This window comes from Pseudoliparis swirei, chromosome 13 (genome assembly GCF_029220125.1).
Source record: "Pseudoliparis swirei isolate HS2019 ecotype Mariana Trench chromosome 13, NWPU_hadal_v1, whole genome shotgun sequence".
Taxonomy (NCBI): domain Eukaryota; kingdom Metazoa; phylum Chordata; class Actinopteri; order Perciformes; family Liparidae; genus Pseudoliparis; species Pseudoliparis swirei.
In genome coordinates, this window is record NC_079400.1 from 1,645,329 (window position 1) to 1,786,828 (window position 141,500).

Here is a 141,500-nt window from a genome sequence, read left to right on the forward strand (position 1 = left end):
ATGGTCCCTGGGGGACTGAGGTCAGTAGGGGTAGCCGTGCAGACTCACCTCGGAGGCTGCGGGGTCCGCTCTCGGGTCTCCGCCTTCCGTCTCCTCGGGTGGGTCGACAGGTGAAGAAATAGGACTCACAAAAAAAGTAGGTCCACGAACCGAATGTAAAGTTTAAGACTGCAAGGCAGCCAAGTATTTTATTCAAAAAAGGAAGAAAGAAATAAACAAAGTACAATTATAAGTGAGTTCCCTCTCGGGAGCCTGACGCAAAAGTCACAAGAACTTTTTCTTCAGCCTTTCAGAAAAGAAAGAAGAAAAATAGACAAAGTACGTCAGGCGCCCGTGAGTTCTTCACGGACGCCTGACGCAAACCACAACATATGAAAAAACCCTTTTTTCTCAAAAACTCTCCCAAAGACCTTTTCAAAAAGCCCTGTTTGTCACCTTTATACCCTCGGCTCCTCCCACTTTTACCGGATATCCGTCCCTCTCTGGGGGTGCTGATGGGGGGTTCATCCCCCCCCCCTCTCTTCCTGAGAGGTTCTGGGGAGACTCTCTGTCCCACATCAAAGAGGGGGACTGTTGTCTTAGCTGGTTTAGATGAGCTCGGTCACCTCGGTGACCTGTCTCTGGGTGTCTCCTCTTATCTCTCAGGCACTTAGGGTACCCTCTTTATGATCCTTTCAGACCTGGTGAGACTTCCCGATGCCAGTGACATCAAACACACTCTAACCGGGGGTCAGGATACAGAACATATTGGGAGACATATATCACATTATCATATCAATGACCATTGATCTACAGGCAGGTTAACACACATGAATCCAGGCTTGTGTTTATTCACTTCGTAGTAACATCCTCTCTGGCCCATTTGGTCAGGATATGGGCTCCTGAACACACAATCAACGAGGTCTTCATTTGAATATCACAAGAGGTGCCATGGTCCTGTCGTGTCGAGCCGGTTGTAAACGCCTCCGCTGACCCTTCAGGACCCCTGTTCTGTCACACCTGGCCCTCTGCTTATCGTCCCAGCGATGGCCTCGATGCTTTCATTTGATCTTACAGCCACTCTCCCTGTCTGCCGGCCTGATGGATGCCTTGTTGCTTTCCTATTGTTGTAGTCTAATGGAACTGGGGTCCCCTTTGATCTGTTTTATTACTCACATTCCGCATTCACTTTTCCCGGCCTGGTCTATTCTCGCTAATCCCAGAAAAATTCGCATTTATTTGTCCCACTTCTAACACCCTCTCTTGTGAATTTTGATAAACCAAGCCTCTTTAACATTCCAATTACTTTTATGCAAATGGCACTTAATCTGTTTCCCTTATTATCAGTTATCTGTGTTAACCCGACTACTCCTCACACCCTCTCTCGGATTAGCCACAGATACTTAACATCACAACCTGAATTATGCCTCAACCAAAACCCCTACATGTTCATAAAAAACCAAAATACAACATAAACCATTGAAAACCTTGAAATCAGTAACATAAAATGAATACCTCAATACAAGTCATATCACATTTTCTTTTTCTTTTTTTTTCTTCTTTTTTTTCCCATGTTACTCACGCTCAATCACCTTGGTACTCCTCCATTGTCCCAGTGTCTCTTCCGCATCGTTGTCACCATATAATCCACATAGTCCAGAAATCAGGACCGCCAAATGTCTATGAGTTATGATTACCCATCAAGTCCAATATTCCGTTCGTAGACAAACTGTCCTGACCCGCTGTGCAATGTACAGCCGGGTCTCTTCATCGAACCCTCTGCACAGAGTGCAATTGAGTCCCTTCGGGGGAACCCTCTGTACGAATTACAGTTGAGTCCCCCCGGTCGAACAGTTCAGTTCGAAAAGGTCAGCACCAGGACGCGTCTGCCCCGGTCCTGTATGTGGAAAAACAATGTGGGTGGAGCCCACACTGTTGTAGTGTTGACCCTGGTTGTCAACGTCGGGCCCCCAGTATGAAGCCTCATACTGCTCGATCTCTGCTGCTCCCCTGCGGTCCTGGTAGTGCCACGTCCGTGGGCTCTGCTTCCAAGAGGCAGGTCAGCTCGGGGGATTCTCGAAACGCCTTTGGCCTTGGTGGGATCCGTGACAGTCTGTCTTGATCCCCAGGTAGAGGTCGGAACGTCACTGCATGCGCTGCTCGGTCTTCAGGAAGACGGATCACTGGTTCTGGTCACAGGATGCACATGCAGGGCTTCTCTCGATCTTTCAGATCCAAGCTTCGCTGTGTGGATGACGCGAACAGACCTGGACCTGCTTGACATTGGGATTCATGGTGCACCCATTCTGGGCGGAGGGTGTGAACTTGTCAAAGTACCGATGGGTGATGTGAGGTTAAAACAATAAACACAAAAGGTAATAATAAAGAATATATCAAAGAAAAACAGAAAGCTAGCCATAGAAACCTTCGGTTGGACTAATGAATATATATTTAAAATTTTTTTTTTTTTTTAAGTTTAATAAAATTAAAATAAAAATCAGAAGACATTTTTTTTTTTTTTTTTTTGGAAATAATAAACAAATATTAAAATATTAAAAATCAAAATAATAATAAAAAATTTAAAATATTAAAAATTTAAATTTAAAAATTAAACTTAACCATTTAAACAGTCAGGGCCCTTTTAAGGCCAGGTTTGGCGCGAGCAAATGATTCTGTACGCGACTTCCAATTCACGGTGCTCTCCTATTAGATAGCCGCGCCAGCATCAATGATTTACTGAAATTCTATTAAACGACATAATGTGAAATGTGATGGAAAAACTAACAAAAAGAAAAATATAGCGGGACATGCACTGGTTCAAAAGTAAACTCCCCCCAGGTGACAAGGTCACCCTGTGAGAGAAACAAAAAAGATAAAAGGTCAAACGGGCGCAAAAGTAAACTCCCACCAGGTGACAAGGTCACCCTGTGAGAGAAACAAAAAGATAAAAGGTAAACAGGTCACCCGTCCCCAAAATTCAAAACAAAAGAGTTACCCCGTTTAAACATTTACCATTAACTGGCTAAAAAGTGAAAAATACAAAAGTCAACACATTCAGTCGATCAGTCCGTTAGTTAAAATGTCTTTAAAACTTGTCAAAAAATTGTCGTTTTAACTGTCGTCAGGAGATCCTGTTTAAGAGAACCGCCGTTCCCCTAACACCCTCTCTCCTTCTCCTTGCGCCCCTCGTCCTGTTCTTAAGGAACATTTGTGGGAGGCGCTCTCCTACCTGTCTATTTAGTACCAGGTGCAAATCTCACCTTGGGAGACCTACCCCTGGTCCGCACGAGCCGATTCCTCGGGCTCGCACCTGTTGAATGTAGTGCACTTGCTAGAGCCACTACGCAATATTTTAACACACGGAACAGTATGATAATGGTGTGTTTGATGACATAACATATCCCCTTCAGAATTTTAGCCGTGATGTATCGGGCTAAGGGTAACAAACCTAATTTATGCAGCAGACTAATTATGGCAACCAATATCACCATAATCAGAACAGGTATCAGATATTTCCGCCACCAGAAATATCCTGTGAGGTCAAAACAATAAACAAAACCGAATAAAAGTATCAAAGAAAAATAGGAGGCTCGTCCTTAAATCGTCTATCAAAGTTATTATTGAGTCGTTACAACATAACGCCCCATTACTGTTCTTAGGCCAAACGTGGTAACGCAGGGCCCACCAAAAAATCAGGCGACAGGAGGGGAGGCCCTCTCTGGCTAAACCCACAGGGGGTTTGGCTGCCTTTGAGAGACAATTTCAGGTTACTCAGGCTTTCGCCTTCCCAAATTTAGTCCCCCGAGCAGCTGAGCGTCCACATGGCTTGTGTTGTGTGTGTGGTCAGGTCACCGATGTCAAGTTCAGGTTCAGGATTGATGGGATAAGGACTTGCCATTCTACTTAAGTCGCTACGGCGTAGCTTTCTTAAACCCATCTTAAACTCATTGATGGCGCGGCTGTGTCCAGACGCCGTCGAGGTAGCTCCGCGGAGATTGTGCGCTCTTTTAGTTTTTGTGTTTATTTTTAATGTTTTCTTTGCCACAAACACATCGGCACTAACAACATACCTCTACCATGGCACATTGCTGACATCGTGATCTGACCTGTGTTGTGTGTGTTTTCAGAGCAGGGATGAAGATCATGTTTCAAAACCTTTAGAATCTTCTCATGACCCACATGCCCTAGTCCTTCGTGCACTTCAGTGACCACCTGATAGGCATCGTCAGGCGGCACCTCAGTGAATGCGTCTTCTCCCTTCCATCCCGGTGGAAATATCAGGGAGAGTTTGGCCACCTTGAGTCGTGTCTGGGCCATTAGGTTAACTTGTCTATTACCTTTCTGATCGTAATCTCTAACGTCGGTGTGACTATTAACATGATTCCAATCTAGGTATATAGAACAAGTTATTTCTGCGATCAGACTCCACAAATGCGCGTGGGCGAGTGGTTCGCCTTTTACATTGGTAAAATCTCTTTGTTTCCAGTACTCCAATTCCTGAGTACCTGCTTTGTAACAGTCATCACTGTCGGTTACAATTCTTGATTTAGAAATGTTGTTCTTCTTAGCTGCTAAGAGGCCTTCCAAAATGGCATTTACTTCAGCTGTCTGTGCCGTGCCTGCGCACCGGCCTGTTCTTTTTATTAGTGTCTCATTTTATTTAGTTTCACGATCTGTCAGTTTTATTTTGAACGTTAGTAGTTATGTCGCAACTGATTAAAACGGTCAAAAATATAATTTGCAATCAATGGATCAACCTGAACAAACACTTCATAGGAATGAAGTCAATTAATCAAATCAAACTCAATAAATCAACTCAAAGTCAATAAATCAAATTAAATTCAATAAATCAACTCAAACTCAATCGGTAATTTTAATGTAAGCTATCAACTAAATTAAAGTCAATAATGTGTGTTCAATCGAACACTCACAACCTAGGAGGATCACACCTGTTCAAGGTAGTCCATCTCGCTTTGGAAATAAAAGAAGGATATGTTATCCTATTCTAGGTTACTAGTATATTTTCCTGTATAACTAGGACGTCTGAGTGTCCATAAACTGCTATATTTGGTGATATCGTGAGGATGAGGCATGATGCATTTGACAAGAGCCTGTTTGGGAAGAGGGGGGGGAGCAATGAAAACAAAGCTCCAGCATGTAACACACTGCCGCCTCCTATAGGGATTTAGTCAGATATTTATCACCACATGTCCTGGGGGAACACAAGGATTGTTTATCCAACACTGCCAGATTTATCATAGATGGTCAAAACAACACTGCCGTTATTACAGTATTATTCGCGCCACCCTGCACATCAATATGCACAATAATGGAAGAGGGAGACCAGTGTCTGGACGGTCCAGCTGCGGTGGGAGTGGGACGTCACTTCCAGCCGTGGTGACGATGTCGTACGGCCCCTCTTTTCTCCTCTCAGCCTCCGCTCAGACCGCGCACATCTCTTCCAAATAAAAAGGCTGTGATCCCACGCACACACCTCTTGGAATATGTTTGAGGGGAAATCCCAGAAGGATTTCGACCCCTATAGTGTTCAGAGTAATTGTTACAGCCGCAGTCTGGTTAGAACGGCGTCACTATATCCAATCACACCCACACACGTCAGTCGGAATAAATGGTGATACGCTCACTCTGTTCATTCGCGGTTAGTTATTTAAACATACATGCCTAGCGACGGCTATCTCCGGCGGGAGCCTAACTCATCGGCTTGTGTTTAAAGTTTTGTAATTAAACTCTATTAATTACAAGTACTAGGAGAGTTTTGTGCCTTTTTTCGTCCCTTCAGTTCCTGAGCCTTTATCGCACCAAGGGATCAGCTCAGCTTGGCTTTCTCTGTGTGCCAATAACGCATTTTTTGGGTTAAGCTGGGTTTTAGACGGGGGACGAGCGAGAAATGTACGCTCTCGCCAAGCGGGTTATTCCAACGAGCTAGGTACTCTTCAACCTATTGCGCACTGATTTATTTACTCCATGCTAACTTCCTTTAAAACGCCCTCTCGTGAAGTACTTCTAGTTTTAAAGTTTCCTCCTCCGAACTACCAAAACTCTGAAAATCGATCGGTACCGAAAAATGGACGGCTCCTTTTCCAGGGAAAAGGACGGCCAGATTACGGGCTTCGATTGCTCCGATAAACAGGTGGAGTGCCTCGGTGATGAGGGCAGAGGGGAGATAATGGGTGTTCGCCGGCACGGGTGCAGAACATACAGTTAGTCCGAATGCTCCCCGGGAAATCACCGGTTACCTTCTCTGGCTCAGTAAATAAATCAATTCAGTTCGTTTTCACTGGTTTCATACAGTTTTCGTCGGTGAGGGTTCGTGTGTTTTAACCTGAGAGAGAAGAATCCGCTCCTTGTGCTCGAAGTTAAAATAAGATTTCAAACTTGAATCGTTATTTTCCATTTAATTAACCGCGTATTGATTAATTAAGGTATCACACAAGCCTATCCTCTCTCTCTCAGGTCCCTGTTCCGTTAAGTTAAGAAGAGAGGCAGTGTGATGCGATGCTCACGGCTCACACGGGGGAAAGGTTATGGTGCTCTATAAATGACATGCGTAGCAAACTGTCGTAAAACGTATCGGCGCCCGCGGCCGCCGCGCGCGCCGCCACAACGGCGCTGCTAATGCACTGGAGAGGACACGGTCCACACGGGTCACGATGCCCGCCTCTCTTCTGACGAACGCCCCAGTCACGGTATCCTCGCCTTACACGCCCGAGGGGAGAGGAAACTCGCGAGCGGCGAGTTAAGACCGAGAGGAGGCGGAGATCAGTAACTCCTCTATATGATTCTGCGATCGTTCGGGCCTGATGAGCGACGCGTGCACCTCGACAGTGGTTGCTGTTTGGCTCGCGACACCCCTAGATGATGTCAGATCGATCTCCATGGAGAGAAACGCTGTGTATTCAATTATCTAGTCTCCTCCCAAACACGCTCGAGGGTACAAGGCTCGTAGAGCGGCTGGCGGGACACTTATTAATATTTTCATTCTTAGGACAAACTCCGCGACGAGGACTCAAGTGTTACGATTCCCTCTCTTGGTCCCAGAACCAACCACGGCTCGGCCGAGAGCCGGAGGTCTACCAGCTGCAGCGATTTCTCTTTAGTACAAAATGTCAGTGGAGTGTGTGAGGAATCAGAATGGTCCCTGGGGACTGAGGTCAGTAGGTGGGTAGATGTCGCCAGACTCACCTCGGAGGCTGCGGGGTCCGCTCTCGGGTCTCCGCCTTCCGTCTCCTCGGGTGGGTCGACAGGTGAAGAAATAGGACTCACAAAAAAAGTAGGTCCACGAACCGAATGTAAAGTTTAAGACTGCAAGGCAGCCAAGTATTTTATTCAAAAAAGGAAGAAAGAAATAAACAAAGTACAATTATAAGTGAGTTCCCTCTCGGGAGCCTGACAAAAGTCACAAGAACTTTTCTTCAGCCTTTCAGAAAAGAAAGAAGAAAAATAGACAAAAGTCAGGCCCGTGAGTTCTTCACGGACGCCTGACGAAACCACAACATATGAAAAAACCCTTTTTCTCAAAAACTCTCCCAAAGACCTTTTCAAAAGCCCTGTTTGTCACCTTTATACCTCGGCTCCTCCCACTTTTACGGATATCCGTCCCTCTCTGGGGTGCTGATGGGGTTCATCCCCTCTCTTCCTGAGAGGTTCTGGGGAGACTCTCTGTCCCACATCAAAGAGGGGGACTGTTGTCTTAGCTGGTTTAGATGAGCTCGGTCACCTCGGTGACCTGTCTCTGGGTGTCTCCTCTTATCTCTCAGGCACTTAGGGTACCCTCTTTATGATCCTTTCAGACCTGGTGAGACTTCCCGATGCCAGTGACATCAAACACACTCTAACCGGGGGTCAGGATACAGAACATATTGGGAGACATATATCACATTAACAAGATGGCGGCGCGCACGGACGCAGCGGCCCCTCTCTGTCCTGACCATCTGGTGTTTTGTTCTGTTTCTAAATGTTTGTGCAAAAGTTCGTCCAAAAATTGTTCGTCTTCGCCTCGTCTGTCTACGTCGGAACCCAAATATAGTCGCCAGGTTCTGTTAACCATCGGCAGGACCAAACTACACGGCACTCTGGACGCTGAACAAGCGGAAACACTCATGAGCACGGATTACTGCCGCCTACAACCACACCGACCACACCGGACTCGACTGCCACTCCTCCCCCAGAAAGGAGGCGCCGTAAGCGTTGTGAGAGGAAGCAGAAGAGGGGTAGGTGCGGAGGTATCCGAGCTAGGCTAGCGGCTAGGCCAACTCGTCCAGCCATACCATCCATTATCATGGCTAATGTGCGATCCTTGGACAATAAAATGGACCACATTAGACTGCTGCAGACGGAGCAGCGAGACGTGAGGAACTGCTGTGTGCTTATCTTCACGGAAACATGGCTAAACGACAACATCCCCGACTCTGCTGTGAGACTGGAGGAGCTAACATGCTACCGAGCGGACAGAGCCCTCGCTGATGGAGGAAAAACTCGCGGCGGCGGGGTATGTGTTTACATCCGGGACGCATGGTGCCGGGACGCTGCCGTGGTATGTAGACACTGCTCACCACTGGCGGAGTTTATGATCATAAGGTGCCGTCCTTTTTATCTGCCGAGGGAATTCACGGCGATTCTGCTAGTCGCTGTTTACATCCCCCCGACCTCCAACAACAGTGATAGAAATGCGGCACTCGGTGAACTGTATCAGGCCATCAGCGAACAACAGACGGCTCACCCAGACGGCTTCACCATCTTTGCTGGAGATTTCAACCATGCAAACCTTAAGACTGTCCTTCCCAAACTACACCAGCATGTTGATTTCCCTACAAGAGGAGACAACATTTTGGATCTGGTCTACACAACCCACAAAGGAGCGCAAGGCCTCCCCCCTCCCCCACATAGGTCTCTCTGACCACATCACCGTCATGCTAATGCCAGCATACAGACCCAGAGTGAAAGCCTCCAGACCGGTTCTGAAGCAGGTACGGTGTGGCCAGAGGGGCCTCCTGCGCCTCCAAGACTGCTTTGACTCAACAGACTGGGGAATGTTTAAACAGGCAGCCACATACAACGACCACACAGACATTGGGAGTACACAGACACTGTTACTTCTTACATTAGCAAGTGCATTGATGATGTGACCCATGTAAAGACCATCACCACTGGCTAACCAGAGGCCGTGGCTAACAGGGAAGTCCATCGGCTGCTGAGGACTAGAAATAGGGTCTTCAGAGCTGGGACGAAACGGACCTGAAAACAGCGAGAGCCAACCTGTCCCACGGCATCAGGAAAGCAAAAATTCCTACACAAAAAGATAACCCGGCACTTTAAAGACAGCAGAGACACGCAGCCTGTGGCGGGGCATTCAGACCATCACAGACTATAAACCCACGCCACAGAACTGCGACAGCAACATCTCTCTGCTAAACAACCTCAACAGCTTCTTTGCCCGGTTTGAAGCACAGAACAGCACTCGTCCACACAAGACTCCGCCCCCTCCCCATGATCAGGTTCTGTGCCTGTCTGCTGCCAGCGTGAAGAGGACTCTCTCGTCCATCAACACCCACAAGGCAACAGGTCCAGACAACATCCCTGGTCGTGTGCTGAAGGACTGCGCAGAGGAGCTTAAGGACGTCTTCACGGATGTCTTTAATACTTCTCTGAGACAAGCTGTTGTTCCATCATGCTTCAAGGTAACCACCATCACCATGGCTCTCTTGGCTCTCTTAAGGGAGGCGCATTTCTCTCCTCTCCTCCCCTCCCTTCCCTTTTCCCTTCCTGCTTCTCTTCTCTTCTTGTCTGTCTTGCCATTTTTGATACTCTCTCTTCTCCTCATCGCTTGAACAAAAAATCAACCACGATCTCTGATCATCCTGATCAACTGTCTAATCACGCAATTGACGTCGGCGATTTGGTGGGCTTTTTTGGGTTCCTGCCGTCCTGCGGTCCTGCGCAGCGTTATACCACGATGGGCGTGTCGTGTGTGCCTAGCAGCCTTCGTGTGGGGCTCGTGGACTGACGTAGATGATTCGGAACTATGATTACAGGATTTTACAGGTTTGGTGTTGTTTGGGTTTGTATCGGAAAATTAAGGAAAACGGAACAGCCCGGTGAAGCCCCCCTAAAAATTTATGGCTGGATTGGTGCTTGGATGAAAGGAAAAATGGGAGGAAAGTAGTAAACAATCGCAAAAATGGGAAGCTGCTGAATAAACAATCTTATCTTATCTGCTCTGCTCAACCAGAACGGTCCTCCAACACTCCCGCAAGAACAACGGAGGCCGTTAAACCTGAAACAAACTCTGACCATCCACAGACCGTTGACTTCTCAGACACCTGTCCTTTCCTTTGTTTCTCCCAGGTTGTTTACTGGCTATTCCCATCACCTTCTTACATCTTGGGACTGTTGTCTGTCTTATTTGTCTGTTTGTGGATCATTTTTATCACGAAATGCCTTTTATGAACGCACATTCACTGATCTCCCCCCTACCCCCTCCCCATTTTCCCCCCAGTGGCCCTTTTCGGGGCCTGCTTGGCGCTGTTGGTAGGCTGGACGCTGTGCTGGCTGTTTGTTATGGTGACGGCTGGCTGACCCCGGTGCTGGTTTACCTCCCCCAGATGGATGACCTCCTTCCTACCCTGTTGTCCCCTTACCTAATGTTGCCTTCCCTTGTCTTGCTTCCCTGCTTATAAAATAAGGTGTTTTTTTCCGGGTGTTTTTGTGCTGTACACCGCTTTCCCCCTCTCGGGGTTATCCTCTCTTCTTCCTCAGTCGCTTCTTCCCTCATGTTGCTTTCTTCCCTACTTTCTTGTAATTTCGATGTAATTTAATCAATTTTGTATACTGTATCAATCAAATCAATCAATCATACCTGTGCCAAAGAAATCCACTCCGTCCTGCTTCAACGACTATCGTCCAGTGGCACTGACCCCCATAATCATGAAGTGCTTTGAACGACTAGTCATGTCGCATATCAAATCCATTCTCCCCCCCACTCTGGACCCTTTCCAGTTTGCATACCGGGCCAAACGGTCCACGGAGGATGCAATCTGCTCTGCTCTCCACCCAGCCCTCACCCACCTGGACAAAAAAGACTCCTATGTAAGAATGCTGTTCATAGACTTTAGCTCAGCATTCAACACAATCATCCCACAACAACTAATCTGCAAACTTGACCAGCTGGGGCTCAACACCTCACTGTGTAACTGGCTGCTGGACTTCCTGAGTGAGAGGCCACAAGCAGTACGTGTTGGCAACAACACCTCGAGCAGCATCACACTCAGCACAGGGGCCCCTCAGGGCTGTGTGCTCAGTCCCTGCTCTTCACCTTGCTGACTCACGACTGCAAAACCAGCTACAGCACCAATCACATGGTCAAGTTTGCAGACGACACAACATTGATAGGTCTCATCACCAAGGATGACGAGACCCTCTACAGGAGGGAGGTCAACCTTCTGACCACGTGGTGGAGCCAACAACCTCCTGCTCAACAACAGCAAGACCAAAGAGATCGTTGTTGACTTCCGGAAAGGCCACACCCATCACCCACCACTGACCATCAACGGTGCGGACATTGAGCAGGTCAGCAGCACCAAATTCCTGGGGTGGAAATCAGTGAGGACCTCTCGTGGACAGCAAACACTACATCGCTGGCAAAGAAAGCACAGAGGCGCCTACTTCCTCCGGAAACTGAGGAAAGCAGGAGCCCCCATCCATCATGTGCACCTTCTACCGCGGCACCATCGAGAGCATCCTGACCAACTGCATCACTGTGTGGGCGGAAGCTGCACAGACCACAGCAGGAAAGCCCTGCAGCGCATAGTGAAGGCAGCTGGAAGGATCATGGGTGCCTCACTCCCCCCCCTCCCATCCCTGCAGGACATATACCACACCCGCCTCACCCGCCAAGCGACCTCGATTGTGAGTGACCCCTGCCACCCCTCACACGGTCTCCTCAGCCTCCTGCCCTCTGGGAGGAGATACCGGAGCCTCGGGCTCACACCACCAGGCTGTCCAACAGCTTCATCCACCAGGCTGTCAGGAAGCTGAACTCTCTCCCCATCCTCCCACTCCGTCCTCTCTCAGACTCACATGTCTGAATGCTGCTAGCACAATTTATGTTGTCTATATGTTTACATGTTTCTTACTATTTTTGCACTTTATGTTGTCTATGCACTTTATGTTGTCTATATGTTCACAAGTTTTTTACTATTTTTGCACTCTATGTTGTCTATATGTTGCACAATTCACTTTATGTTGGACAGAAGAGAAACGCAATTTCGATCTTCTGTATATTTGAACATATGGAAAATTGACAAATAAAACTGACTTTGACTTTGACTTTGACATTATCATATCAATGACCATTGATCTACAGGCAGGTTAACACACATGAATCCAGGCTTGTGTTTATTCACTTCGTAGTAACATCCTCTCTGGCCCATTTGGTCAGGATATGGGCTCCTGAACACACAATCAACCAGGTCTTCATTTGAATATCACAAGAGGTGCCATGGTCCTGTCGTGTCGAGCCGGTTGTAAACGCCTCCGCTGACCCCTCAGGACCCCTGTTCTGTCACACCTGGCCCTCTGCTTATCGTCCCAGCGATGGCCTCGATGCTTTCATTTGATCTTACAGCCACTCTCCCTGTCGGCCGGCCTGATGGATGCCTTGTTGCTTTCCTATTGTTGTAGTCTAATGGAACTGGGGTCCCCTTTGATCTGTTTTATTACTCACATTCCGCATTCACTTTTCCCGGCCTGGTCTATTCTCGCTAATCCCAGAAAAATTCGCATTTATTTGTCCCACTTCTAACACACCCCACGCACACACACACACGCACAAACAGACACAGACACACACATGCACACACACACATACGCACAAACAGACACAGACACACACACGCACACACACTTTCATTTATATGGAAGATGGATGTATGTGGAAGTATGTATGTATGTGTGTATGTGTATATATGAATACATATATATATATATATATATTTATATACATATTTTTTCTTTGTTCTTTTTTCTTTATTTTATATTAATTTTCTGATTTATTTTATATTAATTTAGGATAGGAATATATAAGCATTTTTTGCTTCTACCTATACCTTTTCAGTCTTTCTGTTTTGTATATTATATAGAATAAGATTGTATTGTATTTGATTTGATTGACTGAATAAAATAAAATACACAAAATACACAAAAATACACACACTTTTTCCAGAAGATGGTATTGGACTCTTTCACTGTTACAGTTTTTCTCGATTGATTACACACAAAAACTGGAACTTATAACACAATGACCACAACCTGTAACTCATGTGCCAACTCCCTAAACCAATTCTGCTAAACTATAAACACAAATTATCTGCTTTAGACACAGATTTCAATTGTTAGCCACACTTTCTTCAAAACACTAAACACCATCCTCTCTACTTTGCACACTTCATCAATGCCAAAGCCTCCTTGTGTTTAGACAGAACACACTGCTATTCAATTGGCAAAACTTCCATTTCCACGGCTGTTGTGCAATTTGGAATCAAGGCTTTAGCAATATAAGGGCCACGGGTGACGTCCTGATTTGAAGAAGAATGGATGAAAACATGGAAGGTAGAGGAGACCAGAGAGGCAGAGGAGTATTTTGTTGTCCTCTTTTATTTACACTTTTCTTTCTTTTTTTGTTGACTGTAGTGGTCTATTTTCTATTGTTTGTTCTGTGAAAAAATTAGAAAAAAGAAAGAAACATTTTAGTTGTATATTTGTGTGCTGTTTTATATTTTGAGTTAAAACATTATACATTCACAATATTTTACAACAGGAGAAAGCGTACAGTACCACTGGACATGAAAAGGTATAATGCTCCTGATGAGGCCTTCATACTGGTGTTTTCCCATTTCATAGTAGTGTTTTCCATTGAGCACATCAGTGTTCAATCGATGCTTAGAATGTCTACTCATATAATGGGCTGTGTTTGTCATTTGAAAACAAAATACCCTTCTGAGGTGACATAACGCTGTTTTGAAAGCAAAGTTGCATTTTGCAGGAGATATAAAGGGTTGTGCATTTTTTGTGAGTGGTTTTGGGATTTGTGTTTAGAGTTTTGAGAAAACGAGGCATGCTTTCAAAAAATGTGTTTAAGCAATCGAGAAAAACTGTAACAGTGCAAAGAGCACCTCTTACATCTATGCAGATATAATGGGCTCATTCTGAGATAACAAAAATATAACTATTATTAGTTTCAGGTGATTATATACACTTCTGAAAACATATTATTGTATTATACTTTTGCTGATATGTATCCCCGCCAAAAAATACTACCCACTGGACCATAATTAAAAAATCTGTGTAAAATTTCCGCAAATGTCAACTTTGATTTCATTTCAAATTTGTTTATGCCTACTGTTTTTTTCTACGCAGTGAGTTAATATTTTGATCAATTACATCACTTTTTGCGATATAACATATATGTGTTATGACAAATGTCAGTCGATATAAAAAACTACGCTATCACATAGAAAGGACACGATCTTCATCACCTTATAGGGAGTTACAGCCCTTCATCCTCTATGATAGTGTAAATGAACTGACACACTAAGCACAATAGTGCATGTGTTGGCCCAGTGGAGGTGAAGGGATCACCACGGGAGGAGATGAGCCAGAACAGGAAGAGGAAACCCCGCAGCTGTGGCGTTGGGTATAAATAGTAGCCTACAAGTGTTACCCAGTAGGCCAGGCCGTACCGCCAATACAGTAGGTGCTTGTTTACTAAACAGGCAATACATTTATAAAAGGTCCAAGAGACAAGTATGATGATGGAATAACCATAACATGTATAAAAGTCATGTTATCTTCTCTTTACATGGCAGTGTGCTAGTATCCTGGGCTCAGGTAGAGGTTCAGAAATCACTGTGGTCGTGAGGGTGTTTGATCGTTATGCACGCAACACCAAATACAGGGATAAACAACAACAAACGAAGAACTAGTCTGCAGGGTTTGTACTCTTACATCAGATGGTAAATAGAACTAACAGCATTATCAAGCTCATCTATCTATATTTTTGTTATATATATATGTATTTAATTTTTAATTTATTTATTTATATATATAATATATATATATATATATATATTTATATATATATTATATATATATATATATAACAAAAATAGATAGATACATGTAGATAGATATTGCTGTTAGTTTCATCATATAGCCTATATGTGTGTGTGTGTAGTGCTGAGGCATCTATCTGTGAAATAAGCTTTATACTAAACCTTTCAGTTCCATGTTAGTTGTCACTCATGTTCAGTTTAGTTTTACGCTGAAGGGAAAGCATGAGGCCCACATGACACTCAGTAATAATTATGTAATGAAGGCAACATAAACACGAAGGAACATCAGTGTTCATGACTTCCATGCTGTTTGTATTTAATTTCAACATCCGAAGACATGTGTGAGCAAGCTTCATTATCAAACACAAATTCACAGTTTGATTCCAATTACACTCTTAAGGGCACATACTAATGGCGCCGCATTATATTCTCTGATGTGAGTCTGTTGACTCAATGAAGATATTTTAAATACAGGTAGACTTTGGTGGTTTAATATCATGTCGTGCTCTTGTGATGTAACTTTTGAAGTAAAAAGTATATGAATCTGGATGCACGGACCCCTGAAGTAACATCACAGTGAAATGAAACATGGTGGTGATGCACTTTGTGTGTGTGTGGGGGGGGGGGGGGGGGGGGTCAAGTTTCTTGGTGATGCGTGGTGTGTGTCTTAACTCGTGAGTTTACGAGCTGACGTGCAGCCGCTCCGGTGACCTGCAGCTGCAGTCGCGTAAACACTTGAGTCGGTTTCACCCACCGTTCCCCATTCTCTCCTCCAAACACACGCGCATCGGAATAAGATAAACACTGGGATTCCCAGTCTCCTTCGACTCTGTTAGTTTGTTAGTTGGTTATTATTTATTTAGCAAGTGACGCAGAGAAATTGTGTGTGTGTGTGTGTGTGTTTGTGTGTGACATCTTCAAGCGATTGGGAAATGAGTATATTTTGTGACGAAGCAGAATTTTGAACAGATCCCAAAAGAAAACGAGGGTCTGTAGGCCTACTAAAAGTTTTTAAATTAAAGGTATTCAATTCAATTCAATTCAGTTTATTTTATTTTGTTTAGCCCAATATCACAAATTACAAATTGTCCTCACATCGGATCAGAAAAAAAAAAGAAGGTAAGAGGTATGGAGGAATATATTTTTTTAATTACAACATCTGACTTATTACTTATCTTGACTACTCAAATCACATAACAAAAATGAAGCGCATTAAAATAAGCTTTATGTTTTTTTGGGGCATAGAATGAGAACACTTGATAATTCTACAGCTCATGTGTGGTTAAGACATTATTTTTGTCATACAATACATAATACACATTCACACTTCCTTGATAAATGTTCATAAACTTGCGAAACAAGTGTAAATAATGTAAAAAGACAAAATCAATACGTACTACTTGGCCTGGAGGAGCTTCATCCCACCTGGTTCCCAGACAGCCAGCTTTACGGGGAATGTCTTACTGTAAGTGACAGGAAGAAGCCCATACATAGAGTTTAAACACAGCGTTAAATCAGTTTCATCCTGTAGTAATGTCTGACTCACGCTCTCAGGAAGTGGGACCTCCTTCTCCAAACTCTCTATAAAGACCACAAAACTTGCTCCTTCCAAGGATTCGATCGAACAGACTTTGCTCCTGCAGAGCTTTATATTCCCTATTTATTATCTTTTTGCTATCTTTTTGTATTTATTCCTTATTCATCTTCCTGAATCTTTTTTTTTGTCCAAATGTTTTTGTTTCCATGCACCTCCTTCTCTTACCTGTCTTCATTTCTCTTCATCATCCCGCTTCCTTTCTCCCTCTCGTTCTATCTCACTGACTCCAACCCACTTTTATCCTTCAGTAATCAAGTCAGAGAGGTACACCTCTACACAGGTATTTAGAAACTTGTCTTTTTTTTATAATTTCGCAACATCATAATTGCAAATATGGAGATCTTGATCTCAGTTCTCTCTTCTTGTTGCAGAGAATCACAGAAGAGGGATGTACCTGCAGATGACTCTGGATGGGAGAGTGTCAGGAGGCGACGCTCACACCGCTGACAGTGAGTATCTGGGAGATGAATTAGGAACAGAAAGTGTATAGTTTAGGATATTGTCCTTTTGAAACCAAAATTCACACAATGCATTTGAGTTCCATACAAATAGAGACACTGTTGATATGTATGTGTCTGTCTTCAAGGTGTCCTGGAGCTGAAATCAGTCCAAGCGGGCCATGTTGTCATCAAGGGACGGAGGTCGTCTCTGTTCCTCTGCATGGACGGCGGCGGCCGTTTGAGCGGGAAGGTACAGGAAGCTACGACTACTTTCATTCATCCTGAAGTCTCCATCCTTGTTGTTGTTACCGACCGCTCACATGTGTTCTCCCTCTCAGGGGCAGTACTCGGAGGCCGACTGCACCTTCAGGGAGCTGCTGCTGGCAGATGGATACACTCGTTTCCTTTCCTCGCTGCACAGATTCCCCGTGTCTTTGGCGTCGAGACAGTCCCCGGACCGACACAGCATCCCCTTCACTCGATTCCTACCGCTTCGGATCGCTTTGGCGGAGGAGAGTGTGTCCGAACAGCCACCGGACAGTCAGAGACGCTTCCACGTGGACTCCGGTGATCTTCTTGGAATGGCTGTGAACACGGTGGACAGTCCTCAGTTCTCAGAGCACAAGTAAAGACAGTTAACACAACTGTAACTTAATATGTGAAGTGCTTTTTATTGATCAGGCACCTGATTTTGTTGTGAAATCAGAAGCTTGGTATGTTTCTCATGAACATACAGTATTATTGTAACTTATTTATTTATTGTGTGCGTGTGTGTGTGTGTGTGTGTGTGTGGGTGTGGTGTGGTGTATTTCTAATAGCTATTTAAAGACTGAATAATTAATTATGAGATTGTATAGTCTGTGATGTGTGTGTGTATGAGTAAGAAGATGACAGTGTTTGTACTAATCATGTTTATCAGTTCTCAATGAAAATAAACATGATGTGAATTTCTACTTTGTTTGTCTGAATCTGACCTGCGATGATGTCACAATTTAGTAAAACAGTTAAACAAACCAAAAGGATCCATTGACAGCATGAGCAGGACCAATGATCCGAGCTCAAGGGCGATGAATATTGTGACAGCGGGAGCGCCCTCTGGTGGACAAATATATAATGATGGAATAGGCCAGGTTCCCTGAACCACTTATGTCGTTTTAGTAGTGCTTCTAATATACCGTGTCTCAAATATCACATTGTGTATTAATCCAATGTCGCTTCCTTCCAATGTACTGTGGACCTCTTATAGTCATGTAGGCCATGACCTTGACCTGCAGGTGACTTCATTTATCTGCTGTTGACCAGGTTTAACAACAGTGTAACATCAAATAATCCACTCGTATGCTCAGATCTCAGTACTTCCCAAACAAAAGCTTACTCTACAAGACACTTCAGCTTTTACTGGCTCATCCCTCAGACTTGTTTATTCCTCCTGTTATGTTTAAAGTGTTGTTTCTGTCTGAAACTTCTTCTGCTTGCCTTAATTAGTGTAATCAACGTAAACATCATTTAAAAAGAGTTCACATAATGTATTTGCAATCCCCCTGCAGGTTTATATTACAGAGTTGATGGGCAGTGAACAAATAATATATATATATATATATATAAAATAAAAAATTAAAAAATATATATATTTATTTATATATATTTATTTTTTATAGATATTTATTTTTCAAACATTTCATTTTTATTTGAAACTATTTTGACAAAAACGAGTAAATAGATCATTTAAAATGACGTTGTATCTTGTGAGGAAATAGAAGACCTTTAAATCAGGGAATAAAAAGTATAAAATAAATGTCCACTATTGTACGTGATATTGTTGTGCACCGACAGATATGCTAGAGAGGTTCATGTCATTTATGTTCGCTTTCTCTCATTCCAGGCTTCCTGATTGTTTCACATCACCATCACACCTGTCTCCTCATCTCAGTCAGCCCCGCCCCCCTGATTGGTCCCACTGTGTCTTGTGTTTACCACTTAAATTCTCCCCTCTCCCCTTGTCTCGTGTCTCTGGTCTTTTGCCATGATCCAGGTCGTTTCAGGTCGGTGCTCTTGAAAAAGTTTTTTGATCTCACTACGTGAGCGCTTTCATTTTGTTTCACGCAGAAACGAAAAATACAGTACTTAAATCTACTTTTATCTGTCTCCCCGTCGGTCGTTTGGGTCCCTTGGTCCTCTGTGTGACTGACAGAGAACGAGACCAGATTTATGACCAACCTACCCACCAAGCTTCGCTTCACGCCTGGCCTGTCGGGGCGTGACGTGTTTTTTTCATCGGAAAAAAACTGGAAGTCGGCGGAAATACAAAAGAGCTGAGGGCCGGGCGGGGGGGTTCGGAGAAGTATCTACACAGATGCAAACAGTTGCCCAAAAAAATGAATTTTTTTTTTTTCACAGACTGCTCCTCTGGTGGACACATCCACAGCATGAGAAATGCCTCAATACTCCAGCTGGCTGACCAGAGTCAGGCTGTTTTCTCCCCTCTCTGACTGGCTCTTCTCGAGAGAGATTTCCTCTTCTTCCAGTGCAGAGCCTTTCTGGTACAATGTGATTGCATTTTTCAACACAACCAGCAGCTTTTTGCTGAGCAGCATGGAGTTGTGTTATTGTCTGTCTCATTTGGAAGCAGAGCTGCTGCCTGGGCTGAAGCTGAGCTAGAGAGAGACGAACTATGTTATTCATTGGCGTTTTTAGAGACTATGAGGAGCATCATTTCAACCCTTTCATGGCATCTGAGGCCAGCAGAAGACAAGCTCAAGCACAACATGCGTCAGGTGGTTGATTGTGTGTACCATCGCATACAGAGCAGCAGCAGCAGCGATGGGAATGTTCTACTCTAGCTGACCTGAATCGCCTTGGACCACTTTCGAACATCCGAAGAAGGACCAAGTGGCTCCACCCACCTGTGGGATCTCGGGAGCTGTGGCCATCCGACCGGATAAAATCGTGCCGTCTTGAGAGAGAGGAGAGTCCGAGGATGATATTCCAGCGGAGGAGGTCGCCTCGGAGAAATTGCGCGCCTCACCAGCTTCCAATTCATCCGGAGGATCCATCAGAGGAGGACACTTCGCTTGAGGACCCAACCACTTCCGACAGGCAGAAGAACAGCCATTTGAGATGAGGAGCGGCTCTCTCTGGAGGAGAGCTGTTTCTTGCTAGCGCTGCGGGGGGCGCGCCCATGGTCTATCGGAAAGATCGCCGGTCACAAAGATCGTGCTCACCAGTCAAAGGAGGCGGCAACCACGACCTCCCGACCAGCTAGACCTCTGTTTTCTGTTACTACATTAGACATTGACCGTAGACAGAGGACCGGGGATAGTTAATAAATTCTAGACTCAGGGGCTATTGAAAGCAGCAAAAGACTGGGTCCTAGTTAAAGACTGGGTTATGTCCTATCCTGGCTATCTGTACTTGTTAGCCAGTACCTCCATCACTGTTGCCATACGTGATTACCATTATGAGACCATACCGGATTACTATAAATAAGGACAATAATTGAGAGCATGCAATTTCATTTTTGAGTCGACTCAGCACACCTGATTATTTTGGGTTTCCTTCCATAAACTGGCAATCAGGGGCAAGGGCTGAAGAGGGAAAACTTATAGAAGGGGAGAGGATTGATTGTATCCAGATGTATGCTGATCTACCACAGGTACACAGACTCTACCTTTTAGATCTGAGATCTTACCTGATCTAAAGTGATTAGATGGTACCTTCCTGTTACCATGATTTAAATTAATTTACAAGACTCTCCTCTTCTAACAGCTCTCTACGATTTTTTACTGCCCCATTGATCTCTTACGGAGAGCCCCCATTCCCAAGGGGAGACTTTTCGTTCGAGACCTGAGAGAGAAACAATGGATGATACATCTCCCTCACTCAAATCATGGATTAGATCCTCCATCTGAGACTCTCCAGATGGGCTCTTTTTCTATGTGGAAAAGAGTGAGACTGTGTATGAGACCCTTGCATAGACTGTGTGAACAACTGCTTCATGAAACGGTGAGGATAACTGAGTTTGTATGTGAATTTTCATCTGACTTTCACGAATGAACATATTCACACCAAGTTGTCAATTCAACACTCAGAATACCATTAAAACAACAAGGTAATGGAACAAGGAATTTGTGCTGAAACTGGATTCATGTCAAGATGAGGTCTTGATGAGGTGGTTGTGCGGAATATTTCAGTTTTTTCATTTTGTGATGAGAATTTTTTTTTTCAAGTGTGAATGGTAATTTCAGGTTTTCTTGACATATTTCAGTGTTTGTATCTCAAATCTCAGCATAATATGTCAAGGTAAGTTTTGCAGAAACCACTGGATAATCCACTATTTGTCAATAACCACAGAAATCATAGTCATAACAAGATGGTGTCTTTCTTAGTTCTCCACAGAGTCATCATTATTCCATCTGGATGGGCTCAGCTGTTGTCAGTGCAATGATATCTCTGCCCCCACCAGACTCCAGGAAAAAGATTCTGCATGTTCTGACTTCTCCTTCAGTTCTTCTTCAAGTTATTTTCAGTATAAGATTGCTCCTCTGCATCTTCTGTTAGATTCACATCACCTTCTGTAGGATAGGCGGATCTTCCTACGCCTCTTTCACTGGGATGGACATCATCTCACAAACAGATCATCTATAGACAGATCGCAGCTCCCGATGGTCGAGGTGGATGCTTCCAGCCAACCCTGAAGTGAGGTGGATGACACGTTCGAGTATTGGATGACAGCACGTGCTTCAAGAAGTAAGCTCAAGCTGGAGCAAAGCTTGGACCTGGGGCGGGAAAACAAGGTAGGTGCAATTCGGGTATAGCCCACAAGGAATGGAAGAATGAGGAACACTGCCTGGAGTCGAAGAGAGCAACTGGAGATAGTGGCAAGCAAGAAGAATAAGTCTAGACAGAGAACTCAAATCTAGAATATATGAAACTCTAGTTTCTCCAGGTCCTTCTCTTTCACCTCTCTTTTTTAGATCCACTTCATGTTTTCGTCAACCGGTCTCCTGGTCTTAACCCGTTTTAGATTTTGCTTACCATCCGAAGCCATCTATGAACCACTGGCGGTGATCCAACAATCTTCCTTCCAAGTGTCATTTTCCATAAGAGGCAAATGTCATGAATCTCACAGTCCAAATCAATCCATGGCATCTCCCCAAGTATCCAGAACAATTTCATGGTTGTTTTCGCAGTGGGTCATCTTCATCCAAGGTCAATCTGTTAACTACTCATTAATGGTTCAGGCCAAGTAGTGTCCTAAGACAATGTTCAGGATTCTGGAAATTCGGCTGCCAAATTCCCCATGAGCCGATGGTTTGTCGTATAGTCACCTCTTGTCCGTGGATTTACATGATTTAGGATCCAATCTCTGCAATTCCCCATGGTCCTCCAGCACATCCCGATCCCATTTGTCTTTGGATTTCTCTGGAGTTGGCAAGACACACAGTTCTAAATCCAGGAGAGATTTTTGGATTTCTTCTCACTCATGATCAAGCAAATTGTCAAAGTCACTTGTCCATTACCTGGCTTCCCTCTGTGAAGTCACCGATCAGGTCATAGCCACGAGACATTGTTGCTAGGATCAGCCCATCAGATTCCCCTTCCCTTTGTCAAGGGTCCAGATCACATTCCCTAAATCACCAGGAACCGACTCATATCCATCAGCGTACGAGCACATCGTCGACAGTTAGGAGTTCTCACAGACTGGTCTCCTCTGAACCACCCGGATGAACTCCACCTGGACCACCCTCTCTCTGGTCCCTGCCTCTCCCCCCCAAATCATGGGTTTCACAACCCACTACCCCTCACAATTCCCTGATTCCACTCTCCATTTGGTTGTGGCTCCGAGTTCCAGCCGAATGTTTCCCCCGGGTTGGTTCATTCAGGAGGATCCCATCGGCGCTTGCCATTCACAGGCGTTCTGTGGCTCCGACAGGCCAGGCCATCGGGTTCAGCTCTGTTTGGGCTCCGCACCTTCGCTCCCTCGGAACTGGTCCGCCTCATCAGGTTTGGCCACTCCCAACACCCTCCAGGCCGTAAAGGTCTAAAGAAAACAACCCCCAGGTAGTGGCTCAGAAACCCAGGTGAGTCCTCAAGATTCCATCCGCATTCAGTTGCCCTCTCAACCTTGGAAGACCCGCGGCAAACTCCCCCTCCCCAGCCTAGAGCATGTGAAGTTGGCCAGAGAGAATCCGACCGTGTGTGGTACACTTTGTTCCTAGAAGGGTTGGTTGCTGAAGGCTCTTCCGCCCTCAGGTCCGGCAGCTAAGCGGGAAGACTGAGGTCCGTAATAGGGAGGGCAGGTTGTCACTGGGCCCTTGAGCCCCTGGACTAAGATTTACTAAGAGCGATGTTGTTATCTGCCAGATCATATAGAGAGGTTTTATCCTATGTTTTTTTTCTGCCTGTTGCCTCTAGATTGTTTCCTTATGCTGTGCTGTCATGTCATCATCATTCACTTCATGTCGATCATTTTATTTTGGTCTCCCTCCAGGCATTCCACATGTCCCCAGTTGCCACCTGTCTCTACATTTTTGCTGTCGTCATGGTTACGTGATATGTTGCGACAAAGTGATGTCACATTCATATTTACACTTTTTCAAGCCCTCACAGCCTCTCACACCGGTAAGTCCCTGAGGGTTTGAGCGCTTAAGGGGGGACATTAGAATCGGGCCAAAGTATTTCTTACTCCCTCCCACCATGTTTCAATCATTTCACACACACACACACACAATATTTTATCTCAATCTCACACGCAGAAAAATACAGATACTAATTTGACTGGAACCTTTTATTTTCCCGTGGGAAAACTCTTCCCACACGTTGCAGGGAGGGGCAAAAACATACAAACGGGTTGCTTGGGAGACCTACCAACGTTACACTCTGCAGATACACACAGATACACACAGATACACACAGCTCAGCAGCTTACTGAGAGACAACCTGAGCAACAGAAACAGAAGGGTGACAGCCCCGGAGGATCTTCAGCACTTCCTTCATCACGACAGTGAAATAGAGGACGGTGTGTTTGAAAATGAAGACCATCTTGAGGTAAATTTTAATTATAATGGTAGGCCGACTGATTATGAACCATCAGATGAGGAAAGGAAGATATACCTGTTCCTCCAAGCGAGACATTCGTGTCAAAAAGTATTTATTAGAGTTGTCATCCTCACCCAATACACGTCAGTTGAGACTGACTGACGGATATAATCTGAAGCCAGCGCCAGGCCCCTCCAGGATGGCAGTGACTCATGTCACAGACATCACGTCAGCTTTTGAGCTGGTGATTCCAAACTCAATACAGAAAGTAGTTCGACAAATAACACGATGAATTAACATAAATAAAGTTGAAGTTCAAAACAAACCAGTATGACTCATTCGGCTTGGTTTTGAGTGGGCGGGTCAGTATGACCCTGATCAGCACAGGCGTCTCATCTGTATTCATCTACACCACCCCAGGGAAAAAGAAAGTTTAAAAAATCTCAGTAACATTTTTGAAAAAATACATGCTATGGACTAATGGAATTTATATCTAGGTTTTTCGAATGTACTTAAAAAATAGTTTGAAGATGTATTTTTCATGAAAACGAGAATGATCCATGGAGGGGTGAATAGCTCAATTCCACTAAATAATGATTTAATGGTTAGTAATTGTGTTGGTGATGATGTACAAACTATATTTATTGGATGTTTTGGTTTCTGACAACTTTTGGATGATTAAACAAACACCGAGTCACGTTGACCCGGGAACATCATTGCTGTGGCTGAGAAACTAACATAACAGGAGGGTTAAAATAATAACATTTTGGATCAAATGTGCTCAAGGAGAAGCGAGTTGAGAATACGGCTGGATGGAGAAGGTTGAACTATTAATATATTTGACAAGATTGGTGGTTTGAATTTACCTGAAAGGTACAATACCACCGAATTATACTCACAGCTTCACTCCTGATAATACATCAATATGGAACACAAGAGACGTCACACATTATCTCTGTTATGTGAACTAAATATGACTTTGATTGCAATGTAATTGGATTAATTAAATACACCATTAATGCTATTCTTGCAAAACATATATTTTTACTCTGAGCCCCCATCTCCTCCTTGTTTAGAAAACAAATTTCACAATGTAAACCCTGCTCAGTATTGCAAGTCATGTTTTAAATATTGTTGACCAACCAGCAGTATATAAACCGAGAACACAATTCCACCCAAAACAAAACAAATTAAACATTAATGATTTTCACCATTCGTGTAACAGTTTAGCTCCACGCAGAGACTTAGATTTTATGTATTTTATATTCTAAAATAACATATATAAAAGGCAAATGTGATTTTTTTTCCCCAGTGGCATCATTTCCCTAAATAATAATTAAATTCCACTTCTTTTCAGAAAATTATTAAAATATTATCTTTATTAAAAACACTGTGTGCGTCATCAAGCAGGTTTTGTTATTGCAATGAACACATGCAGCAGCTATGATAGCACGATGAAGGTCGTGTCAGTCACTCAAATGAGAACTTTGTACAGAAGAATGACGATGAGAATGTGGCGTTGGTTTACGAGAGTTTATCGGCTCTGCTGGTGTTTGGGTGAGTTTTGATGAAACTGACGTCTATATTGTGAATAATCTATCTGCTTCTACTTCAAACATCTCACCAAAAAGTGACATTACTAAGACGTTATAGTTTCACGGTGCACAACAAACATTAAGAAAGTAATTGTTTTCAAACACAAGTTCTATTCGCATTAATAAATAATCACTCATATTATATATATATATATATCAAGACCCTGATAATGTAAAGCTCACTCTCCTTTAGCTTCAGCTATATTATACAAAAGGTTTTCTTTCGGCAGCATCTGGCTCGCTAGTGCTTTCATAATAAGTGAACAAGGAGAGGCAATAAAAAATACTGAACAGGCATATTAGTGTTATATTTAGAGCTTTACTTATTTCAAATGTCTTTCATTGTGTTTCATTCTGCTATTTCATTCACCTCGTCATTGTTTTCCCCCCGTCTTTGTCACACGGTACAACACAACGCTCACCCTCACTACACTCGAGTAACCAGTCGTTCGCTCGGATCCACGTGGCCTGCTCCCGCCTCCGCGCTCTCCCCCGCCAGCAGAGTCACATCCAAAGGGTTGCAGCTGCCTTCCACGGCGTAATACTCCGCCTCTGCATCTCCGTCCCCTCCCCCGACCTCCTGCCCTTCCGGCCCCTCGTGCTCCCACGGACTCGTCTGGGCGTGAGTGTACTCGGTGCGATCCACGCATTCGGTCTCTCGGTGGTAGAAGTAGCTGAAGTTGGACACGATGACGGGCACCGGCAGCGAGATGGTGAGCACGCCGGCTATGGCGCACATCGAGCCCACCAACTTGCCCCACACCGTCTGCGGGGACATGTCCCCGTAGCCCACCGTGGTCATGGTGATCACCGCCCACCAGAAGGTGTGCGGGATGCTGACGAAGTACGTGTCTTCGTGGTCGGCCTCGGCAAAGTAGATGGCGCTGGAGAAGAGGATGACGCCGATGAAGAGGAAGAAGATGAGCAGGCCCAGCTCGCGCATGCTGGCCCTCAGTGTTTGACCGAGGATCTGGAGGCCCTTAGAGTGGCGAGACAGCTTGAAGATCCTGAACACCCTCACCAGCCTGATGACTCTGACGATGGCCAGCGACGTGGCCGGAGCGGCGTCGTCGGCCTTGGCCAGCTCGGTTCCCAGAGTGACGAAAAAGGGCAGGATGGCGCTGAAGTCGATGATGTTCATGACATCCTTGAAGAAGTGCGTCTTGCTGGGAGAGCAAGTGAAGCGCATGAAGAGCTCGAAGGAGAACCAGCCGATGCAGACGGTCTCCACCAGGAAGAAGGGGTCCTGGAAAATACTTTGTGGGAGGGGCATGTTCTCAGATACGTTCTTTGCCTCCGTGTGGTACTTGTAAAAATATTCCTGAAGTTAAGGAGACAGGAGAGGAAGATATTAAACATAATTGTTAAATATAGAAGAAGTATCACAAGAACAAGATTGACAATACAGAATCATAACTGTCATTTTGTCAACGTTCTTCAAACTTTGAATAATTTGAAGGGGTAAATATGAAGATAAACTGAGCAAGCTTTCATGACTAGAGCAGTCTAGCACGTAACCCTCCATTAAACAGCAAATTTATGTTATGACACTTTATGTATGGATAAAAAAACAGAGAGAGAGAGAGAGAGAGAAAATAAGATAATCCTGCGGAATGCACATTAGAGCATTAATTTAAAAAAAAGATACAAATAAAACACAATAACAATACTAAATACTAAATACTAATACTAAAATACTAAATAAATGAAAAAATACTAAATATACAGAGGAAACAAAATATATACACAAGGCAGTGACCAAAGTGAATTTCCAGCAGGTTAAATTATTACCAGTCGTTATGATGAACTAAGCGAACTAACTAGCTATATATATATGAGAGTATATCTATTATCACATCTAAGACTCTGCAAAAAAGCAAATATACATATTGTCAAAAATGCCAGTCAAATATGAACTGTATATCATGTTATGCTGAAATACAGTTTTTATCCTAATAAACTACATATAACTTCAGTATGTAATCGACGGCCTTTTGACACCATCTTAAAGCATTTGACATCAGAGGCTTTACATTTCAACCATAGCTCGGCCCGTCCCTCTCTCTCTCTCCCTCTTTCTCTCTCTCCCTCTCTCTCTCTCTCCCTCTTTCTCTTTCTCTCTCTCTCCTCTCTCTCTCTCTCCCTCTTTCTCTCTCTCTCTCTCTCTCTCTCTCTCTCTCTCTCTCTCTCTCTCTCTCTCCTCTCTCTCTCTCTCTCTCTCTCTCTCTCTCTCCCTCTCTCTCTCTCTCTCTCTCTCTCTCTCTCTCCCTCTCTCTCCCTCTCTCCCTCTCTCTCTCTCTCTCTGTCCACCTGTCTTTCCGTCCTCAGTGTCTGTTATTAGCACATCATTTAAGAATTAGACAGTGGCCGTTTAAAACATCTTATACATCAAGTCAAAAGTGTGAAAGCGGATGGTATAAAGCGATTCAGTACGCTGTAACGTGTGTAATATATTAAGTTTCAGGGTAGTCTAAATGCATCATGAGTGTTCCTTCGTACTTCCAGTAGCAGGTCGTGACGGTGTTTATTACTAAAGGTGGGCATCTCCGTGTTGATCCGCTCCGAGGGCTCTCCTCGGACTAAATATAGCCCTGTGAGATCTCCGAGGAGAAACACGAGATCGTCTCCTCGTCCGACTCGACCTTGGTTTGCGATCCCGTCTCGCTGGCCTCCGCAACCACCGCGTCACACTGCGAGTGACGGTTCACCGGGTCTGGAGCGCGTTACAGAAGTTGCACCGCGGAGGGATGTGTCGACGCGACCCGGCGTACGCCGATCGCTCTGTGAGGCCTTTCAGTCTCAGGTTCTAAGCCGGCTCACCTTTTACCTACGTGTTTGGTCCTGTCTGACCTTTTATCCTTTTATGAACACAAGGAACCGTCTCCTCAGCCTGTCTGTCGTCTCCTTTCCCTTTCCCTTCTCCCCCCTCCCCACACACACACGTTACCCCCCTCTACCCTTTAGCGCTTCCTCAATACTGGTGTATCACATTTTACAACCGACTAAAATAATCACACCATAAATTTTCCTCTCTCTCTCTCTCTCTCTCTCTCTCTCTGGTCTGCTCCCAGACATATTGGTCAATACATATCCCCATGTCAGTATTTCTTGTTTTAACACATGTAGTACTCACCTAGTGTGTGTTTACTGACACACCTGCTTCCTGTGATATCGTGTTTCAGTTTGAGGCTGTCACAGACTTCCCATTCAAGACATAACGCCAGGTTGCTGGATTTAGGCCGTCGGTATCTCTGTTTTAAGTGGCATTGAGTGATTTGAAGGCCTTCCATCGATGCCCAAACCTTTACCTTTGACCTACCTGTACGCCAAATGTGACATGTTATTTAATTGACAGTTTCCTCTGTTATTGCACACTCCGAGATATTGTTTGACTGTTTCTAAAAACTTCTCAACCCTCCATCCCTGACACCTCTTTGATACCAATCTCCCGAACATGCACTTCAATCCCATTGCTTACCTCCCGGGCCTCCTTCTCATTCCTGAAGTCGGGCAGTGTCTCCAGGCAGAAGATGAGGATGGACAGCACAATGACCATGACACTGATGATGGCGATGATGCGTGCGCCCGATGAGGACTCGGGGTGCTCGAACAGCATCCACAGTCTTTTCTGGATCTCGTTCGACGGAAGCGGGCTCTCCTCCTCTTTTGGAAAACCTTCGTCCTCGTTAAAGCGGTTCACGACGTCCTCTCCCAGATCGTAGAACATCAGCTCGTCCATGAAGATGTCCAGGGGGATGTTCGCGGGCCTCCGAAGCTTCCCGCCCGACTGGTAAAAATACAGAATGGCGTCGAAGCAGGCGCGGTTTCGGTCCAGGAAGAGCTCGTTCCGAAGCGGGTCAAAGTAGCGTGACCTGCGCACGGGGTCACCGAGCAAGGAGTTAGGATATTGGGCCATGGTGCGAAGCTGAGTTTCATACCGCATCCCTGAGACGTTGATGGCCAGTCTCTCGCTCAGCGCCCATCCACTCCTCCATAGGAACCCAGAGCGCCGGCTCTCTTTCCTCTTCTCTGTCTCGTTCCCTTTGGTCTCCTTCTCTCCTTTCTCCTCACAGTCCAGGTAGTTCTTGAGCTGTCTCCCGCTCTCTCTGTCGCTCTCTTTCCCTCTGCCCCCTCTTTCGTCTTCCTGTGGGTCGCTGCTGTCCATTCCCGTGTGCATCGCAGGCCAGGGAATGCTGCAAACCCCTCTTGTGAGAATCCGTAGGACAACTGGACTTAACAACAAACCCTGTCTGAAACCAGAGCGATAGTTCCATCAGTGGATTTCAATGTCAATTGATTAGCACATGGCATGAGATATGAATGGCTTTAGACAGTGTAGCAGGGTCGGGTTGTATAAACATAATCCATGATATATTTAATTGCAGTTAAATCTACACATTCACCTAGAAAGTTGCAAACCTTTCCTTTAAACGTTAATAATTCAATTAAAAATCAAAAGCTGAACTGTGGATACAAAAAAAAGGCAAAAAACAAACAATGTTAGTTTCCAGTTCGCACGATGAAGGCGTTCACTCACTAAGTGTAAAACAGCAGATTAAAAACAGCAGAGATTACAGGCGGGATGCAGAATCACATTGTTGGTCTCCCGTGGCTCGTCGTCTGTCTCTCTCATCATGTCCGTCTGTCAGAGAGACAAAGTCCTCGTTTGGCTTTCAGTCCATCGGCAGCTCAACTCTCGGACCGGGTCGTGGGCCAACTGCCGTTCCAGTTGTTTGCCCAGGGATCATCCACGTTCGTGTCCCTCGCTGCCTTCACGTTGTCTGTCTTGAATTTTTTTTTGGAAATGCTGTCCTGTTGAAATTCAATCTCTGCTAGATTCCTTCAACCCCTCCCGGTTCTTTCCCTCCATTTTAGCTATGAGGCAAGACGACCTTCAACCTCACTATCAAATGTCACCTCTGCCCGGCACTGCGTCGCGTTACACTCTCGAACACGCATGGCACTCGGACTGAGCGAGGTCTCTCGCCCTTCCTCATTAACGCAAATGCAATTTGATTTGATGGCTATCATTTTTTTTTAAATGGGGAGCTGATAGCCGGAGAAAGAAAATGTACTGTCTACTACATTTAATTACTAGTTTTGTTTAAATTACTTACAGTTGAAATAGTTTTTTCATTATTATAGGGGATTTACACTGGCGTGGTTTGGGGTAAGTTCACAACATGAAATTGTTGTAACAGTTGTGTTCACCAAACCTCTAAGATTTTAACATTTAACATTTTGGAAATCAAGTTGGCAATTAAATGAAAGTTGCAAACGTAGATCACCTCAGCAAACATGCAAAATGGTCGGTAGATCCTGCTTTTGTTTTGCAATTCCTTTACCATTTACGTATCAGACATCTAACATGTCATCGTGTTCGTTTCCTACCAAAAATATAATTATTATAGAAGGAACAAAATAAGAGAAAAGTTAAGATAATCCTGTATTAGTCCCTCAGTGCACGGGGAAATTACCAGGACCACAAGATGCATACAAGGACATAATATGCATCTGTACAGGAGTTTTGAAGAAGATACAGATGCATTGATCATTTTAATCTGCATGTTTTATTTTGTGTTCATCTCAAACAGGTAAAGTTTGCCCATCAGATCAATCAGGTGATGTATTGACAGGCTCTGTGACCTGATTGACAATCTTTATACCCAATAAAGCCCTGACACGTACCTGCTGCACGTGAATGACCCAAACATCCACCTGCTAGAACTTCCTAAAGTAAATTATCAAATGGTAAATTGTAACTTTAGGAGTAACAAGTAATTACAAGTAAGGGGAGTAACCAGCTGAGGTACGAGTTTGCCTCAAGGATAATTATTACATGAATGTATTATTATTGTATTATTGGATAAATGTATCGGCTCACATTTTATTATTTGTAGCATATAATCCTCATTTAGCAAATGTAGGTTATTTGTTTTGTCCGACCCTTGTCGGCCTCCTCGATACCACCACCTCCGAGTCACGATCACTCTCCCAACCGGTTGCCCGTCCCCACAGGGCTGCACAACAACATGCTCCAGCAGGAAGAAGAGCAACACCTGAACCACGGAGGACTGCATCGCCGGTGCTTGGGATCAGGTAGATAGTCGTACCACGTAAGATATGCATGTGTGGAATACTTTTATCTGGACAATATGAAATTAATATCCTTAATTGTGTGGGATTAAGTTCTGACAAACAGGTTCACCAACAGCCTGCAGAGATCACAATGAAGATATTCTAATAAAATGCTGTGAATATAAAAGGATTCATGCGATGATGTGCAATTTAACTTATTGCCAATGACTTTGTAAATGACAGGGATAAAAAGAAATATGTTTTAAATTGGATCTTGAACACTACTGCGTATTAACCACCAGAGGGAGGTGAAGTTTTGGCACAAAAGAAAACAACTGAAGGAGGCCTCTGCCGACATTTCCTCATACAGTCGCTGCCTTCAATCACAGAATAAATTCACCTCTCACTGGGCTGCTACATCCATATTTAAATGCATATCATGTCATCAAATGATGTAACTTTGACGGCTGACTATGAATCCGAAGACGCTTCGTGTAAATGTGTTTAAAAAGAAAAAGGCTTGAAGGTATCTATACAGAATAACCCAGAACATATAATATAAAGTAGCCTATTGATTGAATGCAGTCAGGACATCTTCTAGTTTTAAGGGTGGTAATGATGTGGACATCAACCACAAAATGACACCCCAGAGAAATGCAGTGTTATTTGTAGGATTATGCAAATCTTGTATAAATAAATACTGTGACAGAAGTAGTTTCCTCAAAGGGCGTTAACGTCTGGAGCTCGTGAAGCTGTGCAGAGCAAACTTGCAGCCTTGTGACTCTCATGAGACGGCTGCACACATCACCACCAAGAGCAGTTTAAAAAATAGATGACTCATCATAGCACGTTGCTATTCCTTACACCGGCCATTGGCACTTACGCATTATCCAAACACTAATCTTGCTCCACTATGCAGGCGTTCCATTAGGATCCCTCAGTTGTCCACTTTTCTAATTATTTAACTCGTCACCTCTGTCGCTGTTCCCAAACCTCTCCCCCGTGCTATGAATTACAACGTGTCTGTGATATATGTCATAAAAGATTGTCGGACAACTCTAACCTAACGCTAGAAAAAAGCCTTCTTGACGATGACTCCTCTATTAAACTGCCTCTTCTCAGTTATTTCAATTTCAATTATACAATCTCAGAATTATTTAATATCAGTTTAGAAATATTACAGACCCCAGCAGATTGGTTTTCACGGATATTAGATATTGAATAATGATATGACATGTCTTTACTTTGGATGGTAAGCATGGCTTGGTGCTACAGGCACTGCTGAAGAAACAGATTGGATAGACTGCCATCAAAATACTCCCTGTCCTTAAACTCCTTGTCCAAATGTAATGTGTCATCCTTCAGTTCATTGGAAGACTTCAAATTGTGTCCACACTTCAAACCAGATTATATCAATCTCTGTATGTGTGGTATATTTCAGGCTGATGTAAACTGTGACCCTCAGTACAGGAGTCAATATGCAGAGGAGCACACGTCTCATCCCTTGGAAGTAGTAAACAAACTCACACAACATTGATGTCACTTTTTCATTTATTTTAAGTTCATTTCAATGATTTAAAGCAATTTTAATGTCTCTGAAAAAGCATCTCATGACTGTTAATCAGTTATTCGTCCAAGCTGCTATGGAGATTGGTTCACATTATATCGCGTTGATATTCATACATTTTAAGTCTCAATCGTGGAAATATGTTCGATTATGACACTTTATTGATATGTTTCTATTTTTTCTTCAAAATATAAAAAGATAGATCATGAACATTCCATTGAAATATACTTTATACAGTTCTTGATGAGTTGTTCTTTGTGTCCCAACATTTCAAAAATAAAATCCGGCATAAGTCACAACCAGATACTCCAGTGACCACCTCTTCTCCCCATTCACTCTCCGACAAAGACCCAAGTACAATGAACCGGCACCTAAGTCTGTTTTATATAATTTGATGGCATGTAAAATTAACAAACATCTTTTTTCTTTGGAATGCTTACATGACTGCATGATGTTATCCTGTAATATAGCCTGTAATATTAGATGTGTGTATATTGTTATGATTTTAGTGGTGTTAGTCACATTATTTCTAATTAAAATAAGATAATAAGTATAGAGAAAATCTATTCAGTATGATAACATTTCCTCGAAAAAACAACTCTGGTCTTAACATTTTGTAAAATAAAACACTTTTAGATGAGTGTGATTGCTGAGTCACTTCATGGAAAGCCATAAAGCCACGACACATTGCAATCATCTGAACTGACGACAGGACGTCTGTGTCTCGGGGAGCGTACAGTAAGTGTCGATCAGCGGCATTCGCGGTGCAGATTGCATACAGTGTCCTAAATTTACAAAAACAAAAGAAACATATTCAACAGAAACAGACACATGAAGTAAATCAATAGGATATTGTGGAGGATGTGTCAACCGGGGACCACATAACATATTCCAAACACCTGGAGAGGACATGTCACGATGTTGTCACAACACCAAGTCGCCGGCGGGGTAACGATGGTATCTACTTACCATGTAAAGCATTCTCGTTATTTTGGTTATGTGAGTGTTACAAAGGAAACCGTGTACCTTTTATAACAGATTGCGACCTTTAGAAAATAAAACAGACTTAGCACTCTCAACATTGTAACACATTCTACTCAAAATGACTAAATCAATTGGCAGTATTACGCAATAGAAAAAAGGAAAGACGAGCAGTCACAATGGAGAGAATGAAGAGATGGAAAATAAAACGTAAACGTGAGAAACAAGTGAAGAAAAAGACTCGGCCATGAAAACACAAACAGCTGGGTGAAGTTTTTGCAAGTGTGCACACCATTAATAGAAGTTAACCTCTGAAATATTCATTCACATCTTTGTGACCATCGACGCCAAACTGTTGGTTTCTTAACGCCTTCCATAATGGAAACTGAAATCGGGAGTTTTTAAAACGATAAGGGACCAAAATAAAATACCCACGGACCGTTTTTGCAAACAGACAGAAGCTCTGGAACCTATATCGCCTTGAATAGTCCATGTCGTCTACATCACACGCTATTCTGGCGAGCCTCCGACCGTAATGGACTTGGAATGGACAGCGGACCATTCAGCTGCCTGAGCTGAGCCCTGGACCAGCAGGGCCTGAAACTCACGGAGAATACCAAACCAAGGATGAGGTGCTTGCAGAGCACTCGACAATGACGTGCTTCTTTTTCGTAACTTTTTTTTTAACATCAATCTCCCCTTGGTGGACACTGGTATCTCTCATTCTCTCTTTCTCGCAAAACGTAACTTAAAAGTACTTCACTGACATCGTTTTGGAAGCTCTGGGTCTCTTTGATCGGTGCTCACGGGACTGCGTTGTGTTCTGCAACGAGCTGCCAACAAGCCGGCGGGATGACGGTAACTCTTGTGGTTGCAAAGACCTGACCATCTAAAGAACTAAAAAACAAAGACGAGCTACCTCTACACACTCATGCTGACACTGTGAGTGCGAGTAGTTTTCAGTTGCCTCTCGAAGGAAGACGTTTCTGCTCTACGACACGGCACAGTGTTCATAGTTATCGGGACTGGACTCATGACGCACAATGACAGGAGGCTAAGGGGATATGTTACGACTCCTCCCTCCCCCCCGAGAGAGATTATCAAGTCATAATGCATGCGTTTTTTTCCACATCACGTGAGGTGTTCACATTATCGTTTACCTATATACTAGAATTTATTATGTTAGAAAGAAAACACCTACGTCCACACACACCATCAACACACCTGAGTCCTTTACACCACACACACACTTTGGAATGGCAGTCGGTTCCATGCAAACCTGAAATCTCTCTTGATTGTTCGCCAGTGTCGTATCTTCCATCGTCTTCCATTTTTTCTACTTCGGACGAGTGGATCAGAACTGCCTACCCCAGCAGAATCCCGCCGTGGGCTATCCAAGGCCTTTGCACATCTTGTTATCACTGAGGCATTGGAGATACTCTCCAGGTTCTCCATTTGCCCTGCTACAATCATGTGACAACTCTTGTCATATTGCCAAAGAAAAAGCAAAAGCAAAACTATGTGTACTATTCAGGCAGTCAAAGGCGTGGTATGGAGAGCTGTTTGTTTTTGTTGTTGTTTTTTTAAGACCTGCTGCTGCTGCGGTTGTTGTTGCTGCTGCTACGATAGTTGTGCAAATGAGTCGAGGAGGAAAACATGGACTTTGTGATTAACGACAAACATCTTTTGCGCAAATGCTATAGTTTGGCAAATGATCAGTGTTTGATTGAGTGGTTCGAAAATATACTGCTCGATGCGTAACAAAGTAAAACTATGGCGACGGTCGGAGAACACTGGAATGGGGGATGTAGGGCAGTAGAAGTAGCAGAGAGATTTCATCAAACAAAACAGAGTTCAGGGTGTACGTTGCAAACATACATGTTTCAATATTTACATTTTTTTTTTTTACTTTTCAAAACAAAATATAGCTCTCTTTCATTATAATCTTTTTTTAAACATTAATTGCATAAGACATTTTTTAATTCATTTTATATATATTTTTTTTTTGTATCTCTAGCACCCTTGTCTTCAACTAAGGGCTTTCAGAAAAGACAGTCATGCAAACTAGTCATGCTGGTAAACAAAGTTACAAAAATGCATTATCTTTTTTTTTCTTTTCACTTGTTTATCTCAGCGTCCATCCTTTGTCATCCGCGTGTCTTTATCGGCAAGAGTCGCTCATTGCTCATTGTCTTTCAAAAAGATTTTTCCCAGTGCTTGTGGGGGGAAATGAATCCTCCCACATCCCATACCAAAATATCCACACCCCATCTTTTCTCCAGGTCTTTGACTCCATTTCATGATGCCAAATGTATCTATCATTTGCATTTCTTTTTATTTTCTTGTTTTCTCCATGTTGGACCTTTTTCTGCTCAGAAACTTCCTCCGCAGCCACGGATAGTCGATTTGTTTATCAAAATATAGATTTCTTTTTTTTCTCTTTGTACACTTCCACTCTCGGTCCATTTCTTCTCGTTGCCCCCTGTTCGCCTCAGGGCTCCCCGGATGGGCCATCCTTATCTTGACATTGACTTGCCTCAGAAGCGGTTGTTGGCAGCAAGAGGGACAAGAGAGAGACGGGGCAGTATTCAACTTGAGATTCTTGTGTTTATAAGTGGCAGTGTTCGGCTTCGGGTTTTGGAGAAGCATTTATTTGATTGGTCCATTTAAAAATGATAACACAGAATTTCCAGCTAATGGACAGTTTTTATATGACGTAAAAAGTATCCTTGTGGCAAGGATGTCCTTTTTTGTGTAATTTAGGCAGGCCAATATCTCTTGATATTGAAGAAAGACTGACAATTGTCTGTAAGACTTTTGTTTTGTCTCCTTGAGTCTTTTTGCTCCTCGTGAGTGAGCACTGTGTCAGTCAGACACAAAAACACTTGGAATATTTTAATGTGCATATATATATATGTATATATATATACATATATATATATATACATATATATATATATGTATATATGAGATGCTAGTGGCAGTTAAAGTACTTTTAGAGGAATGTTGTTTGTACCAAACAGAAGCAGTGGGCAGTGTGAGGGTGAGGACAAGCCTCACCCTCATTGGAATGTTCCTCCGAATCTCTACTATACATTACAGAAGGTCGTTCAGCAAGTGCTTGCTACAGGACCTTTTGGTATTCCACTTAGGCTTTCAGCCAATTCAGTACATGAGAGATAAAGAGATGTCTTTTTCCACCATTTTCTTTCGGTGAATGTTTCAGGCGAGTCTAAACGTATACAGTGAATGCCATACACCACCTGTTTGAGCTGATGCTACATGTGCTTCATTTGATCAACTTCATAGTTAGTGCTGCTTTTTGATTTATCGTGGTACTCGTGAAGAGGGCAGTGATTCAGTCGGATAGAAGAGAATGGAAGACATAGGTTCAGTGGCAAACACGCTATGCAATCGCTAAACTTGAACTTGGGACTATAGTATGGGTGTTGGTAAATACTGTGCATTTGTGATTGATTTCATATGTACTGAAAGACCAATCCTTTGCCTCTCATGTACTCGATTTCTTTTTTTCTTCACTGGAAAGGAACCTAAGAGGAAAATGACATCTAAAAGATCCCTCGAATGCATAAATTCCTCTCTCTTCCAACTGTTGATGGATAAAGTCAAGTTATTCCCCAGCCAACAAATGCTACAATATGTTAGCAGAGATGCTACATTGTTCATTCAGTCCTTTGTGAAGAAGAGTGTTTCTTTTTTTCTTTTTCGGAAAAACATGTGAAGTTGCTCAGTAGTTCAGCGCTGTAGCCTACGATACCGAGTCGGTCGTCGTACAGGATGTCGAGTACAATGATGTCAGAGAGACGTCATCTGGAATGTGTAACCGGGAGTCCGTTTCTCTCCCAAAAAAGTGTGTCAGTGCAATGCTCTGTCAGTTTTCAGAAAAAAAGGGGGAGAAAAAAAGGTCAGTCAGACAGTTGTCAAAAATGTGTTCGGAGTTCCAAGAGGCTGCTTTGGTAACAACGTGAGGAGCAGTGTGATTATCTAATAGATGATTAACCTCTGGTCTCCCTCTCGTCAGCCCAAAGATCTCCTTTAAACCGTCCATCCTGTCGCTGGACGCTTACGTGGCTCCCGCCAGAAATTTGTGTTTACCGGTTACTGACTCCTCATTAGAGAGAAGGCGAATGCTAGAAACTTAACACTGTGAAGACAAGAACAGAAAGCCATTAATTTAAAGCTCACAGAGAATCACCAGAATTTGTAAGAAATCATGTTCAAGTGAATTTAACTAAAACGTATAACATTACAAGCACTAGATTGGTTTATAATAGAAATCCACTAATACAAACCAATCGCATATTTTGGAATTTGCCAATTACATTTGTTTTAATAACACAGTTTTATGGTGTTACTCATATTATGTACAATAGGGGAAGTAATCAGGGATTACCATTACCTGTAAACTGCTGGTTAACTGTGCATGTCAGAGTGAAGTGCACACATTTAAACTGTAATGACAAACTCTGAGACAGCTCAAACAAACAGTCTCTCTACAACATACAGTACAGAAGTTATTCTTGAAGAACAAAAAATCAAGAAATGGTGACAATAAAACTGGCGGCAGACAACATGAGAAGAAAAAAAACAGTAGACTGAATGAAACAAGCTGCCAGCCAACTGACCAGCACCGTGCTCCACCTCAAACCTCAGCACATCATCATCCATACAGGAGAGGATTATATACACACCACACCGAACAAGATTAGTTGTTAGTTAGTCACTAATCTGTGTGTGTGTGTGTGTGCGATCATTTTCATTTGAATGATGTGTACAAAAAACATTTTTGACGGATGGAAACATACAAACATACTCACACGTGGAGGTTTTCACAAACAAAAAGACGTAATATAATTCCACGTCAGGCTGACACCATTGCAGGAGGCTCAACCCCCGACTTCAGCGACACGTCATGAACACACAGGCGCAGATTCAAGAACGTGTGTGTCAACAAGAGCAGGTCCGGCCTACACTTAGGGGCAGACACGTCTCGAATCACATGTGTGGGCATCGTGCATTATCTCCTGGGAGATGAAACACTTCTGCTGTGGTCTCAGTATGAACATCATCCTTTATTGCAGCCGCATTAGCTCTTCGTCTGCTCTTCGTTTCCCCCTCTTCCTCTGACAATTCCCCCTGCATAGATGCAGCTCCCTCCAGAGAAAAGCTGTGAGCGAGACAGTTCGTAGCTTTGGGCGGCAAGCGTTAAGGGATTTAGCCGACCGAGAATAAAAGGCCTTCATCTCTCCGCCGATCCTCGTCTAACCCACCGCGCTCGCCCGCTAAGCACAGACGCTGTGATTGTATTAAAATAGTGTTTGGATGTAGATTCGAATGAGAGGCAATGCATGCGTCGCCATGGAGATCTTATCAAGAGTAACAGGATCTTCTCCTGGCGCCACATGCATGAATCTTTGTAATTTCATGAATAGACTATAAGTGTCAGATTTATAAATGATAATGTATATTATATGCCCTCTTATGTGTTACTCCTTTCACAAAACCGTGCACATGTCCAGCTTTGATTCATGATTTTGCCTCAAGAGGATCGATAGCTTGTTTTACCACAGCGTGCCCCACATTGCGTTAGTTTGCCTGGTTCTATATTATTATGTCGCACTCATTTCGTGGATATTACATGCCATATTAATAAGCAAGATAGGAACACACAGAAGTTTGACTGGTATTAATTTAAAGTTGATCAAACAGTATTTCCTCCAGCTCTAATCACACATTAAACAACTGTATTTACAGTACAGCAGCTGATAGTATTTCTTTGTTCGCTAAATCCAAATACAATCGTGAAACACTCTCTGCAAGCAACACATACCGGACAGACATGCCCCATTCAAATATGTACATGTAATGCACATTTATATTCAATATCATAAAAGGCATTTAGTTCATGTAGAAGCAGCTCTTATCAAAGCAAACAACAATGAGGTGAGAACACACTTCCTTTGTCATTACAGCTGAATACATAATATTATGCATAAAGAATATAATGTAGAAAAGGTCCTGTAGAAAGAATAGACTCCTGCATATATGACCAGAAAGCCAGATTAAGTGGCGTAGTTACATTAGTTTGTCACTTCATCGATAGATTAAATAATTTGTTATGAAACGTCCTGCCCCATGCTCAAAAAGTATATATAGATATATTAATTCTGTATGACTTTAATGTATTCACATGTGTAGAGACAGATATGTACATATGCAATAATCACTACTGACCTCTTAAGCATTGCTTGGAAGGTTTAGCTAGTTCAATCTAGCTAGCTTGCATGAACTCTTGTTTTGACATCAGAGCCTACGAGGGCCTCATAGAGGCGCTTACAACATCTGCCTGTTTGGTTTACTTCAACAACGTGTACGTCAGAGCGTCTTCTGGGGGATTTGCATTGGCCACAACTATGAGAGGACTCTTTAAGATCAACAGAAGCACACTTATGACATTATTCAGATCCAGCGTTGATACAAGACAAAGCAGATATGAACAAATACAGTAGTTATAAAGTTATAAATGTTCAAATGAAAGTATTGGTGTGTGAGATTATGTTACTCCTCCCACCCATTTCCTTCAATTGTGGCATCAAAGAACAATGTTAAACTGGACGGACATTTCCCTTGACTGCAACAGAAATGTGTACCTTCCAAATAAAGTGGCAAACCAGTGTAATTTAAATATTGCAAAGTGTTACAACCACACTGGGGAGGGATTTTAAGATGATACAGTATGCATGTGCACTTAAAAAGGTTTCATGAGGTTTATGCATGCTTAAAAATGACAGACTATTATCCAGGTGTGCTGATGTGGACTAAGATTACCTTTGAGGATTGAAGCCAGGTCAATCAATGTGTGTAACTGTACTCTACATTTCCACCAAGCATTTCCTGCTGGTGAAATAAACTTAAAAACGTAGTATCCCAGAGGTTCCCAGCCTTTCCTTATTTTAGGTCGCTATTATACAATTAGCTGCTGTCAAAAAAATGCTTGGATTCACTGGAGAAACGAAGCTTTGCATGCTGGTTCAGATATTTTCAGACGACACAAAATGATTGTCTTTTTTTTGACATCATAGTGGTGAAATCTAACAATATTGAGGATAAGCATGACATAGTGTAACTTCGGTCTGAAAATATGTGCGTTGGCCTTCAAAGAAGCCAGACCAAACAAAGCCAGGCCGTCATTACTTCTCGCAGTGACTGTGGGAGGATGTAGTGTCAATGAGACGACTTGTACACACCTCTCAAAGCCAACAGATTCAACCCAACGCTCAAGTGATGTCATCGTTTTCATCCTGAATCACAATACTGCATATCTAATCGAAGTGGAAGAGTCTGGAAGCACATCGATTTTTAGACAAAATGGCAATCGTGACCATGGAGTATGACAGTAAGAGTTTCTGGATGTGATTCTCTAAACATATAAATAATCTAAATATTTTCTTTTTACACCGGCGAAATATTTTTGTCTCTGAAGCACTGACAGTTTGACCTCTTGATTTTAATCTTACTACATTTCTGTTTGAACTTCAGCACAAATACAACATTGAATCTTTTTTGATAATTGTTATTTTAGACAATCAGCAGTACAGAAAAGACATTCCTAACAATGAAATACACATTACCATACAAGTGAAAAAAATATAAAACTATTACAAAACTTAAAACAGTTAAAAGTGGCAGCCACAACATCAACAAGTTCAAAGGACCAGTAACACTGACTTGAAATAAAACAAATGGCTCATGGTGTCGCTGTAATACTCCTTGAAACATTTGAATCAAAGATAATAAGTCTGTGCATTGTTATGATTAAAAATAGATCTGCATATTTATACATGTATGTGCACAGCATGTTTTCCAGCATTAAAATCACATTGCATGTTTATTGCATACGTGAATGTGTTTTTATTCCATTTTCTATTCTTTTTAGCTCAACTTTTACACAATGATCTATTTTCATGTGAGAATGGCAATCTGAATAAAAACTTCCATCACAAAAATAAAAGCTGTAAATTGCCTAAAACAGATTTTTAATTGGACATTTTTGAGGGGAATGGTATAATATAGTCACTGTATTGTTTTTCTGGGAATTAATACAATTGATAGATTGCATTTTGTCTTTTTAATTAAAAAAATTCATGTTTAGACAAACATTTAAATACATACAAATTATAATAATGGAAAACATTTTAATAGAAAAACTTAAAAATGAAGCAGTATAGATATTAAGAACAGCTGAACATCTTTAGTCGGAGATGTATGATCAGGTATTCTCACATGTTCAACCTATAATTTGTTGTAATATGGTCTCTGTCTTATCTCAACATGCAAGCTTTTAAAGGTTAATAATGACATTGACCGTTAGTAAAGTGCTCGTATTTGTTTTACATATATTATTAATTATGTATCCATCCATATCTTACCTCATAAACATCTATATTTAATGTTAGTTTATGTCTTTTTTTAAGTAACTTCCTGAAAACATTACAATTAGATTTCTTTTAAAATGTGTGAGTCTACATAGAAGTACATATTTCATTTACACGACTTTCCTAATCAACATTTTTCAAAGGTCGACTCAGTTATTAACCATCATCAAAAAGAAAGTAATTGCTGAGGATGAGATGGCTTAATTGTGCTATTTTACCACGGTTAGTATGTCGCGAGCCGGGCGGCTCTTCGTGAAGCGGTCCGGACATCTACAACAAAAGGAAGTAATTTCCTCTTGTTTCAAATGCGCCTGGTACATTATTCTCCATCTGCCGTCATCAGTGCACAATCAACTAATTGGGTTTATAAGGTAGTGTGAAGCTCAAACATTGAATGACATTAAGTCATTAGGTGTTGCTATAACAACCAGCATTGCATTAGCAAGCTGACTTTTCAACTATTGCACGTAAACCTTTTTTTTTTGATATTCCGCTTACTGTTTATTTGTCGTCTGTAAAGACCTTTGAATGCTTAATTTCTTACATATGAAATCATATTTTATCAAACCCAGCCAGTGGTGTGATCTATTCGTCTTACACGTGTTAAACATGTAATTTTCTCCAACTAACTTCATCCTTCTCCTCCATTCTTCCATTAAACCTGCTCCATTGTCTACAACTCAACGTGTGGTACAGTACTTGCACACCTGGCAGGCTAAATGCTATTTAGAAAAAATAAAAACACATTTTTAATACATATTTTGTATATTTATATTTTTTGGGGCATATAATAAAATTCATATTTTTATTTGGGAATGTGATTGATTTGCATATGATGGATACGATGATGATACATATGTAGAAATATAAGAGACAACATGCTTGCAACGGCTAAAGAAATAGACTTTCACTGCATACATGGGATCCTGAATGTATTAAAACAAAATACTAATTTAATGAATCGTTAGGCTGCACAATTCAGAAAGCTCTCATGGTACAATATTTGTATTCTTTTAAATTACAGTAAGCTAATTTTTTGGGGTTACACTTTTGACATTTATATGTAAACTATCATGTGTCCAATGATGTCACAATGATAAATTAAGTGTCTTGGCTCTTTTTGACAAAATTACTAATTGATGTCGCCGCTGTCGGCTACATGCATCAATATTCACAAAAGACGGAAAGTAGAAACCTTTCCAACATCGATCTTATCTAAACACGTATTTATGTCTTTGGCTAAATGAACTGAAGGATCCCATTTCATGGACATTTCTCTGGACAGTGACGAGAGCTTTTTGTTTGGTCCAAAACATTTAAAATATCCACCTACACACTAAATCCTACATTTTATAATGTAACTGTGCACATGTTTTAATAAAGTTGTTTTAATCTCTGCTACTTTTTTATTTTCTCACCCATCCAAATCTTTTTTTTTTTTTTTTTACATTTCTTCTTACGATCTGAAATAACAGTCGCGTTTATATGTGACCCCATCAGCTAACCTGATCCATGCATCATAAACCATTAGATTCACAAGACAAGGGGTCATCTTTCTACATTCAAGTTATTCTTATGTTATTGCTTTTGTTTTTGCATTGGTGTCCAATCCGAATGGAGGCTTTAATGCGATCAGTCCACAGCTAATCCAAGGCATCTCTTATCATCCAATCAGGAACATCCTTTTTTTTGTGCTACAAAATGGAGGGGATGGGGGAGCGACAGCGGCGCAGCAGTCCCGGGGCCTCGTAGGTCTCAAAGGGCGGACGAGTGGCGGGAGCGAGCCGCAGCGATGACCCGGGCATTCCCGATATGTTATTGAGACTGTGAGATTTATCGTAGCCTGTCGCTTTAAGAAAATAAATGTAACCATCATTCATTAGTTTATATAATTTGTGATTGATATCGAATACCGATGAAATAAAAATAAATCATGGTTGAAATGTTTTGGCATGTTATGACAAATGTCCATATCCAGGTGGATTGTTTATGAAGGGAGCATCGGGACATGAACGTGAGGTGTGAGATGTTGTAAGGAGAAATTAAAAATAGAAAAGAAGTACATAAGTGGAGAGGATAAAGTAAGGATAAGAAATTGAAAATGTTATGAAATCATAAAGACATATAAAGGACAGACGGGGACAGACAAGGCAGACAAGACAAAACAAGAAAATGCGAGTTATGACATGTCTCTTTTCAAAACAGAAAAGCAAAAGTTTCTTTGATATATTAAGAGTTTTAACTCCTATAATAGACCCATTGAATAAAGCACCCAACATGTTATCATGCCAAGCATAATGTGCAATGTGCAGGTGTTTTAGACAACTATTTGGCGACAACTATACAGTTTACAACAAAAACAAAGAGTAAATACATATATATGTATATTGCTGATGCAGTGTAGGAGTTGACCACATGAAGTTCACGGTGAAAGAAATTAGACCACTAAATAAATTATGCAGAATAATTAATCGCCTTGCATTACACTTTATGAACAACTCACTTTGTATTTGCTTTTAGTTCCTGTAAACTTCAGATGGTCAACACAAAAAGGTTCTTCCTGTAACATTTAAAAACACTTCCTATCCCCCGGTAATTGCATCCTGGAAAGGAGATCGGTTTGCAGTTGGTTACAGTGGGAAACGACACGGCCCGCTTGTCCACTTTGTGCAAGTGACTTACGTGCACGTGGTACTTGAACGTAGCTTTACAAAAATAAAAAACCAAAGTCATCAAAGCAATAACGCAGCGGCCGTTGTGTCGTTTCCCGCTGTACCGATGAGTCACCGAGCATGCGGACGCTGAGGCCCCCCTGGAGGAGGCGAACCCGGAGACGACAGTGAAAAACAACATTGGTAGGTAGCGGTTAATCTGCCCGACCAATGGCTAACTGATCCAGAATGGATGGAGGTTTAGTTTAATTAGGGACGTCATACATTAGCTGAAATGTAACTTAGATTAGAAGCAAAACAACTGCAATGCTAACAGAGTTTGTGATTATAAATATTTGCAGATATCAAACTCCAACCATTGCAGGGCCGCAGTCAGACGACACAGAACACTCATCGTTACAGTACGCCGCCCTTTGTCCTTCCTGCTGACGTGAAAACATATGGTGCGGTGCACAGTGGCCACCACTTTAGTTTGAGCCGACCATGAATAATAGTCTTTTTTTTTATTATTCTGACTAGCTCAGGCACATTAGCTGGGGGGCAACTCAGTAAAATATTGATGATGCATTTCTCACTGGGTTTCTTAAGGTGCATATCCCACAAATATGTGTGAGAAGCTGCGTGGTCAGTCTGTGGCGCTGCTGCAATCTCAAGTTTAGTTCTACAACGCAAACGCATCGAGACTGTCGGCTTGTATCCGACGGCAACCGCTGGGGTGCTCTTACAACAATAAATGCGTGCAAGTGAATGCAAACAAAACAATCTCTTTAAGCAAGAGGAATGTTTAATTAACATAATCTGATGACCTCATCACCTGGCCCAGGGGAATAGGTAAAGTTACAATCCTCAAGATTTGGTGGAATCAAACTGTTTTTGACACACATTTTTGGTCTGCCGTTTTTTTCGGCAATGTCGGTTATTGAATGCATTCATTCTCTCTCTCTCAGTCTAGCTCTCTGTAGTAGTTTTAATTCCTGTGGTGGTATCATAATGCACAAGGGATTCACAGGATACACCGTCTGCATGAAATTCATCTTCATTTGATCTATTTGTATGTCAACATTGTGCCATATTTTATATTTCTAATTTAACCAACTGCTGCCGTTTCTCATTAAAAGTCAGAAATGTCTTGTTTCTGCCAGGTAAAATAATGTTTTTTTTTTTTAAGACAAATATATAAATAAGGCACTAAATGTTCGATCTAGAAGTATCTATTTAAACTGGTATACTTGTGTCCCAACAGCTCAAATGTGCATATATTATGCGTCCCTTGGGTATTCACCATGGGAGTTCCTATAAATAAAGTTGGAAAGTCTGTTATGCAGTTCCAACAAAAGGCTTTGATTCGACTGTGAAATTCGACTGTGAATAAAATCTGCATTCAGAGTGAAGAGAGAAAAATAAAGGGAAGACTACACACTGTGCACATGATTAAAAGACTAAGAATACTATGCTTCATATACATTATAATCTTCAAACTAAGACTACATTTGATAGTGTCTCTTGCTTTAAACAAATGTCCTTTATTTTTCTCTTTTGAGTCTGAAACCAGAGGATTTAAAACACTTGTCAAGTGTGATATGAGTAAAATATGTATGAGGGAAAGAAAGAGTTCCCATCTGTTGAAAGCATGAAGGTGAAACTTATGAAGAATAATGTCGATGCGTCAGTAACGGGGTTCCGAAGCTTTCCGGATGATTGTCAGTTGGCTGATCGGTACATTGGTTTGATTTATGAAAAGTATTGCTTGGTCGAATTCAAGATATTGACAGTTCTCAGAAATTAAAGTCAAAAGGTTGATAAAGTGAATCATGTCACTGTAGTGTGTGACGGTCTGCTAGCCTTCTCCTCACTGTGTATTTACGACATCAACGGGGGGTTTTGTGCTCTGGGGGGTTATTGAGTCTGGCTGTCACTGCAGTCAGTGATGACATAATTCCTGCCCAGAGTCACACTTCATTTACACTACTGGAGGGAGTGCGTACCTACCTACAGTCCTGCTTTAGTTACACTTGAACTGCAGTGGCGGCCTGGGGATGGGATGGAGAATGAGTGTTAATCACAGAAGCAGGCGGTAATGGAGAAGGAACACACAGAGCGACAGAGAGGGAACACTGCAAATATTCTAACCGGACTTTTTACCATCGTGTGAAATGAAACAGATTGGACCGAAATAATAGACTTAGTCATTCTTGTATGTTTGTATGTAGGAGGCAGAGATCCATTTGACTGTCCCATATGTTAATGTTATGAGCATGTGGAGGACACAGGATGGGCTGACTGTGCAGAAGGTGTTCTGAGAACAACCCCATACTGTACCATTCAATGCTCAAATCCATTTCAAATTGTCTACTTCTCATACATATACATATATATTTAGAATTTTTCTTTTTTCTTTTGTAAGAAGCAAGTAAAAAAAAGAATATTTGCAGATTGGTTTGATGAAGCAACATTGTGAGAAACACAGTCGAACTGTTGAGGACATGCAGGACAATGTGGTGTGTGACATGTTTTACATACCGAGTACAGCGACACACATACGAGGACACGGACACGTGTTCACAAGCGTTAGCGAGTTGAGTTTAGAGTTATTATATTTCATCTGGTTGCAGCCTGTTGTACTGAGCCACTTAACATTATAACGGTCTCCAAAAGAAAAAAGTCTGAGATGATTAATTGTGTGTGAGCATAAGCCAAACAAAACAACCGATATGTTGTTGTAGCCAGTGAGTGAATATTACGAAACTGTTGGTCGTGAAATTCCACCAACAATCTCTTCTCATCAATGTCATAAATATGAGTAGTAAAAAAACTGTGTAAATAAGGAGGGGGATGAGAATGTGGAATTTGAATGTGCCCGGCTAACTATAAAAGTTTCTACTTTTTTTATATTATGGGTTTAGTTGAATTTATTAATGAAAAAGTAACTTTCTTTTGTCAAACAAGTTCTTGTAAATGTCCTGAACCAGTGAGATTTGTGCCATTTTTTTTGCGAATGAATTTCATTTTTGTGTTTTTTTTATCATTCAAATCCTTAGAAGACAGATACTAGGTGATAGTAAAACTCAAAGGAGAACACAGGAAGAACATAGGGGGAATCGAAACAGCAAAACACAGTTGTACAAAAAATTCAGAATTAATAAAGAAAAAAAAGAACATAACCACAGACCCAAATATATGAACTCAAAATAAATCTAACGTAATCTTAGGCACAATATAAAAATGAAAACGTTGAAACTACAACACAGAAATAATCACAATCACAACATAATACTCCACAAAAATACACAACGAAAGACGTACACACCATGTTAGAAACACAGGACATAAATAAAGCACAAAATCCCATAGAAATAATACAACTGGGACACATATAGCGAGGAGCTGAAAGGAGAGAATGTGGAGCGGGAGGGAGACGGAGAAACAGACAGAAACAAACGAGACCCTTGAAGAAGGTCAAGAGGAGTGATTGGGAGTAGGCAATCAAAGGGGTGATTGACCGTTTGACCTTAGCGAGACGTGCATATTGCCTCTGGTGCCGAGGAATTCAAATGGCCAACAATCAAAGAGAAGAAACTGAAAAAGTACGGGGAAAAAATACGTTTGCAAAGACATCTTATGCGAGTATCTACAAAATAAATCACGACTGAAGCACACAAGAAAACGTTTTAGACAGCGTGAGAATCCCTCTTTAAAATCAAGAAGGAGGAAGTCAGAGGAGATCAGGGGCGTAACATTGAGCCAGTGGGGATTACAGATGTTTTTTAATTGTTGGTGTGTGATTTCGAACAGCCACATATACGACTTCTATGTGTCGTAACATATGTATTCATACATATACTGGCCGTCATGTAGGTTATATGGGTATCACGGGGCTGTACACACATGAGCTGGTTATCAAATGCTCGAGAATCCGGATCCAGATATTGCAAACAGGTCAAATGTGTAAGCAAGTCAAATCCTAAATCTTATAGATTACATGTCCACCATAGATCCTCAATTAAAATGTATGAATTACTGTGTGGCCCAAACCCAGAAGCGTCATAATGTTGTTTCTTCAATGGCCTCCCGATTTGCTTTAAAGAGGGATTAATGTAGAACTTAAACTGCATTGTACACATTGAAACTGAAGCAATGTCCGGGACCTGTAAGTGAAGGGCTTGGAAAGCTCCAGCCTGGCTTACCTGAGACAACATGGAGACACCTTTCAACCCAATGTGTCATAGCGCTTGTCTGTCTGGTAAATAAGTGCAGCTCATAATTCTCTTGATTTCTATCCAGGTCTGCACAGCACAAATACAAAAGGTCCTGAACTTTGGACTGCACTCGGCACTGAAAGCACAGACACGTGGTCTAGGGAGGAGTATTTCAGATCCAGGACACGCTCACAACACAGTATTTTTTCGTGATCACTGGCCTTGTTGACAAAGCTGAATTAAGACGCCACATTACAACAGTTTAAAAAATAGTTGCTTGTTTTCAGCGTGGCCTGTTTCAAGAGGTACCATCCCTTGACCTAGATGGCTCCACTGACCCCAGTGACCTTGGGCCTTGGAAAGATGATTGTCAGACAACACTTCACTCAATGTGGCAACAGTGCGAGACTATCGAGGCTGGCCAATTGATTTACATCAAATGTAGCATATGTGCGTGCGATTGCGCCCATCTTTGAGACCAATTGAGTGCCATTGAGTATGTTCAACCTGTGCATGTGTACATACATACATTTTTTTTAACAGTAAAAAAGTTTGTTTCAAAGGCAAAGCCTCTCTGAGGCGGAGGTCGGTGGGGTAAGGAGTAACACGAATAAACACAGTAGAAGGGAAAAAACAAATTAAGCCACGCACAATAACACAAACACAACACTCGGCACTGAGAGGACAGAGACACAGTGTATAACACGTAAGAATGAAAAAGCCACATACACACGCGTGATATGACACAACCTGAAGAGAGAGACAACAACAACAACAACACAGAGGCACATCAGACAACGACGTTCAGTGTTATGTTTTATTAGTTATTGACACAGGACGCGGACGCCGGGTTATTTTCACTTGAGCTGCTGGAAGTATTTGCACAAATACAAGTTCCCACATGGACTCTTCCCCTCGTGACGGTATGCAAGTTGTGCGCTCTCACACAAGTACACACTTCTTTGTGCTTACGTCTTATTGTCGGTGTCACGATATCACACAGAAATCCCATTTTTCTTTATATATATATTTTTTTTGTTCATCCCGTTCATTGTTTATCGTGATTGTTGCTGAAGTCACACATATTGTAAGCAGTTAGGATATGAGGTTAGATTTCATCAGATGAGATACCTCACAAATCAGACGCAGCCTAAAATGCCACCAAATGTTGACACTCAGGTGTAAGCGCTACCTGACCCGAGCTCAACGGTTTGCATTAACCTCTAAGTGGATCAACATTTACTTACAGCACACTTTCAGGAGACTTTTCACAGGTGACGCTTCAACCACGATCGAACATGTAGACACAACATTGTGGAAATGGTGGTGTATCTGAGATCTGAAGGCATGCATTGTGTGTGCAGCTACGTCTGCGTTTACATGCGTGTTAGAGCATACTGTCGTGTGTGTAACTGCAAAACATGCTACGTGAGAAGAGAGCCAGACCAAGATGTCTGTATGTTTTCAGTCAAAAGTTGACCATGCTAAGCTAACTTTGTGTCAGTGTTACCTCTGGGCTATGGTTTGATCCAGGAGGTGGTGGAGTTTGCATTGAGGTCTTGCTGTAACAGAGACCCTTCCATCTTATACAAATCCTCAGTCAGAGGGGAGTCTGGGCTGGGTGCCACGGCTGCTGCCTCTAGTTTGGAGGCAGTGTGAGGGAGTATTTTGGTGCAGGTTGGCAGCAGTGGTGGTGGTTGAATTGCAGTAGTAAATGAATAAAGGTGTCAGGAATTTAATGGGAACAAAGGTAATGCACATTGGGGTACAACACAAATGGTGTGGGGGGGGGGGGGGGTAGTTATGGTGTAGCACAAAGGAAAAGAAGAAGAGGGGAAATGAGAGCATGGGTTTGAAGATGGGGCAGAGGGACAGGGAAAATGTGAGGAAGGTTCGGGAGGGAAATCATCACATAAGTAAGGTAAGGGGGGAGGGAGGGAGGAAGAGAGAGAGAGGGGGGGGGAGAGAGAGAGGGGTGCAGGAAAAAAATGTGTGGTCGGAGAGGGAGAGAGAAACAGAGAGGGAGAAACAGAAGTGGCGAGAAGTAAATGAATGCATGGTCAACTGTTTGAGTCCAGAAGACAGAGGAAGACGGAGATCGTTCATGAGCCTGAATGAATGTGACTTTGACTAAACTCCCAGATACCATGGTAAGAAAGAAGAGAAGAGGAGAAGAGGAGAGGAGTAGATGGAAAGAAAAATATGTCTGACAGAAGAAATAAAATATGATGTCAAGCAAAGATGGAAACACAGAAAAATTGAATGTGAAGAGTTGGAAACAGTAGATGCAGAACATAAGAGTGGATATGTGTTTTAACTGCATGACTGTATGTGTGTGTGTGTGTGTGTGTGAGTGTGTTTTGCTGCTAGCTGTGATTGGAGCTGGAGTCGAGGCATCCAAAGTTCATGTGTGCTCTTCCATCCAACCTGTCTTTCCTCAGCGTTTGGATCTGCTGTCATATTTAGACAGGTCTGCATTGGCTGCACAGACGTGTCCACGCTGCATGTTTACAGGACGCTGTGCCTGGCATCTTGTGTGTGGATCTGTTTACGTGTGTGTGCATATTTTTGGCTCTGTCTCCTGGTGTGAAACGTACCTTTCCGCACATTCCCATCTGTGGCACGGAATTCCCTGGTGTTGAGCAGGAAGCAGGCGCGGTCCTGCTGGTAGCGCTCCCGAGTCGGCCCCCGCCCAATAGGGCTCCTCTCGTCTGGGCTCAGCACCTGGTCGATGGTGGGACAGTCCTCGTTCGCCAGGGCGGCCGAAGCCGCGTCGCCGTTCTGCTTAGAGTCTAGGGGAACAGGTGGGATTATGATAAAACTATAGGAAAGACGAGCTTGTGTGTATTATTTATCAAACATGCTAAGATAAGTTTGTATTGTTGATCAACTAGGAGAAATTTTATATGACAATATTTATCTGCAATTTAAGGAACAAATTAGAAAAAGGTTTGCATCCGAAATATACACATTGCTTGCCAATACTGAAAATATATGAAAAATAAACAAAACAATAATTTAGATGAATAGATAGAATGAAAAAAATATATATATTTTTATAAATATATATATATATATATATAGATAGATAGATGGATGAAATATATTTATATATATATATATATATATATAGATAGATAGATAGATAGATAGGTAGATAGATAGAAAGATAGATATATGGATATGTTATAGATAGATAGATAGATAGATAGATAGATAGATGAATAGATAGATAGATAGATGGATAGATGGATAGATAGATAGATAGATGAATAGATAGATAGATAGATAGATAGATGAATAGATAGATAGATAGATTGATAGATAGATAGATAGATGGATAGATGGATAGATAGATAGATAGATAGATGAATAGATGAATAGATAGATAGATAGATGAATAGATAGATAGATAGATGAATAGATAGATAGATAAAGAGATGAATAGATGAATAGATAGATAGATGGATAGATGAATAGATAGAAAGAAAGATAGATAGATAGACAGATAGATAGATGGATAGATGAATAGATAGATAGATAGATGGATAGATGAATAGATAGATAGATAGATAGATAGATGGATAGATAATGTACATACAAGCAGTAGGTCTGAACATTGGTAAACTGCCATTGTCGAGTGGTAAATCTACTTTGGCAATGACGGTTGTCGTGGTTACCCACATGTTCAAGGAGGCTTTGTGGTCGACCGTCGTACAGAGCATTCTTGGAGCTAGTTGTCAAAATGTTGACTAATATTGACACAACCTACAGGAAACCTCTTTAGTCTGGAGGGAAGCCAAGCAGACAAGAAGTAGAAGCACTGATGAAACCAATATTTTCTGGCTCACTGATGACGAAGGCAGTTAAGTAATGCATTAAAGGTGCATTATTGTTTCACGTGTCGGATGCCTGATACATGTGAAGAGGAAACAAAGAGCCAAATTACCTCTCCTCCTGATTTTACTGCTAATGCCGGAGAGAGAATATGTGCAGTCAGGCCAAACTGAGATGCATTAAGCATTTTTAATAGGTAATTGAGTTAATTTTCCTTCCTACTGTTTGTTCTTCACAGACAGATGGGTGCCTTAAGGCAACTGTGGACCTACCAGTTGATCATGAATTACACATAAGTTCTGATGGGCCAGGCGTTTCTCAAGGGTGGATCCAGAATCAACTATGCATCACACTCCTTGATTGGACTCCCACTTCTTCTTTTGGACTTTTTCTAATTCTCCACTGGATTCCTGAAATGCCTACATCTGCAATTATTAAGCTGTCATGTTGCAAAGATAATATTTGTTGACACAATAAAGAGATTTAACATGAAAAAAAAAAAACTCTCACCTCTGTTAATCTCTATCATTTCTTCCTGGGCTAGAGGACAGTCTCCCCCATTGCCACTCGGCCCCATCACTCCACCTAGGACATTTCCCAAGAGCCTTTGCGGTGATGCAGTAGCCATAGCCAGGGTGTCTGGCTTGCAGTAGTTGGGCGACCCTGGTTGGGGTGCTCTGGGAATGTGTTTATTTTTCTTTTTGGGCAGCTTTTGTTTGGCCATGGCCAGAGAGTAGTACATGCCGAAGTTGTTGACAATGACAGGTACAGGCATGGCGATGGTCAGCACACCCGCCAAGGCACACAGAGCACCCACCAGCATCCCTGACCACGTCTCTGGGTACATGTCTCCGTAGCCCAGTGTGGTCATGGTCACGACGGCCCACCAGAATCCAATGGGAATGTTCTTGAAGTTGGTGTGGGCGCTGGCGGTCGGGTCGTCTGGGTCCGCGCCGATTCGTTCGGCGTAGTAGATCATGGTGGCAAAGATGAGGACTCCGAGGGCCAAGAAGATGATAAGCAGGAGGAATTCATTGGTGCTGGCACGCAGGGTGTGGCCCAGGACACGGAGGCCCACAAAGTGGCGGGTCAGCTTGAAGATTCGGAGGATACGGACGAACCGGACGACACGCAGGAACCCCAGGACGTCCTTGGCAGCTTTGGAGGACAGCCCGCTCAGGCCCACCTCCAGATAGAAGGGCAGGATGGCGACGAAGTCGATGATGTTGAGGCTGCTTTTGAAGAATTCGAGCTTGTCTGGGCAGAAGGTGACCCGCAGCAGAACCTCGATGGTGAACCAGATGACGCACACGCCCTCCACGTACGTCAGCCAGCTGTCGGTCACCACCTCGTAGACGATCTCCTCGCGGGTCGTGTTGCCCACCGTGACGTTCTCCGTCCTGTTGAGGATGGTGTTGAAGGCCTCGTGCGTCTCCATGCAGAAGGTGGAGATGGAGATGAGGATGAAGAACAGGGAGCCGAATGCCACGTACTGGAAGAAAGAAAGAAAGAGAAAGCGAGTGGAAAGAGTCAGTTGCAAATCAAGAAATACAGCGAGTTAAAGAGAACATAGAAAGGCGTAAAGGGAAACCTCAAGACAACAGGAGAGAAATGCAACAGGAGTTTATCTTCTATCAGATGACTTCTCGCTCTGTAATGTGCATCTAAATTGAAATCTTTGAATCTAAATGTATTTGTTTTCCTTTTAATTGAAAAACCAACAAAGGCAACTATGTCACAGATAAATGGCCTGACTGTATTTCTTTACTCTATGGAAAATGATTTCTCCCTGCTTTATTTATAGTTTTGTTACTGTGGTATTGTTTGTGTTTCTTTATTTGTATATGTGTTTTTTTGTTTTTTTACTTCTCTTTATACATAGAATCTGAAACACTGAAATATGTGTATGTGAGATTCTGAACACTAATAAAATATAAATTTAAAAAAAGAAATCTGCAATAAGCAATAACTATGTAAACGTGAATCAATAATTATATAACTGAGTAATAAAAAAATAAAAATTTGAATAAAAATTAAAAAATGAAAACCAACAAAGACCTGTTTTGTGACAGACCAGTCGAGATGCCCGAGGATAACCTTGGCACAGTTTGACCCGTTGTGATCAAAGTATAATCACACTCATTAGGCCGGATCAAATCGTATCTGACAGTCCTAAATGATTGTGATGAACAATGAAGCCAGAACATAGACGCGCTGTCAGAATCACGTCACATCATGTGCCATCAGGAAAGTATGACTTACAGAGATTCTAAATGCATCACATTATTAATCGTACCAAACATTAAATATTAAAAGGGTCGTATTATTTGAATATGATCCTCCTCCTCCGAATAGTTGAATAACTGAAAACAGGAAAACAATTAATAATACAGTTTCAAATTCAAAAGATTTTCTTGGCATTTGACTCCCTCAACATTGTGGCGTGTCCTTTCTTCACGACAATGACTTACGGCTAAATGTTTGCTTGTTTACTTCCCAAACTTTGTCCTGAGCAGAAAGAAAACGATAAGCCGTTGAATTCTCAGTGAGTTTATGTTTCAGTGGCTTTTTCGTTTTGCTCAAGTTTAACCTTCTGAGCATTGAATATCTGTGTGATCTACATGTGTCTCTATCTCACGTGTATTATTCTACTGTCACCCACTCCGTCGTCACTGAACGAGCGACAGCAGCTTGATAGCACCGGTGTGCTGCTGCACAATCGTTCCCCTTCGCAGGTCAATTCCTACAAGCCCTGCAGTGTATTTATAGACGCAGTATACTTTGAGCTTTATCAAATAAATAATAAAACAGACATGGCCTGAAGAGTGAAAGAGAAAGGTAATTCATATTTGAGTGGCGCCCATATACAGTATATAAGAAGCCTGAGTGCCTCCAGTGGCTTGCGCGCGTCAACGTGTATTTTGGACATTATGCCTTTATGTAATATAAAGAGCAACATACTTATAAGAGGAAGACTTATCACTAAACAAATAGAGGAAAACAGTTTCCGTTACTTTTCTTAAAAGGTCTCGTTTCTTTCTCCCGAAATTGGATGACAGTCTACACATATTTCCTCTAAGTGCCTTCATGACAGAAATACACAAAGCAGGACACTTAAGACTCTGAGCCACGATGTTCATGGAGATTAGCTGACGAGTGTTTAGCCAAAGTGAATTTCCAGGGAAGTCAGCCGTGTCAATGTTCAATCTGGGATGTTAAGTTGTTGTTTGGGGTCGAATTGTTTTTCAATCAAATTCAAAACCCATCGACTATCGGCCTGATGACATGTGAGGCTGAGGGGGGGAGGGACGATGTTTACTGTTTACATGACAGTCACATGATTCCAGAATCATCAGAGCAATGTTCTACCTGAGGATATCTTTGCAAAACTTGTGTCGGGATACTTTTACTTTACTTACACTACCGTTCAAAAGTTTGGGGTCATCCAGACAATTTCGTGTCTTCCATGAAAACTCACTTTTTTATCAAATTAATTGAAAATTGAATAGAAAATATAGTCAAGACATTGACAAGGTTAGAAATAATGATTAATATTTGAAGTATTAATTTTGTTCTTCAAACTTCAAGCTCAAAGGAAGGCCAGTTGTATAGTTTATATCACCAGCATAACTGTTTTCAGCTGTGCTAACATAATTGCACAAGGGTTTTCTAATCAGACATTAGTCTTCTAAGGCGATTAGCAAACACAATGTACCATTAGAACACTGGAGTGATAGTTGATGGAAATGGGCCTCTATACACCTCTGGAGATATGTCATTAGAAACCAGACGTTTCACCTAGAATAGTCATTTACCACATTAACAATGTATAGAGTGTATTTATGATTAATGTTATCTTTATTGAAAAAACAGTGCTTTTCTTTGAAAAATAAAGACATTTCTAAGTGACCCCAAACTTTTGAACGGTAGTGTATATATTTGTGTTTTTTCACGCATGGACCGACATCATCTCCCTCTCACCCGTCTGCCTCCTCCTTTGTCTCCACCTGTGTAGCCTACACAGACAATATGATGTCACTGCAGTTTTGACGCTTGTGTACATGGGTTTGTAATCATTGTCTACGGTCCGATGAGTAAATTGAGATTTGAGACTGGAGTTGAATTTGAGAGACGACGCGTTCGCCGGGGGTTGGTTCACAGGCAGACAGTTAACACGCTCATTTAAAATCAATCAAAAGCTAACTCGTCGTCAGACGACAGGTTTCGTCCAATGCGTTCTTCCTCTTCTCCTCTTCTGCTCTTCACAAGGACAATGTGCCTGTATTCAACATGATGGGTCAACACGACTCGGACCAGAACGCTTCTGATGCCAAACTCTTGTCCCGTTGCGTATTTATAGTGATTGTCCCAATTAAATCAACACGTTGTAGTGAAATGGTTTTTTAAGGATCATATCCTTATTCCAAAGTTTGACGGTTTAGGTTATCAGGTTTGTTACAGGTTGTCTGGTTTTCTATATTCTCACAAGCTCCGACCCCGACACTCCCAACCTCTTTTTCTCTCCATCTCTTCTCCCTACTTCTCTTCTCCTCTACTATGTTTCTTACTAGTTTGTGTCTGCCTACTTTCTCAGATTGCTGCAGTCCTCTACCCACGTGTATCATAAAACACACACACACACTCTGCCCCTATACCAGCCGCTCCGACAGAAGCAGAGTAGCACCAGTGGGACCATCTCAGGATGCCCCCGCATTGGCTGGATACCAGAAAACCTTCATATGTGCATATTGCCCTGAAGTTTTATGCAATTTTTTTCTTAACTTTCACACTTAAACTGAGGAGATGAGCAGCACTGGTAGTTGAGATTTGTCATCAGAGTCTGTTTTTTATGCTGCAGTGCTTTTAAGACATGAAGAATGCAATGGTTACAAACCCATGTACACACGTGTCAAAACTGCAGTGACATCATATTGTCTGTGTAGGCTACACAGGTGGAGACAAAGGAGGAGGCAGACGGGTGAGAGGGAGATGATGTCGGTCCATGCGTGAAAAAACAGAAATATATAAGTAAAGTAAAAGTATCCCGACACAAGTTTTGCAAAGATAACCTCAGGTAGAACATTGCTCTGATGATTCTGGAATCATGTGACTGTCATGTAAACAGATTTTTACTCTCTTTGATGTCATCAGTTATAATCTTCCACCGGTTCACCCCACAGAGACAGCGTGACACCCAATGTCACCGATATGCAGGTCTAAGAACGGCTCCAATGTACAACAGATTGCACTTAGCATTGAACACAGCGTGTACCTGTGCTGTTATTCATGTAAACCATGTAGTTAAAATCCACTATTCAACATGTAACAAAGGTAAATTCGGGGTTTCAGTGATGATCCAGTAGTTCAACATGGCAGGGCACAGTGGATTACACATCAAATCAATATTGATCAATCCATCACAGCAGCCAGGCCTTTTTAAATATGCAGCAGCATGTCAAGCACAGACCTGCTGTGTGAGAGAGAAGACCCCCACTGCTTCAGATGCACCTACAGCCACACATCAGGTGAGGATGTGTCTGTGCGTGTGTGTGTGTGCGTGTGTGTGTGTGCGTGCGGATATGACTCACAATGTGAGAGAGACAAACAGCCTATGGGCACAGGAGGTGTGTGTGCACACTTGCCGATCGCAGATAGCGAGTGGTAACTACATGAGCACTGCATTGAGGTGATGGAGAGGGATCGGTGGAGAGACGGAGAGAAAGAAAGAGGTGGAGGAAGATGATAAAAGGAGGAGTAGCAATCTGTCACTTCACACTTATTCATCTCCTGGCACTTTGTGTCTGTTCTCTCCCTCCATCCCTCTCCTCGCTGCAACATGAAGGTATGTGTTTGTTCTGGCCTGGACGACCACGCTGCCGCTCTGCATATATGATTCAGAGGCTCGCTGTCACGTGTTTGCGGCGCCTGATGCGTTGGATCCCCGAGAATAAAGCCACCGTGTGTGACACCTGCAAACGACCTTCAAGGCCCGGTCGTCTCCCTCGCTCTCTAGACTCTGAAATTCGATTTGGAGAGAGCATCAACATAAATTTAAAAGAGCGGGAGTCAGAGATAGAGAGAGAAAGAGAGTGAAGCAAATGAGAAAGAGCCTTTGAGAGAGAGAGTGGGTGGAGAGAGAGAGAGAGAGAGATAACCGTTAAAAAAGGAAGCTGAAGATAGAACCTTGATTGTGTTTCGATGGATGAATCAAGAAGAGAGAGAGTGAAGGAATGGAGGGCGAGGAGATGAAAAGGACGAGCGGCGGCGAGAAGACAATGACGAGAATCCCACCAATCAAGGGGAGTGAGCAGGGTATCGGAGAGTGAAAGTGCAATAAAGAGACAGAGGAGAAGAAAGGAGGAGGTGTTGGGAGAGCGTCGATGGAAGTGATGTAACCAAGGAGAGATTGTTTGTGGCACGACAGGCGTTTCCCTGCATGCACGGCGGCGCGCTCCTTCTTTCACAGGACCGAGCGGCGCTGTGTTTACTGCACCATCCAGCAGAGCTTCATCATTACAGTATTACCACATCCCTGCCTGGCTCTCTGTCACCATGACAACCACTGCGTTAGCCTCTGCTTGCAGGCACCAAGGACAGGACTGAGCCGAATACCGCTCCGAGAGCTGGCGTAGAGGGCTGAATGTCGAGGGGCAAAAGCAGAACCGTGACCATTCAGACCGGCTGCTGATTAATCAATGAAAGATTAAAATACGTGAGGTCGAGGGTGAGCGACCTTGACGGAGATATGACAAATAATATAGGATTTTGCTTTTGTTCCCTGTAATCTGAAGGTGATGTTTGATCGGCATTAGTATGACGAACAGCGCCCGGTAAGAATGTGGAGTCTTTCCAAGAGAGCAAATGGGCTGCAGAGTTAGCGATGAAAAGAAGACGTTGAAGGATGATGGGAAATCTGCACATGAATGAGGCATGAAATATGAACATTCAAAAGACGTGAAATACAGAACGTTCCGTGAAGGGAGACCCGAGCACTGGGGTGGAGGTGGACGAGGTGGTTAATCTATTATTTTAGGGTGAATGGCTTCAGGAATCATCACTCAGACACTTCCAAAATAGCCACTTAGCGTGCAGTGAGAGCGTATCCTAGGTTACAGGAATAGCCTTCACTGTTACCATCATCGTCATCGACACCGTTGTCCTCATCTTCATTATATTCTGAGAAACACTGTGGATTAATTGACAGTTTTGCTTCGGCTGTGATCATAAAAACAATAAATAAATCCTAATACCTAACAGTAACGAGATGCCGAGGGAGAGTTCCTTCAAGGGCCGCGGTGTGTGAGACGGCAAGCGGCAGAACTGAGTGGAGGCGAAGAAAGATCCATTGAATTATAGATCACTTTGGCTTTCAGCCGCTTCTGACTCTTGACCGCGAGGCTTCCTCGTGTGAGCTCAAGTATTCAGACCGTCATTTTGAATTAAGTCCACGAGCTACAGTTCATACCACATGGAAAGCCCTTATACTTTGATTAATCTGAATAATAATTGAGTGAAATGTAAAAAAAAAAAAAGATGAGGAATGACCGTCATCAGTTAATAAATGTAAAGCAGCTACATTTCTTTCTATCAATAGGTGTAGGTGGAAGAGGTTAGATTATAGTGACGAACACACAGGTACGTATCACCTGGTTCACGCTCCCCTCACAGCGGTGCGTTTGGCTGCTCTCGCTCGTCGCCGTGGAGAGCGGAACGCGGAGGAGCCGTGTGCCGGCCGGAGCCGGGTCCTTCCCTCAAGAGACTCGAGCTAAAGAGGGAATATTGGACTTCCATTCATCCGGTGGACACATGATGCTGCTGCACATAACAGCTGCTGGTTGTTATGACCGAGAGGATAAAAATATCACAATAACCGTTTCAGCTGCAGCTGGCTGCACAATGGACGGTCTGCATTCACATGTTAACTTGTGAATGAAAGAGTAGCATTATTCGAAAAACATTTAAAATGTAATGAATGTCTTTTCAAGGTCGAGCTTTCAATTATAATATGATGCTGGATAGTTATGAATATTAACCTCATATTTTAAATATTATATTTTGTTTGTCAAATCTGAATCTGCAATAAAACCAGCAACATTTCACTTTTAGGTAAATGTAGTGCAACATTATGTATAGTACTGTAGTACAGTACAGTTGGGTTGCTTATTACCTTCGCATTGAAAATGCGGAAGGTTATGTTTTGATCGCCGTGTATTTATTTATTTATTTATTTGTATGCGTGTTACTCGCATAACTAAAAAGGTATTAAACCGAATCGCATGAAATTTGGTGGGATGATTGGTTATTATCCGGGGACCATTTGATTAGATTTTGGGATCGATCGGGTCAAATGTCAAGGTCAAGGTCATGAAAAGGTCAAAATCTTCTTTTTACCATTGCACGGTCAATTTTTATCCAATTGGCAACTAATGCCAACATGTTCATAATTCAATGCCCAATCTTGTGATATGCGAAGGTATGCGCTCTACCGAGTGCCCGTTCTCGTTTCCTATGTGCTTTGGGGAAAGTTATTTCAGGGTACAATGAGTAACATTATTCAACACGTATATGTCATTTCATATCTCAACATTACATTAAATCTATAATGTTTGGGACCCTTTAATTGGGGCTCCAGGCCCAGAAAGCCGACCCCGCCCCCCGGTAAAGTCTGCACGTTGTCCTTTTCCCCCTGAAGCTCATCCTGGACACGCATGTTTTCATCCAGCTCTCCGTAAGTGATATGAAATCTGACACATCTTCAAGTTTGAGAAGCTGTTATAAACAAATTGTTGGTATTTTACATGAATAACTTACAACGTATAGATAATCCGTTATTGATCGAGTGATCATGTTCGTGCTATCCCAGTGAAACCTCCTCTCTGAAACATGACGGACGTCGGGGTGGTGGTAGTTCCATCATTGCAGAACAGTCAAGAGTGCGAGGTGCACTGATCTAATAGCTCCTCATCTTATTTAAAAAAGGGGGATCCATGACAGTTTATTATACCGGACTGACAATCGACAGAAAGTAATATAAGAGGAGGTATCAAATAGAAGCTTCCCCTTTTCCTCTCCCAGAAGAACGGCACCATGTCTTGCCTCAAGGGAGATGCGATCGACATGGAGGACACGCGGAGGACGTCGGTATCCGATCCAGGACAGGCCGTTACAGCGGAGCCTTGCTCGGGGTCACCCTGCACCAACACGGGACACTGCGGGATCATGAAGGGCAGGTGGAGGTGAGGGAATGGTTGGGACTAGAAGTAGATGGAGAAGAGGAGGAGGAGGAGGAGGAGGACGCAGCAGGAACCCGTCACGGGATGGTTGCACGTGTTGCATGACTACCTTTGCATTGAAAATGCGGAAGGTTATGTTTTGATCACTGTGTATTTATTTATTTATTTATTTGTATGCGTGTTACTCGCATAACTAAAAAAGTATTGAACTGAATCGCATGAAATTTGGTGGGATGATTGGTTATTATCCGGGGACCATTTGATTAGATTTTGGGATCCATCGGGTCAAAGGTCACAGTCATGAAAAGGTCAAAATCTTCTTTTTACCATAGCGCTGTTAATTTTTATCCAATTGGCTTGCAACTAATGCCAAAATGTTCATAATTCAATGCCCAATCTTGTGATATGCGAAGGTATGCGCTCTACCGAGTGCCCATTCTAGTTTATTTCTTTATTTCTTTATTTCTTTATTCCTTTATTTCTTTATTTCTTTATTTATTTATTTATTTGTATGCGTGTTACTCGCATAACTAAAAGAGTATTAAACCGAATCGCATGAAATTTGGTGGGATGATTGGTTATTATCCCGGGACCATTTGATTAGATTTTGGGATCGATCGGGTCAAAGGTCAAGGTCATGGAAAGGTCCAAATCTTCTTTTTACCATAGCGCGGTCAATTTTTATCTAATTGGCATGCAACTAATGCCAAAATGTTGATAATCCAATGCCTAATCTTGTGATATGCGAAGGTATGCACTCTACCGAGTGCCCATTCTAGTTGTATCTGTGCAAGACATGTGTGTGTGTGTGTGTGTGTGTGTGTGTGTGTGTGTGTGTGTGTGTGTGTGTGTGTGTGTGTGTGTGTGTGTGTGTGTGTGTGTGTGTGTGTGTGTGTGTGTGTGTGTGTGGAAGGCTCATCAAACACCTGAATGCAGGAAGAGATGAAGGAGGAGGAGCCACGGAGGTTGGAAGGAGGCAGCACTGAACTTAGAGTTATAATTAGCTTCTGCTCGAGGTCATCTTATTTTCCGAGTGTTAAAAACACCGACTCTCTGAGGTCAGCGGTCTTGGAAGCGATCCTAGACAAATTGAAATTCCAACACAGACTTCTGTTTGAGACGTTCCCTGAATGACTCAGCTCCTTGACACACTACAGTTGATACGGTAAGCTCTCCCACACACACACACACACACACACACACACACACACACACACACACACAGCACACACACACACACACAGAGCACAGGGCTGTATCTGCTCTCGCCTTCAGGTCCCCTCCATTTAATTTCCTGCAATTATGTGAAACCTTCCTGAAACCAACCGATGGGGCGTGGAGGCGATGCTCTGCACACACGTGTCCGTCGCCTCTCTCCTGCTTTGCGTTCGCTCCGGTCGACGGCAGCCGGCTCTGAGTCCTCGTGACGCAGCCCCTCCCCCTCCTTCTCTGACGATCCTCCTTTTTTTCCTCCCATCCTCACCCCTTTAGTCATCGTTGTGTTGTTGGAGACACACAGCGAAGGTTTCACAAAGCGCTCCCTGTTCGAATATCTGAGATGACCGACTGCCTTCATGCCTCCTCCTCCTCCTCTTCCTCCTCCTCTTTTTCTAAACCCCCTCTGGCCTTTCCCCCTCTGACCTTTCCCCCTCTGACCTTTCTTCCTCTGTCCTTTCCCCCTCTGTCCTTTCCCCCTCTGACCTTTCTTCCTCTGTCCTTTCTCCCTCTGTCCTTTCTCCTTCTGTCCTTTCTCCCTCTGTCCTTTCTCCCTCTGTCCTTTCTCCTTCTGTCCTTTCCCCCTCTGTCCTTTCTCCTTCTGTCCTTTCTCCCTCTGTCCTTTCTCCCTCTGTCCTTTCTCCCTCTGTCCTTTCCCCCTCTGTCCTTTCTCCTTCTGTCCTTTCCCCCTCTGTCCTTTCTCCCTCTGTCCTTTCTCCTTTTGTCCTTTCTTCCTCTGTCCTTTCCCCCTCTGTCCTTTCCCCCTCTGTCCTTTCTTCCTCTGTCCTTTCCCCCTCTGTCCTTTCCCCCTCTGTCCTTTCTCCTTCTGTCCTTTCTCCTTCTGTCCTTTCTCCTTCTGACCTTTCCCCCTCTGTCCTTTCTCCTTCTGTCCTTTCCCCCTCTGTCCTTTCTCCCTCTGTCCTTTCCCCCTCTGTCCTTTCTCCTTCTGTCCTTTCCCCCTCTGTCCTTTCTTCCTCTGTCCTTTCCCCCTCTGTCCTTTCTTCCTCTGTCCTTTCCCCCTCTGTCCTTTCTCCTTCTGTCCTTTCCCCCTCTGTCCTTTCTCCCTCTGTCCTTTCCCCCTCTGTCCTTTCTTCCTCTGTCCTTTCTCCCTCTGTCCTTTCCCCCTCTGTCCTTTCTCCTTCTGACCTTTCCCCCTCTGTCCTTTCTTCCTCTGTCCTTTCTTCCTCTGTCCTTTCCCCCTCTGTCCTTTCTCCTTCTGACCTTTCTCCCTCTGTCCTTTCCCCCTCTGTCCTTTCCCCCTCTGTCCTTTCTTCCTCTGTCCTTTCTCCTTCTGTCCTTTCCCCCTCTGTCCTTTCTTCTTCTGACCTTTCCCCCTATGTCCTTTCCCCCTCTGTCCTTTCTTCCTCTGTCCTTTCTCCTTCTGTCCTTTCCCCCTCTGTCCTTTCTTCCTCTGTCCGTTCCCCCTCTGTCCTTTCTCCCTCTGCCTTTTCTCCTTCTGTGCTCCAGTAAATATCCACAGCCAACTTCATAGCATCATACAACTGAGAATGAAATGGGACATGCATAAATTACTCCTTGATAAACGAGATCACTGCACGTATTAAACTGTCAACCTCTCGATGTCGTGCTGCTCATAGAGGTGAACTAAAGAATATAAATGAGCAAAACGCCAGATTTTAAGGAAAATGAAACCCCGACATTCTGATACATCTTCATCCAAATCCATTCCCGAATCAGAGCCTGACACACTGAAGCGCATTTCTATTTAAAGTCGCCGTTCGCTGTGCCTCCACTCCGCTGCCACTTGGACAGGAGGGACAATCACGAGGAAGCAGATGGTCACACAGGAATTCTCCCAGTGACGCCCTCCAATGCCATTTTCCGAGGCAATGAGCAGGAATACCGACGGTTTAAGAGCCACTGGGTGACGGCACCTGGCCAACGGCACGGCGAATGCTCAGTCAAGAAAAGTTGCGTGTTTTAAACCGGCATCCTCTTTATAACTGGACCCTGGGCATGTCACTTGTTTTTATGTTGATGTTCTGTTTTAATGTTGTTTCTATCTTTCATGCTTTTATCTCTTTTATCCTGTATTATTTGATTGTAAGGTGATCGTGGGTGACTTGAAAGGTGCCTCCAAATTAAATGTATTATTATTATTATTATTAAAAGTGTCAATAGTAGAGAAAAGGTAGTGCTTTTTCAAATATAAATGCTAAACCAGTGGTCCCCAAACTAAGGCCCGCCTCCACATTTGGCCCCCTGAACAATACCAGAGACGCATTATGATTTTTTTTTCAGTCTGGCCAGACAAATCCTAGACTAGCCGCTGTCAAATAGAACGGAATAATAGCGAAAAGGTTAGGTAAGATCCCAGAAAGGGTTATTAATATTTGGTTATGTGGCTTTCTGGAAAACAATAAATGTTTATATGTAGGTTTTTCTGTTACCAACTGACCCCGGCCCCCAGCAGAGAAGGGAAAAGTGATGTGGCCCTCACAGGAAAAAGTTTGGGGACCCCTGTGCTCAACGTTCACAAGATTAGGATTATGAGGTAGTAAACTTCACATTTACACTTTTTAACTGTTTGTTGGATAACATTTGCAATCTGATGACAACAACTTGGGGTTTCAGAAATGGCAATTGATCTGATATTCATGTGTTGATTGATTCATCGATAAAATAATCCACATAATAAGAGATAATCATTTGTCACAGTCCTAGTATGATTACAGATTAGGTTTCTGCTTTTCTAACACTACATTTTATTGTATTTTAATCGTAATTATATTACATTTAATTGCATGATCGTAATATAATTAGTTCTGAAACAGTTGATTCATTGAAGAGAAAAAAATTAGGAATTTTGATAGTTAATTAATCATTTTACTCAAAAGTACCAATTCTTTGATAGTTCTAACTCCTCAAATCTGTGGACTGTCTATGATCCTCTCTCTAATATTACATCAAATGAATAATCTTTAGGAGAAGAAGCTAGTCGAAGGTTACTCTGTTGATTCTGGGAAGTTGCATTTTTCCCTTTATTAAATAACAATAATTGAAAAATATGATGAATAAAAAAGATCTACAGATTCATAAATAATAAAAAATGTTCATTAGTTGTCGGCCCTAAAAAGGATTAGTGATTGGAAAGCTCCTTTGTAATATCATCTTTTAGCTCATTTCCATTTAGTTGCTGTATGAATTCGTCAAAGGCGTCCGGTGTTACATCGGCATGTGAGAGAGTGATCTGCAGGGTTACATATGGAGGCGTGTCAAATAAAGTGATTTACCTGTGTGCTGTAAGTGTGGACGCTCATCTGGATGGTTTATGGGCGTCCACACTTACAGAGCACGGCGTAAAGGTGAGAGCGCCGAGGGGATTTATGTTCAGCCGGGAGTTCGAGGGAGTCAAATGTAAGAAGTGTGTTGTAATGGAAGTGGGTGAATGTGTTTCTATACCACATTTAGTCTCGCTTTAGTTACAGTTTGTGCTGTTCTATTGCTCATGAATAATTGACTATCTTTATGCAGCGAAAGGACTTTTGATTCGGCACGCAATCACGACTTGTTTTTCTCTGTGAGTACGAGAGCGCCGTGTATTTGTTTGTCTACGTGCGCTTGGCGTGTGGCGGTCTGCGCGGCGGTAGAACACAATAAACTGCTCTCTCGTGTGAAGTTTATGTCCCGTCGGCTCCGGCGCCACGTGAACTCTCCGCCGTGCCAGCGTCTGAGGTCGTTTTGATTCAAGAGGGTAAGAGCACGACGTCCAGGGGTTCCCGTGAGGTCCGACTAATTGACGGTCGGTACAGTGGCGTGTAGTGCCGATTCAGCACTTAAATGGCTGAATGGATGGACTCAGAAGAGGAGGAGGAAGATGGCTGAGGAGGTCCAAATACGAAGAAGAAAAGTATTTGGAGTGATAAGAAAGCAATGTGAGCAAGACACTCAGAGAGCATGTGTAATGCTGCTGTCTGGAATGTAATGTGATGCTTAAAGCAGGAGGTTGACAGTTTGGAAAATACACTTTCATGCCGAGAGTTAGTCGAGAGGATCAATAGCACTCTCATGTCTGTCCAGTAAATGTGAAGCCAGCTAGCTTAGCTCTGTTCAACACAAGCTGTTGACCAGCACCTTTAAAGCGTGTTAATTACAACTTGATCTCCTGTTTATTTATTATGAAGAGAAAACTTGGAGGGAAAAAAGAGGCAACATTTAAATTTGCATTGGTTCATGTGTAAAAACTATTTATTGCCACTGAGCAACTGCCAGGCAACATGGAGACTGCAGGAAGTCGCAGGTGGAGCCAAAGTCTGGCTCATAAAATGCCAAATTCACTTGACTTTGTCCACAAAGCTGCTCGCTGGCTGTGTACCTGTTTGCCTGCTTCCGTCTTTGTGCTAAGCTAAGCTAAGCGGTTGCTACATGTAGCTCCATTTGCACTTTACACACGACTCTCGGGAAGAATATTGATCTATTTAACAGTAATACTAGTGATAACTGTGGATGGATCGATATGAACACTGTTCCCAAATGCAATAAAACCACATTCTCTACTTTAAGCAGCCACAGTCTGGACGAGCGAGGATTATACATTAGACATCCTGACCGTTGCCATCGTCTGTTAGCACAGTTGGCGCCAACGACGGCGCCGCTGCTGGTCCCGCTACCGGTCCGTCTGACGACCTACGACAACGCTCTTCAGCAAAGATGGAGAGGCAACGTGGAACGTGACGCATATGGGGAACAAAAGCTGAAATTGGATCACATTCACTTTATTTATATCACTTTATTAAGGAATGCATTGCTAGGCCATCGAACCCTATGAGACGTCATAGATCCTCTCTGCCTGATGGATGGTGGAGGTCTGGATGGTGGAATATGCCGACTACCAACTCTTCATCCACTCTGTCATCTTCATTGTGTTGTTCCTGTGTTTTAATTAGTGTGTAATGATTCCTTCTGGTCACATGACATCTATGACACCTGTCCATCCTGGAGAGGGATCCTCCTCTGTTCTCTCCTCAAGGGTTCTGAACTTTTACCCTGAAGGGTTGTTTGGGAGTTGTTCCTGATCAGATGTGAGGTCAAAGGTCAAAGGTCAGGGATGTCTATGTGTACAGATTGTAAAGCACTCTGAGACACATTTGTAATTTGTGAAAATGGGCTCTTCAAATAAACTGAACTGAATTGAAAAGGCCTGTGCCGAGATGGTTATGTTTTCTGTTCGGTTTTGATTCGCTAGACTAAACTTGTTTGTAATGTGGTAACAGCTACAAATCATTCGGCATATTCATAATCACTATTTTCCTCCGCATGTTCATTCATAATCTAATGGTAATGCATCTAAATATATGTAAAGTGATGTATTTATTTTTGAATTCATATCTGAAAATCATTGTTGGTCAATGTAAAAGATCTACACAGCATAATGTTTTCCAAAATGGGTTCACTGTATATATATATCAAAACATATTAATCAAATGATAAATTTATTTAGATTTTCAGTTGAATTTGGTAAATTGGTTGATCAGGAAAAGAGAGGCTGGTGATGATGTCATGATGAAGAGCGTGGTTGGATACAATACAAGAGGAGGGCGAGGTGGGTATTCCTGTATGTGAAATGTGGAAGTTATTAAATATCATTATTGTAAGTTGCCTATCATGTACTTTACCTCGTGAATTACGTTATTAGACAAAAAGGACGAGGTAGTAAAGGTGAGACAGGAAAGTATAGAAAGAGAGGAGAAAGAGGCAGAACAGAAGGACTGGTGGTGAGAGGAGGAAGAGAGGTAAGAAGTCTGGAAGGATCTAAATAATCATAAGTCGACATCTACAAATGTGCACAAGTGTATGTCTAAAAATCTTCTCATGACAGCAAATGCATTAAATACCTTCCGGCGGCGCAGAATGAAGCTCCGCTGCCGGATGAAGAAAGAGAGGAAACACTGCAGTTGTTCCTGTTGTTACGTCTCACACATTCAGAGCAGAGACCGTGTCTCTGCTCCTGTTTGCAGACATGGAGCAGCGATCCAGTGAAGCATCGCCAACAGACAACAACAGACAGAGCTCAGGTTGCAAAACAAAAAGCACTGCGCCTTCCAGGGATGCAAACACAACACGAGAAGGCCCGCGGTACAAAACAGGGTCAGGGAAAATTGAAACAGAACACGATACATTTACCGATTGCAGGCGCAGGAGAGGCAGGATGACTAATTATCACGCCCTTGCCAGCAGCTCCTGCTCCAGGAAAACAGTTTACCTCAATAAACTTGGTGAGCACTTCAGAATATCCCCCGCCATCCGTTCCTTCTCTGTCGTCTGGGTTTGGCGCTTCGGTTATTTCCGACTTGTGTTTTCCTATGCGCCGAATAATCCTACAACCACATGGTCTCATCCTCTCATCGGAAATGGAGGAAAAGATTTGCCACCAGCCTCCTTTTCCTCTCTTTGCTATTTTCAGATGCAGCCCACAGGGAGAGGGTCATGAACGGACGTGGGATACCGACCTTTCGGCGGGGGTCAGGCTTCAGATGGAAACAGCCTGGAAGCACAAATACCAAACCTCACCGCTGAAAGTAAAAGTTTAATTCAACGCGCTAATGACGTTTCAGTTCACAGAGAGCATCGTCGTCTTGATTTCACATAATCACACTGCCTAAAGCTGAGGGTCAGAACCGGGTGTTTGTACTTCGTTGCAGTTTTAGAGGGAGGTGCACTTTTTTTTTTTTATACAGGTAGTGATGACAGTTGTGATGTTAACTCTCCCTGAAGCATGATGGGTGAACACAACAAATAACAGAGGAATAAGGTAGAGCCCAGCGTGTGTGGTCACCTACACCACCGATCCCATTAAGCTCCGACCAGAGTCTGAGTTCTGTACGTGGAACTACTTAGAACTACATGGAACTACATGGAACTACATGGAACTACTTAGAACTACATGGAACTACTTAGAACTACATGGAACTACTTAGAACTACATGGAACTACATGGAACTACTTAGAACTACATGGAACTACATGGAACTACTTAGAACTACATGGAACTACATGGAACTACTTAGAACTACATGGAACTACTTAGAACTACATGGAACTACATGGAACTACTTAGAACTAGATGGAACTACTTCGAACTACATGGAACTACATGGAACTACTTAGAACTACATGGAACTACTTAGAACTAGATGGAACTACTTAGAACTACATGGAACTACTTAGAACTACATGGAACTACTTAGAACTACATGGAACTACATGGAACTACTTCGAACTACATGGAACTACATGGAACTACTTAGAACTACATGGAACTACTTAGAACTAGATGGAACTACATGGAACTACTTAGAACTACATGGAACTACATGGAACTACATGGAACTACTTAGAACTACATGGAACTACTTAGAACTACATGGAACTACATGGAACTACTTAGAACTACATGGAACTACATGGAACTACTTAGAACTACATGGAACTACTTAGAACTACATGGAACTACTTAGAACTACATGGAACTACATGGAACTACTTAGAACTAGATGGAACTACTTCGAACTACATGGAACTACTTAGAACTACATGGAACTACTTAGAACTACATGGAACTACATGGAACTACTTAGAACTAGATGGAACTACTTCGAACTACATGGAACTACATGGAACTACTTAGAACTACATGGAACTACTTAGAACTAGATGGAACTACCTAGAACTACATGGAACTACTTAGAACTACATGGAACTACTTAGAACTACATGGAACTACATGGAACTACATGGAACTACTTAGAACTACATGGAACTACTTAGAACTACATGAACTACTTAACTACATGGAACTACTTAGAACTACATGGAACTACTTAGAACTACATGGAACTACATGGAACTACTTAGAACTAGATGGAACTACTTCGAACTACATGGAACTACATGGAACTACTTAGAACTAGATGGAACTACTTAGAACTACATGGAACTACATGGAACTACTTAGAACTACATGGAACTACATGGAACTACTTAGAACTAGATGGAACTACTTAGAACTACATGGATCTACTTAGAACTAGATGGAACTACTTCGAACTACATGGAACTACATGGAACTACTTAGAACTAGATGGAACTACTTAGAACTACATGGATCTACTTAGAACTAGATGGAACTACTTAGAACTACATGGAACTACTTAGAACTACGTAGAACTCTGTGGAACTACATGGAGTAATGTGGCCCTGGGGCTCACCAAACTAGTCACAAGACGATTCGAAAATAGAAGTAAACAAGTATAAAATAGTCTAATACTTGTGAATAGAACATCTGAGAAACAGAGAACAACACCGGTTTGTTACATGGCAAGTTGGAGAAGTACAAACTTGACTTTAGTATTTCCAAATCCACAAAGAAAGTATCTTCTTTGTCTCATGGACCAAAAATGTAACGCAATGTTACCAAAAACAATTACCAACACTCGGCCCTCGGCCAATTTATCTTCCACCCAACATCATCTCTATGTATACATCATCTCTATACATAACCCATAATATACACTGATGCCTATCAATACATATGTTCTTCCATTTCCTGCCCACCAGTGCTCTTCCTCGTTTCTTGGGCACAGCGGCAGGTCACGTGTGTGTTGACGACAGCACTGTGGGAAAAGGACAGCAGACAATGGACCTCTAGACGTGACCTTCAGGGTGCCGGACACAGTGCCGCTCCCCAGAAGATGAACCAAAGACAGGCACACAAAGTCCGGTTCGGAGGGGGCAAAGGGTCATCTTGTACATTCTGAACTACAAATGGAGCTCTGTCAGGAGATTGTTGACAACCCGTGAACTTCTGGTGCCAAACAGGATGTGACACAAACTGCTAAATCTGTGGGACAGTGGCACGACATCATAGGGCTCCAGACAGATGCTTAGCAATGAATTGAAAATGGCAAAATACTTTTTTTGCCATATATGTTAATCTGTTTCCCATATACTTTACTTAACTTCCTTCATCCAGACTTTTGATGTCCAATATTAACTGCTCAATGCTCAGCAAAGTTTACAGCTTTTTTGTGTATATGCGTATGTAATCTGGCATACTTAAAATGTCTATATTCCTTTAGTAACATGTACATCTAATTTTTCCAAAATATCCTTTATTTCAAGGGCTATTTTCTAACTTCATTCGACAACATAAATTGAGTGTCAAGTAATTACGTATTAGATTACCTTCAATGACAAAAAAACAACACAATAACTACAGTTCATCAATAACTGGATCCTTGGAAATTCAATTAGGATCATTGTCATAAGAAAGGTTAGAGTTTAAAACAGTAAGATAGTTGAGCAAAATATGTCAAAAAATCCTAGAACAGCCCTATATGTCAACCAGGCACAGATCAATAAGAAATCAGATACACATCATATTGTATAACACCTCATGAGACAGAAACATATACATCCATAAATGTTGTCAATGGGTTAACGATTGTAATATCATTCAAGCATTAGTCCTCGTGAGCATTCTCAGATTTTAAGAGGTGATAGAGGAGGAGAAAAGGGCTTTAAAAACAGACAAAAGAGAAGATAATCAATTAGTTATCAATCAATAGGCAGGCGGGAGGGCCGGGTAGGAAGATTGGATGGCTCAAGCCTTCACAGATAATCGAAGATGCGAAGACAAGGGTCCCCACCCCATCATCCAACGTCTTTCTCCCTGTGTTGACACCTCCTCCCTGTTTATCACAATACCCCTCTTCCTCCTCTTCATCTCCCTCCGTATCCGTCTCGGCCCTTCAGTTCATTTTCCCCTCTATTTCCCTCTGCTATCTCACCCCTTCTCCATTTGCCTCGCTCTGTCTCTCCCTTCCACTCCCACTCTACCTCTTTTCTCTTCCTCCAGTGCTCCCCCTCCTCTTTTCCCGTGTCTACTGCAGCAGAAAAGCCAGCGCCGACACCAGCGTGTGTGTGTTTGTACATGCGTGTGCTGCTACGCTAGATCCACGAGCGAGCGAGCTCCGCACGATCACGAGCCGAGAAGGAGGTGGAGATTTTCATGTTTTTTTGGTGAAAGCACCGCATGCATCAAAACATTGATTGCTAATGCGCTACACGGCCACACAAACAAAAACACCTTCAATCATTAGAGCATTGTCTCCGATCCGGTTTATTTCCTCTCATCTCCCGCTTCCTCATTCTATTTCTCGCTCTCATCTGTCTCATTGTATTTCTACACCAGCGTCTACAATTTGTTTTCCCTGTCCTAGCCGCTCTGTATCTCTTCGTTTTTTTCTCTCCACATTTAATTTGCATCCCACGGGACTGAAAAGACCAAGAGGTTCCGCCAGGTTGGACATGATGCTTTCAGAAAGAGTGAGGGTGGGGAAAAAAACAAGTGATCTGGGTCACAACGCTGCATATTAGACCCACAGAGAGAAACAGGGCTGTGATCACCCACAGCCACAGCGGCAGCCATTGAAATGAATCCCACCTGCACCGTATCCGGCATAACCCCAACGAGCCGTCGCAAACACCACGATCTGACACCGCTACGCTCAAAGAATGTGTTTGTATGATTCGTGGGCTCTCGGCCACTGTAACAAGAGGATATGGTGTCAAACTGATCATTACATAATATACAAAATTCTATCAGCTAGGCAGCATGTACGGTAGCTTAAATCCAAGGTATGGCAATACTGCAAATGATGCCTCCTCATGAACGATGATTTAGAATCCAGCACCAAATCCACTTCTGTTTCCAGAAACATGTCAAGCATGTTGCTTTTGTCTTTACTGTTATGTCATTTGGAAATGCAAACCCCAAAGCTATCTCCTTCTCATGCAACACTTGGGCCTTCTGCAAAAGAACCAGCCCACTATGAGCTGTGTTGTTGCATCGGGGAGGAGATGGGTGGGATGGTGAGGAATCAATACGATTGGGATAAAAGTGACACTTAGAGAAGCCCTTCCTGCCTGATCCCAAGTCCAGAGAGGCGGATCAGGTGGCCGAAACCAGACTATCTGTCTGTCACAGCCCAACACTTTACTCTTCCTTCGGAGGAAACTGAATCCAGGTGTGTAGATCTATACCTGGTGTGTGTGTGTGGGTGTGTGTGTTTGGAAACAGAGAGTTGCAGCTCTGTGTTTTCAGCTATTTTCTTCATCAGTGATTATAGATAGAGTTTCTATTGCTTACAGTGCGGTGATTTATGTTTGAAAAATATGTATTTTAAAAGCTATTTTCATCATGATGGCATGAATTGGCCACTGCAGGTCTCAGCTGACCGTCTGGTTGTGTATGTTCTCCAGAGTGTGCATGCATGCACAGTATCCCATGGTCCTTACACACCCTCATAACAGAAAAATAGGACAGGGTGCAAGACAGGGGTGATCAAACTAAATCAATGACACACAAATCAAAGCAGCTGTGATCAAGCAGCTGGTTCCATCTGGAGGGTCTGAGAAAAAAAAGAACCACAAGCCCACTGAAACTGTTTTCATGTTGCACAGATCAAAAACACAGCCAGTGCTTGGTACTCATACACCTGTATGATTAAATATCATCAAACGTTTGGTTTTAAGATGTACATCATCAAGTATTTACATGAAAACAATAAAGATTATTCCAAAATAGGAGCGAAGTGTGCGTAACAGCATAAATCCCGTGCGTAAAAGCCATATCGCATTCATCTGGGACAAAAGGGGATTGGCAAAAAAAAACAAAAAAACAGCAGACTGTTGCAGTACCAAGGACATAGGCTATGTGGAGACATGCACTTCAACGCGGACAAATCGGGCGTCGTATGACGCGTGTGGTGCGACAATAAATAAGACTAGCATGAAATACGGCGCATTGATGTGCATTGTAAACCAAAGTGTGACCTAATAAGGGTGTTTGGATGTAGGTGGCGAGACGGGTGCCGCGTTTAGAGGCAGATATGTATTCAACCTTCTTAAGATGCGACGATATGAATAACGACAACAATAAAACGGGTTCGGTGTGAATGCAGCTGGTCTGAAACATTTAACATATCCAGTTTGAGACATGGAGGCGTTGCGTTTGACAAAACCTGTGGTTGTTGTATCAACTCGTACCCATCTACCAATAGATATAGCTCCAATACCATTTTCCATTTTCCCTATGCTATCAGCATTAATTATGCAATAGCAGTAGGAGGTCTATATCCTGCTATTTAAGCTATCCTGTCTGGGATGACACGCATACCGACAGTCAGTCTGCAGTTAATTATGACGGACTGGCTCCAATGATAATGTGGACAGAACCTTTAAAAAAAACTTAGTTTAAAAAACGTAGGCTATCATGACTCAAGCAGCGAGACATCATGAGGCAGAATATGCAACAGTACACACACAAGTTGGTCCCTCCAGGAGAGACGTAACTCACCCGAGCATATTTGGAGGAATACGGGTCCTCAAACAGTGCCCATATTCGGGGTTGCCAGGTTTTCCACCAGCCCGCTTTCCGTGCGTCCTCCTGCATGCACAGTCTTTTCAAGTCCCCATCCGCGCCGCCCAGCGCCAGTTCGTCGTCCAGCGCGTCCGGTTCTGGATTCTCAAAGCTGTCCAGTGCCTCCTCCGCATCCCGGTGCTGCCGGTAATTCATCCAGCAACACGCCTCCACGTCCGTCTCATCGATACCCCAGAAAGCCAGCTCCTCTTCGAACAGGGGACCGCACACATCGTTGGGACAGTGCAACTTCCCGGTGCGGTAATAGTTGAGGATGAAGGAAAACACTGTCGGGTGGCGGTCGAAGAAAAACTCGTCTAATTTGGGATCGTAGTCGAAGTTGCTGAACGCGTCCGGCTCGGTGAGCCACGATAAACGGGTACCGGGCAACGTTTTGAGGGTGCTCCGGTAGGTCTCATGCCGCACCCCGCCGCAGTTTATCACGATTTTCTCGCTTTCCGACGGACAAGTCATGTCTGCGCTGTAACATGCTTTGTTGGACGACTTGTTCCCACCCTTGCGCCCTTTGAAAGAGGATACACACACCGAACTGAGCATAGAGGACCGGGGGGGGAGGGAGAGGATGAGAGAAACCGAAGGGAGGAGGAGGGAGGAGTCTGAGGAGTCTGCGGGGAGAGAGAGAGAAAGAGAGAGAGGGAGGGAAAAAAGGCAGAAATTTTAGAAGAAGGGAGAAATAGATGTGGATTATCAACATTACAATAAGAATCGCCGCTAAAGCCAGCGGTATGTGCAATTATTCACTTGACAATCAGCTGATGGAGGGACACAACACGACCGTGTGCAGGTGCAGTGTTGTGACGTGGAGCTGGGGAGACGAGGGGTGTCAACATTGTGTTTTTGAACATAGCCTCCTGGAGCAGAACGATGCCTTCTACTTCTTAGTGCAACATGTGACAGTAGGGGAGCACATTTATAAGTCAGCATCCTCACAGGCTGGTTGTTGTCACCACTGTGATAATAAGGTGTTCCGCCCCCCCCCCCCTCCCTCCCCTTCTCCCCCTCCCATCCCCACCAGCAGCAACGCTGCTCCCGAGCACCCGAAGACGTGTGAGGAGAAAAGAGTGACAGAAAGACTGGAGGGAGCGGGGGGAAACGGGGTATCCGTCAATCTGGTTCATTTCCACCTTTTCCAAGAATGCCTCTCTGACGTAAGGTGGCGCAGCACCGCGCGCGCTTGTGTGTGTGTGTGTGTGTGTGTGTGTGTGTGTGTGTGTGTGTGTGTGTGTGTGTGTGTGTGTGTGTGTGTGTGTGTGTGTGTGTGTGTGTGTGTGTGTTTGTGTGTATAAGCATGTGTGTGTGTAGGTGTTAATTGCCTCCCGAGAGTGCGCCGTCCGTCCTAATGTTAGATCTCCTCAATCAGCCTATGTGCGTGCTACACACAATGCTGCAGCCCCCTCCAACCGCACTGAGGCTCAGGCGATTATGGCAACGCTCTCTCTGCCACTTCTCCCATGCGCTGCGTGTGTGTGCGTGTGTGTGTGTGTGTGTGTGTGTGTGTGTGTGTGTGTGTGTGTGTGTGTGTGTGTGTGTGTGTGTGTGTGTGTGTGTGTGCGTGTGCGCGTGTGCGTGTGCGTGTGTGTGTGTGTGTAAAGACATGCAGATGGAGAAGCGGTGGAGAGTCAGCAGAGTGGGAATCTGAGGGGCGAGAGGAGGTCATGAATCAGATTTTTATGGGAAGGATGGAGAAAGCAGGACAATCAGGAAAACAAGGCAGGCTCAGACGAAGAACCGAAGATGCAGGATGAAAAGAGAGAGAGCGAGAGAGAGGTGGAGGAAAGTGAATGCAGCACACTCAGGGAACAGCTCGTGTAATAGTGTCTCTCCTCCTATTGATGGAGGAAGGGGGCTGAAGAGAGAGAGAGAGAGAGAGAGAGAGAGTGCGGAGGGGAGAGCATCGAGAGTGCACTATAAAAGTGAATGAATTGTGCTGCAGTAAAAAGCCAGTTATTCTCTCTCTCTCTCCTCCCAGCGAGGTCCAATTATTTTCCCGCGAGCTGTGTTGCCTTCCTGGGGGGCTCACAGCGCTTTAAAAAACAACAACACGCATTCACAGCGAGGAAGCCATGCATGCGCAGCATCTCTGTTGTTAACCTTCCTCTCTATTCAAAGAAATGCACCACTCTCCTCCCCCCTCCTCGCCTGTGGACTCTCACTGGCCCTCCCCCTCTTCCTCTACTACTCTCTCTCTCTCCCTCACTTTCTCGTCCTCGCTCGCTCTCATATTCCGCATAAAGGAATCACATTTCGCTGAAGGAGGAGAATCAATGCTTCTTTTCTTGCTCCTCTTCCTCCTCTCACATCCCGGTCCTATTCCCATCCACAGCCCTTCTCTCGTTCCTTTCTTCTTTCTCCCCCATTCTTCACTGTATTTTACATCTTTCTGTCATTTCCCCTCCTGTCCCAATCGTTCCATTTTACCAAGTACGCTTCCTTCACTTTGGGTCAACTCTTTCCCCCTCTTTTTGCTCAGACCTTTGCTTCCTCCCATGTCCTCTCCATGCAGTCTTTCTTTCTTTCTTACTTCTTATTGGTGTTTACTCTGTTGTTTTCATTATTTCACTCTTTATCTGGAAAAACTACTTTTTGTTCAGAAAGTTTCCTGTCTTCTTTTTCTCTCAAATCTTTACATTTTTGTTGGTTTTTTTGGTGCAAGAATTATCTTTTTTCACTTTTGAAGCTCCTGGACTTAACAACACCGAGGTAAGATCTACTAAGACCGAGGTTATTGCACGGGTATGCAGTCAGAGTTCGGAGACATTAAAGGACAATAATTTTGTATGTGCGCAGCTGCCGACCATGTACGTACTGTACATGCAGAGCCAGCAAGACACTGAAGCCTTACATGTCTACCTCATCTCAAATATCCAATGGGTTTAATCTGCTTTTTTGAGAGAGAAAAAAGTAATTTTCTGTATTTCTACAACTAAAAACTAAGAAGTCAAGACTACTTTAATCAAATAATGATGTAATGTCAGGCAACCATATCTTAAACTGAAGTACTAGGAAGCGAGGTCAGGCAGTCAGAGAGAAAACAATTGCAGAAGGGAATGAATGGACTATATTTCAGCACCATGGACAGAGGCACACTCTTTATCTCTCTCTATCTCTCTCTCTCTCTGGGACGACGGGATACTAAAATTACAAGATGCAACTTCTATCATCTCACTGTGGAACTTTTATGCATTGGATGAATGTTGTTCCCTGGTTTTACTTTGTGACCTCCTTACTCCTCCTTCAGAGGGATGCTAGTCGCTCATGTGAACTGCTGAATATGTTATACTCGGATCGCCACACGTCTGTAACTGTGGTTGGATGCCGTTCTGTTCCCTCTGAGTCCTGTGTGGTGAGCTTATTGATTTTTTTTAAATACACTTTTTCAAACTTTTAAGTTTAACTGAAACTAAACGAGATGAACTACTGCTTTGATTACTGATCTGGAAGAGCTCAGGGCATCTGAGTTTCAATGCTCTCGTTGTATTTCGGCGGAAACTGACGCAGTTTCAACGTTTCATCTTAAAATGGGGGGGGGGGGGGGGGAGCACATCTCTTTAAGAGCTCGCCTCAGCACTTTCATCACTGACAGTGGTGCAAGTGGAGAAGAAAACCCACCAGAGAGTGGAGGGGATAAAACATGTGAAGGAGAGATATGGAGTGGGGCCTGAAGCTAAATAAGATGAACAGGGGGTGTAGATCCAGTGGAGATGAAATAAGCACAGAGATGATAAGGAATGAAGAATGAGGTTAAAATGGAGAGGAGGGTGAGGAGAGGGGGCATGCAGAGAGGAGGAACACTCTCCACCACATGTCATTTAGCTGACTCTTTTATCCAAAGCAACTTACAATCCTGTTACATCCATACGCCGTAGAGCAGCTACAGGGAGCAAGTCAGGGTGAAGTGTCTTGCTCAAGGACACATCGACTAGGGCGGGGATTGAACCACCAACCCCCGGATTGAGAGGCGGACCTGCTAACAACTGACCCATAGTCGCCCCTGCAGCATTTCCTGCCTTGGCCACCGAGTCCTGCGCCACCATGCTACTACTGCCTCACCACCACACATACACGAGGGGAGAGAGAACGAGAAGGAGGGGAGAGGAAAGAGGAGGGAGGGAGGGAGGGAAGGAGACGTGTACATACACACACACACACACACACACACACCTGGCTGCAACAAACAGGCTAAGAAAAGCATTGAGGGCGAAATAAGGCTAATTTATGCTGAACCTTTTAGGGAGAGGATTTCTGCAGTGGACGGATAGATAGAGACAACATGGCTGCTAGAGGAGACGAACGAGGGCTGCACTGACGCTAATATATATTAGCAGAAACACTGCAGCAAGAGGGGGAGGGAGCTCGGGCTTATAGGATGCAATGACTGTGAGGTACCAGCAGCAGGAACGGGGGGGGGAGGAGAGCACACACAGAGAGGGAAAGGGAGAGGCGGAAAGAGAAGGCAAGGGAGGAATTTTGAGGTGTTCTGGCTCTGCGCAACAGCGCAACACACCCAGCAGTTGGCAGAAAAAGCCCAAATATTTACCAATCACCGAGGGGGACGGGTGGGATGGAAAGAGAGATGAGATGGAGGAGGGAAGAAGGGATGTTGGACAGTTGAGGAGAGGAAAGGATAGAGAGAGTAAGGGGGACGTACGTAAGGCAGCGGAGAGAGGAAAATAAGCAATTTGGGGGAAATGAAACCAGGGAGAAAAGAAAAGGTGGGGGAGGAGACAGAGCGGACACAAAAGGACCTCGCAGTGGCGCAGGATAGCACCTGAATGCATGTAAAGGTGGAGGAGGAGTCGGCACGGAGGGTAGAAATGGTCTGCAGCACGAACACGAGGAAAGGAAATGATGGAGAGCGCGGAGGAGAGGAGGGGGACATGTGTCGGGATGTAAAACAAGCGCACCCCTGAGCTGAGTGGCAAATGTACCGTTGGGGGAAATGAAGGCTTTGCTGGCATGCGTGTAATGTATAAATGCATTTATGTGTGTGTGTGTGTGTGTGTGTGTGTGTGTGTGTGTGTGTGTGTGTGTGTGTGTGTGTGTGTGTGTGTGTGTGTGTGTGTGTGTGTGTGTGTGCAAAGAATTACGTATGTGTTTCTGGTGCGCAGCCATTTTTTCCCACCCGCCACCTCATCAAAGGATGCGCCCACAAGGCTTCACGCTGTTCCCCCAAATCCCCTCCCTCCTTTCCTCATTCCTCTCCCCCTCATCTCTCTCTCCTCTCCTCTCTCTCTCGCTCACACTCCCCAGTGTTGAGGAGACCCCAACAGGAGAAAGTGAGCCACTGCAGCACTGCGGTCGCCGCCCCTTTTTAGGCGGTGTCACGCCGCACAGTGTCCTTCACTCTCTCCTCTCTCCTCTCTCCTCTCCCCTCTCCCCTCTCTCCTCTCCCCTCTCCCCTCTCCCCTCTCCCCTCTTCCTCCAATTGTCATTGCACCTCCCGGTGTAAATCTGAATCTGGCAGGAGGGGAGAAGCCAGATAGGTGTGTGCGAGCGTGAAGATAGTGGAGAGAGGTATAGGTGGAATGAATTAATAGGAATGAAAATAAAATGATTTTCATGAATGAATGGAGAGCATAAAAATAAAACAACAGGATGCATATGCAGGAACAAAAACAGAGAAACACGGACACACAATGACCCAGTATCTCGGAGACAGTTGATGTACACAGGGGGGGGGGGGGGTATTATCACAATAAAGCTCACCAGTGGCAAATTCCCACAACATGTATTAAATAGCCAATCAATTAAGCCAGCAGAAAGGAGATGGCAGCTCCTCGACTCGGCAACCAGCGTGGAAACCTCCAGAGGCCGACCATTCCACACATACTGGAGCACCAAAAAAACAAACGTGGACGTCATGGTGTATATTGGTCAATCCCCTCAAGACCCCGGAGGAACTTGCTATGACACTTTTTTTTATGAGAAAGAAAATAATCCTGTGCTTCTGGGTTGCTCCTTTTAGCTGAGTATGATTAATATGCATAAAGCCAGTTTCAGGAATAGACCAGCAGAAACGAAGCCTGTAATGGAGCTCTGAAAGGCCGGCAAGTGGCCAAGACTAACTCCGTTCTGCCCACAGGAGGACACATGTTCTGATTGGGGGGGGGGGGGGGGGGTATGCCCACTGGGTGACACTTCACTCGTGACAGGAGGAGGCAGGGTGAATGGAACGATGGAGGAAGAGGTGCTACAGCTCCCTTCAAGTGTCAGTGAGTGGTGAAGGAGAGGTCAGAAAACTCCGAACACAGAGTGCAGGCGAAAAAAAGAATTTTAAAAAAGAGCAATGTGATAGTGTGTCATGTCGGGAAGGAACGATATTTTTGGACCTGAATGGATCTTACAGAATTTGCATCAGGAGCAAATAGCTTTAACCTCAACGCCTCCCGACTGTCTCTGAGGTCATTTAAACCTGCCGGCTTCTAATTAATGATGCTACTCTTATTACATGATTAGGACCAATATGATCCAGCAGCGCAATGATGTGGCTCAGAGGGCCGGCCAGACGAATGGGATGATGGAAGAAGTGTTACTGCACTGACTCCTGACCCGTGCACTAGCCAGCGATTAGACGAAGAGGAGGGGTAGATCACAGATTAGACTTTCCACAGGAGGGAGAGGAGTTTGCTCTGAATGTGAAGGAATAAAACAAGACCAGGGGAACAAAGGAGACGAGAGGGAATGAAAAGTGAGCTTGGAGGTCAGCCTCAAGGTCACACATTCTTTTTTTTTAAAGGTATAAAGGGATAATGAGCTCGATCCCCATCACTACTCTGCCCATCAAATCCACTGACAGCACGTCGTTTTTGTTGTTGCTAAAATCAAAAGGGTGTTTTCTGGGTTACCCTCGGTCTAAAAATAGCACCAGCTGGATTGAGGAGAGGGGGGGGGGGGGGGAGCAGTGCGAGAGAGCAAATGGAAGAAGAGAGTTCCCATCAGGAGAAGAGCACGCTGGATTCCAGTTGGCATGCGCATGGAAAGTGAAGGAAGAAGAGGCGTTACGAAACTCACAGGCGTTGTGTTTCATGCAGCGGAAGGTGAAGGCGCATGCAAGTTCAATTAAATGCACAAAGCAATGCACGCATAGGAACAGTTGCGCACGCAGACAGACAGAGGGATGTGCATACATGCCACTCAGAGGTGTGGATGGGGAAACACCCACCATGTGTGCACAGAGAAACGTGTATAAACATATACCGCTATTCTATTTGTATTATGGCAGCTGTAAATAACAATAAAAAACACAGTAAAGAGATTTATGAGTCAAATATGAACATTTCCCCCGCATGCTCATTCCTCTGAAGATGGATCCGAACACAAACAGGCAACCGAGGGAAATGCAGCTCAGTTATTGTGGATAAACCGATACTTGTTGAATGTAGACGCGTTCCCCCTTCTAGAGCTGGCCGATACGTTATGTTAACACACGATACATGCAGAATACAAAGACTAATAAGACACGGTGTGGACTCACTTGCTCGTGCTTCAGGTCCAGGACACGCGCATCAAGGCTACAGATCAATCACAGTGGAGTTGTCTTTGTTGGATCGCGCTTTCTTGTGATCTCACAGCGGATCCAGTTTTTCTCCGGCATCCAGTTGTTGTTTTTCTCCCCTTCCCCGAATATAATAAATCAAAATAGGATGGCGAGCGTCTGTGTGCTGATACCTCGGTGTGAAACTCCGTTATTGCCGAATATTGTTACTTAGGGCTGCAGCGTATGGTCATGCTGTGGTGATGTCTCTCGGGTGAAGTGAAGCAGAAGTCCCCCCCCTAAAAACTGGCTTCTTCTTTTTCTTTTTTTGGTGCTATTTTCCTTCGATTTCAGAGCCTCCTCTTCCTCCTCTTTGTTATTGCCTCAAAAATAATAATTGCCAGCGTGTGTGACAGTGTGTCTGTCCGCTCCCGGGTGGACCATTCAGCTCTTCCTCTGGCTCCCCCTCTCAAATGTGTTCAATGGAGATGCAGCCCGGAGACACCTCTCTGTGTCTCTCCCTCTCTCTGTGTCTCCCTCTCTCTGTGTCTCCCTCTCTCTGTGTCTCTCCCTCTCTGTGTCTCTCCCTCTCTGTGTCTCTCCCTCTCTCTGTGTCTCTCCCTCTCTGTGTCTCTCCCTCTCTCTGTGTCTCTCCCTCTCTGTGTCTCTCCCTCTCTGTGTCTCCCTCTCTCTGTGTCTCCCTCTCTCTGCGTCTCCCTCTCTCTGTGTCTCCCTCTCTCTGCGTCTCCCTCTCTCTGCGTCTCCCTCTCTCTGTGTCTCTCTCTCTGTGTCTCTCCCTCTGTGTCTCTCTCCCTCTGTGTCTCTCCCTCTGTGTCTCTCCCTCTGTGTCTCTCCCTCTGTGTCTCTCTCTCTGTGTCTCTCTCTCTGTGTCTCTCCCTCTGTGTCTCTCCCTCTGTGTCTCTCCCTCTCTGTGTGTCTCCCTCTCTCTGTCTCTCCCTCTCTGTGTCTCTCCCTCTCTCTGAGTCTCTCCCTCTCTGTGTCTCCCTCTCTCTGTGTCTCTCCCTCTCTCTGTGTCTCTCCCTCTCTTTGTGTCTCTCCCTCTCTCTGTGTCTCTCCCTCTCTGAGTCTCTCCCTCTCTCTGTGTCTCTCCCTCTCTCTGTGCCTTTTGAGGAGCGTCACCTTCTGCACTATTTTATTTCCTCAGACGATCCATGTGGGCGGATGAGAGAGGGAAGGCAGCGGGGTGGGAGGACCCCGGTGGATTCACAGGCTAATTCATCATATGGCTGCTGAACTTCAGAAATACAACAACAACAAAACACACACACACACTAGGGCTATAATAGGAAATACTCTGTTGTTGTTGTTATTTTATCATCTGTTTATTTGATTGTCTCTTTCTCTCTCTTTCTCCCTCCTCCCTTCTTTCATCCCCACTTACAGGCTCCACTGCACACACATGCTCACCCTGCTGGACGGACGCACCATTTTGTCTTCAGGTTCCCAGCATTGACTTTGCTTGACATCAGCAGCCATGTGGCATCAGAGGAGCGGGCGGGTTATATGATAGTGAGTGAGCAGAATAAAGTACAATAATAATAATAATAATAATAATAATAATAATAATAATAATAATAATAATAATAATAATAATAATTGTCATAATAGTAATACTAGTAATAATAATAATAATAATAATAGTAGTAATAATATTAATACTCGTAATAATAAAAATAGTAATAATAATAATAGTAATACTAATAATAGTAGTAATAATAATAATAATAATAGTAATACTAATAATAGTAGTAATAATCATAATAATAATCATAATAATAATCATAATACAACAATGAAGACCCACTTTTTTATTAGTTATCTTTCCTCTGAAGGTACTCTTTGCACTCAACAAACATTAAGGGATTTTTCTTATCTTTAAAAATTCCTGAAAAGAGACACTGCCGGAACAACCCATACTATATTGAGACGTGTATAAAAACATAGGAGCCCTGCAGGTCATAGCCATACTCTAATGTAAGAACAATGGTCAGCAATGTTGCTGATGCACTTATCGACAGGAAACTCAGGGTGAGGAGCAACACAGACTCATAAAAAAATACAACAGTTGTAAAAAGGTCTGAAGTAAGTTCCTGTGGCATTTTCCTTTGAAGAACAAATGTTCTTCTAAGAGCAAAGTGCAGACGGAAAAAAGGATGAGTAAAGACGAATGGAGATTATGTCACGTTTAAACTAAGAAATAAAAAAATGCAAAAGGGCTTTTTTTAAATATGTCTTCCAGTTTAAACTGTCCGGAAGTTGCGGCAAATAACATTCAGATCTACAGAGGTGCCAAACCGGATAAAGGTCAGGCTGCAAACTGCTGTAAGGTCACCGAGCTCAGCACAGAGCCACTGCCGTTATAACAAGAAAAGCATTTTATTTAAAGCCAAGTCTTTCAAGAATACACATGAGGAATTGTGTCCGCTGGGAGATAGTTTGTTGGAAGATGATACAAAAGTAAAAAGAAGCTGTTGAATGTTGAAAAGTGAAATAAATATAATATTCTTAATATGTGAACAAATACAGTCCCTTTCCCCCCTTCGAGTTTCCATAACTTTCTCTGTAATCAATGCCACGAGATCAATGGTTTGACTCTATAAGACTCTAGGGTTATCTGCCTGATAACATGCTCTGATGATGCTGTGATGACATCTCAGTTTAGCATCTTAGCATAATAACATGCTAATACTGGCAGATTACCAACTACACACAAAGTACAGCTGAGTTTCAGTGTGTAGATATTGGTTAAATAGAAATGTCGACTTAATAATGATGAATAGTCAGAGGCTCCTCAAAGTTATTAGAATTAAATTAGGGACTTGAATGCCAGGAGCAAATTTCATGGCAATCCATCCATTGGTTTTTGAGACGTTTCCCCCAGAACCGAAACAGTCAATCTGCTGGTGCCGCTAGAGGAAAGGTCAGGAGATCAAAGTCATGAGAGTGGACTCCTCTGTGGAACCACAATGTCTCAACTAAATGTCCTGGCAATCAATCCCATTGTTGGTGAGATATTTCAGCCTGATGCCAATCAGGGGAACAACCTGCTGACATTGCAGAACCGCGCTGCTCGAATGTATCAGCGAAGAATGAGATTAACAGGCAACATTTTAATATTCAAACGCAACACTCTCTGCATTAAACTACAAAGGGAATTCACCCTCCGTGTCACACGACCAGAGCAGGTGCAGCAGGGAGTCGTTTACAGAAAGTAGCTGCATGAATACTGAATGTTGACCTGTGTTTGTCCTGCAGTGAGCAGCGCGCCGCTCTCTGGGCGGCGGCGTGCTGCAGCTCATGCATAAGGAAGTAGTGAGCGGCCTGAGGAGACGTTGTGTGGTCGAGAGAAAATTCGTAAGCACTGACGGAGAAAAATGAGAGCACATCCTCAGCCTCACGGTTCACCATTATTTCCTGTAAATGCCGATTATTGTTATTGTAATGGGTAGAGTGCATATTGTACTGATAAAAAAAAGCATTGTAAGGAACAACGCACATGCACCACCATTTACTGGAGTTGCTGTGAATTTACCAAGTTCAATAAAGTTGCACAGATGAAGCAAGAGGAAGGATGGAGCAATGGGTGGACGGTTGTTGTAAGTGTGGGTGGTGTACAGTTTCTGAGGAATAAATCATATTTGTTCAAGTTCTCTGGAGTACCGCCTCATTATTCTGAAGTTCATAATGTTTGTGTTTGTGCTGTATTCCTCCTGGAGATTGTTGCTTGGCAAGTGCAACATTTTGGAACAGTGAACTGTAATAATGATCTATAATCTATCCTAATCCATCCCGACTGTCATTAGATTAGATTAGATTAGATTAGATTCAACTTTATTGTCATTACACATGAACACGAACAGAGCAACGAAATGCAGTTTGGCATACAACCAGAAGTGCAACAGAAAGTATCAGAATAACTCCAGGATATACAGATGATAGTAAATAAAGCGCTCTACAAGTACTATTGGTAAGAAGTTAGACTAAACAGTAGACAGATGAAATTAACATTAAATAATGCGGAGATATAAACATAAACTATCTGGGGTTGCTAATATTCAGTGCATATTGACTTGAGAGTGCAACAATGGCATACAGTGTCTCCAGTGTGGATCGAGAGGTGTGATGAGGGTCAGAGGGGGTCGAGTTCAGATGACCGGGCCGGTCATGTTTGCCTCGGCCCGGTCATCTTCCCAACTCTTGCATATTGGTTTTGAATTCATAATCCCATGAAATTCTTGGCGTTGGTTTGGTGAGACGTTGGCTCCCTGGTCCTCTCAACAGCTGAGCACGGCTGGCTTTAATCTCGGCTTCACTGTGTTCTCACCATTGTGCGGCGCCTCATGGTAGCCGGTGCTGCCTCTTGGACCTGAGCGGGAGAAGAGAGGGGACATCAGTCCAAGATACTACGTTTTACATGTTTATAGGTATGCTTTGTATGTGTTTTCTAAATCAACTTTTAATAATGTTATTAATGTCTGTACCAAAAGTTGAACCACAACAGTATTTTGCAGTCATTAATAAATGAGTTATTAATCCCTCAGAGAGCATCAGAAGAGTATTCTCTCTGGTTTTACATCTTTTGATTGTGGAGAACAGACGTTCATATTTCACTCAGCTGTCAGATTGTTATGTTCAGTAAAACGAATGCAGTCGAATACAGATGTTCTGCAATAACCCCTGACTTCATGCACGTTGTTATATTTTAGTTTTAAGTGGTTGATTCAACTTTATGGCCATTTTGAATTGTTTTGTTGCGGGGAAATTGTTTATAATTTGGAAATTCACACAAATTGTTAAGAAACAAAAATATTAAACGGATTGACTTTTTTAACTATGACATTGAGAGGAAAATGTAATAATATCCTTTTTTTTCAAAATCTGAATTGTGTATTTTTTGTTGAGTAGAAAAACAGATGTACTTCATTAAAAGATGTGATAACAAAAACTATTTCTTGGAAAACTTGTTGAGGGTTGCATAACTGTTCCTGCTCAAATGTCCAATAGTCACTTCAGCTATTTGATTGCACCATCATAACACAGCTGTACACAAATACCCAGAAAACATAATCCATTAAAAAAAGGAGTTGATTTCCATATTTATTGGAATACTTACTGAGAGTTGCAAAACTCTTCCTGCTCATGTTGTTATGTCCAAACTTTCACGTTAGGACCTAATAAATCTGCAATAGACTTGGTGAGATTCTTATTTTTATTGTTGTATATATGTTTCAAATGAAGCATTGGTTTTAGAAAACTTCAAGTTTAAAATAATAATACTTTTTATAAACTATCTTCAGCAATTCACAGCATCAGACCATACCTCATGTAGGTTTATAGATTCCTGTGCAGGTGAGATTATGTAAGTTAACACTTCATTTGATCAAAATGATTATTAAAACTTGTTTGACAAACTTTGTTGTTTTGTGACTATATAATAATAGTACAAGTATATTAAAACTACATGTTTGCTTCTGAGATAGGTTCATTTCTGTCACGGACAACAGTATCACTGGTCAGGGATTTTATGAACAATAATTGCATAATAGCTACATAGAAGTCATTTATCTTGTTTTATTCATTGTTTTTAAAACATAAAACGCAACCAGGACTCACTCTTCTACAAACCAAGCCATGAGAGAACAAATACCTTAACAACTAAATGTATATAATACTTGAACCTTTATGCAAAAATAAAGATGTTGTGCTCATGAACAAATGATTGAGTTCTCATGAGTATTCAAGAGGTACAAATAGATGATTTAAACATCTGCTTCTGACTGCTGGAGATAACAAGTTTGGGGAACAATGTCTTAATAAAAGAAAGGAAGCGTAGATAAAGGCTCATGATCTCTCGGGTGTTGGAGTCCCAGCTTTGGATGCTCAGGCAGAACACGTCTGGCTTTGTGCAAGTTTCTCAATGTCAGGCCGAGAGTCCGATCAGGACTCAAATGCTGAGGCGTCAGTGAGCAGTTTAGTAATCAAAACAAAAACTCTCCTAAGAGGTTGGTAATAAGTTTCCAAAAAGGCTCGGCGGCTATGAACGTGGCCTTGATGAACGACACTGAGACGAAACACTTTGGCACAGGACAGAGGGAAGACGCAGACTATAAGCACATGAGGGTAATGGGGAACAGGTGGAAACAATCAGGGATCAGGGGAGACAATCAGACCGGTGACACATGAGGAAGGGCAAGTGACCTGAAACGAGAGGAGAGTTAGACTTCAAAATAAAACAGGAAGTTACGAGACAAAAACCCAAGACAAGACAAGCTTCACCACGGTGTGACACTCAAGCCCCGTCTGTCTGAGGGGTTAGAAACACATCGTATGGACATCTTGACACAACTCTCATTGTTCCGGTCAAGGATGCTCCAGATATGATCCGTCCTCTTGCATATTAATGTTAAAGTCATAATCCCATGAAATTCTTGGCCTTGGTTGTGTGAGACTTTGGCTCCCTGGTCCTCTGAACAGCTGAGTATGGCTGGCTTTAATCTCGGCTTCCCACTGTGTTCTCACCATTGTGCGGAGCCTGTTGTTTATCATTTAGAAATTCACACAAATTGTGAGCAAACAAAAATGCTAAACAAATTAACTTTGTAAGCTTTGACATTAATAGGAACTTGAATAATATACATTTATACATTTTCAATAAAAATTCTGAATTGTTTGTTTTCCGTAAATTTTTGATGAGCAGAAAAACAGATGTACTTAATTGACAGATGTGACAGAAAGCTATTTCTTGGAGTACTTGTTGAGGGTTGCATAACTGTTCCTGCTCATGTTGTTATGTCCTAACTTTAATGTTAGGACAGAATAAATGTGCAATAGAGTAAACAATTCATGGCTTTCTTATTTATTGCACCACATTCATAACACAGCTGTAAAAAAAATACCCAGTGAAACCCAGATAAATATAATACATTAAAAAAGTCGTTGATTTCCATATTTCTATATTACTTGGAATACTTGTTGAGGGTTGCTTAACTCTTCCTCCTCATGTTGTTGTGTCCAAATGTTAATATTAGGACATAATACATCTGCAATAGTCTTGGTGAGATTCTTATTTCTCTATCAAAACTCCTCTGGATCTCCCTGACTTTTCCCCTCTAGGGGGAGACATGTTGTTCAACTGGGGGATTCAGAAAGGAGTCACCTCTGCTGTTGTGTTGCACCTCAGTCATAACACAGTCCAACAATACCCAGTGCTACCCAGGAAACTAAATCCATAAAAAAGGGTTTGATTTCCATATCCAAATTTCTAGAGGTTTGCTGCTCTTCTTTCCATCTGAAAAGAGGCTTCACAGCATCAGACCATGTTCCTTATGGAGCCTCATGTAGATTTATAGATTCCTGTGCAGGTGAGATTATGTAAATTAACACTTCATTTGATCAAAATTATTAAAACTTGTTTGACAAACTTTGTTGTTTTGTGACTATATAATAATAGTACAAGTATATTAAAACTACATGTTTGCTTCTGAGATGGGTTCATTTCTGTCACGGACAACAGTATCACTGGTCAGGGATTTTATTAACAACAATTGCATAAAAGCTACATAGAAGTCATTTGTCTTGTTTTATTCATAGTTTTTAAAACATAAAAGGCAACCAGGACTCACTCTTCTACAAACCAAGCCATGAGAGAACAAATACCTAAACAACTAAATGTATATAATACTTGAACCTTTATGCAAAAATAAAGATGTTGTGCTAATGAACAAATGATTGAGTTCTCATGAGTATTCAAGAGGTACAAATAGATGATTTAAACATCTGTTTCTGACTGCTGGAGATAACAAGTTTGGGGAACAATGTCTTCATTAAAGAAAGGAAGCGTAGATAAAGGCTCATGATCTCTCGGGTGTTGGAGTCCCAGCTTTGGATGCTCAGGCAGAACACGTCTGGCTTTGTGCAAGTTTCTCAAGCCCCGTCTGTCTGAGGGGTTAGAAACACATCGTATGGACATCTTGACACAACTCTCATTGTTCCGGTCAAGGATGCTCCAGATATGATCCATCCTCTTGCATTTTGGATTTGAATTCAGAATTCCACGAAAGGCTTGGGCTTGATGGACTTTGGCTTCCTTGCCCTCTTCACAGATGAGTATGTGTTGGTATGACTGGCTTTAATCTCGGCTTCCCACTGTTTTCTCACCATTGTGTAGAGCCTCATGGTGGCCTGTGCGTCTTGGACCTGGTAGGCAGAGGAAGACGAGAGGGGAGATCAGTCCAAGATGCTATGTTTACATGTTTATAGGTATGCTTTGTAATTGTGTGTTGTTGTTTTTTTTAACGGTAAATGACAATTGAGTCCGATGTGTTGATGACTTACGGATGAATGTTCACCCTGTTGCACCTTAAAGTTGAGTATCTCTCGACAGAGGACTCTCAGAGCGGGTCGGCCACTCTAAAAAGAAAAAGAATATGATTGCATAACATACAACACTGATGCTGAGAACCGGGCGAGGGACTCTCTGGTTCACGTACACGTGGTATATCAACTTTAGAGCAGCACACGTACCTTAACAGCCGTCTTAAAAGGTTTGTACTTCTGAGTGTCCCGGATTTTCTTTTTTGGATGATCCAAAAGTAAAATCTGAAACCAAATTTTAAGATTGGTATATTAGTGCTTGCATTTACTTAGAAAATGAGTTTAATTCCCTCCCAGATATTACATTCAGTCTACCTTTAGGTCATTGTGTATGGCGTGTCCAACCACTATTCTGCCTTGCAGGATCTCAGAAACCTCCCTCTGCACGAGGTGAACATTCTCTCCTGCAATGAGGCAAACATGAGAGTTATGAACAGTTCAAGGAATACTTTAGAACATTCTTCAGTTTTTCATTTAGTTGTTTATTGTTCATTTCAACGAGTTAACTCACCCTCTGCGATGTCCTCTGGTCGGATTCCACTGACAGCTGTCCTGTAGTCTGTTACCTTTTCTGTGGGTTTCACATATTTGTCATAGATGCATTTCCCAAAGAGGTTCACGAGGGACACACGAGCCAAGATGCTGTCCTCTCCGTCAAGACCGACTCCCACCATCTCACAATCAATGGCCACGGCTTTGGTGAGGCTGACGGTTGGAAAATGGAAAACAGGGTGATAAGAGAGGACAGTCTTCACTACAACATCAACCGGGGGGAGGAAGATCTATTGTCTCCGGGTTATTTTCAAATATTGTTATAAATGATTGATTGGTGGTACATTATCTTTATCCACAGCATGGTGCGGTACGGACATTGTGCATCCATTCAAGGTATTTGCCAGTTGTGTTCAACATTGCCAGACACAAACTAATGCAGTCATTATGAAAACGATAATGATAATTCTGTAGCTTTTTTTGGAGTGTTAAACATTTTGTGAGCAGATTCTGGATTGTGGATTCATTCAGATTAGCATGAAGACTGGATGCAAAATGACATAAATAGCTTCACTCTTTCCAAAAGGAAGTGACTTCCTGGGAGGAAACCAGCTGAGGCCCGGGCCCTTTACCGTCAGAGACAGCCTGGCTGCCCCTCCCCCCCTTTCCAGTCTTTAAGCTCACCGTATGTCTACCTGACAGATACGAGAGTGGTATTGATCCTCTCATCCATCTTCCACCAGTATGCCATTAACTCTTTTGAAGCACATCTGTGGGACTGCAAAAGAACACCGACTTTTCCTTCACTCACCCCTCAAAGGCTCCCTCCTTGACCAGGACGCTCTCTGTGTCCAGGTGCTTCTGAATGCCCTGCTTCTTCCTCATGATCTCGGCTGCCTCGGCTCCCACCGTTGCCTCAATGTCATCAGGGTCCACGTCATCGAACCACATGTCCTCTCTGCAATGGCAAAGAACAATGTGAAGTTAGCAACCACCATTCTTCTGGACTCAGCTGAAGTGAGTGCTGTGCACTTACTCTGTGAGTTCCTTCTTCTCGATCGCAGGCTTTTTTTTCTTGGCTGCTTGCTCGCTCTTTAGCTTTCCACTGTCTCTCTTCCTTTTTGAAGCGGAAGGCGGTTTCGCCTCCTTTCCAGCTGGAACCTTCGAGTTCACCTTCGAGTCCTTGGGGGCAACATTTTTAGGGACAGGTGTTTGCTTCGCTTTTGTCGCAGCGCCTTTCTGCTTGGGGCCGACATTGTTCTTAGAAATGTTTTTTGTAGGTTTTTCTTTCGCCTCCTGCTTTTGAAGAGCACAGTTTGGAGGTTTTGGTGGCACAGGCGGCTTCTTCTCCGGTTGACTGGCCTTCAGCATCTGTGGAAAGTTTTGCAAATGTGTGAACAATCCTAAAGAAAGTATTGAACGGGAAAGACCATGTGATGCAAAGAAATGTAAACAAATAAACAGTGTTGGGAGTAACGTTACTTTTTGTTACTAATGTAAATTCCACTTTTTTTTTGTAACGTAACGAAAGACAGCTGCTCTGCTCTCCTCTCTCTTCTCTCGAACATCAACAACAACCACCGTCAACCACCCCACACCACGTAACCCCTCCGTTAACCCGCCTCGCCCTCTCAGATCAGCACGTCCACGCCACTAGCCCCCCCTCAATGGCCTAATGTAAAAAACACTGTTAGTTATTTTGTATTAAGTTAAGTATTAAGGACGTTCATTACATTAAAAAGCAGACATAAAAGTAACTAAAAGTTACTTTCCGAGTAAACAAATAAACAAGCTATTAATATGACAAACCTCTTGCAATGTCTTCCAGTTGGCAGAAAACAGCAGGGAATCTTTTGGAGGTAATGATTGCGGAACTTTCACTTTTACTGGGTTCTTGGGTGGTTGCTTTATCTTTACAAACGTAGCGTTTTCTGCCATCCGCTGTTTCTTTTTCTTTTTCGATGTGTCGTTTCCCTTTGAAGGTTTAGGTCGTTGCGTTTTCGCTGTCGAGTCTTTTGTCTTAGACTTCACGGTTGACATGGTGGCTAGTTTCGGTGAAATAGTTCGTATTATTTGGTTAACATAAGTAATGTGTGTTTACGGTCCTCTGCCACGCTGGATCGTAGAGCTCCTTCACTTGCTCACGACGTAACGTAAACAGGTAGTGGTAAACATTGCCTCACCAACAGGTGTCTCAGGAGTAAGTATATCGGGTAGCCGCCCCGACGCAGAGGTATATTTTGAATAATTCCGTTCACGGTTGAGAGAATTGCTCAGTAGCTAACTTGGGCTGCTCCAAAGCCATGCTGAAATGTATATTTCCGAAATGTACAGCAGCCAAATGTGTCCGGTAGAAACAGGAAGTTGTAACTGTTGTAACCGGGATAGCTAACGATAAACGATCCCACGGTGCGATTTTCAAAAAATATTCACTTAAATGTATATGATATTTTTATATGTGTGTTAATATGTTATTACGTAAAAAAATAGATTCAGCAGTTTATTTTTCTTATTTTTTATTTAAAAAGCAGAACTCATTTTCGCCAAACGTTTCACATCGGACCGAAAACTATGTGGGACCTAGCAAGATACAAGCGCTGGAGTTAGCTGGTGTTTAGTCGAAATATTTATTTTGTACGTATTCGTCACTCCCCGTTCTGATAAATACTTATGTTACATATGTCGAGGGCATCTGATATCACACATTCAGTTTAGGTGTATTGACAGGAACATATCTGGTAACCGTAGTTTATTTTCTCGAGGAGAATATGTTGCTACTAACTAGCTATCTAACGTACGTAACTTGAGCTAACTTGAATATTGTCAAGTCTGCAATGTAACGTTACCTTTCTGTTTCTCGTTTGTATTTCAGATAATGGTGGTAAGCTCTCCCTCTCCTCTGCCTGAGAGAGCCATCTATGGGTTTGTCCTCTACCTTGGCTCGCAGTTCAGCTTCTGTAAGTGATATATTTTATATACATACATATACATTTCACGCATATTAAAATGTCTAATTAACGTTGGAAATCCTGCGTCAAAGAAAACTTTCAAAATACGATGTTGTGTTTATTAATTTCGTTTATTGAAGAAGAAAAATGCTCTGCGACCAGTTTAGTTAAATATTCTACAGATGTACGTTACATATATAAAACTAGAACGGGCACTCATTGGAGCGGATACCTTCACATATCACAAGATTGGGCATTGAATTATGAACATTTTGGCATTAGTTGCATGCCAATTGGATAGAAATTGACCGCGCTATGGTAAAAAGAAGACTTTTACCTTTTCATGACCTTGGCATTGACCTTTGACCCGATCGATCCCAAAATCGAATCAAATGGTCCCCGGATAATAACCAATCATACCACCAAATTTCATGCGATTCGGTTTAATACTTTTTGAGTTATGCGAGTAACACGCATACAAATAAATAAATACACGGCGATCAAAACATAACCTTCCGCATTTTCAATGCGAAGGTAATTAACGTTGGAAATCCTGCATCAAAGTCAACTTTCAAAATAAGATGTTGTGTTTATTAATTTTGTTTATTGAAGAAGAAAAATGCTCTGCGACCACTTTAGTTAAATATTCTACAGATGTACGTTACATATATTAAAATATAATCAAATGCAGTCGTTCATCACACTCACCATCAGGTTATGGTGAATTCAATTCCAATGCAGTAACTATCTGTATGAATTAATATATGATGTCTGCAATGTGGCGTCTGCTTTCCTTTCTTCTCTCTGCAGTTCTGTATTGCGTGTGGGCCTTTATACCAGAGGAGTGGCTGCATTCAATAGGGCTCACCTACTGGCCTCAAAAGTAGGTATAACATTATGTTGGGTATTATTTATCCAATAAGCAGTCCCCTCGCTTGATCGTTAAATTAAATAATGTGCCTCGTTAGAATGTTTATGATCTGTTAACTGAATGTTTTGTTCTTTCTTGTGTAGATATTGGGCCCTTGCTATACCGATCTATCTTGTGGTTGCATTAATACTTTCGTTGGTGTTGCTGCATGGAGTGAACATGAACAACACGGCTCCACTCGACTCCCTGGACAACATCACAGGTGAAGACATCGCCGTGCTTCGGCCAACTGTGGCCTCCTGGTTAGGCGACAATCAAGCGGCAACTTTTGGTTCAGAGAAGTGAAAACGCTCCACTGATCTCCTAAGTGGGCGTAGTCATGGTGTATTGTCAGCTTTCAACCGCTAATTTCAAGTCTTCTTCCATCCAGCATGATATTTATGAATAAATGATGGTTCTGTTTAGAGTAAAATAGACAACTAGAACGGGCACTCAGTAGAGCGCATACCTTCGCATATCACAAGATTAGGCATTGAATTATGAACATTTTGGCATTAGTTGCATGCCAATCGGATAGAAATTGACCGTGCTATGGTAAAAAGAAGATTTTGACCTTTCCATGACCTTGACCTTTGACCCGATCGATCCCAAACTCTAATCAAATGTTCCCCGGATTATAACCAATCATCCCACCAAATTTCATGCGATTCGGTTTAAATAAATACACGGCGATCAAAACATTACCTTCCGCATTTTCAATGTGAAGGTAATAAAGCAGGGTATGCTTTAAGGCGGGGATACCTTGTTCTTTACAGGTTGCTTCCATGGCGTATTTATGTAATGTTCGGTGTATTATAATGTAATATAATCGTGTATGACATTGTCGTCTCACTGCAAGCCTCTCAATGTGACAAAAAAGGCTTAAATCTGTTCTCATGGAGTTCCTGACCCTAACGTTCTTGAATGTTCCCCCTGTCACAGATGTGTACGCTCGAGGCCAGAGGACAACGAACTGCCACATGGGAGGGATACCCAGACTAAAAGATGTTTCCATTAGTGAAGTCAACAACATGTTCTATTTGTCCCCCACATCGTCGTAAACGGGAGCTGAAGTGAAGCTGCAGGGGATTTGTTATGGTGTCAGTATTTTCTCTTTCTTTATAAAATTCTCTGCTTTTATTTATTCATCCAGGGCTAAATAACATGGGGGAATAATTGACTTTCTGAAATGTGATGTTTCACAATATGAACAAAGTAACTATTATCAAAGGCATTTGTGTATTGGTTGAACGAGTTGATTCTATTCAATAAATTCCAGACTTTTGTAACGTGTTTTGTGTAATACTCCACTTACACATCATAAGAAATATATGAGTTACGATATCTTATATATACATGATGCCCTGCATCCATTTTAATTTTATTGTAAAACCCATACATCTAATTGGTGAAAGTCCCAATTCAGATTCCAGATGAATTGGTTAATGTGTATTATTTTTATTATATTAAGTTACATCCAATTCCTCTCTTTCACTTATAGTTCCACACAGATAATGTATTTTATAGCGATATGAGCATTTTTTCGCTTAAGTACAGGGTTTCCTCTTTTACACTGATAATTGAGACATATTCTGTCAGTCGTGGTATATAGTTTCCCTAAGTATATTCCACTGAAATGACTAAATGACTCGTTTCATGTGGATTCCATTCCCTCCCCTGTGTGTACATGCTGCTGCGTGACTGTCCACTAGGGGGCGATGACGTTCATCTTTGCCGCCTGCCTAAAAGAAGAAGACCGTGCTTCCATGACACTCGCTGTACAGGGTTTATTATAGGGTATAATTGAAATGTAGGGATGAGGGTTAATTTTTATTTTAGTTTAAATATTTTCTTTTTGTTTTATGTATTTTTTATTTTTTGTTTTGTTTTGGGGGTAAAGCGTCAACTGACAGATTAATACTCCAGAGGGTGGCGGTAATGCACCAATTATATGGATGCCAACCGCCGTTAAAGAAAAAGAAGAAGACACTCGCTGCTACACAACATTTGACACACAGTCGTCGCCCCTTCAGCCGGAGTGGCGCGTGCTTCGCTGCGGTTGTCAACAAATGGCCTCCTTCGCTCTGCCGGTGTGGCTCGCGCTCCAGGAGGAGCTCCTCGGGCCCGGCGGAGCGGCCCCGAACAGTTTCGACGACTTCGACGACGACGCTCTGTTCCAGATGTTCCACCTCACCAGACCGTGCATCGCCTTCATCACAGACGCGGTGTGCATCCGCATGAAGACCGTCACCGTGGATCGACCCGCGCTGTCGGTGGACGCGGCGGTCATGGTGGCGCTCAACTATTACGCGCACGGCCTCTCCTCCGCCGACGTCCTGCAGAGGCTCGGCTCGAGCCAGGCGGATTTCCCCGGGATCATCTGCACGGTCTCCGCGGTCATCGCGGGCATGGCCGATCAGTTCATCTCGTTCCCGCTGCTCCGGGATGCCAGAACCAACGTCGCCAACAGCATCAAGAGAGTGTGCGGGATCCCCAACGTGCTGGGCGTCTTGGCTCCGGCGCACTTCAAGATACGAGCGTCTCCGTACGAGAAGGAGAAGTTCCGGTCGTTCGTCAACAGCCTGGGCTACACGTCGGTGGTGAGCCAGTTCATCTGCGACTCCGACGGCAACATCCTGAGCGTGGAGAAGTGCTGCGTGGGCAGCACGTTCGAGCAGGAGCTGTGGGACTCGTCGTTCAAAGGAAAGGAGATGGAGGAGGAACTGCACGGGCCGTATTCGGTTATTGGTAAGATGTAAACAAAGGAACAAAAGAAGACAAAAACTTCCTGTTTGGGTGTCAGAACATAATTCATTGTTTTCATCTGCAAACTGACATGTCAGTGTATAATTAACACACACACACGTATACCATTACATTCGTTTTACCAATATCTTTAAAAGAAAGTGTATTCTTACCATGTTATGCTACCCTTGTTTCAAAAATTCAAAAAAACATTCCACAATTTTGATAACAGAAAAAACCCTCATGGTCCACCTGCTAGTTTTCTCCAGAGCTTTCAGGAGTCTCTCGAAAAGGTTTTTGATTGGACATTAATTTTAAAACGACTGTCTCCAAAGTTAAGAATGAACTTCCCCTCTTGATCTTCCAGAATATTTTCATATTAAATAATACACACGCATACCATGTTACTTGTTGCTACGACATAACAAACCTATGCACGGCAGTCCTCGTTGACATGCACTCCTCAAGAAGTTGATTTTCTACCAATTAAGCTCCGAAATCCTTTCCAGCTTTTATTAATTGCGTTCTCTCCTGCCTCACGTCTTCAAGGTGGAAACGGCTATCGCTTAAGCAATCACGTCTTGACTCCCGTGTCCGAACCTGCAAATTACCACGAGAACCACTTCAACGAGGCCCACGCGAAGATCCACAACGTCATGCGGACGACGCTGGGCTCCATGAAGAGGCGCTTCAGGTGTCTGATGCAACTCGGTTTTGCAAAGGAATGCTCGTTGGACAAACAGGCCAACATCATCAAGGCGTGCAGCGTCCTGCACAACATCGCCAAGAAGTTTTCCGTCGCCCCCCCGCCCGTCGTCGGCAAGGTGGAGCCCCTGCATCCGGGCAAGCAGCCGTTAGCGCCCGTCACGGTCAACCGCGAGGCCTTTGAAGCCCGGCGGGATCTCATCTATCGTAACTTCTCTATATATTGCAAAGTCAAGGCGCCGCGGGATGAGGACGCGTGAGCCGAGCGGGTGGGTTGTCTGCTGGCAAAGGAATCATCGATATTTATACCAAGCACGAACATCGGATCCGAACCCCATAGAGCGAGTTTATCCTGTGTTCTGCTTCTCTGGGTCAGTTTAACACGACTGAACATGTGACGTACCGTGTTGTTCTTTTAGTTCACAGACTTGGCCGACACATTCAAGTATTTCTGTTCATGACAAATATTGTATTTCTTGTACAAATAGAAAATCATTCTTCTTTTTTTTAACCTAAATTTCTTATTTTCAATAAATGTAATTTAAAACATAATTCAATCGCTTGGTGTTTTTTTCCCCACACATAATAATTATAATAATAATAATATGAGGATGAACACACGCTGTATGTTATAGATGGGAGGAACACTAATGTACAAGTTAAATAAAATCGAGAGAGTACTATTCATGTACAGTAAATATATATAAGACTTAAATGTTTGCATATTTACAATTTAATAACAAAAATATAGCATGGAGACTTTAGATTACATTTTCATTAAGTGCATAACAGACCGACTTTAGTGGAGATCGATCTCATTGAGTTCAGGCTTTTGTGAGCACTTGGAGTGCAGTGGCATTGGCGTATATCATGTCTGCATTCTCGTATATGTTCTCTTCATTCTTCTCGTCCGGCTGCAGTCGGTCCATGATGCACTGGTGCAGGAAAACATACTGGGACTGGAAACAAAGCGCACGTTGCTGGTCATTTGAAAAGCAGAACTTTGGGTTTATGTTCACGTCGTATAATCTGACGGACGCTTCCCTCGGAGATGTTAACGAGCCTCAGTTTCCTGATAATGTGGGTTTAGTTTGGACTTGCAATACAAGTGATTTAAATATGCCGAGAAACAAACCACGGCGACCTAAATGAATGTAGAAAATATCTTTAAAATATGGATTTGTTGAAATGGGACGCTAGGGAAGGGTGGAGATGAACAACCACATGGAACTCTACGCTAAGCTTACAATGCGATACGTGCATACGCTTTAGTTTCAGTGCGTGTGCTGCGAGAGAATCTCACCCTCGACCGTAAACACGTTTCCACCTCAGGAAGTGGTACTTGATGCGCTCTCACCTCCGTCTGCACCATGTGCGGCCGGCTCAGTCTCATCTGGTGCACGAAGCTGTTGATTCCCACAGCGCCTTCTCTCTCCAGCTGCTGCAGCAGCACGTCCAGGGCGATGATGGTGCCCGTCCTGCCCACTCCAGCACTAAGGGAGGGACACACAGCAAAAGGGAAGCACTTCGTGTCCAGGTATGATGTCATGATGAGGTAGTCTTGACACAAGTGGAAATCAGCCACTTCTGAATTTAAAACATTGTCTCCCCTCTGAGCACCGTATGACTTACAACTGATATAGACATTAAACCAGTGAAAATTACAAAAGCTGATATGTCATCTAACATGCAGTGCATATATACCATTACATGTCATTTAGCAGATGCTTTTATCCAAAGCGACTTACAATAAGTGCATCAACCAAGAGTACAAACTAAGAACAACAAGAATACAGAAAATAAAATTTCTTCAAGAAAGTCGAACTACAAAAGTACCATAAGTAATAAGTAAGAGCCATTTAAGTGCCACTGAAGTGCGAATCTGTGTTTTAATCCAGATATAATCCTATTATATCATAAAATATAATAGAAGTAATGTAAGTGGACCCAACTACATCACCCCCCTTCCTCTCCAGACCAGCCCTCCTCCTGTACCTGCAGTGAACCACGGTTGGTGCTTCAGCCGCATCCCTCTCGATGTGCTGTCTCACCAGTCCTCTGAACCGGATCAGGACCTCTGTGCCCTGTGGGACTCCGTGGTCCGGCCAGGCAGTGAAGTGAAAATGCCTCACTGTGTGCTCCTCTGAGTTGGACCTCTGTGAAGATGATCAAATACTGTAAGTCCTGAACCAACAGGAACGTCGTTGAGGTGTTACGGGTTGTGATTTGAGCTCCGACACAATCACAGTTTCCATTCACTTTGTTGTGCTTTGTGACTTGAAATTATATTTAAACATATTTTTTTTTATAGAGCTGGTCCGTACATGTTTCACCCTAAATTCCCTCAATGTCCATTCGGGCTCCCGCTGCTCCGATCTCATGGTGACCAGCAGCTCCCCGTAAGAGCACGGCTTTCCGTCTGCAGGCCAGTATCGCTCACACTTAGTCTAGGGAAAAGAAACACCAACATTGGGTCATTGAAGCCATTTTAATGTACTTTTAGTCAATAGAGGTCAATATTTTGTAGAGACTTCAAAACCCATAAAAAGCAATCGTGTGCACTGTCACTATTTTGACTACACGTCAGCTATTCGAGCAAACAATAGACGATGAGTCAATTATTTAAGTCTGTACTTAAAAAAATCTGTCTGTGAAATATTCTCAAACATTCCCGACGACTCACCCGTCCTCCCTCAGTGCAGTTGGTTACCATGACGATGCCTTTCACGCTTTCTTCCCAGATCATTCTCCAGAAGTCATTGACTGTGGAGGGCAGAGGACCCTGGGTGGCGATGAACTCTCTGTTGTTGCTGTAGCCCTAAGAAGCAACAGCAAAGGTAACACGAACACTTTCCCAGCGTGGACGAGTCTTATACTGCTCAGCATGACACAGAAAACAATGTTCCACTACAGATAATAAAAGATGATCATTATCTGTAGTGGAAAATGAAGCTTATCTAATCTGCCCTTTGACGTTGAGTGATACCTACCGGCATGTAACAGGCGTTAATGTAGTCCGAAGTTTCATTGGGATTGGATGCGGACAGCTTCACCCGACACCAGTCGTCTAGGATGTCGAAACAGAAGATGCACCACAACAAAGTCGGCAACGCTTAGAATGAATCGGTAGATGTGGAGTATTTCACGAGTGTCGACGTTTCATGATATTGCGTCCCGGCGGTCAGGAGACGGGCTTACACGGCAGGACGTTGTTGAAACGGTTCTTCGCTTTGTTCTGGGGGAGAAGAGCCGCCTCTCGGGTTTGCTCCGTGCCAACAGGAATGAAGCTCTGCGTGGAAGTTGGAAGACGAGACGGCATGTGATTGAACGGAAAGCAGCTATACACACACACACACACACACACACACACACACACTGTCATGGTTAAAAAACATTGGAAGACGTAGAAGGGAAACAAAATACGAAATGCGTTTGCATGCACCTCGTATTCCTCGGTGAAACCTTTATTCTCATCCATAGCTAATTGGTAGAAGTGATCTGGAAACTTTGCCACAGAAATAGCTCTGAAAAAAAGCACACAGGAAAAGTAGAACCCCTGGCATGTTGAAATGGCATTTAAGACAATTGACATACAGAAATATGACAGAATAATGGCGTTAATCTCAAAGACACTATATTTTCATGTGTGGTAAACCTTCTAACAAGCTCTACTTTCCCTTTCTCCACGCTGTGGACTGACAGCCGTGTTAGCGTGATGTAGAGATGGTGAAACTTAGACTTACTCGCTCTTTTTATTGGATTCTCTTGAACCACCATTGATTGACCTTTTTCTGCTGTGGGAAAGAAGCAAAGTGAGTCCCCGATTGAGTCTGATTCACATGTCAGGGAGATAATGTAACTATGGTAACTGAGGCATCACTAACCTGATAATATCTGGTCTTTTAAAATAAATGAAGACAGCCAAACAGATCAGGAGACCGAAAAACCCAACAGCAAATACAGCCCCTGCTATGACTCCTACAGGGGGTATAATCTGGATTAAAGACTTTAAAACATTTAAATACTCAACACAGTGGACACCAAAACCAAACAACAAGCCTGTGATACAACAATGCGATAAAAGTGAGAATATATTGTTAAAAGTTACTTCATCAAACACACCGTAATGGTGCTTCTATAGAGCAATATAGTCACTTTGACTCACCCCTCGGATCAGTGAGACATGAGAAAACGAATGGTTCAAAACTCCTTCTGTTCCCGGACAGTGAAGATAGAGACACCTCGTATGCGTTAGCCGGTTGGAATCCGGGTATGATGAAATGCCGTTCCTCATTTTCACGCACTCTGTAACTTTCCCCAGTCACGTTCACCTCCACAGAAGTCCACACGCCAGCCGGCTTGTCCCAGGCGATAAAGACGGAATAGCCGGCGTCCCAGTACTCGCAGTGAGCGCTTAAAGACGGAGGAACTGAGTAAAGCAAGTGGAAATGTGCCTTTAACCACGGACCAGTGGAACCATCGTCAAACAACACACGTTCATGCATTTGCTTTTATGTCTATTGAAATGTAATCGGACAGAACCGCAGAACACACGTCTGGCCAATCCACAGGAAGTCATCTTAAATATGATCAATATTGATTTGCCACTTAAACCACAAAAAATACCAATAATTCTTTTAATCATTCCAACTTTACCAGAGTGAGGATTTGCTGCTTTTGTGTGTATTATTTATGGATACATCACATAGCTTTGGGAATAAATAGAAATTTGAAGAGGCCGCTGTTTGACTAGGCAGGCTGCTGGTGGACATTTTATATATCTTTACATGCAAAAAACTAAATTACATGAATATCACAAGGTACCTTGTGGTTCAAATGCTTTGAAATATAAATGTATAATATCTAAATACAAATTGAGAAAGATGATGTCAGCACCTCACAATGTTTCTGTGGTAAATGAAGATAAATATTAGTTAATTTGGTAAAACAGTGTTGTACTTACCGATCGTCAAACTGTGGCGACACTGTGGAAAGTGTCTGGATCTAGTTTCGTAGACGAGAGACACCTCGTAGGTCGCGCCGGGGTAAAGGCCGACGAATGACACGTCGCCTCTTCCAGGACTGACGTGAGTTTGAGATTTATAAGTGGCGAATGCATTCGAGAACAAGCCTTCAATCGTCCCTTGGATTGATGAGTTAGTAACACGCCAGGTTCCTTTGGTGCAGTCTATGGCTGAAATGAATGAGAAAATAAAAGCCTCCATTTGTTAAACAGAGCACATCATTCAATCAACAGATAATACTTTCCAGTTCTGGACTCATATTGGAAATGATCCACTGACAACAGTTGTTGAAATTTTGCTATATATATATATATAAATGTATATAAAAGTATAATATATATTTATTATATATATTTATATATATATATATATATATATAATAAATATATATATATATATTTAGATATATATTTAGATATATAAATGTATATATATAAATATATATACAGTATATATAATTTATATATATACACATTTATATATATAGAAATGTATTGTATATATAGATATATATTTATTTTATATATATATTAAATAAATATATATATAATACATTTATATATAAATGTATATATATAAATATGTATATACCTGTTACTGTGAAGTCTTTATAAGCAGTGCTGTTAAGTCCAGAGAACTCTGTGATCACGCTGAACGGATACTCTGTTCCAGGCTCTAGAGAGACGATTGAGTGGGAAATCACATCTGTGGACCGATTTGGGAGAAGCTGGGAATTTTCCCCATTTATTTGGAGAGAGTAGTTCCAGTTTTTACTCGTCCGCCACGTCAGGGTTAAGTTGGTCACAGAGCGTTCAGTCACGTTGACCGCAGTCACCATTGAGGGAACTGAAAACACACACACACACACACACACACACACATTTTGAATGCAACAATTAAATTAGAATACATGAATACAATGTGAATTCTAAAACATTCACTCCAACCTGAGGGTGAATAATAGCCTGACTATTATGAACTGTACGTGAGAGATCCAGGTCACTACAGTATTTTGTAAAGACATTAAATGTATTAGTGTTAAATTGGTTTGATTTTAATCATATGCATTATGAATTGCGAGTATTTTGTAACATTAGTTCCTCTAAATCCTACGTCTGTTGGAAGTTTAATTTTTGATGGGTGGGAGGAGTTAAAGATGTTTAAAAGGTGCAATTAAATAGAGCAAGTTGTAATGGATTAGCATTTCATAAGCAAAATACGTGGCTTCATGTGTTTACTCAAAGGTCACCCACCAGTCACAGCGTTGAATGAGAATCCAGTGCTGTTGACTTTCTCAAAGCGAGTGATGAGAGTGAAGTCATATTGAGTCCCCGCCTGAAGCGGAGAGACCTCCAGCGTGACGGATGCGTCCTGATGAGGTGCGTTGATGGTGTCCTCTTTGCTCTCATATTGTAGAGCGTATGATGAGATGTTGTTGACTTTGTCCCACGTCAGAGTTATACTGGTCTCATCTTGTGCTGACACAGTCACATTATTTACATTTCCAGGAGCTGAAAAGACAAAGGGTTGATGGTTTTCACAACAAAGTGTCTTTCAAGAAAATTAATGGTTGGATTCAACTCCATTATTATTTCAGAAAAGTAAAAATCCATGATGCATCTTTTAACCATAAGACACGTTCACTGAGCTGTTGTTACAGAGCAGTGTGTCCTTGCTCTTGTTCTCCTTAAGGGGAGGAAAACCTCTCACCAGTGGGTGTAGTGATGTTCGCTCCGCTGCTTGTGACATTTTCAAACACCGTGAAGAGAGTGATGTCATAGTTCGACCCACTTGTGAGCTCTGAGATTGTTTGTGACACTGATTCCTGAGTCTCTGATGCAGTCACATGAATCTCTTTTCCATTTCCCACAAGTATATAATTGAGGATGTCATTCACTTTGTGCCACTGCAGAGTTATACTGGTCTCATCCTGTGTGACCGGTTTGAAATCTTCCACATTGAGAGGAGCTAGGACGTAAACAAACAAGTAGAGAAGATATTTAAACAAAATCGGAGTTAAAAAATGACGACTGTGATGAAATGTTGTGTTTTGTTTTTTCAAACAATTAATAAATTGTATTATATTATTTGATTTAATTAGCGTCAATCTACAATATGAAGTGAACAACACCCGTATGTTACTTGTACATTGTGATGATATTATATTCTTGCAGAGCTTTGACCTGGCTCTTTTAATGTGGCTTTATGAGAGGAGAATTCACTCACCTGTGGATGCAGTGATGTTCGCTCCGCTGCTTCTGACATTTCCAAACACAGTGAAGAGAGTGATGTCATATTTAGTCGTATTTGTGAGATCTGAGATTGTCTTCGTCACTTGACTTCCATCTGATGCGGAGACGTTTGTCTCTTTTTCATTTACCACAAGTATATAATTGAGGATGTCATTCACTTTGTGCCACTGCAGAGTTATACTGGTCTCATCCTGTGTGACCGGTTTGAAATCTTCTGCATTGAGAGGAGCTAGGACGTAAACAAACAAGTGGAGAATAGATTTAAACAAAATCAGAGTTAACACCATGTGTGCAGTTTTTCTAAAACAAATAATAAGTTGCATTACATTATTAAGATAAGATATATACTTTATTAATCCTCAAGGGGAAATTAGTTCTCTGCATGTAACCCCTCCTTAGTTATTAAGGAGCAGTGGGCTGCAGTGATGCGCCCGGGAAGCAACTGGGGGTTCAGTGCCTTGCTCAAGGACACTTCGACTTGCAACTAATGGGGAGAGTGGGGATCGAACCGACGACCTTTTAGCCAGAAAGAATTAGGATTCCCTCACCTGTGGATGCAGTGGTGTTCGCTCCGCTGCTTCTGACATTTTCAAACACAGTGAAGAGAGTGATGTCATATTTATTCGTATTTGTGAGATCTGAGATTTTCTTCGTCACTTGACGTCCATCTGATGCGGAGACGTTTGTCTCATTTCCATTTACCACAAGTATATAATCGAGGATGTCATTCACTTTGTCCCACTGCAGAGTTATACTGGTCTCATCCTGTGTGACCGGTTTGAAATCTTCCGCATTGAGAGGAGCTAGAAGGTAAAAACAAATGGGAAAGATATTGAAACAAAATAGGAGTTCAATAATGACGACCGTGATGAAATGTTGTGGGGGGTTTTCAAACAATTATTATATTTGATTCAATTATTTTATTTTATTTGCGACAATCTACCAGTGACAGCTACAAATGAGTATCCAGTGCTGTTGACATCCTGAGACGTGATGAGGGTGAAATTATATTTCCTCCCAGCAGTCAGAGGAGTAACCACGTGTGTGACGGACGGGCTTCCCTCTGTTTCATTTATGAATTCCTCCTTTGAAACTCCTTCGTTAAAATATTGTAGATAGTACGTTGAGATGCTGTTAACCTTGTCCCACTTCAGAGTTATACTGCTATCAGTTTGTGTCACCACGGTCACATTATGTACCTCTCCAGGAGCTGAAAAGACAAAAGGTTGAGCGTTTCTTTAAGGAAAGTTGGAGACATCACACTGGACATCATCGTCGGGCTTCACAGACGTCTGCATCGCAATACGAGGAAACGACATGTCCCCAAGATGAAGGACAGAGGCTCAAACTTACCTGGTTTTGTGTTTAGAAAAGTCGTCAACGCTGTTGACATTTCTGGTGTTGTTGACGTTTCTGGTGTTGTTGACATTTCTGGTGTTATTGACGTTTCTGGTGTTGTTGACATTTCTGGTGTTGTTGATGGTGTTGTGACCGATGTGGCTTCGGTTTGGTTTGAGTCTGTGACGAACTAAAACACAATGGGAATCAGAGAGATCAGAGATGATTTAATATTTTACAAGTGTTCATCTGACTAGATTCTTAGTTGAGATAATTCTAATGCAATATTATATTGTATTTAGCATACTGTTTAAAGCATTGTTACGCATCTTTAAAAAACACCACAGTGTTTCAAAGACGCTCTATTTGTATATATTCTTACGTTTTGTACCTAAACATACATTACTTAAATACTACCTAGGACAGATATATGATATTGCTCTGCAGGAAACTAGAGGAAACATCTGAGATGTTCAAATGCAAATTATGGCCCGGAAATTGTTGTAATATGTCGTACTTTGACCTCTAAATCAATCACAATAGCAACAGCGTCTGAAATATACTACTTAAAGTGTTTACAAAAAATATAGACTTTTACTAAACTAACTATTGCTTTCTTTCTTTTTAATAATACCAATCCTGTCCATGAAATATGGACATATTTGTACACAGGGGTTACATATAATAACTTCCATGTGATACATGTTATACAATAGTACAACTTACATAATGTTATGAGCCTAATAAATTAATAAATACAGACAGTGTTACAACACAGTATCCAGCTACATCGCCTTATTTAAAATATACGAGGAGCAAGATACTAAATGTTGGAGCTCCAGCTCCCTTTATGTTTTATTTTACATTATTTCTTCCTTCATGCTTTTTGTTTCTCTGAGGAAGTAACTGAGAATAGATTACAGCAGACAAAAACAATGACGTCCTTTTGGTTTCCACTGTCGAAACTTGGTTATTGGTGACGATTGATAATGTCTATTGAAGCGCCTCTGTGGTTTTGACGCTTCTCTTCAGAGTAGGTGTCGACTATCGGATATCAGAGGGGAGAGATGAAAAAAAACACTTACCCAAAGTAAAGTGAGGAAGACGCACAGCACAAAGTGGCGTGAGGTGATTTTGAAAGGTAAAGGCTCCATCGTCATTGGGGTTTACTGAGCTGCACACATTCGATGAACTTTTACAATCCCTTTGTGGTCCCGGGATCAACTTTAAGCCACAAGTGTGTTGACAGAAGCAACAACGCTTTGAGGTCGGCGGATGAATCCTCCGTTCCCGGGCTGACGCGGTCCAATATTAACTTTATTCCGGTGGTGTTGACTTTTAATTCCTAACCACGTCCTCCTTCCGTAACCTCTGATCCCCTCTCATATTGCCAAGTGACTGAGTAAAGAACTGCTTCTCCTTTTTGGCCTTGTACAACCACCGAGACCTTTGCCCCGCCTGTTACTTCCTTATTAACGGTCATTATGTGCTACTTGTCAAAGGTAAGTCGTTCAAGTGGGTCGGCCCCTGTTTTACATGTTTATCAGCGGTAATTACTTTACATCTGCTGCATGTTTGTCATGATCAGTTTCATGTTTGTGAGTGCCTGTGGATCTTTATGATGTGCAAATATACGACGACAAAGAATGTTTTATGAACCCAGGCAGAGCATTCAAATGCTCCTCAATATAAATACAATCTGTTTAGTTTTCTAATAAATTTGAAATGGCTATTTCATGTTGTTGTCGTTGAAGTCTCCAGCTGCAGTCTCTTCAGTTGAGCTGCTTTCACAGAGCAGCGGATTTGTTTGAAGCTTCTTTGGTCAGTGACATTTATAGCTCTCCTTGTGGTGGACGTCGATGAGGAACTGCGAACCGAAAACATCCCCAACACGCTTTCAACAGAACATGAAGTCATAAGTGTTTATGGTCTCATATTATGGTGCAGTGCTCAATAAAGTATATCAAAGAAAACTGTGCTCAATGTTTTTTCCATTGGGGAAACATGAGGAGGAAGTAACCGTTGTAAATGACATTGAGATTACATGATCTCACGCTTTAATGCAATAACTATAATGAGCTTCTGTATTTGACTTTGAGCATAACTTTATATTGCTTCTTTTAAAAGCATTTTCAGTTTGCATTTATGCAAACTTATTGTATGTTATATGTACTCCCTGCCTGCATGATTATTTTTTTTGCAATACATTTTAAGAATCTGCTCTCTAAAGTTACAAACACACAAAACACTTTTTTTCAACATGTTGCTCACATTTATTGTGTGATATATATATATATCTCCATACATGCCTTTTATATTTGTACATTTTGAAATTGCATAGAACATCTGTTAATTGGTTTCTTTAAATACTTTAGTGAGACTGAAATTAAAATAATATCCTGTTGCAGTACAACCAATAGTGCAAAAACAGTTATTTGAGGTACCATTGGTTCTCCCGTCCATCAAACGTCCTGCTCTGACTGAGGCTGACAGTATGTGAGGTCATAATGTACACAATATGTATCTGGACAGCACACGATAAATCCTTGCATTTCCTGTATTATGTTGGCATTTTTATGAGCACAGCATTAAATCGTTCGCCTTATAAATCCATAATTTTCTCATGGACTGTTGCTAAGAAGCTTATCTTTTAATTGTAACAAAACGGTTTCGGTTTGCTCCTGTTTGGTCCAAGTCCCCCAGCATGTAAACACTTGTCTCCACTTATCAACCCACTCCAGGACATCCACTGACTTTCCCTGCAGGAGGAAATCGTTTGAGAGACTGGACCCACCTGAAGGACATCACAGGCCTCCTATTAGAGCTCCTGCAGTTTGCCTACCAGGTGTTGAGTCTGTGTACACTGCCCCACCTGATCCACCAGATGACGCTGTTGTGCAGAAAGCTCAATACAGTTGTACTTTGCGGCAATATTTATATATATTTATATATTTTTATTTTTTTTTTTATTTTTTATTAAATTTTTGTATGCAAAGTAGCGTGAATATGTGTGTGAATAAACTTGACTGACAAGCATTCTAGTCTTGTTTTGGAGTAATTTGATTCGTGTGTTTTTCTGTGTGCTTGCTGTTAAATGCTGTCATGCGCTCCATTGTATATCTGACTGGTCTATAAGGTCTACTGTTAGAATAATCAGCTACCCCTATTTTTTTTAAGGTGACATGACGTCATACAAAAATTGCCCGACCAGAAATGTAAGGCTAAAATCGCCTGGTAATCTCACTTTGTCTGAAATGTGTAATTCGCCCCCAACGAGAGGTGGCAGTAGAGAGGCTCCGGTAACCGGACGAGGTTCCCTGTTGTGCAAGTGAACAGCGACAGCTGACGGCACGGCGGAGTGGGGTCGCCCGCTTATGCTCGTTGGTGCTAGCATGAAGGACGTTAGGTAAACAGTCGCTTTACATCGTCGACTCGTGAGTTAGTTCTTGTTTTCGGAACTGAAGTCCGAGCCTAGAAGTGAAGATAACGACGTGTGAACTCGGAACATGTGTTTTTTTTAGAGGATGCGATGATCTCTGTTCAATAACAACTCGTCCCGGTGTTGCGGTTTAAGAAGCGACCGTGTTAACTGGCGACTTATCAGCCGAATACGTCCGTTGTTGTCGTTGCCGTTGGAAAAATAGGACCGAGAACACGTATAGCTGTCCTCGTGAATGCCGCTTTGGTTTAATGTTGTAATACAGTGTCATGTCAAACCCTATTCATAATAAAATATACTATACCAATGAAACAATGCGGCATTCACGGGGGTATAGCTATGTGTTGTTTTCCTATTTGCAACACCTGTCTAACTACGGTAACAACGGACGTATTCGGCTGATAAGCCGCCAGTTAACACGGTCGCTTCTTAAACCGTAACACCGGCACCTGACTAGTTACGTCCCACTTGAACTCCATTCTCTGGATAACACATGACGACAGCCGGATGTTTTAAGCCCTTAAACACCAGGGGCATAAAAGCTGGCCAGCAAAGACCTGCAGCACTTTTAAAATCTCACTTCACCTGGCGAGTGAACACAAATATACGCGCGTGTCAGTCAAGATAACTTAAGAGCGTGAAGGGAAATGAAAGGTAAGACATGTTTATTTTTCTTATGGACACTTGTGTGTTACTAAAGGAGTTATTCATACCTGGGCATGGATTGACGTCAACATCGCCCTCATACCAGTCGTATTGATCGTATTGCATGCAAGGTTTTAGGACAGGGATGTCTATATGTACAGATTGTAAAGCACTCTGAGACAAATTTATAATTTGTGAAAATGGTCCATACAAATAAACTGAATTGAATTGAAAAAATGTATTTGTTGTGTTTCAGAAATGCAGTCCGTGGTCAAACAAAACCTCCATTTGGAGACCGAAGGAGACTTGAACAAACTCATCAACCTGAAGCTTGGTGCATCCTACACCTACCTTTCTCTGGTAGGATTTAAGTCACATTATTACATTACATTACATGTTATTTAGCAGACGCTTTTATCCAAAGCGACTTACAATAAGTGCATTCAACCAAGAGTACAAACTCGGAACAACAAGAATCCAGAAAGTAACATTTCTTAAAGAAAGTCGAATGACAAAAGTACCACAAGTAAATAAGTAAGAGCCATTTAAGTGCCACTGAAGTGCTAATCTGTGTTTTAATCCAGATATAGTCGGAAAAGATGTGTATCATGAACGTTGATCCATCGCAGCAAATAATAATATCTGTATGAATAGTAGTTTTTGTTATTGGAATCCTGTTCTTCCACTGGAATATACTAATACTTTGCCCTCTTAGCCGGGGTTCCTTCTCTCTTAACGCCTGTTTCACTGTCGTCCCTAAATACGCTGTTTCTCTTAAATTCTTCAAGGGGATGTATTTTGACCGGGACGATGTTGCTCTGCCAAAATTCTCCACTTTCTTCCTGGAGCGCTCGGTGACAGAGAGGCAACAGGCTGAGAAGCTGCTGGGTTATCAGAACACCAGAGGAGGTCGCATTCTGCTTCACATCATTGCGGTAAGTTTTTTTCATTCTTTTATTTATTTAGTAATCTTTAGGTGGCATTTTCAAGCCATTATTGTTCCGATTGATTGATATATTTATCCAAGTATACACTTTCCGTTCTAGAAGCCAAGCAGAGATGACTGGAGAAGTGGTCTGGATGCAATGTCCTTTTCCTTGGACTACCAGAAGGTCCTAAACTCATGTGTGCTTGACGTGCACCGCAGAGCTGACCTCCACACTGACCCTCATGTAAGTCTGCTGCAGACAGATGGAACTGCTTCCCACGCTTCAGCTGAAAGACGGGGAATGTAAAACATAAACAACTTGCATGAATTCAATCTGCCATATGTAAAGGTTGTGCGTATTCCTAATTTATTATACGTGGTCACCTGTGTTATAGCATTTTTTTACATCTCACTCACGAGTGTCTTTCTTCTCTTGTAGCTGTGTGACTTCCTCGAGCAGCACTTCCTCACCGATGGCTACGCCACCATCAAGAAGCTGGGCGATTACATCGGCAGTCTGACCCGCATCGCTGCTTCTGAGACCCACGGAGCGATGGGGGAATACCTCTTTGACAAACACACTCTGTAAAGGTCACACCAGTACGAGGTCCTAGTCCCAGTACATAAGCTCCGCATTTTAAAAAGATTCAGAGTCCACGAAATAATGATCCCTCGCACTGTGCGTTCACCTTGTTAAGAAAATACAATATTGTCACAATTTACGACATTTATTCTTGTACGATAACAGAAAATATCTCAATTTAAAAACACGTTCTCATTAATATGGTGCTAAAAACTATTTTCCTCAGCTCTTAATTATTCACTTGTTCATTTAGACTCAGTTGAATCATGTGCCATGCATTCCAGTGTGTCAGATATTTTAACTTTCACAAATGTAGGATTTTATTTTCGGTCTAATACTTCATTTAAGATTTGGAATGTGATTGAAACTTTGAATAAAGCCGGAGAATGCTGACATAGCGTGTTTAGCTCGTCTTCTTTTACAACCACTTTAACAGTTTTATGTCCAACTCTTCACTCATGCATGTCAGATCACTCACTCTGTACATTTTCCTTAATGTCAAGTCCGCCACTATAGACCACTGTAAAGATAACAGTTGGACTTTGCTGAGTCAGGGTTGGGTGGAGCTTAATGTTTCACGTTATAGGCTGCCAGACAGCGTGTGGTTAGAGAGGACCGTGCAGCTTCTTAGTAAATGACATGGTTCAGCAGAGATAAGGTTCAGATGCGGACGTTGTCAACAAAGTGCCTCCCGGCCAGGCTCAGTGTTCTGTGTTTCAGTTGCAGCCTCGAGATGCATCGCTGCAACATGCCAAAGATAAATAAACAAATAAATAATGGAACAGTGGTTAAAAAAATAAGATTGGAAAATGTGTTTTTTATTTTTAATTGAAATTATGACAAATGAGAGCAACAGTGTTTACACAAGCCTAATAGGTTATAATTTAAATGGTCTCTAGTATTGTTAACCCTTGTGTTGCCTTCGGGTCAATTTGACCCGATTCAATGTTTAACCCTCCTGTTACCTTTATATTTACTAACATATTTTACCCTTGAGGTCAATATGACCCCAGCTATTAAAATCTCCAGAAAATTATTAGAATTAATATTGTTTTCCAAGTTTAAGTGTGAGGTACTTTATGTTTGTTTGTTGACTCCCGAAAGAACACCGACATTAAACATTGAATCGGGTCAAATTCACCCGAAGGCGACAGGAGGGTTAAATATTGAATCGGGTCAAAATGACCCGAAGGCAACACAAGGGTTAAATAGACTATAGAGAGTCGTCATAGTGGGAAAACACGCCTGTTAATTAGCTCTCTTTTATAAAAAAAAATATGTAAAGCCATGTGTTGATAAGACACTTTTCTTCACAGACTTTAGCATTAATAGAATGCAAACAAGTGTCCGCCTCACAATAACCAGATCACGTTTGTGTTGCCATGTTGGTGTTCTTGTTCCGTGTTGTTTCCCTTTGCGGTTCAGCTCGTCATCTATAAGAGGAAGCTGTTGCTTGTTGGGTTGGAGCCTCTGAAATCTCCAGATGTAGCAGCGCAAACAAGTGGAGGGATTACTGTCCGCCGTGCTCTAAGTACGGCCACGTGTTGCATACGGTTTAATGGTAAGCCAAGGGATGGGGAGGGTGGAATATCCACTCTCAGTGAACGTTGTTGGCGTATTGGACGATGCACTGCGAGGACAGCAATGCTGAGGGGATTAGTGGAGGGCTGGATGTGCCACAGCCTCTTCAATCCAATGCATGATCACATCCACCACTGCCGTGTTTCATCAGTCACTTTCCCCTCAACAAGAGGAAGCCGTACATGGTTCAACATTTATGGCAGCACAAGCGTTTACCTGTTTGTCCTGTAATTGAGTGTTTGTTTGTACTGTGTTATACTGTATTTTAAGCTGGGTTGTGTTGACTTGAGTCTTGGTTTTGGTTTTATTTCATGCTGTGATTTTGTTTTTTATATTGTCTGTCACTGTTTTATGTTATATTGTCTGAAACTTTGTGTGACGTGCTATTGCTACTGTCTTGGCCAGGACACTCTTGTAAAGGAGATTTTTAATCTCAATGAGGCATTTCCTGGTTAAATAAATTTAAAATAAAAAATGTGTGAAATCGGTAACAGTGGAGTGGTGATACACAAGAAGGTGACGGTCGCTCTCCGTACATCTTTGTCCACAGACATGCAGCAACAGATGTGTGGTCGGCATTCTGATATCGGGAGGAGGGGACGGGGGGATTAAATCCCAACGCTGCTCTAGTGATTTGACAGCTCTTGGGCTTTGATAGAAAGGGTTGCAGGGAGCCTGTCAGTCAGTCAGCCGGGCCAGAGGGGAGAAAGAAAGAAATACACTTTGAACCAAAGGTTGTCCAGAAGCTGTCGGGAGAGAGGGAATTAAAGGGCCATCAGCAGGTGAGATGAATATGCATTTCAAACATTTCTTTTTTGATTTAGAGCACTACATGTCAACACAACTGGTGAGAAAAAGCTAGTATTCTTTTTTTAATGATAAAATAAATTTGAACATACCCACTGCACTGCGTGGCGCCCCTCTTGACTGTTTTTATGTGAATGATTTGCCGATAGTGTCCGATAAATCTGAAATAAACCATCACCCCTTATACATGGCTGATAGGAAATACCTATAAATGTGAATAGATGTCTTTAGTTTTTTTCATTTCAGTCATTTTTAGTAGAAACATTTGAAGAATTAATTTAAGAAAGTTATATGATTCCAACAAAATGTTACTTTCTATGTACATTATATTTCTAATTATTTATTTCTAATTTAATATATTTTTTCATCTAATATTATAATTGAATATGTAATTATTGTAAGCGGTATTGATAATGGATGGATGGATGTAATTATTGTTTTAATTATATAATGTATATATTATATAATTATAAATATACAAGTATATGTGGATAAATAAACATGAAAGACAAAAATCCATGAAATATACTGGACATCCTTTAAAAAATGCTTCTCAGAAAACTTCATGGGAGGAATATTGAGGCAGGAGACCAACCCATGTTCATTTAAGCTTTGAGGAGGGATTTTGGATTAAAACTGTAGTGCCACAGTTTAATCCTTTTACATGCATAGACAGTGATGAGAGAAAACTAGGGATGGGACGAACAGGGGAGGGACAGCAATAGAGAGATGGCAAAGAGGATGAGAGTAACAGGGATGTGGGTCAGCCATGTTGAGCATCTGGCTTAAAGACGGCCGACGCTTTTAACCTGTACAGCAACACATGGACACGGATTACATAACGCACACACATAGTCGTGTTATCTCTCACTGCAGGAGCCAATATGACAGAATATAACAAACCAACAGTAACTGCACCGCTTCTCCTGTTCTGACAGCTGCCATGAGGTCGGGCAGCGCGGGGGTCCGGGCCCGGAGGGCCGCGGAGCCGACTGAACCGGAGCAGGAGGAAACCACCGAGCCAGCTCACCGCGAGCAATCCCAGACGGAGAGCCGTGAGCATTCCCAGACGGAGAGCCGTGAGCATTCCCAGACGGAGAGCCGTGAGCATTCCCAGACGGAGAGCCGTGAGCATTCCCAGACGGAGAACCGTGAGCATTCCCAGACGGAGAGCCGTGAGCATTCCCAGACGGAGAGCCGTGAGCATTCCCAGACGGAGAGCCGTGAGCATTCCCAGACGGAGCACCACCCCGGACACGACTACAAACACATCAAGGAGAAGTTCATGAATGAACTTGGGCATCTGCCGAGTAAGCCGCTTCTAGAATTTAAATTTCCCCACTTGAGTACTTATATTTGACATCCTATTTTGTTATCGTTGGATAGAAATCCATCGATTGGATTCAATCTATTGTCATTGCACAGAGTTCAGGTACACAGGCAACGACATGCATTCTCTGCATTTAACCCCTCCTCAGTCATTAAGTAGGAGGTTCAGTGCCTTGCTCATGGACACTTCCACTTGCAACTAATGGGGAGAGCGGGGATCGAACCGACGACCTTGGGGTTGCAGGTCGACCCCACTGAGCTACAGCCGCCCCCGATGTACTTTATGATACATAATATTACATATCCTATTGACCAGTGTTGAACGAATGACTCATAGGAGTTTGAGCTTGTTTTCGTGGTCATTATACTAACTGTGTGTGACGTTCATATCCATAAGAAATGTGGCAAAAGAGTACAATCATTGTTGTTCCATTAAATGAACCACTACTGCCGCGCTGCTATGAGTGAAGCCCATAATGATGAACTCCAGGGCCGCTCCCAGCTCAGCGTGTGTGATTATCAGATTGCGGACAGGGTGTTGCTGACAACATGCATGCTCTTTAAAACCGTCCCCAGAAAACAAGTGCTTGAAAAAAAAAGTACGGCTAAGAAATGCTGCAAAGAACCCTCCAAAATAAATCTTTTTGTTTCAACATATCACAGATATCATGATAGTGTGCGTTATGTTTCCAAGCTTTTGAAAAGGAGTTTATGTTCAACGATATTGTTCAAGCTGATTTAGATTGTCTCAGTAAACCGATTCATGCAAGTGGATTTTTCTTTTATGTAATCTGAAGATGTGTAACATTTAAATCCTCTGGACAATCCTGATGCGTGAGACTTTGACGATAGAGAGGGTGGTGTTTAAAAGTCTACTGAAAAATCAGTTTTCGATTAATGCTTCTTGTTTCTTCTGTTTCTTTTTTCGGGGGTCGTTTTCTTTCTTCCCATTCTGTTATTATATTTGAACATAACATCTACATGCTGCCATAACAAGCATACTCCCATTTCATTTTGCATACTGATGAGTGAATTCGCCTTGTTTTTATTTTGCAGTTCCCGCGTGGGCAGTGGCCGCCATTGTCGTGGTGGTCCTGGTTTTGGTGGCATGCTTCGTCTTCTGTCTTTTCAAGAAATGCTTCGGGAAAAAGAAAAAGCCAAAGAAAGTGAGGGAGCGGAAGACCGGTCGCCGCAAGAAGGAAAAGGACGGTGAAGGAGATGCTGGAGAGAAGGTATGTTGTATCCAGTAACACATTATCGTATCATCTTAGATCTTCAGGATGAATAACCGACGCACCTTTGATCATCTGGCAGGACGGAGAGGTGAAGAAGGAAGGAGAGCAAGAAGAGAAAGAACAGGAAAAGTTGGGGCGGCTGGAGTTCTCGTTGGACTACAGCTTCACAGATGCCCAGGTGTGAAAACAAAATCATCAACAGTTCATTCACATCCACGGCTTTAAGCAACATTCAAAAATATATATCATTGTAATATAACTGTAACATAATATAATACATTCCCTTTTGTCATAGCTGGAGATGTATGAGGGGGGTGGGGGGTGGGCGTCGCCAACAGTGGGAGGGGGGTACATTTACATGATGTATGTGTGTGTGTATGTACTAGGGTATGCAAGTATTTGCATATATATGTCAATATATATGCAGGTTTTTGCATGTATACCCGTATCTATATATATATTTATTTTTGTTATTTTTATGTTTTTGTACCATTGTGTACGTACAATGTGTACGTATTTTTCTTTGCATGTGCATATCTCAAAAACCAATACAAAATGTGATCACAAAAAACCAGTTTATTCACATTAATGATTAGAATAAACTCTACAAATACCTACCAGGAAGAAATCTATACACTTAGTTCATGACCTCTGACACCGGTTGTCTTTCCTCCTCAGCTCATCGTGGGCATCCTTCAGGCTCAGGACCTTGCTGCTATGGACATGGGGGGGACCTCAGACCCCTACGTCAAGGTCTTTTTGTTGCCGGACAAAAAGAAGAAGTACGAGACCAAAGTTCAGCGCAAGAATTTATGTCCCGTTTTCAACGAGACTTTCATCTTCAAGGTGCCGTGTGCTGGACCTCGTCCACTGGATGTTGTCTGTGCTTCGTTTGCCCTCGCCCTCGTCTTTATGTCTCCGTCGCAGCTTGTGTTGGTGTTCCAGGTGGTTGATGGCGGATCACTTTTTACCCTCTTGTGAGACAGAAGTTTGGATTAATGTCTCTACTTCCCCCTCGTCTTTAATCTTTCCATCCCTGGACGGCGTCTGTCAAGGTATCCCTCCCCCTGAGATATCCCAGCAGGATGTTTTAATCGTCTCCTGTGTCCCTATGCTCCTTGTAGGTTTCTGCATTTGTAAATGTGATTCCACGTAAACAAAGTTGTCCACAATCCAGCTTCAACTCACAGCTTCTCTCTCTCTCTAGATCCCATATGCAGAGTTGGGCGGAAAGACTTTAATGCTGCAAGTTTTTGACTTTGACCGATTCTCCAAGCATGACATCATCGGCGAGATAAAGATTCCCATGAACAGCGTTGATTTGGGCCAGCCGTTGCAACAATGGAGAGATGTGGAGAGTGGAGAAAAGGAGGAGGTACGATATATATCAGTATTGTTGCTATGCTGCGTGTATTTATATTGACCAACTACTATACTCAATGCATCTCAAATTAACAGTCATGATAATCTGCAGTTTCATAAAAGATGTCTCTTTGAATTCGCTGGCATGTGATGGTAATCCAGAATATTTTCCTTTCAGCAAGATAAACTGGGCGATGTCTGCATTTCTTTACGATATGTTCCCACTGCTGGAAAACTGACAGTGAACATCATGGAGGCAAAGAATCTGAAGAAAATGGATGTTGGTGGATTATCAGGTAATTATGTCTCTTTATTATCTCTCAGATATTTGCTTCGACACATTTCAATTTTATGAGGAAGTAAAATAGCTCAACAAAACACAACTATATCCCCTTCTGTTCCTCCGATGTCAGATCCGTACGTGAAGATTGTTCTGCAGCAAAATGGGAAACGGATTAAGAAGAAAAAGACGACCGTGAAGAAAAACACGCTCAACCCTTACTTCAATGAGAGCTTCAGTTTTGAAGTCCCTTTTGAGCAGATACAGGTGAGATGTGTCTTAATATCTATTATCAATTACAATTTTAGCCGACCATTATTGTTAATATCGGTAATGATCTGGTATTACGTCTTTTTTTTGTCTTTCAGAAAGTGCAGGTGGTCATCACAGTGTTTGACTATGACAAACTGGGGAGCAATGACCCCATCGGAAAGACCTTCATGGGTTATGGAGCTACAGGAGTTGGCCTGCGCCATTGGTCAGAAATGTTAGCCAATCCCAGACGTCCAGTCGCCCAGTGGCACGTTCTGATGCACGAGGAAGAAGTCGACGCGGCGCTCAAAGCAAAACCTCGTTAGAGTCGGACCTCGTTTGGATATCGAATAATGACGATATCATACTTATTCTCATATCGTCCGGTGTGTTCTCAAGTTCTGTTCTCCATCTTGTTTCTTTTAAGATACTTTAATGTGTGTGTGTGTGTGTGTGTGTGTGTGTGTGTGTGTGTGTGTGTGTGTGTGTCTGTCTGTGTGTCTACAGTCAACATTCGGTTGTTACTAAGCTCCCCCTGTTTACCTTATTATACTGTAAACCATTATGACTTTGTATTTGTATATTTGTATTACCTGTATATGTGAATGTGCATCTTGTGTGTATGCTCATGCATGGGCTTATTAAAATGTGGATGCCAAAAGGAGGCGTTCAGGTTCACTCTGTTCTTAAGACTGGCAGAGCTAACAAGCCCAGAAGGCTTGTTGTAATGATTTGGATATTGCAAATTAAAATAACCCCATAATGGACTTGTTTTCTCTCTTACTCACTCGCCGTTAATACATTAATGTTATTATAGGAAAGAGTACACAGCGTTTCGCCCGGATAACCAACACTATCAAACCTAGCCGTGTCCCGCCGGTAGAGGGCGCCGGTCCGACCCGTTTAGAAACGGTTGCTTAGCAACAGAACTCAGAATCAAACCCAGCCGTGTCCCGCCGGTAGAGGGCGCTGGTCCGACCCGTTTAGAAACGGTTGCTTAGCAACGGAATTCAAACGTTCCCTTCAGACGGTGCGCTGAGAACCTTCAGACTGCGAGGTGAGTTGTTCCTTTAACTTTCAGCTCGTGGCCGCTCACTAACACCCTGAGGGGAGAGGCGAGTCAGTTACACGCCGTGTGAACAATGAAGCCCCTCTTATCTTTTAAGATGTTAGTAACGGGAGGTGTGTTACGTTGTCTGTGTTTCGGTCCCAGGATGAGCGGCGGACGGGTATCTGAGGGCGCCGGCTGCGTCACGTGGTGGGGCTACAGTCCTGCGCGCGACCTGCTGAGTTTGGGTGAGCGGCGCAGGTGCGCGTGGATGTGATCACGTGATTATACATCTAATCAAAATGATCTTCGCCTGGACTAAATGTTCTGCTTTCATGTTAGTGCACCGATCAAAATGATCCAATATAATAATGAAACACTCCGGGGCCATGTTACATGATCAACATGTGGATGGGAACATTCCAGTTTATTTAAGTTACAGCCTCAAAGTCAACTATACAGTCCTTAGTCATAGCCTATTGTTATATATAAGGGCAAATGCATTTAATTAAGGGTTTAGCTCATGTTTTTATAATGTTGTCCAATAGCACAGGAGATATCAACGTAGGCTGGATAGCCTTTGAGATGTCTGTGATACTTGTGCTAGCACGGCCAAATAAATACACAAGTAATAACAGCCATTAAAGAACTCAGCCTAAATATTAAAGTTAAAATTGGGAAAATGCCGAGTCATGATCATTTATATATCTGAATAAAGAATAAGTAAACAAGACTACACATTTGAACCTGCATTCAAAGCCAACTTTTGAGGTTTGGTACCCTCTCTCTCTCTTGCCCCCCACAGGCCCTGTGAGACATGAAGAGGACATCAATGTCTTACTGGTTGGCAGTGGAGACCCGCGACATATTTTGAAGACCATTTCTGTTTTGCAGAACCAGCAACGCCTCCACGTGAGCCTCTCAGCCCCTCCCCCCGTCACGCGACCCCCGACCACACTCTGACCTTCACACTCTGACCTTCACACGCTGACCTTCACACGCTGACCTTCTCACGCTGACCTTCTCACGCTGACCTTCACATGCTGACCTTCACACGCTGACCTTCACACGCTGACCTTCACACGCTGACCTTCACACGCTGACCTTCACACGCTGACCTTCTCACTTCTTCCCTGTGCTCTGCAGGTGTGGCTGATAGAAAGCAGCATGGAGCTGGTGGCTCGACAGCTGCTGCTCCTCTACCTGGCACTGATGCCCAAGGAAAGCATGGGAAATAACGGTGGGTGGGACTTTCTAGAAGCGTTGACTTCATAGACGTGAATAAAGATAACTGGGTCCTACATCCAAAATGTTTTTGCCGTGTTTTTTGTTGGTTTTCCAGAGAAGACCGAGGTTTTCTTGGAGGTGTTTGGGAACGGTGAGATCCGCAGTCAGACAGAAGAGACCCTGAGACGTGCGGCGTCACAGCTCACTGTGTCTGTTACTGACACACTGGAGGAAGCCACGCACCCCGCTCTGAATACAACTCTTCTCAAGGTATACGATCAATAAGACATTGAGGCCTGCCAGTCAAACCCACGTGAAACTAGACTTTCCTACTCTTTGAGTTCTTCCTCAGTTCAAGGAGCGAGATGAGCTGGCCAGGATATTCAAGTCGTGGATCCATCCTCGGCCTTCATCGTCCTCGTCTGGGTTAATGTCCAAAGCCTGGGATTATCGGGTCAGGCAGCACCTCGGAACACGCTACGACTCCAAGAAGAGCATCTTCGACTGGGACCTCAGAATGAAACTGCACGAGAAAGGGGTATTTTAATATCTGGTGTGCTTTTCCTACACAAGCTTCCTAAATTTGCCTTCAGACATCCCTTTTTTCAAAGGTTAGACACTCAAATGTTGCTCTGAAAGATGGACATTCTTTTTGTTTCTGCAGTGCGGCGTCATCAACAAACAACAATACACACAATGGAGGGAACGCGGTTTGGCCTTCGAAATGAGGGAAGGCGTCTACCAAATGACCAATCCAAGTCTGCTCTCTTCCAGAGTGTTCTCTCGGGTAAGTGTTTATCGATATTTTCTGCACAATTCTTCCCCACAACGCAGCAACAAGATGACACGAAGGAACTGTGTGTGTGTGTGTGTGTGTGTGTGTGTGTGTGTGGACAGAGAGGGGAGAAAGTGTTTTACACGGGCTACTGGGGGGATATCGTTTCCAGTCCTTATCTCTCCTTTGGCATCGAAACCGACGACAAGAGCCTGCTGAAGACCCAGAATGGCCTTCACGTCAAGGTCAAACACACCGTCGCAAAGACACAGGTTACACGTTACGTCATCGTCATGTCTCCGCATCCTTTCACCGCCCAGTGAGGAACATGTTTGTGGTTTCTGTCCACAGACAGCCCAGGACATCTCTGTTGCAAACGTGCAGGAGTTGTTCCGCTCCCTGTCCAGTAGGGGGCGCTGTCCCACCGCCTCTCAGGCAGAGGCGGGGGAGCCGTCCCCCGAGGTGGACCGGAACTCTGTCACCATTAACGGTAAATGGTGGAACGGTAAACATGATGGATGGTGGAGGTCTGGATGGTGGAATATGCCGACTACCAACTCTTCATCCACTCTGTCATCTTCATTGTGTTGTTCCTGTGTTTTAATTAGTGTGTAATGATTCCTTCTGGTCACATGACATCTATTACACCTGTCCATCCTGGAGAGGGATCCTCCTCTGTTCTCTCCTCAAGGGTTCTGACCTTTTACCCTGAAGGGTTGTTTGGGAGTTGTTCCTGATCCCATGTGAGGTCAAAGGTCAAAGATCAGGGATGTCTATGTGTACAGATTGTAAAACACTCTGAGATAAATTTCTAATTTGTGAAAATGGGCTCTACAAATAAACTGAACTGAATTGAATTGAATGGCTGTGAACACGAGCAGGCCGGGTCGTCACTCGATGCGTGTCAGTGCAGTGCAGGTACGAATATCTTGCCCAATTATAAAAGCTCACAGGGGAAATATTCAGACTTTAGGGAAACATTCAATCTGATTATGTGGCCGACATCTTAGTTCCAGTGGGTTTTAATGCACATGTTTGAAACAATGAAAGAAGTGTAAATGTGAATCATGTCTTCAAGCTGATCACTTCCCTCTGAATCCTGTTGATGCTGAACACACTGAGAGTACCTGTGTGTGAGACTGTCCTCAAATCCTCTTCAGACTTGATGCCTCTGACTGGGATCTCTGTGACGTTCCTGCCGTCCGACTCACTTCACAAACTGCCAGAGAAACTCAAATATTCTCACTTCTTTAACACCGTCTACTTCTCTGCCAGGTGAGCGTTTTTTACCTCTAATATATCATTTTTCTGAGTGAACGATCAAAAGGATTCCTTCAGCCGTCGTGACCGCCGACTGATGCGACCACGTGTGTTTGTCCCTGAAGCTGCGTGCACCAGTTGAACCCGACGATGAGACGGATTGCAGCGCCGGACGCCGTGCTCGTCGTGGAGTTGGCCAGGTGAGGGTTGTCACAGTGACGTGGTGTGTTACCATGGTGACGCTGTATTCACCCAGAGGACAGTCGCCGTGCTCTGGTATTCAGCGCATGTGCTTTTCTGAATCTGATTTATTTATAGACCTCATCTGAAAGTTCACTGATGGAAAAAAGGGGAATGATAACTGTAATGTGTTCAAGTTGTGTGTGTGTGTGTGTGTGTGTGTGTGTGTGACAGGTACATTTTGGATCTCACCAAAGAGCAAGAAGCCGGCTTTGCAGAGAGAGTGGCGAGCATGGCTCTGGAGGCCGACTTCGAGCCGTGGCGTGATGGGAGGAGCGATGACGTCCATGCTGTCTTCATGCCCCAGAGGAAGTGAAGGCGGTTCATTCATTCTGCAGCTTGACCGTCACGACGCAACCAGGTGTCAGCGCCTCACCTCACTTTGTCATTTATTCAATAACCTATGCAGAGTTTATTTTTCCCTCATGAGGAAGTTCACCAATAAGTAGCTCCATCAATGTGTCTTCATGCGGTAGCTGTAATCACTTTTCCTCGTTTGGATTCTTTAAGAATCATAATTTAATTAAATTACTGACTGAAAATATCCATTTCATGTATACGTGCATTTTAATGAATACAGATGCAATTGCAAGCGGATGTATTTTAATAAATGCCACGCAAAAAACATCTCTCATCGAGTTCAGAAACGAGTGAACTGTCTTCTTGTTTCTTCGTGGCTCCGGCGTGAGGTCACTTCCAGCGACCTCCGACCTTCCCCTTCCCGTGGACCTTTTTGCTGCGTCGAGACAGGAACACAAATAAAGTCGATTTTGAACGGTCAGCACTAGAAGTGACCAGCAGGTGTGACTGATTGGAGATGGATATCTTTTATTTCCATACGAATAAAGTTTCAAATATTAAGAGCTGTGATTTTGGCATTTCCTGTGCCGCCTCCATCTGTGGTGTGTTTACGGAGTCGATGTTGTGTCAAGGAAGACTGGGATGAACTGGATGACTTACAATTTCTGAGCATGTTGGAGTCTGTTCAGGAGGACGTTGATCTGGGAAAAAAACAAAAACAAATGACTTACAAAGTATATATATATATACATATATTCAAAACACCAGTTTAGTATTTTCCCGCCTCGATGACTCACCTCATACTTCTGCCTCCTCGTCTTTTCAGTCAGGTCAAATTTCTCTGACTCCAGCTGGTAGATACTCTCCCACATCTCCTTGGCTCTGTCTCTAAAACACAGCAGCATCAACAAGTTGAGATGACAATAAGAGGTCATTGTTTACAGCTGTGTGTGTGTGCAGGCTCACTAAACTACCACATGGACTTGGTTTGATGTGATATGATATATGATATAATATGATAAAAATATAATATAATATGATATAATATGATATGATGTGATATGATATGATGTAATGTGATATGATATGATGTGATATGATGTAATGTGATATGATATAATATGATATAATATGATATAATATAATATAATATGATATGATATAATATGATATAATATGATATGATATGATATAATATTATATGATATGATATAATATGATATGATATGATATGATGTAATGTGATATGATATGATATGATGTAATGTGATATGATATAATATGATATGATGTGATATGATATAATATGATATAATATAATATAATATGATATGATATAATATGATATAATATAATATGATATGATATAATATGATATAATATGATATGATGTGATATGATATAATATGATATAATATAATATAATATGATATGATATAATATAATATAATATGATATGATATAATATGATATAATATGATATGATGTGATATGATATAATATATGATGTGATATAATATAATATGATATGATATAATATGATATTATATAATATAATATGATATAATATGATATAATATGATATGATATAATATGATATGATGTGATATGATATAATATAATATGATATGATATAATATGATATAATACGATATGATATGATGTGATATGATATGATGTGATATGATATAATATGATGTGATATGATATGATATGATGTGATGTTCCTTTATTTGTCCCACAGTGGGGAAATTTCAGAAATCACAGAGCATCAATGAAAATAAATATAAAACACAATACTAAAAAACTAAATACTAATACTAGATACTAAATATACAGGGGGGAATAAAGTAAAGTGTAGAGTTTGCCAGGATCTCCATCGATCTGCTGCCGGGTGTTGTGCAGCCTGACGGCAGCTGAAGGACTTGTGGTTCCTCTCCCTCAGACAAATGCAATGTATGATAATTTTAAATGAACACAAACATTAAAACATATTTTTTTGAATGCATCAGTCTGTAATGACCCTGAACCGACCTCAGGCCGTCCTCCTGCAGGGTCTCGATGGCCAGTGGCTTGCGTCTTTCTGCCAGAGTCTTCCTCTTGATCTCCCTCGCCGTTTGCTTTCTGCCTCTCCTCTGCTCGGCCTGCGGGGACAAACACCACTCACAGTCACGTTGCTGGAGAATCCGACCAGTCGTGCACTCGTGACCCCGCGCGGCGACACGCCTGCCTGTGAATGTACTCCTCTGACCTTGGCCAGGAAGCCTCCGAAGTGAGCGCCCATGTTGGAGAGCACCTTCTTCTTCTTGGCCTCATCCTCCGCCCTCTTCTTGGCCTCTTCGTCCTCTTTCCTCTGCCTCTCCTTCTGAAGGGAGTCAGGTCAACATGTTGTGATCCCAGCGGATTTTGGACAACACGCGTAATACAACGTCGAAGGTCAATTACTGCAATCCGTGTCTGTCTGTGCCGCTCTTTTTCAGCCCTCACGCGCTGCTGCTCGGCTCTTTCCGCCCGGCGACTCTCCTGTGACGGAAAAAAACATGTCTGACTTTACACACATGGCTGGAGTTTCATCATTAATGATCTGAATACACAAACTGGACAGGCGGTTACAATCCTGTCTTTGAGTCCAACCAGCTCCTCTTCCTCTTTCTGCCTCTCCTCAAAGTGGACATCGATCAGCGTCTGCAGCTCCAGAAGATCTTTCTCCATCCTTTTCCGATGGATATCCTGCCGGGGGAGCAGCGGAGTCACAGATCAAGTCTCTGAACGCCTGTGTCGGGCTCTATAGTCGTGTAAATGTTCCACGAACAACAACCTTGAAGGAACATACATCAAAGTCAACCCTCTCCCCCTCAGGTATCCTCGGGGCCGCCAGCTGTGCGACCGGCCTGGAAGAGAACAGGCGGCATGTCAACATGTCCAATCTGAGCGTGTTCACCTCTTTGTGTCATCAGATGAGACGATGTGTTTCCATGTTTCGTGTTTCCATGTCAGTCTTATTTGTCTTTGGGGCGTTCTTCTTCTTCAACACGACAGCCAGAAGAGCAACCCAAGAGAAATCCGGTTTTTTTTGAAGACACAGCAGAGGAAAATAATTTAGTGTTTAATTCATTAATTTAATCCCTATTAGTTTAACACCAATAGACAAACAATGATGTGTTAAACATAGGAACATCACAGTTTATGGCCTCTGTTGATAACACGATGGAGGCTTGTGAACTGCCCTGTGTCTCCTGCCAGAGGGAACTTAACTTTAGAGTTTCCTGTGAAATTTGAATTGAAGTTCAACGTTCCTGGGACAATATGCAAGAACCGGATAGATTACATCATGTAAATACTTATTTGCATGTTGATCCTGAGAGAACACTTTCACCGACATGTTGCTGTTATATACACGACCGTTCAAAAGTTTGGGGTCACTTAGAAATGTCTTTCTTTTTCAAAGAAAAGCACTGTTTTTTCAATAAAGATAACATTAATCAAAAATACCCTCTCTACATTGTTAATGTGGTAAATGACTATTCTTGGTGAAACGTCTGGTTTCTAATGAAATATCTCCAGAGGTGTATAGAGGCCCATTTCCATCAACTATCACTCCAGTGTTCTAATGGTACATTGTGTTTGCTAATCGCCTTAGAAGACTAATGTCTGATTAGAAAACCCTTGTGCAATTATGTTAGCACAGCTGAAAACAGTTATGCTGGTGATATAAGCGATACAACTGGCCTTCCTTTGAGCTTGAAGTTTGAAGAACAAAATTAATACTTCAAATATTAATCATTATTTCTAACCTTGTCAATGTCTTGACTATATTTTCTATGAAATGTTCAATTCATTTGATAAATAAAAGTGAGTTTTCATGGAAGACACAAAATTGTCTGGGTGACCCCAAACTTTTGAACGGTAGTGTATGTCAGGGACCTCGATGTGTTGTTTATAAGGTGGATGAAACACAGCCTCACCTCCCTCCCCCTCATCTTCATCTTCTTCTGGAGAAAGAAGGAGACACACTTGAGTCGATATAGAAACGATGAAACTTCTGTTTATTTAATGAAGGAGTGAATGTCCTTACCCTCTTAATGGCTTCTAAAATAAATAAGAATTAAACAGATACATCAGACAATGTAAGTTCATGTATTAAGAATGTAGAAAAGTTTATAAATGAGAAATAAATGAACGTGTATGATTGACTCACCCGTGATCTTCAAACTCAGACATAACGACACGACAGAGACGACCCTGAGTATAGAAATCACTTCTGTTTGAGAAACAGCATGAACCCAATATATGAAAGGTGTTGATGACTTTTCAGAATGTAGATCTGACAATGTGTTGGTTCAATACATTAGAATAAATCATAAATAATCACACAATGTGCAATTAATGTGCCAACAACATGAATTTATCTGATATTACCTAGTTACCTATTATTATTATTAGTATTATTATTATTATTACCTATTAGCAGCAAACAGATGATGTAGGTTGTGATGCATGAACGTATTTGGTCTGTTATGACCAGAATCTTATGGGCCGGATTTTATATATTAAAAATATTGCTGTGTAAATGTTTTCTCTGGATCAATGTGTTGGACTTTTTGTCTCTTCTCTATTTCAGCCGCTGTGTTTACAACATCTGCTCAGTCAGGTCGCCCTATATGACGCCTTTGAAGCCATCGGCACGACAACAGGTTGGAAAATGAGAATACAAGCAACGTGTGATCATTTAGTGGACATTGCTCAGCAAAAGTTAAGAAACAAAATCTGAGTTATATAAAATATTTGACTGTGTCCACAAATAATGTACAATCTGAATTCCTGAGATTCAAATTAAATTAAAATACTGGACCTTCAGTTCATGTATTTGCATCACATTTCAAGATATTCTATATTTGCGTGACCCGATCGATGCAGGCCGGTGCTTTGGTTCAAAGATCCAGATAAAGCAAAGCTCACGATCCAGGAATAGAAGACGTGAGAGGGACGATTAGCTCGGAGCGGTGTCCCGTTACCCGGGATGAGAGCGAGGTATTCGCTCGCCAATCCGCGAGAGGGAATGTGGGATGGGGCATTAAGCTGGTCGGCTGGTTGCTATTAACACCTGCCAAGTCCTCCATTATCATTTGATCTGTACTCATAATATTTTATACCAGTATTAAGACTCTTGTACATGTATTCCAGGGGGACTTCTTACAGGAGGTACATAATTATAAATGTGTACAGTACAAGTCCAAACTGTTGGTTTATTATAGACACACCAGCAACATAACAAGTTTCTAAATACTATTTTCAATGAACAAGTGAAGCCCTCCCAGACGCCCGTCTTTGAGAGTATTAACACGGCGGATCAAGCACCGCCCGCCCGCGGCTCTCAGATCCTGTCATCGTTAGTTTTTAGATATCATGAGAATCTGAACAAACACGAGTGCGTGGACAAAAGGCAAATGAGGGATTGGGAGAAGAATTCCTCTCATTGTTTTCCTGTTGAACGTGTCTGGCCAACACAGACGGAAACAATCAGGACTTCTTCTGTCAGAGAAATAATTCACCTTCATCATCAGCCAACTGCATTGAAGTGTAATTCGTTGGAAATCCCTGTTTCCAAAGATGCCAAATGTTGAATTGTTTTATATTGATTTGCTTCATCTGTGACGTTGAAATGAATCTGACCATGTTTAGACTGAACAGTCAGACATTCCAATATTAACCAGTCAATTTCAAACATGTCAAAGCATTTTTGATTAAATCAGGTATTATTTACTATTGCAGTATTTACATTTTTAAAGTGCGATATGTTTTTTTTGTCTTTGCAAACTTACTGGCAGCTGAAACAAAGAAGTATTAGCAACTCTTAATATGTCGACGTTGATGTCATTTTCACATTCGAGAGACGTGAGTTAAGATCATTCATTTGGATCATTCTTCATCTAATCAATGCTCCGTGATGCTTACAGGCTGATCGGTTACTAACGGTGTGTCTGTCAGTTGGGCATCCTGTAGAGCCTTCAGCGGGTTTTAAGTTGCTAAAAGTAGCTTCACAGTGAGTGTGAATTCAAAATATTAAATGTGCGACCCAGAAAATCATAACAGCTGAAAGACGCTGAAAAGCTCTGCAGTGCAAAGAGGATGCGTAGCATCGGTGATAACTCTCTACTCCATTACTGTGGAAAACACTCTTCACTTTACTCATATTTTATCCTTTTTTAATCATAAAAACATTGATGATTGCAGCTTTAAACAAAGTTATTTGAGCAACGCATTTCAAAGCCTCGAAAATCACAGTCCATAAACAATAATATGCAATAAAACCCAATGGTGTGCATGATTTTTTTTTACAACTATCTAGTTTCTGGAGACTACAGTACCAGATAGAAAATGGTGGTCGCCTTTTTGATGGTCAGATATTTAAAATAGTCACAGCAAGAAGAAACACCTCGCTTTAGAAGGAGGAAACGTTAAATCTTAGAGGCCTACCTGCAGCCAGAGAGAAGGAAGTTAGACTGATGATGGAAACGAGGAGAGTAACAACTAGAGAGGAGACAGCGCTTTATATAAGGGGTCCTCCGGGGGGACGGAGGGGGGACGACATGTCTGAGAGTGCGAGGCAAGATTTATAAAAAAGAAGGACAGGGGACTGAGTGTGGATTATGGCCGGCTTGAGTGAGCATATGCGGAATTCTGATCGAATAATGAGCGAAGGGTTTGTTGCTGACCTCACCGCTGAAACGAGACACAGAGAGACAGGTGGCGGGAAATAATAAAGGAGGCAGAAACGAGACAATTTCTGGCACAAAGAGATCCTGCGGACCCAGGATGGAAGCGTGGGGGGTCAATGGAGGTCGTTCCTCTTCCTCTCCTCAGATCTTCATATCCGAAGAGGCCTCGTGCTCGATGGACATGTGTGACAGCCTCTCGGTCGTCTCGGGGCGCACAGGCCGTAACATACAAATAACTAGAACGGGCACTCGGTAGAGCGCATACCTTCGCATATCACAAGATTGGGCATTGAATTATGAACATGTTGGCATTAGTTGCATGCCAATTGGATACAAATGGACCGTGCTATGGTAAAAAGAAAATGTTGACCTATCCATGACCTTGACCTTTGACCCGATTGATCCCAACATTTAATCAAATGGTCCCCGGATAATAACCAATCATCCCACCAAATTTCATGCGAATCAAGAAGATGTTGACCTTTTCATGACATTGACCTTGACCTTTGACCCGATCGATCCCAAAATCTAATCAAATGGTCCCTGGATAATAACCAATCATCCCACCAAATTTCATGCGATTCAAGAAGATGTTGACCTTTTCATGACCTTGACCTTGACCTTTGACCCGATCGATCCCAAAATCTAATCAAATGGTCCCTGGATAATAACCAATCATCCCACCAAGTTTCATACGATTCAAGAAGATGTTGACCTTTTCATGACCTTGACCTTGACCTTTGACCTGATCGATCCCAAAATCTAATCAAATGGTCCCCGGATGATAACCAATCATCCCACCAAATTTCATGCGATTCGGTTTTAAACTTTTCTTGTTATGCGAATAACACGCATCGAAAATAAACGCCGACAAATAACAATTTCCAAAACAAATTTCCCTATGGGGATTAATATATCTATCTATCTATCTATCTAGATAAATACATAAACTAGAATGGGCACTCGGTAGAGCGCATACCTTCGCATATCACAAGATTGGGCATTGAATTATGAACATTTTGGCATTAGTTGCATGCCAATTGGATAAAAATTGGCTATGGCAAAAAGAAGATGTTGACCTTTTCATGACCTTGACCTTGACCTTTGACCCGATCGATCCCAAAGTCTAATCAAATGGTCCGCGGATAATAACCAATCATCTCACCAAATTTCATGCGATTCGGTTTACAACTTTTTTTTGTTCCGCGAATAACACTCATACAAATAAATAAATAAATACACGGCGATCAAAACATAACCTTCCACATTTTCAATGCGAAGGTAACAATATGAATTAAAGTTATATATTCTAAGAAAGAGCAGTATATGACAGTACTTGATGAACCAATATGCATTGTTTGCTCAGAAGTGGGTGTAGTAAAGGAGTAAATCACCACTTTATAATACTCATGCAGAAAAATGATAATGACCATGACAATGACAATGACAATGACCATGACCATGACAATGACCATGACAATGACCATGACAATGACAATGACCATGACAATGACCATGACAATGACAATGACCATGACAATGATAATCACCATGACCATGACAATGATAATGACCATGACAATGACAATGACCATGACAATGACAATGACCATGACAATGACCATGACGGCCCCCATGAGGTCTCACTCCAACAAATCTGGCCTACTGCCTAATCTGAGTCTGACACGCCTGCTATGCCCTTCTGCCTTTTTTAATGTTGTGCATATTTTTTGTTAACTTCTCATCTTAAGTGGATTATTATTGTTGTATTTAACCTTTACATTATTTGTTGGACCATGGTATTAATAAAAGAACTACAGGATAGTAAGAGTTGAACTGTTGCTTCATTTATCCAATTTCCACTACCATGAAAATAGTGGGCTGGTCTTGAGCCTGAAATTCCCGGGCTGAAAAGTGGCCCCACTCCGGCAGGTACTGGTTCTCCTACATTCGTTTCCTCGGTGCTGGTGACGTCAGGAAAGTGAAAGCTAAGAACCAGACCGGCGGCTCTTAATCTAGAGGTACTTGTACTACACCTAGAGGTACTGGGTCTGCTACATTCGTTTCCTCGGTGCTGGTGACGTCAGGAAAGTGAAAGCTAAGAACCAGACCGGCGGCTCTATAAGAGCCGCGCAGCCGCCGCTCGGCGCCGTATGACGGGATGGGGGTTAAAGGCATGACCGCTCTGGTGGCGACTCACTGGAGGATCTACCAGGACGTCCGGTTCAGCGACCACCGGCTGGTGGTCGACGGCTGCAACCTACTGTACATGCTGTACTTTGACTCCGGTAGGACCACAGCAAGTACTACAGAGTACTCCGTGTTTTGATTGACTGCTGATCAGTCATCAATATTTATATATCAACATTGAATGTTAACACGTTAAAGTCACTTAATCAGGGACGTGATGATGAAGTCTGATTTCTCTGTTTTACAGAAGTTTAAATAGTTTTAAAAATCTTTTTTTTCATTTTGATCATATAATATATTATCATGATAATTACAGGTTATTATTGAACATAATCCTTTAAGAGTTTGAGACTTTAGGCCTTAAGCAACTGAATTGTCTGAATGTTAATCCTGTGACTCCTGGTGAATAGTTTATAGTCTTCAACCAGGAAACATGAAAGGATGATAATCAAAAGATATGTAACGGATCCCCGTATATCAATCGGCGTGAGACTTTACTGCTGGTGAACTTATTTATTTCCTTTCTTCCGTTGTATAAACATGAACCAACACTTTTGAATTAATACCTCCTTGTCACCACCGTAAGAGCGTAAGCCTCATACGGGTCCATTAAAACTATGAACACTTTATCTCAAATGCCATCCGTCCGTCACATTTAGCCGTCCCGTCAAGTTTGTATATTAACATAAAATAAAGGTGCGCTTCCTTTTACCATTTCAAAATAAAAGTCAAATTGAGCTCAAAGCGGAAGTAGATTAAAACATATAAAAAATCATAAAACAATACAATATAAAAAGGCATACATCAAAACCAATAAAGCAGATACAAAATAAGGCAATCAACACAAAACAATAAACCTTTTAAGGGGTTATTTACAGATATATTATCCCCCACGCAGGATTATGGAGGACTCAAAATGACTTAAGTATAAATAAATAAATAAATGCATGAATAAATACAAGAATAAATGCTTAAATAAATGTATAAATAAATAAATGCTTAAATAAATGTATAAATAAATACAAGAATAAATGTATAAATACAGAAATAAATACAGCAATTAATAAATATAAGTTATAACTCAACAGGACATCATTAAATAAGTGTATTTCTACTAGGGCTGTCAATCGATTAAAAAAAATTAACTAATTAATCGCACATTTTGAAATTGCGATTAATTAATCGCGATTAATCGCGCTTGAAAGTTGTTTCCTTCTTTTTAAAGACAAAACTTCACACAGAGCTGTGTTTTCAAAGAGGCTCCTACATATACAGTGCCAGCGAGGTATTTAATGTCGTGGATGATAAATTGTTTCTTCAGTGAAACATCAGATTAGTAAAAAAAAAGAAGTATATTGAGACCCCATTGGTCCTGTCATCTTTACCACTGAACAGCAGAACCAGTGGCCTTGATAACTGACTGACATTCACATATGTCACGTTAACCCTCTGGAGGCTGGGGGCATTTTATACATTTTACAAAATAAATTAAATTCACCGTTTAAAGTCTTTTGCATGTGACACATACCCACGTGTTATACATCAAACATTCCAGAACAATCTCAGCTCTGAAATGAAGCTCATTGTCCTCGCGCCGTGTCCTCTGGTTCTCTGACTGACAGGCTGCTAAATGAGCCTAACCTGTGAGGTGGGAGGTCCTTTGTGATTTACTGAGTGTTCATTGTTTTTTTTTTCTTCCCAAATGTTGACAGACAAACGGATTGACCAATCACGTTGAAGGTTTCGTGTGTCGCGTTCTTTCCGCGCCGCGTCCCCCGACACGTCGCCCCTCCGTTCCTCTGTGTATCAGAGGGGGAGACGGGAGGAAGGAGGAGCAGGAGGAAACCCGAGTTAAACTGATTTCTGCTCCTTATTTTCGCGGAGAAATGATTGTTTTAAAAACGGAAACAGTGTCAAACCGTACTGCCGCGGTTTAAAAAACTAAAAAAAAAAAAACGTTTGCGTTAATTGCGTTAAAATATTTTAGTGCGTTAACGCGGCCAAATTAATAGCATAGATTAACGCGTTAACGCTGACAGCCCTAATTTCTACATTTCTGTATTTCTTCATTTATTTATATCTCTATTTATGTGTCCACACGTATTTCTTCATTTATCTATGTGTGACATTTACGTGTCCGTATATTCAAATGAGCTGGGCGGTCCGAACCTCATTGTTGAACAGGATTGGTCAAGTCAGGGAGCAAGACAGAAGCAATCGATCCCTAGCACTTGGATCTGTAGACGAACAGCGTTTATTATGCATTCTTGTCTGTACATTCTAAATACTACTGTTGAGTCACGGAATGTAATTTAAGGATGTTTTCAGCCGAGAAGTTCGTAGTTTAAGCATCAAAACTGTGGTCGGTTTATCGAGATTCAGTCTAATAAGGATATGCGACGTTGATTTGAGGTCCTGCTCGCGGGACCACTGAGCTCCGGGCGCCGGGCGCTCAGCGCGCTGTGTGGCCGCCGAGAGAAGCCTGATCTCGGCAGGACTTTTTGAAATGCTCCGCTGGCTCTGACGTCTCCGTAGCGGCTAAACATGAGATATAATTAGGTTTTTGAGGATCTAAAGAGCACAACGAGTTTCTTATTTACTAAAAGATAACGTTACGTCAATTTGACTGAGGGTTAAGATTCCTAACTTCATATTGTAGCGACCCTGGGTCAGGAAAGCTACGAGACGTTGTATATTTATTATCGTTTATTCGTAGCCTACGCCAAACAACAGTGGACACCGCAACACATTCTACTCCACTGTAAATTATTTTACAGTGAATAATTGGAGTAAATTCATGCGCAAGAACAGTTGATGTGGTGACGTCACAAGACCAGAAAGACCGTCCTGCGTCCTCGAGTCTGGATTCCCAAGACCAGATTCCAAAGACCAGACTCCAAAAGAACACAAGTCTGTACTCAGTGTTCTTGGAATTGATAAACGGCTGAAGTCAAAAAGCTGTCTAGGCTAACTTCTGCTAACGGTGAGCTGAGCGAGTCAACTTCAGTGTCATGTGCCAGGCAGAAATAGTAGAGCACAACACACCAGGTGCATCACACTCCTGTGACCAATCAAGCTTCAGACAGAGGTTCGGACCGCCCCAGCTCATTTGAATATACGGACACGTAAATGTCACACATAAATAAATGAAGAAATACGTGTGGACACATAAATAGAGAAATAAATAAATGAAGAAATACAGAAATGCAGAAATATATTTATTTAATGATGTATTGTTGATTTATAACTTATATTGATTCATTCCTGTATTTATTTATACATTTATTTAAGCATTTATTTATTTATTTATACATTTATTTATTTATACATTTATTTAAGCATTTATTTATTCATTTATGCATTTATTTAAGCATTTATTTATTCTTGTATTTATTCATGCATTCATTTATTTATTTATTTATACTTAAGTCATTTTAAGTCCTCCATACAGGATATCTGTGACACAGCCCGGGGGTTCAATGTGTTCCTTGTCCATCTGTCAGGTCTGGACCAGAACCACGGCGGGGACTACGCTACCTTTGAGGTCCTAATTGAGAAGTTCATCAAAGCCCTCAGAAGATGCCAGATCTCGCCGTACGTGGTTATTGATGGAGGCTCGGACTACACCGACAAGAAGCTCCCGACGCTGACTCTAAAAGCCCAGGAGCGGATCCTGAAGGCCCACCGAGCGGCGGAGGGCAACCGGCCGATGGGTGTCCTGCCACAGCTGGTCAAGCTGGTCTTCAGACAGACGCTGGACCGGCTGGAGGTCCCGCTGGCTCAGTGCTACGGAGAGGCGGACCGCGAGATCGCCGCCCTGGCCAGGGAGTGGCGCTGCCCGGTGCTGTCCGGAGACAGCGACTTCTTCATCTTCGACCTCCCGGCGGGGCTGCTGCCCCTCTCGGACTTCAAGTGGCATGCGCTGGAGCAGAGCGGCTCGCGGAGCTACGTCCCCTGCAAGAACTACACCAGCTCCAGCTTCTGCCTTTTCTTCAATGTCGGGCAGCAGCTGCTGCCCACCTTCGCCACCTTGGCTGGGAACGACTCCGTGAGGCTGCCGCACGGCTCCGTCGACTGGGCTCGGTTCGTCCCGGAGGACAGCGGGGCGACGAGGCGCCTGGAGGGGCTGCTCCGCTGGCTGAAGGGGTTCCGCCAGCCTCAGGAGGCCTTGGAGGCGGCGCTGGAGCTGATGGGAGACATGAGCAGCGAGAGGAAAGCAGAGCTGCTGAAGGCCTTGCGTCTGGGGGTGGAGGAGTACCAGCTGCCCCCCTGCTTCCTCCAGAGGTTCTTCCTCCATGGGACGGCTCCTCCTTTCCCAGCAGAAGTAAGTAGTAGGTCCTCATGTAGTAGGTCCTCAGGTAGTAGGTCCTCAGGTAGTAGGTCCTCATGTAGTAGGTCCTCAGGTAGTAGGTCCTCAGGTAGTAGGTCCTCATGTAGTAGGTCCTCATGTAGTAGGTCCTCAGGTAGTAGGTCCTCAGGTAGTAGGTCCTCATGTAGTAGGTCCTCAGGTAGTAGGTCCTCAGGTAGTAGGTCCTCATGTAGTAGGTCCTCATATAGTAGGTCCTCAGGTAGTAGGTCCTCATGTAGTAGGTCCTCATGTAGTAGGTCCTCATGTAGTAGGTCCTCATATAGTAGGTCCTCAGGTAGTAGGTCCTCATGTAGTAGGTCCTCATGTAGTAGGTCCTCATATAGTAGGTCCTCAGGTAGTAGGTCCTCATGTAGTAGGTCCTCAGGTAGTAGGTCCTCATGTAGTAGGTCCTCATGTAGTAGGTCCTCATGTAGTAGGTCCTCATGTAGTATTATAAAGGTAGTGGTATAAAGGTGGTATTTTAAAGGTTGTGGTATAAAGGTGGTATTATAAAGTTAGTGGTATAAAGGTGGTATCATAAAGGTAGTGGTATAAAGGTGGTATTATAAAGGTAGTGGTATAAAGGTGGTAATATAAAGGTAGTGGTATAAAGGTGGTATTATAAAGGTTGTGGTATAAAGGTGGTATTATAAAGGTAGTGGTATAAAGGTGGTATCATAAAGGTCGTGGTATAAAGGTGGTATTATAAAGGTCGTGGTATAAAGGTGGTATTATAAAGGTGGTATTATAAAGGTAGTGGTATAAAGGTGGTAGGGCTGCAACAACGAATCGATTATTAAAATAGTTGGCAACGAATTTCATTATCAATTCGTTGTGTCGCGCGATTATTACGGCGCTCAATAAGTCACGGAGTATAAACAAAGTTGAGTTGAGCGCAGAGCGGCGCAGGAGAAACCAGAGCGGAGAGAGAGGACAGAACGCTGCGTTGTGAGAGCCAATCAGCACTGAGCTGCTCCTCTGTTGATGAATCTAATTGGCTGCTGCTGCTCACGTGGCGCTGGATGCGGAAGTCATTCACGTAGTCTGAGACATTCACGGAGCTAAGTGCGCCTCCGGGTGACGTTATGAACCCAGACACCAGGGCGCTACATGTTACGACGTGTGTGGCATTTCCACAAGAGTATTACGGCGATAACGTGGTTATTTATTCCGTGGCGGATAGCGGAAAATATTTTTCCACGGAGAAAGGCAACGGAGATAAGCCACGACTCGCTGTGAGCGCTGCGCTGCGCGTGCAGACAACATTTAACGGAGCGGAGCAACGCGTGCGCTCTGATCGCTCTTTTAATAAAGTATCGATACTAAAAATATGCTAAATCACATCGTTTCTAACGTACGGGTACTTTGTTAGCATCGCTACACCGTGCAGCGTGACAGCAGTAGATATAGCGGACTAACATTCACGCTAACCTAACTTCCGAAACGCTGTGGACATCTGAACGCTGATTGGCCGAGACGCGACACGTCTCATCAAAGATGTTTTATTGCGAAGAGCACCACTTCACATTTTTTCCGCGTCTCACTGCAATCTCAACGGCAGCGGGCCAGGTGAAAAAAATAATAAATCGTAACGCGTCTCTGATATTGTTCAGGGGGCCGGTCCAAATGGGGACCACTGTGTCATGTGCGGTCACGGTTGTCGCAGCAAGAGAGGACCCAAACGCCGACATTACTGCACAAACTATTTAATTACAAAAATCACAGACCAGACAGGAACGACAAAAACGCGGACCAAACAGTACGAAGCCACACTGGGAATGAGACGAACAGGGTTTACATACACAGGCAAGGTGAGAGGATTGGACAACGGGGAACGAGACACAGGTGAACACAATGAGGGCGGGGCCAGCAATCACACAGAAGGAAACAATCAGGAACAGGGCAGACAATCACAGGGAGACAGACGACACAAGGACTTCTAAACAACACAAAACTAGACACAAACTCCAGATCATGACAGTACCCCCCCCCCTCAAGGGACGAATTCCAGACGGCCAAGCGTTCCACAAGGGTGGGTGGAGGGGAGCCGGAGGAGGGTCCAAGGCTGCAGAAGCAGTCCGGGGGGCGGGCCGCAGGACGATCACCAGGCCGAGGGGCGCGCTCTGGAGGGCGGGCCGGAGGACAAGGGCGGGGAGCTAGGGGACCGGGCTCAGGAGAGGAAGTCCCAGGGGTAC

The 141,500-nt window shown here is 42.7% G+C and overlaps 12 protein-coding genes across 23 annotated transcripts in view; 7 read left to right on the forward strand and 5 right to left on the reverse strand.

Annotated features, from left to right (window-relative positions):
• Positions 1-16,836: 16,836 nt before the first annotated feature.
• fgf21 (fibroblast growth factor 21) lies at positions 16,837-17,773 on the forward strand. The gene is made up of 4 exons (XM_056429263.1): positions 16,837-16,984; positions 17,076-17,153; positions 17,291-17,394; positions 17,483-17,773. The coding sequence occupies exons 1-4, from the start codon at positions 16,837-16,839 to the stop codon at positions 17,771-17,773; spliced, it is 621 nt and encodes a 206-aa protein (XP_056285238.1).
• A 6,140-nt stretch (positions 17,774-23,913) lies between these two features.
• On the reverse strand, positions 23,914-30,580 carry LOC130203270 (potassium voltage-gated channel subfamily A member 7-like). Of its 3 annotated transcripts, none has more exons than XM_056429261.1 (3): positions 30,315-30,580; positions 29,256-30,027; positions 23,914-27,098 (listed from the first exon to the last, which is right to left on the reverse strand). In XM_056429261.1, exons 2-3 carry the CDS (start codon positions 29,952-29,954, stop codon positions 26,205-26,207), a joined length of 1,593 nt encoding a protein of 530 aa, XP_056285236.1. In that variant the 5' UTR covers positions 29,955-30,027; positions 30,315-30,580; the 3' UTR covers positions 23,914-26,204. The 3 variants fall into 3 exon arrangements, with proteins under 3 accessions (XP_056285236.1, XP_056285237.1, XP_056285235.1); XM_056429262.1 differs by having other exon boundaries at positions 23,914-24,588; positions 26,200-27,098; positions 29,256-30,580; XM_056429260.1 differs by having other exon boundaries at positions 29,256-30,580.
• Positions 30,581-33,388: 2,808 nt separating this feature from the next.
• On the reverse strand, positions 33,389-84,148 carry LOC130203269 (potassium voltage-gated channel subfamily C member 1-like). Of its 5 annotated transcripts, none has more exons than XM_056429257.1 (7): positions 83,950-84,148; positions 76,392-77,080; positions 54,075-55,056; positions 52,325-52,519; positions 51,238-51,366; positions 47,521-47,561; positions 33,389-38,568 (listed from the first exon to the last, which is right to left on the reverse strand). In XM_056429257.1, the coding sequence occupies exons 2-5, from the start codon at positions 77,010-77,012 to the stop codon at positions 51,245-51,247; spliced, it is 1,920 nt and encodes a 639-aa protein (XP_056285232.1). In that variant the 5' UTR covers positions 77,013-77,080; positions 83,950-84,148; the 3' UTR covers positions 33,389-38,568; positions 47,521-47,561; positions 51,238-51,244. The 5 variants fall into 5 exon arrangements, 4 of the variants coding, with proteins under 4 accessions (XP_056285232.1, XP_056285231.1, XP_056285234.1 ...); XR_008833477.1 differs by lacking the exon at positions 33,389-38,568 and adding an exon at positions 41,913-44,708 and having other exon boundaries at positions 47,517-47,561; XM_056429259.1 differs by lacking the exon at positions 33,389-38,568 and adding an exon at positions 41,913-44,702.
• Positions 84,149-91,485: 7,337 nt separating this feature from the next.
• Positions 91,486-95,153, reverse strand: rexo4 (REX4 homolog, 3'-5' exonuclease). The gene is made up of 8 exons (XM_056429693.1): positions 94,645-95,153; positions 93,872-94,206; positions 93,647-93,793; positions 92,855-93,048; positions 92,659-92,747; positions 92,494-92,568; positions 92,305-92,379; positions 91,486-92,166 (listed from the first exon to the last, which is right to left on the reverse strand). Exons 1-8 carry the CDS (start codon positions 94,873-94,875, stop codon positions 92,014-92,016), a joined length of 1,299 nt encoding a protein of 432 aa, XP_056285668.1. The 5' UTR covers positions 94,876-95,153; the 3' UTR covers positions 91,486-92,013.
• Positions 95,154-95,399: 246 nt separating this feature from the next.
• On the forward strand, positions 95,400-97,986 carry pigp (phosphatidylinositol glycan anchor biosynthesis, class P). 2 transcript variants are annotated; one of them, XM_056429994.1, is made up of 5 exons: positions 95,400-95,469; positions 95,708-95,792; positions 96,594-96,666; positions 96,798-96,916; positions 97,636-97,986. In XM_056429994.1, exons 2-5 carry the CDS (start codon positions 95,711-95,713, stop codon positions 97,752-97,754), a joined length of 393 nt encoding a protein of 130 aa, XP_056285969.1. In that variant the 5' UTR covers positions 95,400-95,469; positions 95,708-95,710; the 3' UTR covers positions 97,755-97,986. The 2 variants fall into 2 exon arrangements, with proteins under 2 accessions (XP_056285969.1, XP_056285970.1); XM_056429995.1 differs by lacking the exon at positions 95,400-95,469 and adding an exon at positions 95,478-95,629.
• Positions 97,987-98,438: 452 nt separating this feature from the next.
• si:dkey-197c15.6 (putative nuclease HARBI1) lies at positions 98,439-100,695 on the forward strand. The gene is made up of 2 exons (XM_056430369.1): positions 98,439-99,441; positions 99,988-100,695. The coding sequence occupies exons 1-2, from the start codon at positions 98,649-98,651 to the stop codon at positions 100,401-100,403; spliced, it is 1,209 nt and encodes a 402-aa protein (XP_056286344.1). The 5' UTR covers positions 98,439-98,648; the 3' UTR covers positions 100,404-100,695.
• Positions 100,696-100,771: 76 nt separating this feature from the next.
• LOC130203907 (receptor-type tyrosine-protein phosphatase H-like) lies at positions 100,772-111,657 on the reverse strand. 3 transcript variants are annotated; one of them, XM_056430366.1, is made up of 20 exons: positions 109,843-111,657; positions 108,773-108,947; positions 108,363-108,629; positions 107,968-108,222; positions 107,394-107,648; positions 106,878-107,135; positions 106,421-106,678; positions 105,759-106,013; positions 105,107-105,337; positions 104,309-104,572; positions 104,028-104,121; positions 103,887-103,934; positions 103,586-103,667; positions 103,342-103,432; positions 103,134-103,210; positions 102,827-102,961; positions 102,468-102,590; positions 102,139-102,299; positions 101,501-101,636; positions 100,772-101,102 (listed from the first exon to the last, which is right to left on the reverse strand). In XM_056430366.1, the coding sequence occupies exons 1-20, from the start codon at positions 109,915-109,917 to the stop codon at positions 100,968-100,970; spliced, it is 3,375 nt and encodes a 1,124-aa protein (XP_056286341.1). In that variant the 5' UTR covers positions 109,918-111,657; the 3' UTR covers positions 100,772-100,967. The 3 variants fall into 3 exon arrangements, with proteins under 3 accessions (XP_056286341.1, XP_056286340.1, XP_056286342.1); XM_056430365.1 differs by having other exon boundaries at positions 103,887-103,937; XM_056430367.1 differs by lacking the exons at positions 100,772-101,102; positions 101,501-101,636; positions 102,139-102,299; positions 102,468-102,590 and having other exon boundaries at positions 102,872-102,961; positions 103,342-103,481; positions 103,887-103,937.
• Positions 111,658-112,079: 422 nt separating this feature from the next.
• Positions 112,080-114,745, forward strand: zgc:56095 (Ferritin, lower subunit-like). 3 transcript variants are annotated; one of them, XM_056429416.1, is made up of 5 exons: positions 112,080-112,163; positions 113,098-113,201; positions 113,630-113,776; positions 113,888-114,013; positions 114,209-114,745. In XM_056429416.1, exons 2-5 carry the CDS (start codon positions 113,100-113,102, stop codon positions 114,356-114,358), a joined length of 525 nt encoding a protein of 174 aa, XP_056285391.1. In that variant the 5' UTR covers positions 112,080-112,163; positions 113,098-113,099; the 3' UTR covers positions 114,359-114,745. The 3 variants fall into 3 exon arrangements, with proteins under 3 accessions (XP_056285391.1, XP_056285392.1, XP_056285390.1); XM_056429417.1 differs by having other exon boundaries at positions 112,095-112,191; XM_056429415.1 differs by having other exon boundaries at positions 112,101-112,850.
• Positions 114,746-116,609: 1,864 nt separating this feature from the next.
• syt5b (synaptotagmin Vb) lies at positions 116,610-121,965 on the forward strand. The gene is made up of 9 exons (XM_056430387.1): positions 116,610-116,715; positions 117,679-118,050; positions 119,126-119,301; positions 119,384-119,482; positions 119,983-120,150; positions 120,512-120,679; positions 120,845-120,962; positions 121,080-121,213; positions 121,315-121,965. The coding sequence occupies exons 2-9, from the start codon at positions 117,684-117,686 to the stop codon at positions 121,522-121,524; spliced, it is 1,440 nt and encodes a 479-aa protein (XP_056286362.1). The 5' UTR covers positions 116,610-116,715; positions 117,679-117,683; the 3' UTR covers positions 121,525-121,965.
• A 447-nt stretch (positions 121,966-122,412) lies between these two features.
• Positions 122,413-126,340, forward strand: LOC130203927 (dynein axonemal assembly factor 3-like). Its single transcript, XM_056430388.1, has 11 exons — positions 122,413-122,494; positions 123,052-123,158; positions 123,393-123,486; positions 123,589-123,743; positions 123,826-124,011; positions 124,138-124,260; positions 124,371-124,493; positions 124,600-124,738; positions 125,409-125,523; positions 125,634-125,708; positions 125,923-126,340. The coding sequence occupies exons 1-11, from the start codon at positions 122,413-122,415 to the stop codon at positions 126,062-126,064; spliced, it is 1,341 nt and encodes a 446-aa protein (XP_056286363.1). The 3' UTR covers positions 126,065-126,340.
• Positions 126,341-126,401: 61 nt separating this feature from the next.
• Positions 126,402-128,939, reverse strand: LOC130203928 (troponin T, slow skeletal muscle-like). Its single transcript, XM_056430389.1, has 8 exons — positions 128,867-128,939; positions 128,662-128,778; positions 128,494-128,571; positions 128,300-128,413; positions 128,083-128,192; positions 126,846-126,936; positions 126,709-126,749; positions 126,402-126,484 (listed from the first exon to the last, which is right to left on the reverse strand). Exons 2-8 carry the CDS (start codon positions 128,758-128,760, stop codon positions 126,439-126,441), a joined length of 579 nt encoding a protein of 192 aa, XP_056286364.1. The 5' UTR covers positions 128,761-128,778; positions 128,867-128,939; the 3' UTR covers positions 126,402-126,438.
• Positions 128,940-134,928: 5,989 nt separating this feature from the next.
• LOC130203917 (protein asteroid homolog 1-like) overlaps positions 134,929-141,500 on the forward strand; it is an 18,381-nt gene continuing 11,809 nt past the window's right edge. The window contains exons 1-2 of the mRNA XM_056430377.1: positions 134,929-135,055; positions 138,461-139,281. Coding sequence (XP_056286352.1) covers positions 134,929-135,055; positions 138,461-139,281 — 948 coding nt within the window. The remainder of the gene's footprint in view (positions 135,056-138,460; positions 139,282-141,500) is intronic.

Bases quoted from the DNA above. Each gene is read 5' to 3' on its own strand.
- si:dkey-197c15.6 (XM_056430369.1), top strand. From the start codon at position 98,649: ATGCCAACCGCCGTTAAAGAAAAAGAAGAAGACACTCGCTGCTACACA. The intron at 99,442-99,987 runs GTAAGATGTAAA...CACGTCTTCAAG, and splicing joins CGGGCCGTATTCGGTTATTG to GTGGAAACGGCTATCGCTTA.
- LOC130203907 (XM_056430365.1), bottom strand. From the start codon at position 109,917: ATGACGATGGAGCCTTTACCTTTCAAAATCACCTCACGCCACTTTGTG. The intron at 103,668-103,886 runs GTAAGTCTAAGT...GCTTTTTTTCAG, and splicing joins GAATCCAATAAAAAGAGCGA to AGCTATTTCTGTGGCAAAGT. The intron at 102,591-102,826 runs GTGAGTCGTCGG...TCTTTTCCCTAG, and splicing joins ACTGCACTGAGGGAGGACGG to ACTAAGTGTGAGCGATACTG.
- pigp (XM_056429994.1), top strand. From the start codon at position 95,711: ATGGTGGTAAGCTCTCCCTCTCCTCTGCCTGAGAGAGCCATCTATGGG. The intron at 96,667-96,797 runs GTAGGTATAACA...TTTCTTGTGTAG, and splicing joins CTCACCTACTGGCCTCAAAA to ATATTGGGCCCTTGCTATAC. The intron at 96,917-97,635 runs GTGAAGACATCG...CCCCTGTCACAG, and splicing joins CTCCCTGGACAACATCACAG to ATGTGTACGCTCGAGGCCAG.
- LOC130203269 (XM_056429257.1), bottom strand. From the start codon at position 77,012: ATGCTCAGTTCGGTGTGTGTATCCTCTTTCAAAGGGCGCAAGGGTGGG. The intron at 52,520-54,074 runs GTGAGAGTTTTT...CTGTTCCCCTAG, and splicing joins AATGATAGAGATTAACAGAG to ACTCTAAGCAGAACGGCGAC. The intron at 51,367-52,324 runs GTACGTTTCACA...CCTCCAAACTAG, and splicing joins AGATGGGAATGTGCGGAAAG to AGGCAGCAGCCGTGGCACCC.
- fgf21 (XM_056429263.1), top strand. From the start codon at position 16,837: ATGTTTTTGTTTCCATGCACCTCCTTCTCTTACCTGTCTTCATTTCTC. The intron at 17,154-17,290 runs GTGAGTATCTGG...TCTGTCTTCAAG, and splicing joins CGACGCTCACACCGCTGACA to GTGTCCTGGAGCTGAAATCA. The intron at 17,395-17,482 runs GTACAGGAAGCT...TCTCCCTCTCAG, and splicing joins GCGGCCGTTTGAGCGGGAAG to GGGCAGTACTCGGAGGCCGA.
- LOC130203927 (XM_056430388.1), top strand. From the start codon at position 122,413: ATGAGCGGCGGACGGGTATCTGAGGGCGCCGGCTGCGTCACGTGGTGG. The intron at 123,744-123,825 runs GTATACGATCAA...GTTCTTCCTCAG, and splicing joins TGAATACAACTCTTCTCAAG to TTCAAGGAGCGAGATGAGCT. The intron at 125,524-125,633 runs GTGAGCGTTTTT...TTGTCCCTGAAG, and splicing joins ACCGTCTACTTCTCTGCCAG to CTGCGTGCACCAGTTGAACC.
- LOC130203928 (XM_056430389.1), bottom strand. From the start codon at position 128,760: ATGGAGAAAGATCTTCTGGAGCTGCAGACGCTGATCGATGTCCACTTT. The intron at 128,414-128,493 runs GTAATTGACCTT...GACTCCCTTCAG, and splicing joins ACAGACAGACACGGATTGCA to AAGGAGAGGCAGAGGAAAGA. The intron at 126,485-126,708 runs GTAAGTCATCCA...GTCTCGACGCAG, and splicing joins CTCCAACATGCTCAGAAATT to CAAAAAGGTCCACGGGAAGG.
- LOC130203270 (XM_056429261.1), bottom strand. From the start codon at position 29,954: ATGCACACGGGAATGGACAGCAGCGACCCACAGGAAGACGAAAGAGGG. The intron at 27,099-29,255 runs GTAAGCAATGGG...CCTTAACTTCAG, and splicing joins ATGAGAAGGAGGCCCGGGAG to GAATATTTTTACAAGTACCA.
- zgc:56095 (XM_056429415.1), top strand. The intron at 113,202-113,629 runs GTAGGATTTAAG...AAATTCTTCAAG, and splicing joins CCTACACCTACCTTTCTCTG to GGGATGTATTTTGACCGGGA. The intron at 113,777-113,887 runs GTAAGTTTTTTT...TTTCCGTTCTAG, and splicing joins TTCTGCTTCACATCATTGCG to AAGCCAAGCAGAGATGACTG.
- rexo4 (XM_056429693.1), bottom strand. From the start codon at position 94,875: ATGTCAACCGTGAAGTCTAAGACAAAAGACTCGACAGCGAAAACGCAA. The intron at 93,794-93,871 runs GTAAGTGCACAG...TTGCCATTGCAG, and splicing joins GAGAAGAAGGAACTCACAGA to AGAGGACATGTGGTTCGATG. The intron at 93,049-93,646 runs GTGAGTGAAGGA...TCCAACCGTCAG, and splicing joins AAGGAGGGAGCCTTTGAGGG to CCTCACCAAAGCCGTGGCCA.
- syt5b (XM_056430387.1), top strand. From the start codon at position 117,684: ATGAGGTCGGGCAGCGCGGGGGTCCGGGCCCGGAGGGCCGCGGAGCCG. The intron at 120,151-120,511 runs GTGCCGTGTGCT...CTCTCTCTCTAG, and splicing joins ACGAGACTTTCATCTTCAAG to ATCCCATATGCAGAGTTGGG. The intron at 120,963-121,079 runs GTAATTATGTCT...CTCCGATGTCAG, and splicing joins GGATGTTGGTGGATTATCAG to ATCCGTACGTGAAGATTGTT.